Consider the following 144179-nt stretch of genomic DNA (forward strand, 5'->3'; position numbering starts at 1 on the left):
AGAAGGTATGGCCAAGATTAAAGGTGGATCTTCCCACACCAAAAGATCTGGATTAAAAGTGGGTCTCCCCACTTCGAATTATTTAATTAAGAAAAACCCCTCACAAGTGTACCCAGCCATTTGGGTTTTAGTTAATTCCAGAGGCAGTCAAGTTGACAACCATGAATAGCCACCAGAAATTTGTCACCTCTTGTCAAATTAACACATAATCCATCTCATTATGTCATGCTTAATTTCTAAATGATAACAATAACCAGATCATAATTATATATAACATGGTATAACTATCCCATGTGCAATAGCAAAAGGATTATATGTTTAACCAGGTCATTATTATGTCTAATATAACTATCCTTCATACAACCACTAATGCATTATAAATTTTAGAATAGGGGGAAATACCTCCTGAAGGACTTTTTTTTTAGTATCTCAAACTTAAATATAACAACCACTAATAATTGATGTTATATTATATGATAAAGAAATAGAAAGAAAAAACAAATATCTGTCCAAATACATTCTTAGCAAAGTATAACAGACACACTCATGTCAATTATAATCCTCGATTCTGCAACTGATCACAGGGCCTTAGCTTGTCTTTATAATTCCCATGCTCTACTTCCAATTCTGCACTTCATCTACCCTTAACAAGCTCTTTTCCTGGAGAACTAACCCAGACCTTCATTCCTAAAGGATCTGTGTCCTTTGTCATCCTGCCTGGATTAGGTTATCTGACTCAGCTCCAGGGTTGAATCTTTGCTTCTGGGACCTCTTGCAGAGAGCCAGCACCCCAGAATAGGTTCTTCCTTTTTTCAGGTTCCTCCACCTCCCTCCCCCTCCCTCCCCCTCCCTCTGCCTGGAGGACACGCAGAATGTTTTCTTTCCATTTTATTTCCCCAGTAGGTTGGGTCTTCCCACTTCCTCCTTTTTCCCTCTGATCAACATGACATGAGGTTACAGTCCAGGAAACCTATACCAGAGGAGAGAGGACCCACCTCTTCCTCCTGGGAGCTCCTGGGTCTCTGGGGTTCTCTTTCTTGGAGTGCCCGGCTTTGTTGAGTGGTGGTAGTTAGAAGAAAGGGAGAGACTTCCATAAATTTCCCTCTCAGACTGATGAGTCCACTCAGTCCCCTCCCACATCAGCTGAGTGGATACACTGGGGAGGGAAGGTGGGATATGGCAAGAGAGGGAAAAAAGGCAGGCCTGCTTCATCATCACTTCTGAGGACACACCTGACACCAAGCACCTCATTAATATGGTATTCCTTCTATGTACCCAGGACATGGAAAGCCTTTCTTGTCAAATTATTTTTCATAAGGAAAAAAGATAAATATCAGCTAAGGTTAGGGTTGTATCTTGGTAATGGTGTAATTACTTAATATGCATAAAATCATTAAATAGATTTCTATACTACAAACAAACCAAATCAAAGCCCTCAAAACAGCAGACTAGACTTATATGTTCAAGTGAATAACTGAGATGTCAGACACAACAGAATAAGGGATGGAGAGAAACCCAGGTGAGAGATTGTCCCTAACAGGTAGGAGAAACAGGCTTCTGTGTCTTGGGTTCATTTCTTTTCTGTAGCTTGGTGAATATTATATGATTCTGAGCAACAGGAAAATGCCCAAGAAACATTTATGAACCCAAAGTGGAGATCAAGGGTTGGGTTTTAAAGTTTGTGTTCTGTCTTCATCATATCTTCTTGTACTTACAAACTTCACTGGACCTGCCTTTCTGGAACTCAGCATCCATTCTACATTTCCAGAAGTTGTTCCCAGGCAGTAATAGAGTAGACTCTGAGAGACAGTGATGGTCCCTCCAGGATGGGAATCTAGGGCTCGGGACATCAGACACTAGCTCTGTGGCTAGAAGCTGGTGGTGAGCTCGGTCCCTCCCTAGTCTGGTTTAGGGGTTCCACAAAATCATCACCCAGACAACATGGTAAACTTTCTTTGGCTGTGGGCTTGAGGGATGGACAGAGACCTTAGCCACAATGACCACTTCCTTCACTGTGGCTCAAACTTCTGCCCAAGTGTGGGCAGATTTATAGGACAGCCTAGGTTGGGAAGAGACCAACCAGAGGCTCCTGGGCTCTTGTAGAGTTTCACCCAGGCATTCTTACCATGGCTACTATATTTTGGAAGGCTCTGGGCCTGGGACCTCTTCTGCCAACACTTCTGCTGGCATTTGCAGGTGAGTCTCGGCCATGGAGACCCTCAGAGCATGCAGGCCAGCACTCAGAGGTGGCAAAATCGTGTTCTAGACGATTTTGAGTCCCAGGGAACTCGCCTGGTCTGTTTGAACTTCTTCTGTATTGTAGACCTTTTAGGGACAGGGAGATAGTGGGATTTCAGGGATCAGGGGGAGAACATGTGACACAGAGGTGGGGGATAGGGGGCCTGGTGGCAAGGAAGGGGTCTGGGATCTATGTCAACTCTGGACTTCATGGCTGCCGGTTTCAGAACTATGAAACACATATACTGTATATAAATATATAGAAAGAGAGAGGGGGAAGGGAGAAGGTAGGGCAGGAGAAAGAAGAGAAAAAGTGAGGAGGGGAGAGCTAGAGAGACAAAGAGGGAGGAAAAGAGGGAGGGAAGGAGAAAGGAAGGAAAGGAGGGAGAGAGGGAAGAATGGAGAGGGAGAGAGAAAGAACCTAGAGTAAAGGCGAGTAATGAATCCTGGATCCAATGTCGGGCAAACCTGCTAAACCTTCCTTATTCACTGATAGACTATGTGACTTTGAGCAAGTTCCTAAACCTCTCTGAGTCTCCTCTCCCCCGGGAAGTAGAGGCAACAGTCCTATCCTCCCACAGTTGGCTTGTGGGTGAAATGAGCCTCTCCCCACACCTGGAAGTGTTTCATAACCGATGTGGAAGGTGTCAGAACCCATGGGCTGTTCTCTACCATCTGTCTGTCTTTGTCATTCCAGGACTACTTGTCTTTCTCTCACAACTTGACTTTGAAAAAAGGGCTGTTGTCACTGGGACCCTAGAACATGACTCACTGTCTGAGCAGAGTAGGGGTGCAAACGCACACAGCATCACAGTTAAACCACCGCTCTGAATCTCCAAAAACTGTCCCCAGGAGAAGGACAACCTTTATTGCCCCGGGGGAGAGACCCTGGAGCAGGGAGTGCTTTGCCCCAGTCCAACTGCATGGGGCTGAACGAAGCATCCTTGGAGGGAATGTGCTCCTATTTTTACATGGTTTCCATTTTCTAACCGTGAGAGTAGAGCAAAACTGAACCTGGTTGAGCAAGGATCCGCGGGGTAGGGTGTTGAATCCTTTGGGCACATGCCCAAGAGCAGCATAGCTGGGCCATGTGGCAGAGTTATTTTCAGCTTCTTGAGAATTCCCCACAGAATTTTTTCTCCACAGAATTTCAGAGGGACAGCAACCGTTTGCAATCTCATCCATAGTGATGGAGGGTTTGCCTTCCTCATATCCTCACCCGCATTTGCTGCCAGTTCTTGACCTCAGCCACTCTGGTCGGGGTAGAGGGCAGTTGTCACTTCACTTGTCTCCTTTCTATAGCTGCATGGCAGTACTTACCCCTCTTCTGTCTGAGGCTTGCTTCCAGTACTCTGCGGGGCTGTTTTGAAGGACATAAGTTCTTTTAGCTTGTTTGTGTGATGGACAGGCTTTCTGTCCATGGTAGGCAGATTTGCTGGGTACAGATTCCAATCTAGATGGTCATTTGTGGTCTTTTAGAAGTTGAAGAGCATTATCCTAGCCTTTTAAATTTTTGACTGAGAAATCGGCTGTTATTATAATGGGGTTTCCCTCATATGTGAGTTGGGAACTTTTCTCTTTTTGCTTTTTGTACCCTCTCTTTGTCCAGTATACTTAATGTTTTAACTCTAACATGCACGAGGAGTTTTGTTTCTGGTCTTGTCTACTTGCTGTACTGTATGTTTCTTGTGTCTCTATGTTTATACCTTTCCTTAGCTTGGGGAAGTTTTCTCCTACGGTCTTGTTGAAGATGTGTCTTTGCCATTGACTTCTCTTCCAACTATTTCTATAATTAGAAGATTTGATCTTTTGAATGTTATTCCATAGTTTCTGAGTGTTCCTTTCCTGCCCTCTAAATTTTTTATAATTATTATTTGCCTGAATGTCCTAATTCCTCAACTTTACCTCCAAGACATGATAATTTTTGTTGATTTTTATTGAGCTCTACATTTTTCTCTGCTTCCCTCCCTACCTCTCCCCTCCCTTTCAACCCTCTCCCAAGGTCCCCATGCTCCCAATTTACTCAGGAGATCTTGTCTTTTTCTACTTTCTACTTCCCATGTAGATTATAACTATGTAAGTCTCTCTTAGTGTCCGCATTGTTGTCTAAGTTCTCTGGGATTGTGATTTGTAGGCTGACTTTCTTTGATTTATGTTTAAAAACCACCTATAAGTGAGTACATGTCATAACTGTCTTTTTGTGTCTGGGTTGCCTCACTCAAAATGATGTTTTCTAGCTCCATCCATTTGCCTGCAAAATTCAAGATATCGTTATTTTTTCTGCTGTGTAGTACTCCATTGTATAAATGTACCACATTTATCTTATCCATTCTTCAGTCAAGGGGCATTTAGGTTGTTTCCAGATTCTGGCTATAACTAACAATGCTGCTATGAACATTGTTGAGCACACGTCCTTGTGGCATGATTGAAACATCCTTTGGATATATGCCCAAAAGTGGTATTACTGAGTCTTGAGGAAGGTTATTTCCTAATTTTCTGAGAAATCGTCACACTGACATCCAAAGGAGCTGTAAGCTTGCATTCCCACCAGAAATGCAAGAGTGTTACCTTTACCCTACATCCTCTCCAGCATAAGTTGTCATCAGTGTTTTTGATCTTGGCCATTATTACATGTGTAAAATGGATTTTCAGCATTGTTTTGATTTGCATTTCTCTGATGACTAAGGATATTGAGCATTTCCTTAAGTGTCTTTTAGCCATCTTAGATTCCTCTGTTGAGAGTTCTCTGTTTAGGTCTGTACTCCATTTTTTACATTGGATTATTTGTTCTTTTGATGACTAATTTCTTAAGTCGTTTGTATATTTTGGAGATCAGACCTCTGTCTGATGTGGGGTTAGTGAAGATCTTTTCCCATTCTGTAGGCTGTCGTTTTGTCTTGTTGACCATGTCCTTTGTTTTACAGAAGCTTTTCAGTTTCAGGAGGTCACATTTATTGTTTCTCTCAGTGTCTGTGCTACTGGGGTTGTATTTAGGAAATGGTCTCCTGTGCCAATGTGTTCAAGTGTACTTCCCAGTTTCTCTTCTATGAAGTTCAGCGTGGCTGACTTTATGTTGAGGTCTTTGATCCATTTGGACTTGACTTAGGTGTATGTTGATATTCATACATATATTATGAATATGAATATTAATAATATGAATATACATATTCATATTAGGTGTATGTTTATTTTCATTCTTCTACATGTTGATCTCCAGTTATACCAGCACCATTGGTTAAATATGTTTTCTTTTATCCATTTGATTTTTTTTGTTTCTTTATCAAAAATCAGGTGTTTGAAGGTGTGTGGATTAATATCTGGGTCTTTGATTTGGTTCCATTGATATTCCTGTCTGTTTTTATGCCAATACCAGGCTGTTTGCAGTACTGTTGCTCTATAGTAGAGTTTGAAGTCAGGGATTGTGATGCCTTCAGAAGTTCTCTTATTGTACAGGATTGTTTTGGTTATCTTGGGTTTTTTGCTTTTCCATATGAAGTTGAGTACCGTTCTTTCAAGGTCGGTGAAGAATTTTGCTAGGATTTTGATGTGCATTGCATTGAATCTGTAGATTGCTTTTGGTAGGATTGCCATTTTTACTATGTTAATTCTACCTACCTAAGAGCATGGGAGATTTTTCCACTTTCTGGTGTCTTCTTCAATTTCTTTCCTTCAGAGATTAAAAGTTCTTGTCATACAAGTCTTCCACTTGTTTGGTTAGAGTTACTCTGAGATATTTTATCTTATTTGTGGCTATTGTGAAGGGTGATGCTTCTCTGATTTCTTTCTCAGCTCATTTATCATCTGTGTACAGGAGGGCTACTGATTTTTTTTTTTTTTAGTTAATCTTGTATCCTGCTACATTACTGAAAATGTTTATGAGTTGTATAAGTTCCTTGGGAGAACTTTTGGGGTCGCTTATGTAAACTATCATATCATCAGCAAACAGTGAGAGTTTGACTTCTTCTTTTCCAATTTGTATCCGCTTGATCTCCTTTTGGTGTCTTATTGCTCTAGCTAGGACCTCAAGAACTATATTGAATAGATATGGAGAGAGTGGAAAACTTTGTCTTGTTCTTGATTTCAGTGGGTTCACTGGGAGTTTCTCTCCATTTAGTTTAATATTGGCTGTTGGCCTGCTGTATATTGTTGTTATTATGTTTAGGTATGTTCTTTGTATCCCAACTCTCTCCAAGACGTTTATCATGAAGGGATATTGTATTTTGTCGAAAGCTTTTTCAGCATCTAATGAGATGATCATGTGGTTTTTATTTTTCAGCTTGTTTATATGGTGGATTACGTTGACAGATTTTCATATGTTGAACCATCCCTACATCTCTGGGATGAAGCCGACTTATCATGGTGGATGTTGGTTCTGATGTGTTCTTGGATTTGATTTGCCAGTATTTTATTTAGTATTTTTGCATCAATGTTCATGAGTGAGATTAGTCTGTAATTCTCTTTGTTAATAATTTCTTTGTGTGGTTTGGGTATCAGGGCAATTATAGTCTCATAAAAAGAGTTTGGCAATGTTCTTTCTGTTTCTATTGTGTGGAACAATTTGAAGAGTATTGGTATTAGTTCTTTGAAAATCTTGTAGAATTCTGAGCTGAAATCATCTGGTCCTGGGATTTTTTTGGTTGGGAGACTTTTGATGACTATTTCTATTTCTTCAGCAGTTACAGTTCTGTTTAATGTGTTTATCTGGTCTTGATTTTTATTTTGGTAAATGATATTTATCCAGGAAGTTGTCCATTTCCTTTAAGATTTCCAATTCTATGGAGTACAGGTTTTTGAAAGATGACCTAATGATTCTCTGTATTTCCTCCATGTCTATTGTTATGTCTCCCTTTTTATTTCTGATTTTGTTAATTTGGATATTCTCGCTCTGCCTTTTGGTTAGTTTGGATAAAGGTGTGTCTATTTTGTTGATTTTTCTCAAAGAGCCAACTCTCTGCCTATTGGTTCTTTATATTGCTCTTTGTTTCTATTTTACTGATTTCAGCTCTCAATTTGATTATTTCCCGTCATCTAGTTCTCTTGGGTGAGTTTGCTTCTTTTTGTTCTAGAGTTTTCAAATGTTTTGTTAATTCACTAGTGTGGGATTTTCCCAGCTTCTTTATTTAGGCATTTAGTGCTATGAACTTTCCTCTTAACACTGCTTTCATTGTGTCCCGTAAATTTGGATATGTTGTGTGGTCATTTTCATTGAATTTTAGGAAGTCTTTAATTTCTCCCTTTATTTCTTCCTTGACCCATTGATGATCCAGGTGATCATTGTTTAATTTCTATGTGTTTGCAGATTTTCTGGAATTAGTATTGCTGTTGAATTCTAGTTTTAAGCCATGGTGATCTGATAAGATACATGGGGTTATTCCAAATTTTTTTGTATTTGTTGAGGTTTGTTTTGTTTCCAAATATGTGGTCAATTTTTGAGAAGGTTCCACGAGGTGCTGAGGTGTATTCTTTTATGTTTGGATGGACTATTCTATAGATGCCTGTTAATCCTATTTGAGTAATAACATCTGTTAGTTCCCTTATTTCTCTATCTATTTTTTTTTTGTCTGATTGACCTGTCCAGTGGGAGAGGGGAGTGTTGAAGTCTCCCATTATTAGTATGTGGGGTTTGATGTATGATTTAAGCTTTAGAAGTGTTTTTTTACATATGAGGGTGCCCTTGTATTTCGGGCATAGATGTTCAGTATTGAAATTTCCTCTTGATGGATTTTTCCTGTAACTAATATGAAATGTCCTTCTTTGTCTCTTTTGATTGATTTTAGCTTGAAGTCTATTTGAGTAGATATTAGTGTTAGGAATTTTTCCTAACACAAGCTCTCTGCTGACGCCAAAAATCCCAATCAAGCCAAATCACAACAAGCCAAATTAAAAAAATATCCAGGTTTAATGGGATTCCTGCGCTCTCAGGTGACCCTGATGGGGAACTGTGAGGCTGTTAAAGTGACCACCTGGGGAAGGAAAAAAGAGACCATGGGGAAACTTTCCAGGGAAGCAGTTTAAATAGACTACGGGCGTGGCCAAGATTTTGGTGGGGAGAGGGGGGATCAAGATTTGGCAGGCACAGGGATGGGGCCTCCAAAGATGGAGGCAAGAGACTGGGGCTTACAATTAGGATAGCTACACCAGCTTGTTTCTTAGGTCCATTTGATTGGAATTTTTTTTTCCCAACCCTCTACTCTGAGGCGATGTTTGCCTTTGAGGTTGAAGTGTGTTTCTTGTATGCAGAAGAAGGATGGATTCTGTTTCATATCCAATCTTTTAGTGTAGTGATACGAGCGGCAGACTGCATTCCCACCGCCCGGCTCACAGCTAGCTTTACCCGAAATAATTACACAGAAACTGTATTCTTTTTTTTTTTTTAAAGATTTATTTATTTATTATGTACACAACATTCCTTCCATGTATGCTTGCATGCCAGAAGAGGGCACCAGATCTCATTATAGATGGCTGTGAGCCACCATGTGGTTGCTGGGAATTGAACTCAGGACCTCTGGAAGAACAGTCAGTGCTCTTAACCTCTGAGCCATCTCTCCAGCCCCGAAACTGTATTCTTTTAAACACTGCCTGGCCCATTAGTTCTAGCCTGTTATTGGCTAACTCTCACATCTTGACTCAACCCATTTCTAATAATCTGTGTAGCACCACGAGGTTGTGGCTTACTGGGAAAGATTCAGCATGTCTGACCTGGCAGCTTCATGGTGCGTGGCTCTCTGCCTCTGCCTGACTCTGCTTCTTTCTCCCAGCATTCTGTTCTATCTACACCACCCACCTATGTTCTGACCTATCAGGCCAAGCAGTTTCTTTATTAATTAACCAATGAAAGCAACACATAGGAAGAAGACCCACCTACATCATGTTAGTCTGTGCCTTTTTATAGGTGAGCTGAGTCCATTTATATTAAGGAATATTAGTGACCAGTGATTGCTATCTCCTGTTAATTTAGTTTTAATTGTTGGTGATGTTTATTTGTGCGTTTTTCCCTTCTTTGGGATTTACTGCTACGAGACAACAATTGTCTGTGTTTTTGTTGATGTAGCCAACTTCCTTGGGTTGGAATTTCCCTCTAGTGTTTTGTGTAGGGCTGGGTTTGTGGCTAGGTATTGGTTAAATCTGGTTTTGTCATGGAATATTTTGTTTTGTCCTTCTATGGTGATTGACATGATAGTTTATCTTCCACTCAATCCATTCTATTTGTAAGGCTTTCCCCTGAGTTTTCTAATTGTGTTATTGTTTACTCAATCCTATCTTTATTACCCCTTAAGCTCTCTTCAATATTTCTCTCTTTATTGGATTTTGGATTTTGTTCCTCATTTCATTCAAGTACAGATGATTTCTTGTGCATTTATTATTTTTCTCTTTAAGTTCACTGAGCTGTGTTTTTGTGTCTTCCTTATATTTCATGATTTAGTTGATATATTTTATGATTGTTCTTTTCTGTGCTCTGGGGTTCAACTATATAATTTGCCCTAGAGAAAGAACACTTATGTGAGACTGGTGGGTTTGGAGAGCGAGATCTACTTTCTTGTCCTTTCATGTCTTTTGTGGTTTTGTGCTGTATCCTGAGCATGTGGACTTCTTTCTTTGGTTGTTTGTCTGTTGTGAGATTCTAGGTGGCATTGGATTGAGTCAGGGCAGAAACTGAATGAACTGAGGCAGGCCGGGAACATCTGGTATATAAACATCTTATTAATAATTAGGTATGGAAGCCGGGCAGTGGTGACACATGCCTTTAATCCCACCGTTCAGGAGGCAGAGCAGGAAGATCTCTGTGAGTTCAAGGAAAGCCTGGTCTACAAGAGATAGTTCCAGTAATTAGGCCTGGGAATGTGGAGATGGTCCAGGGTTATTGAGGGTAAGGGGAACACAGTATGCGAGGTAAGTGTCCAGAGACATGCCTGCAAGTGTAGACATAATACAGGGGCAGAGGAGGCCAGAAGGATATGTGAGGTGTATGTCTGGGGCTGGTGTGTGTGTGTGTGTGTGTGTGTGTGTGTGTGTGTGTATCCCAAATATTTCATTATCCATTCACTGTTGGAACCAGCAGGAAAAGACTGCGCAAGCCACAGGATTGGGTCTGCCCCTGTGGAAAGCAGTGCTGCAGTCTTGTGGAAGGACTTGTTTCCTGAAGCCTCCTAAAGTCTTGCTGCCTGAGGCAGCCGAAGAGTGGTACTGCTGGGTCATAGCTCAATCTCTCTGGCATATGTCCAAGCATGTGCACTCTTAGGCCCCAAATGGCATCTTCATGTCCTCTCCCATAGATGGATTTATTCGTTCCTCCTTCATTGTGGTTTTTCTTTTATTATCTTTTGGAGACAGGGTTTCTCTGTGTAGCTCTGACTGTCCTGGAACTCGCTCTGTGGACCAGGCTGGCCTTGAACTCACAGAGATCTGCCTGCCTCTGCCTCCCAAGTGCTGAGATTAGAGTCATGGACCACTACTGCCCAAAGTTTTGTTTGTTTCAGTTCAAGATGTCCTTTGTCACAACCCTGTAGAGTGACTCCTCATTTTCTATCTCTGCACATGCTGAGCTTCCTGAGGACACTCATCCCCACAGCAGTCATATTTTATTGGCTGTTTGCTCGTTATGGTCCATGTGCATTCCCCTCAAAGTCAGATAGCACGGGTGCTATATTCTCCCTTGAGCATGGGTGCAGGGAAATGCATTTTGACTTGAGTGAGTCATTGCTCTAAAGCTCTGGAAGAGTGACCTCAGGAAAAGGGAAACTTTTCATTACTCATGAGACAGGCCTTGTTAGTGGTCACGTACTATCGCAGATTGGTTTCTCCAACAATGAGAAGGTAGTCACAACTGCTTTGTGTTTTTTTGTTTGTTTGTTGATTTTTTTCAGCTGGGAAGCCTTTCATCTCTCTGGAGGGCCCAGAACAGAGGACCACCACTGCAAAGCCAGTGACCTTTACCTGCACCGCTGGCCTCTTCAGCTCCAGGAACCTCAGTGTCAACTGGCTGAAGGACAATAATGAACTCCCAGCTTCAGCCCCAGAACTGGTGCCTATCAGCAAAGATGTTTACTATGTTACAAGCAAGGTATCAGTGGCATTGGCCAAACATGATATCTTTTCTCAGATCACCTGTGAAGTCACCCATGGGGACCTCGATGAGCCCCTAACAATGACTATCAATCTTTCCCACGTGATCCTAGGTGAGTGATCAGTGCAATACACGGTGGGACCGCACTGGTAGCATGGAGGCTTTGCCTGAAGCCTCATTTTACAATGGGAAATAGAAATTGATCATTGCCAGCCTTGTGGGCTTTGATCTTAGCTGTACCATTTCATAGGTTGCATAATGTGTCTTAAATATTCCGTGCCTCAGTTTCCCTAAAAATTTAGAATAAAACCAACACATTCTTGGTAAGTTTCCTCTGAAGATTAAACCTGTTGTTCCTTCTAGAACACCAAGAAGGAACTGTGCCTAATGTCCTGTAAGTCATTTACGAATGTTTGACCTTACGATTGTATGGATCTTCACATCCTTCTCTAAACATATTTTTCTATTTATATCCTTGTTAATGGTTAAACGTTTCTAAATACTTACTATTAGTGGGAGCTTGTGGTATAAGGCTTGCAATTTCAGTTCCTTGGGAGACAGGTGGGGATATAACAAGTTCCAGGCCTGTAAGGGTCAAGATTAAGTTCAAGGACAGTTAGACATTTTGTCAAATAAAATAAGTGAAAAATGGAACTGAGGATGTATTGTGGAGTGCTTGCCTTCTATGCATAAGATCCTGAGTTCTGAGAATTCTTTAGCATTGTATAAAATATAATTCACTCATAAAATGAACATCTACTTTATGCCAGGCACTGTTGCAGGTTTTGTGATTATAGAGTCCCAGATCTTGTGGGGCAATTCCCTTTAATAATTCCTGTGATTATATGTCACAGTATGGACTATTTAAAACACAGACTAGATTACATATCCATGTGTCTCCAGCTATGTTTCATGAATATTTATCCTTGTCCCTATTTATCTTACATGAAACTTGTAAAAAGCTATTTATTTAAAAAGAGAGAACTCGTGAACTCTCTGCACTTGGGAACTCACAGCAGCTGGAAGAGAATTGCAGGAGATCAGGCCACTTGACTTCCAGCATGAAATGGAGATCTCATGGACCCTGCCCCATAGCTGGGGGTCTCCTGTGCTTTCTGAAGGAACTAGAGAGAGTTTTCCTTAAGGGTGTGGCCCCGGTAGGTCAAGCATACTCGTGTCCCAAACCCACGAGCATATAGACAGCACAAATTATACTAGCCGGAATAAAAAAAAAAAAAGAAAAAGAAAAGGGGCTGGAGAGATGGCTTAGTGGAGGCAGAAGGCTCAGGAACTCAAGATCATTCCTAGTTACATAGTGAGTTCAAGGTCATCTTGGAATTCTTGGGCTATGCCAACCAACCAATAAATCACATCTTAACAAAACAATCCAGAGACCCTGGGACAGGGAACTAAGACAGTAACAAAATTTCTTCTGCTTACTTCCTGTTCCTGTCTAGTTATCCCTACACTGAAGATTACCCCGGAGCCCCCGCAGATCCAAGATCATGTGCATCAAAGAGTGAACCTGACTTGCCACGTAAACCACTTTTACCCCCCAGTCGGGCAGCTTCTCTGGATTAAGAATAGGTACAAGATCCTGTCTCTCAAGCTCTCTCAGGCCACAAGAAACTCCGATGGGACATACTCTCTAAAGCACACATTGCAAGAAGGTGCCATATCGGATGAGAGCGTCTTTACCTGCATGGTGGTCCAGGTAGACCAGCCTCCAATAAAGATCAGCATTACCCTGGGAGCCCAGACCCCCAGTAAAGGCAGAGGTGTGTGTCTTGTCTCCTTTGTGTCTCCAGGGCATTATTGCTGTGGTGTAATCCTCTCATTGGTTAATAAGAAATTTCTTTGATCAATAACAAGACAGGCTAAAGCTAGGCCAGACAAGCAAACTGGGAACTGGGACGAAGGTGGACAGAGTTAAAAGAGACATGAGCAGGCTGCCCAGAGAACCCTATAAAGCCACGGACCATGTGGTGATGCATAGATTAATAGAAATGGGTTAATTTAAAAGTAAGAGCTAGTTAATAATTAGCCTAACCTACTGACTGAGCACTTAGTAATTAATATCACTTCTGTGTATTTATTTGTGACCAGGCCATCAGGACAGAAAAGCTTCCCCACTATTTACATTGTGGTTGAAGAGCTAGACTCTGGGAAACCCTTGTAAAAGTAGAGAAAGGAAGCCCTCCCTAGTGAGAATGTTGTGGCATAGCCACGCCCACCTGCACCCCCTTTCTTCCAGATATTTCCATCAAGAAATGAGTCTCCCTTGCTGCACTCGTCATGTTGCAAGTTTTTTTTCTTCTTAACCCTTGGTTGCAAGAAATTGCCAATGTTAAGGACAGCCGGGCTCCAAATAATGTGTGAGAAAGCAATTAGGATTGTGAATTCAGTTGGATGTTTCTGGAAATGAACTTTGAAGAGCTCCAGAATTATTGACTCCCTTATCTAGGGGAAAGGGTCACACAGCGTGGGCGGAAATCCCCCATCACTCCCTTCTCTCTGTTCCTTTCCTTCCTTTCTATGCTCAGGGCTCCTGATTCTTCTATTTCTTCCCCATTTCACTCTTTGCAGACTCACACTATTCTCCCACAAGGGGGCACTGTGCCGCCACAATCCAGAGCTTCCTTGTTTCTTTATCCAGCTAAGCTTCACACTCTAGAGAGAAGGGACTGTTTTTCTGAAGCAGACCTGTTAGTGCAGGTACACAGTAACGGAGAGAAACAATAAACTGTCAGGCAGGGGCAAGTCAGGGGCCGGCAGTGTGTGAGCTTTTCCTTACAGTGCACGTGGGCTCTTTGCAGTGTATTGAAGCTCAGGTAGCTATCAGAGAAGGAGTGGAGATGCCAGGCAACCAAACAGCCTATTCTCACAGCAGGATCCACCCCCGATTTCCATCTTGTCCTGTGGCAGAACCAGCCCTTTTCTGGTTGTTATAAGAATTCCCAAAGGTTAATGATCTCCACATTTCTTTGGGTCCTGTTTTGGTTGCCCAGTAGAAACAAGAAAAATATCCACACAGTGGGATGTATAGTTCTGGGTCACACACTCCAGAATAATGTGTTTTCATAGGAAGCAAGCCTTATGATTTTTTAACAAAGTTTTTCTATTTTATTACTATGGTGAGAACTGTATACAGGGCACTAACACATCTCTGTACCTGTCCCTTCCCAAGCACCCCCAGATTCCTGTCTTCTGCACCAGATTTCTGTGCACATCTACATTCACACCTATCCTATCTGGTTAAAGTCCTCAGAGCTCTCCCTCCATGTCACCTACAGAGCACCAAGCGCTCATCACCCACAGAGCAGGCACTGCATAGCAGTGGTCCCGCTGCCCCAGCTCACACTATGAGAGCGGGCAGGCAGCAGCCAGAGGAAGTGCTGCACAGCCAGCAGCACTAGGCTTACAGAGCAGCTGTCAGATCACAAGCTCGATGTGGTGTTTCTGTATGCATCACTTTTTTGCCACCTTAGAACGCAGACCTTAGGTTTATCACAAAATGCCTCTCCAATTAGCAGGAACCTTCAGAGTCCAGCTCTTAAGGATCCCTCTCAGAGTCCAAATAAAGACAACACAATAGGCAAATGGAACTAAAATCTAAGAGCTAAGAAAACTACTCACAACGCAATCTTTCTATCCATCATGCTTCTTCTTCTTCTTCTTCTTCTTCTTCTTCTTCTTCTTTCTCTTCTTCTTCTTCTTCTTCTTCTTCTTCTTCTTCTTCTTCTTCTTCTTTCTCTTCTTCTTCTTCTTCTTCTTCTTCTTCTTCTTCTTCTTCTTCTTCTTCTTCTTTCTCTTCTTCTTCTTCTTCTTCTTCTTCTTCTTTCTCTTCTTCTTCTTCTTCTTCTTCTTCTTCTTCTTCTTCTTCTTCTTCTTCTTCTTCTTCTTCTTCTTCTTCTTTCTCTTCCTCCTCCTCCTCCTTCTCCTCCTCCTCCTTCTCCTCCTTCTTTTTCTATTACAAATGCTCCCAGTAATATATACCCTTATAACTAGCAATTCCTCAGCCCTAGCAGCTTCCATGGCTGGAATTCTTTATCCCCATAAAAATCAGATAAGAGTTTTTACACACAGAGATCTGTGGCTCAAAGGTGGAAGTGGCTTAGTGCATGTCCAGTGAACTCCTTAATGGAGATGTTAGTTAAGAAATAGATTAAATCATCAGGGAATTCTAGAGGGGAAGGCCAATGCACTTTGCTACATTTTTAGGTCGTTAGAGCAAGAACTAAAATGTTTAGCTTTCAGTAAAATTGCAAATAGGGCATGGATTGTTTTTTAAATCAGTACACCACTTTTTTTGCCCCAGCATTCAAACAGGGTATTGGGTAATCAAGAAACCTATGTAAAAATCAGGGTAAAGCTATGGCTCCTGGTTTGATAACACATTCACCAGATGGTGTAATTTCTATGGTCCTTCAGGTCTGGAGTTTGCACCTATTGCTCTAAGCAATAGAAACAAAGAGGAGACCCAAGTCTCTAAATTATCAGGTCTGGGTATGCTGTTATCTGCCGTTCTGATCGTGGGCATTGTGGGCCTGTGTGCCAGCAGGAAGGAGGTCTTTCTCTGGGTTGTGGTTAATTATCTCTTCTGCTGTCCCTGAGAGTTAAACACAAGCAGTAAATTTCCTGAACTAAAGTCATCAGAAAACTGAGGTGAAAGTGAGCATAAGGAGTTAGGGATCTTTTCATGTAAGGTTAATTTGGGGGTCACTGTATTCCTTACCCATAAGTGAGGTAAAACCAGGGCCTGCTTATTCTATCCATCTGAGCAGATATGAATCAGGAGCTTTGGGCAAGTAGTAATTCTATGCCCTTGGATATTTGTGAATATCTTAAATGGAATGCTTTTACTTGGGCTGTTGATAGAGATAATTGTAAGAATGCAGATCTCTGCATTTGCCTAGGAGAGAGAAACGAAGTCCTGGCAGTGGAAAACTGTTCTTCCACGTAGCTAGGAGAATATAATCACTAATCCCCCAAAGCATAGGAAAGAGCATAGAAAATGATCGAACAGTTTTGAACTATGGAAATTAATTCCCAAATTTGTAGCAGAAGGGGAACCAGCTACAGTGAAGAATCCACAGCAACAACCAGCCACTTTGTTCACTAAGTGATAATACCAAAAGACCACTTTTTGGTTTGAAACCTTCACCCCTGACTTTGATGAGTCACTCGTAAAGAGACGGCTGAATAATTACTGTGAAATATTGCTGCCTGTAGCATCAAATCCTATTGGAAGATATTTCCTTTTCCTGAAATGTCACATCTGTCTATGCCATTCAGCTCCCACAATCAAGTGCTTAAACTTCAGTGATGTCTGAGAGCCCAGGTCTGCAGCTTTACTATGTATGTCCCTCTTCTGCATGTCTCCCTCCCCAACTTGGAGTTTATATGTAAACTTTGCAGTTGAATGTATCAGAGTGGCCAATGCCTGTGTGACCCCAGGTACACAATTTCCTTTTTTTTTTCCACAATTTCCTTTTTAATTTGTTTCCTCTATCAATGAGAGATGCCAAGGATTCCCTTCCTAGGCTCCTGCATGGTATCTGAACACTGGGGCACAATTGAGCTTCTGCAGTGATTATTCCAAGTTTACATAGTGCCTGTCCCAGAGCTGGACTGAAATCAAGACAATATTAAAAATCGGAGACGTGGAGGCAGATTTTTTTGTTATAGGTATATAGAAAGGCATATATAGATTTTTGTAAGTTGATTTTGTATTTTATTGCTTTGTTGACATTGATGAGAATTTCTAGAAGCTTTCTGATGAACCTTTGGGGTCTGTCTGTTATGCATAAATGTAATAAATTATACAAATGGACATCCAGATAAAACTCATATGCTCATCTCAATAGGTGCAGAAAAGGACTTTGACAAAATTCACTGTGCCCTCATACTAGTCATAGAAGGATTTCATCATTACATATCTTCTGGAAATGGGGATAATTCAGCTTCTTTTCTGATTTGAACCTCTGTTTTATTGCTCTAGATAGTTCCAAGAACTATAATGCAAGAACGGGGTGAGTGAACAGCTCATGTCACTCTTGATTTTAACAGGAGTGCTTCAAGTTCTTTTCCACTCGAGATGATGTGGACTATGGGCTTGTCACATGTGGCCGCTGATGTCCTTCTACAATATGATTTATTAAATGTATTGAGTACTTATCAATCCTTGCATTTCCAGGAGATAGCCAACTTGATAGTGGTAGATGATTTTTTTAAATGCACACCCATATTAAGTTTGCAACTAGTTTGTTGAGAACTCTTGCATCTCTGTTCACCTTGCACATTGGCCTGTAGTTATCTTTATTGTGTCTTTGCCTGGTTTGTATGTAGAATAACACTGGCTTTGTAGGAAGAGATTGGAAGTGTTGCTTCTGTTTTTATTTTTAAAAAATAATTTAGAAGTGTTGTGGTAGATTGTGGTGGTATCTTGTTTGTGCTTTAACAAATAAAGCTTGCATGAAGGTCAGAGTACAGAGCTAGTCACTAGTTAGCCATAGAGGTCAGGCAGTGGTGACACACACCGTTAATCTTAACACTCAAGAGGCAGAGTCAGGTGGATCTCTGTGAGTTCATGGCCACCATGGGCTACAATGAGATTGATCCAGTCGAAAAGAGAAGCAAAATCAAGCAGCGGTGTCTCACACCTTTAATCCAGGTACCTGGAAGTCACATGCCTTTAATACCAGCACTAGGGAGGTAAAGACAGGAAGGGATATGATGAGGGAGAGAGAAATATAAGGCGGGAGGAGACAGGAGGACATTACATTCAGTCTGAGGATTCATGGAGACAGGATCATGCCCACTTTGGCCTGGGGATTCAGCAGAGGTGAAAGGTCTCACTAGTGGTTTCTTTACTCTCTGCTCTTTTATTATTAGAACCAACTAGAATTCGAACTACAGTAGATCTTGGACAGTCTTGTACCATTCTGCTGTGAATCTGTCTTAGCCTGGATTGCTTTGTTTTGCTTGGTTTGTTATCTCTATTTTTATGACTGTTTCCATCTTTGTATTTGTTTGGGGTCTATTTAAATTGTTTATCTCTTTTTGGTTCGTCTTTGGTGGTTTGGGAGAATCTAGAGATTTGTTTATTTACTTTCTTACATAATGGAGTATAGATTCCAAAGGTATTCCTTTATAACCTTCTAGATCTCTTTGGTGTCTGTTACAATGTTTTCCTATTTATATCTGGTTCTGTTGAGCTATCTCCTTTCTCTCAACCAATTGGACTAGCAGTCTGCCAAGCTTTATCTTCTCAAAGGATCACCTCTCAGATTTGTAGATTCTTTATACTGTTTTCTTTATTTATTCTTTGCTATCTAAAAATTTTAAACCAACTTTATTATAAAAACTTATAAAAATTACACACCACAGTTAGCTAGACCCAACATCGAGTCTGATCAATGAACTTTTAGACAGCTAGGCTGTCCATTTTGAATGGTTGTTGTGTAGCTTCAGTGGACTTTACACTTTCAATACTGAATATATTTTATACGTTCACCTAGCATCAAAATAAAAAAAAATCCACAACAGAGGTGAAACTGGAGCAATTAAATTTTGTATCCTATTTCATAAGTCATATCCATTGCCTGCATTCATTCCTTTCTCTTTTCCTGTCATACAGCCTTCCTTGTTCTCTTCTCTACTTCGTTTACACATATGCATATATGATCGGTTAGATTCCACCTATGAGAGGGAATATGCAGTTTTCTTCAACCTGAGGTTTTGTGATCTGCCTTAAAATTATACATTAGAAGTCCATCCGTTTTCCATCAGATTTTGTGATTACATTTTTCTTCAAAACTCAATAGCATGAACATGTGGGGTGTGTGTGTGCGCGCGTGTGTGTGTGTTTGTGTGTGTGTATCCCAAATATTTCATTATCCATTCACTGTTGGAACCAGCAGGAAAAGACTGCGCAAGCCACAGGATTGGGCCTGCCTATGTGGAAAGCAGTGCTGCAGTCTTGTGGAAGGACCCGTTTCCTGAAGCCTCCTAAAGTCTTGCTGCCCGAGGCAGCCGAAGAGTGGTACTGCTGGGTCATAGCTCGATCTCTCTGGCATATGTCCAACCAAGTGCACTCTCTCTCCTCAGGCCCCAAATGGCATCGCCGTGTCCTCTCCCATAGATGGATTTATTCATCCCTCCATCATTGTGGTTTTTCTTTCTCATCTTTTCGAGATAGGGTTTCTCTGTGTAGCTCTGACTGTCCTGGAACTCTCTCTGTGGACCAGGCTGGCCTTGAACTCACAGAGATCTGCCTGCCTCTGCCTCCCGAGTGTTGGGATTAGAGTCATGGACCACTACCACCCACAGTTTTGTTCATTTCAGCTCAAGATGTCCTTTGTTACGACCCTGTAGAGTGACTCCTCATTTTCTATCTCTGCACATGCTGAGCTTCCTGAGGACACTCATCCCCACAGCAGTCATATTTTATTGGCTGTTTGCTCGTTATGGTCCATGTGCATTCCCCTCAAAGTCAGATAGCACGGGTGCTATATTCTCCCTTGAGCATGGGTGCAGGGAAATGCATTTTGACTTGAGTGAGTCATTGCTCTAAAATAATGAAAAGAGATAATTTTTCATTACTCATGAGACGGGCCTTGTTAGGGTTTACATACTCTTGTATATTACTGGTAACTCTAACAATGAGAAGGTGGTCACATCTGGAGTTTGCTTGTTGTTTGTTTTTTGTTTTTTTTTTTCAGATGGGAAGCCTTTCATCTCTCTGATTGGCCCAGATCAGAGGCAAAGGACAGGCACTTCAGATTTAGTCCCCTTTAACTGCACTGCTGGCCCTTTCAACTCCAGGAACCTCCGTTTTAATTGGCTGAAGGACAATAATGAACTCCCAGCTTCAGCCCCAGAACTGATGCCTATCAGCAATGACTCTTTCTACGTCACAAGCAAGGCGTGGGTGCCATTGGTCAAACAAGATATCTTGTCTCAGATCACCTGTGAAGTTATCCATGGGGACCTCGATGAGCCCCTAACAATGACTATCAATCTTTCCCACGTGATCCTAGGTGAGTGATCAGTGCAATACACAGTGGGACCGCACTGGTAGCACGGAGGCTTTGCCCGAAGCCCCATTTTACAATGGGAAATGGAAACTGATCATTGCCAGCCTTGAACAGATGAATATGGATCAAAAGTACAGGCTCCATGGGCTGGCCAGCTGGGCTTTCATCTTAGCTGTATCATTTCATAGGCTGCATAATATTGGCCATGTGTCTTAAATATTCCATGCCTCAGTTTCCCTAAAAAATTGGAATAAAACCAACACCTTTCTGGTAAGTTTCCTCTGAAGATTAAACTAGTTGTTCTTTCTAGAACACCAAGAAGGAACTGTGTCTGACATGTGGTAAGTTGTCTATGAGTGTTTGACCTTACTTCTGTATGGACCTAACATCTCTTTCTAAATATATTTATCCTATGCATACCATTGTCAATGTTTAAAACTTCCTAAATATTTATTATTAGAGGGAGAGTGTGGGATAAGGCATGTAATCTCAACTCCTTGGGAAACAGGCAAAGATGTAACAACTTCCAGACCTGTAGGAGTTAAGACTGAGTTCCAGTCCAGCCTAGACAACTCAGTGAAATAAAATGAAATACGTGAAAAACAGGCCCAAGCTTCTCCTTCAGTGGTGGAGTGCTTGTCTTCTATGCATAAGATCCCGAGTTCTGGGGAATCTTTGGCATTGGGCACAATGTTATTCACTCAATAAATAATGAACAGCTTCTGTGTGCCAGGCGCTGATATATGTGTTGTGATTATAGAGTCGCTGATCTTGTGGGGCAATTCACTTTATTAATTTCTATAATTATATGTCACAATATGGAATATTTAAAACACAGACCAGACTACATATCCATGTGTCTCCAGCTACGTTTCATGAATATTTGTTTCATGAATACTTGTCTCTACTTATCTTACATGAAACACATAAAAACATATCAAAATTTGTTCATTTAAAAAGGGTGAACTTTCTTCACTTGGGAACTCACAGCAGCTGGAAGAGAATTGCAGGAGATCAGGCCACTTGACTTCTAGCATGAAATGTAGGTCTTCATGGACCCTGTCCCATAGCTGTGGGTCTCCTGACAGCTTGTGCTTTCTGAAGGAATGAGGGAGTTTTCCTTAAGGGTGTGGCTCTGGTAGGTCAAGCACGCTCCAGTGCCCTGAGCATATAGACAGCACAAATTAGACTAGCTGGAATGTTAGAAAAGAAAAGAGGGGCTGAAGGGATGGCTTCATGGAGGCAGAAGGTTCAGGAACTCAAGGTTATCCCTGGCTACATAGTGAGTTCAAGGTCATCTTAGAATTCTTGGGAGCCTGCCAATCACCCAGTCAATCCAATCTTAACAAAACGATCGAGAGACCCTGGGGCAGGGAAATAAGACAGCACCAAAATGTCACCTCCATTTGCTTTTTGTTCCTATCTAGTTGTCCCCACACTGAAGATCACCAAGGAACTCCCAGAGATCCGTGATCGTGCACATCAAAGAGTAAACTTGACTTGTCACGTGAATCACTTCTACCCCCCAATCAGACAGCTCACCTGGACTAAGAATAATAACAAGATCCTTACTGTGGAGCGCCTGCAGGCCACCAGAAACTCCGATGGGACATACTCTCTAAAGCACACACTGCAGGAGGATGCCACGTCGGATGAGAGCACCTTCAGCTGCTGGGTATTCCAGTCTGACCAGCCTCCGCTGTGGATCATCGTCACCCTTGGAGCACAGCACCCCACTAAGGGCAGAGGTGTGTGCCTTGTGTTCTCAGGGCATTGTGACTGAGGGGCTAGAACCTTGGGGAAACCCTTGGTAAAAGTAGAGAGAGGAAGCCCTCCCTAGTGAGAATGTTGTGGCATAGCCACGCCCACCTGCACCCCCTTTCTTCCAGATATTTCCACCAAGAAATGAGTCTCCCTTGCTGCACTCGTCATGTTGCAAGCTTTTTTTCTTCTTAACCCTTGGTTGCAAGAAATTGCCAATGTTAAGGACAGCCGGGCTCCAAATAATGTGTGGGAAAGCAATTAGGATTGTGAATTCAGTTGGATGTTTCTGGAAATGAACTTTGAAGAGCTCCAGAATTATTGACTCCCTTATCTAGGGGAAAGGTTCACACAGCATGGGCGGAAATCCCCCGACATTCCCTTCTCTCTGCTCCTTTCCTTTCTTTCTATGCACAGGGCTCCTGATTCTTCTATTTCTTCCCCATTTCACTCTTTGCAGACTCACACTATTCTCCCACAAGGGGGCACTGTGCCGCCACAATCCAGAGCTTCCTTGTTTCTTTATCCAGCTAAGCTTCACACTCTAGAGAGAAGGGACTGTTTTTCTGAAGCAGACCTGTTAATGCAGGTGCACAGTCATGGAGAGAAACAATAAAATGTCAGGCAGGGGCAAGCCGGGGGACAGCAGCGTGTGGGCTTTTTTTTTTTTTTTTTAACAGTGCGCGTGGGCTCTCTGCAGTGTACTGAAGCTCAGGTAGCTATCAGAGAAGGAGTGGAGATGCCAGGCAATCAAACAGCTCATTCACACAGCAGGATCCACCTTGATTTCCACCTAGTCCTGTGGCAGAACCAGCCTTTTTCTGGTTGCTGTAAGAATTCCCAAAGGTAATGACCTCCACATTTCTTTGGGTCCTGTTTTGGTTGCCCAGTAGAAATAAGAAAAATATCCACACAGTGGGATGTATAGTTCTGGGTCACACACCCCAGAATAATGTGTTTTCATAGGAAGCAAGTCTCATGATTTTTTAACAAAGTTTTTCTATTTCATTACTATGGTGAGAACTGTATACAAGGCACTAACACATCTCTGTAGCTGTCCCTTCCCAAGCATCCCCAGATCCCTGTCTTCCGCACTAGATTCCTGTGAACAACTACTCACGCCCTGTTCTGTTTGGTTGGTGCCCTCAGAACTCTCATGTCACTCCATGTCACCTACAGAGCACCAAGCGCTCATCACCCACATAGCAGGCACTGTATAGCAGTGTTCCTGCTGCCCCAGCTCACACTATGAGAGTTGGCAGGCAGCAGCCAGAGGAAGGTATGAGTCACAGCCAGCAGCACTAGGCTTACAAAGCAGCTGTCAGATCACAAGCTCTATGTGGTGTTTCTGTATATTTCTCTTCTTTGTCACCTGAGAGTACAGACCTTAGGCTTGTCACAAATCATTTCTCAAATCCTAGCGGAAGGTTTTTACTTTTCTGGAAATGTTACATCTGTCTATGCCATTCAGTTCTGACAACCAAGTACTTAAACTTCAGTGATGTCTGAGAGCCCAGGTCTGCAGGCTTATCATGTGTGTCCCTCTTCTGCATGTCCCCATTTTGGAGCTTATGTGTGAACTTTGTCTTTCCTTGAGCATCTTTCAGGCATTTACTGATATATCCTTTAAGTTCATTGGGCTGTCTGTGTCTTCTTTAAACTCTTTGGATTCTTCAATGATGTTTATAATTTTTTCCTTTACATTTCATCTAAATATCCTTCAGTGGGAAATGTTTCTATAGTACTAGTGACTGTTGGGGCTGGGCATGCTGTCTTGGTCATTCATAGCTGTATTTTTGCTATTTGACCTAGGCATGTGGATTTCTTTCCCTGATTCTGTGTCTGAAGTATGATTCTTCCCTGCTTCCTGCTGGGATGGTGCAAGAGCTGTATGGCCAGAGCTAGGCTTGGGTTCAGAGATGGAATGGTTAGTTTTGGTTCTGAGTAGGCTTACTAGGAAGATCCACTGTGAAAGTTGTACTTCTGGAGCCAGATGTGTGCAGATGGGCTTGGGGGACTCACCAGGAAATCCAGTGGGTGACTCTCGCTCCCAGAACGAGACCTGAGAGTGTAGGAATGCCACTTGCGGAATTGTGGGACTCTTCAGGGAAAACCAATCCGTGTGCCTGTGTTTAGCATTTTAAAGATAATAACAGACCCTCAAGTGGTCCTTTGAGATTTTAATGTTGTCACTGACACTTTTAAAGTGGTTACCAAGCATCATGCATTCAACATCAGCTTCTTTACTTGTTAACCCCAAGAAATAAGATTCACCCCACTTTGCTAAAGAGGAGTCAGAGGCATGGAAAGTTAAGTTATTGGGGCGTGTGTGTGTGTGTGTGTGTGTGTGTGTGTGTGTGTGTTTGTGTATGATAGAGATGTAGTTTGAGTGGATCCCAAAGTCTAAGTTCTGCCTATGGGCATTAAGAGATTTCCCTTAGCCCACCAACTCCAGCCTGACAGCAAGGGAACCAGGATAGGACCAAACTAGGCCCTCTGAATGTAGGTGACAGTTGTATGGCTAGGGCAGACTGTGAGGACACTCGTAGTGGGACCAGGATTTATCCCTATTGCTTATTTTGGCTTTTTGGGACCCATTTTCTTTGGAGGGATACCATGCTCAGACTAGATATAGAAGGGGAGGACCTTGGTCCTGCCTCAAAGTGATGTGCTAGGTTTTTTTTGACTCCCTGTGGGAAGCCTCACCCTCTCTGAGGAATGGATGGGGTGAGATAGGAGGAAAGGCAGAGGGAGCAGGAAGAGAGGAGGGAGTGGGAACTGGGATTGATATGCAAAATGAGAAAAGATAGGTTTTTTTTAAAAAAAATAATTAATTAATTTAAAAAAGAGAGAAATTTCCCTTTAGCAGTGACTGAAGGAAAGACTGAGTATAAGGTCAGAGGCCTAGACCCCCGGACTAGACTACCTGGTTTTGAACTCCTGGCTGTGCCACTAATTACAGACTTGGGTCTGTTCTCCCATCCATTCCTGCCTCCTTTTTCTTGTTTGTGACATGGGGATGTTGACAGCTACATGTAAAGTTGCTGGGGGAGGGGGATTTGACAAATTCTAGAAGAGCCTGGGAGCCTGGCGTTATTTGCTATGAGTGTTTTCTATGTGATGTTGTCTTCTGAGCTACATGGAAGAGTCTGGGAGCCTGGAATTGCTAGCTATGAGTGTTTTCTCTATGATGTTGGTCTTCTGAGCTACATGGAAGAGCCTGGGAGCCTGGAATTGCTAGCTATGAGTGTTTTCTATGTGATGTGGTCTTCTGAGCTGCGTGTTCTTTGGTCTTATTGTTTACCATCTGCAAGCAGCTTCAGAATCCCCCAACCAGCAGGAACTACCCAAATCTCCACAAAAGAGGGAGTGATGGGACTTTGCAATGGGGGGTTCCAGAAAACTGTTCGCACCGGAATTTGATGTGAAGTGGGGCATCTCTTCTTTCAGGAAGGAAAGACTACGCTAATCACCTTGAAGGCCCCCGGCAGCGGTATTCACCGGGAACAAGCATCCAGCTGAAGTACACATCCTCTGAGTTACCAACGCGTCAGGTTACTGTGACCTGGCTCAAAAACAACCATAGCCTTCTCCAAACCCAGACCAACATCTTATCCAGTGGAGACGGCTACAATGTGACTAGCAGTGTGCTTGTCCCACTGGAGAGCGATGACATCCTCTCCTCAGTTCTCTGCCGGGTTGAGCACAAATCGTTGGTGGTTTTCCAGAAGGTCATCACCTTGGACCAGTACCTCCGTGGTAAGGCTTTCCTCTTTCTGGATAAGGTAATGCTGAGATAGGCTGTGGGCTGCTCTTGGTGTCAGTTTACTCGTGGAGGAATGGCCTTACTTGATGGTGACACCAGAAACAATCTGTGACGTTCTTAGCGCCATGCTCTGCCCAGACTGACTTGCAGAAGTGGTGTTTGCTGTTGTCATAACTACCCGGATTAACGCAGAATCACTTCCTGCATCTGAAAAACAGATAGAATGTCTACCCTCTGGGATTTGGTTATAGTATTGCTATTCTACAGAAAGAATACTAAAAGGGCTTGGTGGGCGTCTAAAGTGTAGGGACTATGTTGTCCTGAGAATATTACGACCTGGATTTGAGTCTGATTTTTCCTTTTTGTTGTTCTTCACAGGATGCTAGGGACCAACCTATGAGTGTAGACGAACATCCTTAGTCATCATTACATTGGCATTTTCTCCAGTCGTGTTTGGGTCTCTCCTAGGTCTCTAGGCTACCCAGACTCTGGGTCCAGGCAGTGTCAGGGGTGGGCTCATTCTCATGGCATGGGTCTCAGGCTGGACCAGTCATTGGTGGGCTACTCCCACGGTCCCAGCACATCCTATAGGCCAGACAGACTGTAAGTCAAAGGTTATGTAGTTGGCTTGGTGTACCAATGCCTTCACTGGTAGTCTTGCCCGGTCACAGGAAGTGGCCAGTTCAGGCTACATATCCTCTTGCTAGAAGTCTTAGTTGGGGTCTTCCTTGTAGACTCCTAGGAGTTTCCCTTGTACCAGTTTTCTACCAGACCCTGAAATGACCCCCTTTCCAGTCTGCTCTTTCAGTTCTTCCCCCGATCCCACCCCACCTGATCCCTCATATCCCTGTCCCCACCTGTCTCCAGTCCACCCACAAAACCTCTTCTATTTCCCAGGGAGGCCTCTTTACCCAAGTATTTCTTACATAATTCCCTGGAGTTAGTACAATTCTGTAAGGAAGAGAAGTCATAGAACATAGAAATGTTCACAAATGAACTGATTGCTTATCAAACTAGCTACCGTCTCAACCTTTTCTTACACAGCACATATATCTCCAGCTAGGTTTTCTGTTGTCTTAGGTCTAAAAGCAGGACTTCAGGCCTCAAACCCTGAGTTCCTTCAAGTTGTAATACAAAGTGCTGAACAAAACATACAAGTTGTAGACAAAGTGCTGAAATTTGCCTAATTTAGACATCGGAGAGTTTATTTGGCCTTAGAAAATGTCTTAATTTTTCAAAATCTCAGAAGCAGAGCAAAAACAGCTTACACAAAGTCTGGTTGACTTTGGCATCAGTGTAGGGCCCAGAACCTAGACCACCCAGCCTTCAGTTTAGTGTGCTGTTCTACCATGCTGCTACTTCATATGAAAACTCCTGTAAAGGATCATATTGGGGTTTTCAACCCTGTGCCCATTGTCTGCCGTTGTGAACACATTGTATTGTATGCTGAAAACTCCAACCAAATCCCTTCCAGAAGCCATCAGATACTAATTTCAGGAGACTTATAGTTTGGTTATCACTATAATATAACAGTAGACATTCTGTCTCTGCAGTAACCCCAAGATTTGCTACATGAGACACTGGACAAATTATTTAACTTCTCCAAACTGAAGAGTCTTTTTCACTATGTAAAAATGTTAGTATCTTGGTCTCTAACACCTAGTGCCTGTGAATCTCCAAATCTTGGGATTATCAAGTCATAGAGTAGGGCAACTGATTTGTAGTTTGCTAAGTGGGTTCGATACATTTTCTATACCTTAAAATGAAAAGAAGAAATATTGGGATGTGTCTTAGCAGCCCATCTTCCCATCCATCTATCCAAACCTGAATTACCACTCTCATCTCAGCATACATTTCTCCATTCATGCACCTGCTAACCAATACTTGCATCTTTATTTGTGGCAGGCACTGGGTTTGGTCCTAGCAGATGACCCCACCCTCAAAGGACTTCCAGTGAATTTCCTGCAGTAATTATTTGCTTTATATGAATTTTTGTCTCAGTTCCTCCTGCAGTGAGAGTGTCCCAGTCTTCTGCTCTCTCCAGTTTGGTGACTGTTACTTGCCATGTGCAGAGATTCTATCCACGGAGTGTGTACGTCACCTGGCTAGTGGATTGCCACGTGCTCAAGAGACTGGAGCAACCTACACCAAAGAGGAATAAGGATGGGTCCTACACTCTGGAAATCTTGCAATTGATAAACACATCAATGCAGAGGCCTGATCAAGTACTCACTTGCAAGGTAGAACATGAGGCACAACCTCCCATCCAGGCCAGCATTATATTTTCTACACCATCCTATATCACGTCCAAAGCCGTTGGGAGCCTAAGTAAGTTCATCTCTTTTCTCTTGTGCATGTTGGGGTCACCTTGGCTTGCTCATTGCACTACAGAAGATACTAGAAAGATAAGGAGTTAAGGAACTCATTAATGTCTTGTCCAGATTAGGAGTCTGTAGTTTCGTGAATAGGCAGTGGCTTCCTTTAGAGTGGTCACCCAGAATGGTTCTTCCATTTCCATTGGGAGAATGTTCTACCAGTTGAACCCCATTGAAAATGCCCTAGAGAAAGTTTAGCATAGTGCTGATCCATGAGATCATGATGTTTGTCACTAGTGGCCATGAGATGTTTGTCACTAAGAGTCTGATTTAAAGTAGTCTCAGAAGTATGGGGGTAAGCTTGCCTATACGCCATGCTATAATACTTAAACAGTCATATCTGGGGACTGCCTTTTGCCCACTCTAATAATAATTAATTAATTATTTCTACTTAGTTATTTCACAGACATATAACCTCTATTCACCAGTCTACTTACTTGCAATAGGGTGTGAATCAGGTTTCATAATTTAGAGAATCCTTTTGAGGGCTAGATGTTAATATATAATGTCTATATAATTGATCGATTGTCTATACTAAATGCCAGCCATTACTATTATTTGAATTTATATAAATTGTTTTCTAGTTAATTTCCAATAATTACAATTGTGTAAATTTAGGCAACACAATCAACTATCTCTCAGAAATCCCATGTCTTCATCTATAAGATGTTACTGATAATGCCAGTGTTCTACGATTACAACAAAGGTTATATTAAGTGACCACTAGACCATGGGGACAAAGCATTGATAACAGTCATGCTGGCACATTGGTTAATGTCAGATCTTTAAGCAGTGTTTGTTGGAAAAATTCAAGGTAATTCACAGGTCTCTTCTTTCTGAGAGCTAACTGTAGAGCAGGGAGCCCAAGGATGAAATGAGAATTGGGAAATACTTGGAACTCCCTGGCTACCCACATCACATAAGTCGTTTCAACTCACGTGACCCCACTCGTTGACCCCTTTGTTCTGTGTATTTTAGGTTCAGAAAAATCTATCCATATTTTTGTGGCTTTCCTCCTATGCTTCAAGTTACTTCTGGTGGTGAGTGCATTAGCTACCTACATGTATAAGCGGTGGAGCCTGTGACTGGTGAGTTTGAAAATCGGCCTTAGTTCTTAGAAAGTGAGGTCGCAGTCATGGCCATGGGTAGTAGAGGACTTCGGAATAAACATACAGAGGTCACAGGATATGCTTTCAAAGCTTCCCACACATGATATCTAGCCTCAAGAGGAGATTGTAAATCTCCTTAAATACCATTTGGAATTCTTAGAGGCTCCCCAACTGTGTTCAGTGTGTAGTATCCTGGAGTTGGAAAATTTTCTAGTATGTTCCTTGGGATTCTGGGTGTAAGAGTTGAAGATGTGAAAATGAAATAATAATCAAGACCTAAACTTCAAAGAGTCTGCCCACGTGTTGTTAAATTTTACTATGATGTCATCCAATAAGACACATTGAAAAATGGACATACTAAGTGGAGGAAAAGATGAATGTACCTATGGAAGAGCGGCTAGGACTCAGAAGGAGGTGTAAGATGTATAGTACATAGAGGCGTCATTTCTGATATTCCTTTAATAAGGAATTCAGGAGAGATGAGAGAGAGAGAGAGAGAGAGAGAGAGAGAGAGAGAGAGAGAGAGAGAGAGAGCAAATGACATTTCCCATTTCCACATGGCCTGTGACACATTGTCTCCTACCCTCTCTAAGGAGCTCAAGTGGAGAGAAGATGCAAGGACCTGTTGGTGACCCAAGACTCCTGCCCTTCGCTCTTCCACCTTCTCCATAGGTGCGCTGCCTCCGTACACTGTCAGAGATGGGCTTGGGTTACTTAGAGATGCTCCAGCCTTGAGATGCTGAACTTCAGATGAGTTCTGCTTCCATCCAAAGGCTGTTCTGTGACAAGGGAAACAGATGCTCGCTGTCTCTGACCGTGGCCAACCCTTAGTTTCCCAGTTTTCACTACTCTGTATGATTTCCGCAAGTGTGATTTAATTTTAGCAGACACAAAGCTTAAAATTACTAGAATGTTGAAGAAGTATTTTCCTATCTCGAAATGGATAAAAACAATATAAAATATCTCTGGGCACATTATACCATTTTGCAAAAATATTAACCTTTTGCCGATATCTTCAAGTTTCTTTTAGAAATTGCCCTGCCTTTGCTGGCTTCCTTTCTCAGTCAGGGTTCTCTACCGTTATGACATACGCACAGCCTTTAAACATCATAGAGTGGCTTTGCTTTTATTTTGCACAACATTTATTATATTGCATACAGCATTTTGAAACTTCATTTTTATACTTAATACACCTCCTGGATTTATTAATGTTGAAACATGTAGCTGTTTTATTCATTTTACAATACTCTGTGGTCTTCTCTTGTAGCCATATGCCATATTTTATTAGTCCATCTCATAATGGACACTGAACCTTTATTCAATGCTTTGGCTATTACAGTTTTGTGGCATTCTTTTCTTAATCTCTAAGCACATGGGAGAATCTTTTTTTTTTTCTCAAGCCGGGCACACAAAGCAGCAGTGTAGGTAACATTTATATGTTTTATTACCTCAAAAATAAATTTCAATTTTGAACCTGTGCTCTCATTTTGTTACACACATGCATGTGTGTGTGTACACACACACACACATTTTCTTCCTGATGTTGCTGGTGGTCCATGTATAATAGGTAGCAGAGACCTTTTATTCCCTCCAAGATTAGGTGATCCAATATACACTGACACGGCATATTCAATTTCTATAGTCTGGAGCTGTGTTGATACACTTTATCCATCAATCTACATGCCTATCTCTGTCAAGCATATGCTACTTTAGTTAGAATAGTTTTATAACTTTTTGTTTTTTCTTCTAGGAAAATTGTTCTAATTTTTCTCACTTAAAATTGTCGTGGTCATTTTTTATTGTTTCTTTGTGACTGCTTTTATATTTTAAGGAAATTATTCATTGTATGAGCATTCTGGAAATGGCATTAAACGTTCTCCTAAAACATCAGCAGAATCAGTGTGGCTTAAATGTTATCATACAATGTTCTTTTAATTCAAAACCCTCGCAACTGAACTAGGTAACCCCCTAAGTAAACCTAAGCAGATGCATGAATCAGAGAGGAAGGAATGCTAGTTATTGAGGACACATTTTTCTTTTTCCTGACTTCTATTTTTTCCTTGAGAATTTTAATTATTTTTGCCACCCTAAACCTGTACTTATCCACCCTCTCTTCCACTAAAACTCACTTGTGGTTTGAATGAGAAATGTCCATCACTGTATGGGCAGGTTTAGGAGGCGAGGCCTTATTGGAGAAAGTATACCACTTAGAGGCAGTTTTTGAGAACTTAAGCCCCATGATGCTTCGTTTGCCTTCTCTGCTTCATGCTTGCATTTCAAGATGGGAGCTTGTGACTGTGCTTTACTGCCATGATGGACTCCAACTATCTGGAAACAGAAGCCAAAATGAACCATTTCTTATATAAAGTGCTTTGTTCATGGTATTTAATAACAAAAATCATAAAATTGGTGTGCTGGTTAGTTTTCTATCAACCTAACATAGGCTGGGCCATTTGGGAAGAGAAACCCTCAAGTGAGAAAATGCCTCTATCAACATGCCTCTTGGCCTGTGGTCAAGATTGTGGGGGCATCTTATGATTAGTGAGATGTGGGTGGGCCAAGGGTACAATGAGAGCTACCACCCTTGAGCAGGTTGCCTAGCTTGAGCAAGCCCTGGGTAGCAAGCCAGGAAATAGCCTGCCTCCATGTCCCCTGCTTCCGTTCCTTCCTTGAGGCCCTGCCCTGGTCTTCCGCAAAGGTGGATCTTCGCATGGAATTGTAATCCAAATAAACCCTTCCCTTTTGGTCATGGTGTTTTATCATATCAATAGAAAGTAACCTAGGACAAGTAACAGACAGACATTGGTACCAGAGAGTGGGTGCTGCTGCGAAGAGCCTGCCTGTGTACTTTGGAGGATGTGGAAGATTCTAGTGCTTTGGACTAGAAAAACAATGAATGCTATAAGCAGAGAGAGCCTAAAGATATATTAGAGTAGGAGCCTCGAGGTTTCAGATACTGGCTTCAGAGTCATAAAGACAAGAGTGGGTGGGTCATGAATTTTCCTTTTCAGTTTCAGAGAGCCACTGAGACCACACAGTGTGTCTCAGGGAAGTCCCTACATGAAGGCCTTGAGAGTCTGTTGTGAGACACTGGGGAAGGGAAACCTGGGCTGCAGTGGAGGCCTGAAGATGCTGGCAATGGCAGGCCATGAGACATCTGCCAAAAAAAAAAACCTGTGCACAGGGAGATACATGTGTTAGGATAATCTTTTTTGTACACTGTGAAGATGTGTCTCTGTTCTTCCTTGCCTGACTGCCTAAAGCGCCTTTTGATTAGTTTACTAAGGAGTTAAATGACCAATAGCTAGGCAGGAGAGGATAGGAAGGACTTCTGGGGAGAGATAGGAACCCAGGGAAAGAGTCATAGGTGTGGGAAACTCATTAGCCAGATTTAAAGGATGTAGAATAGACATTACTAGAAGAAGTAACAACTCATGTGGAAGAACATAGATTAATAAAAATTGGTTAATTTAAGTTTTAAGGGTTAGTAGGGAACGTGCCTAAGCTAGGACCAAGCTTTAGTAATTAATAAAAAATCTCCATGTCATTAAAGACATCAACATTAATCTGACCACTTTGAATCTGATAGAAAAGAAAGTGGGAAGTACTCTACAAGATATAGGCACAGGAGACCACTTCCTAAGCAGAACCCCAGGAGCGCAGACAATAAGAGAATCAATGAATAAATGGGACCTACTGAAACTGAGAAGCTTCTGTAAAGCAAAGGACACTGTCAGTAAGACAAAAAGACTACCTTTTGACTAGGAGAAGATCTTCACCAACCCCTCAACAGACAAAGGTCTGATCTCCAAAATATACAAAGAACTCGAGAAACTAGACACTAAAACTCTAATTAACCCAATTAAAAAATGGGGTACTTAACTGAACAGAGAAGTCACAACAGATGAACTTCGAATGGCCAAAAGACACTTAAGGTCATGCTCAACATCCTTAGCGATCAGGGAAATGCAAATCAAAACAACTTTGAGATACCATCTTACACCTGTCAGAATAGCTAAACTCAAAAACACCAATGATAGCCTATGCTGGAGAGGATGGGGAGTGAGGGGAACACTCATCCATTGTTGGTGGGAATGCAAACTTGTGCAGCCACTGTGGAAATCAGTGTGGCGGTTTCTCAGGAAACTGGGAGTCAACCTCCCTCAGGACCCAGCAATTCCACTCTTGGGAATATACCCAAGAGATGTCCTATCATACTACAAAAGCATTTGTTCAACTATGTTCATAGCTGCGCTATTTGTAATAGCTAGAACATGGAAACAACCTAGGTGCCCCTCAATAGAAGAATGGTTAAAAAAGGTGTGGAACATGTACACATTAGAGTTTTACTCAGCAGTAAAAAACAATGACATCTTGAATTTTGCGTGCAAATGGATGGAAATAGAAAACGCTTTACTGAGTGAGGTAACCCAGACCCAAAAAGAGAAATATGGTATGTACTCACTCATAAGTGGATTCTAGCCATAGTTAAAGGTCTTTGAGCCTATAATTCGTGATCCTAGAGAAGCTAAATAAGAAGGTGAACATGAAGAAAATCATATAGTTATCCTCTTGGATATTGGAAGGAGACAAGATTGCCAGGCAAACTTGGGTGCATGGGGGGGGTGGGGTGGGGGGTGGAAGTAAGGGGAGATGGTTAGAGAGAAGGGAGAGGGGGAGGATTGGGGATGGCGTGGGGAAATGAGATGGGGGAGGAAGGATGGATAGGGGAGCAGGCAAGTATATATCTCAACTAAGGGAGCCATTTTAGGGTTGACAAGAGACTTGTTTCTGGAGGGGTTCTCAGGCCGAAGGAGAGGCCCCCAGATTCTTCCCTGGGCAGCAGAGGAGAGGGTGCCTGAACTGGCCTTGGCCCATAACCATACTGATGAATATTTTGCATATCACCATAGAACCTTCATCTGGCGGTGGATGGAGATAGAGACAGAGACACATATTGGAACACTGGACTTAACTCCCTAGATCCAAATGAAAAGCAGAAGGAGGGAAAACGTGAGCAAGATAGGCAGGACCAGAGGGAACCTTCATCCGACGATGGATGGCGATAGAGATGGAGACCCACATTGGAGCACTGGACTGAGCCCCCGCAAGGTCCAAATGAGGAGCAGAAGGAGGGAGAACATGAAAAAGGAAATCAGGACCGCGAGGGGTGCGTTCACCCACTGATACAAGGGGACTGATCAAATGAGAGCTCACCAAGGCCAGCTGGACTGGGACTGAACGAGCATGTGATCAAACCGGATTCTCCGAATGTGGCTGACATGGGAGCTGACTGAGAAGCCATTTACAATGGCACTGGGTCTTGTTACGTCTGCATGTACTGGCTGTTTGGGATCCTAGTCTGTTTGGATGCTCACCTTCCTAGACCTGGAGGGAGGGGGGTGGAACTTGAACTTCCCACAGGGCAGGAAACCCTGACTGCTCTTTGGACTGGAGAGGGAGGAGGAGAGGGAGGAGGAGAGGGAGTGGGGGGAGGGGAGGAGAGGGAGTGGGGGAAATGGGAGGGTATGGGGAGGAGGGAAGGAAGTGGAAATTTTTATAAACAAACAAACAAATTAATTAATTAATTAAAAAAAGATTGGAAATTTTCACCAGATAAACTATTATATTAAAATGCACCACAAAAAAAATCTCCATGTCATTATTTGGGAGCTGGAAGTTCAAAGAAAGACTATATTTGGTGTCAACATGGAGACACAAATATCTAAATATAGGGCCTGTGAGCAGTGGCGCACTACTTGGTGGTAGACTTTGTAGAAATACCTGCCAAGTGTGGGCCCAGCAACTTCCCAGAGCTGGGGTGGGTAGATATGGCTCCCCTCCAGTGGAAAAGTCTGCAGGACTGACCCAAGAGGGGGGCGGAGCCAGCCACCTGTGCCATATGCTAAGACCTGCATAAGGAGGCTACAGATGCACAGAGGTGGCCTTGCCCTTTAAGGCTTAGCTCACGTGGTCAGAGAACAGCTGTAGGTGCATAGAAAGCTAGGTCCAGACTGAGAAAAGCTCTGAACAGGTAAAGTATGCTTGAAAATGTGCTTAGTTCCTGAAGAAGAAAAAAAAAGGCTATAAACAGTCATAAAAATAGTTTGAAAACAATAAAATTAATTTTTAAAATTTTTTTATTTTAAATATTTGTTATATATGCAGCATGTTTGCCTGCACACCAGAAGAGGGCACCAGATCTCATTACAGATGGTTGTGAGCCACCATGTGGGTGCTGGGAATTGAACTCAGGACCTCTGGAAAAGCAGTCAGTCAGTGCTCTTAACTTCTGAGCCAACTCTCCAGCCCTAAAATGAAATTTTTATAGAGATAGTAAAGTAATATAAAATGAATAAGCCACATAAAGATGGGAAATACCATAAAACAGGATGGATGGGCCCTGTATAATGCTTTATTAACCTTAACTTTTTAAATGCTAATAAGCCAAAACCAACAGCTGCCAAGAGACGATGGATTGTGGAAAATACTGCTGAATTAAACCAGCCTATATATTTTAAGGATGTCTTAACTTCAGAAGGGAAGTCAGAAAATGGGTTGCATTGGGGGAGAGATTATGTCTTTGCTTCCATAGCAAATGAAAAACTATAGATTTCTTCAAAATTAATAAAGATCAGATTTGACCTCCTGAAACTCTTGTCATGAAGGAAGAAAGCAGGAAAACTACAAGACAGGTGTTGTATGTATTGATCTCTCTACATGGGAACAGCTGGGACTGGAAGAGACATGATAAATCTATTATTCCATGCCATCCTTTACATGGCATGGATGGAGACTTATATTACAGCTTGGTTATACAGACCAAATGGACTTCTAAAGCTGACAGCTGCCTTTTACCTGCTCAAACACAGAGCAGAAAATCCTCTTTAGCTGATTTGTGCACACTGCATATTTCATACTTGTGTTAATGCAGAGATGTGTGTTACCTTTAAAAGTTTATGTGTCTTTAGAACAAAAGTAATAGTTTTCTGTAACATGATAATAGGTTTCTCTGCGGACACAGTAAGCCAACTCAAATGCAGACCATCTTCCAACTGATCTTCTAGGCCTGGCCATGGACAACCGATCATGCCCAGGCTCCCTTGACCTGACCACTATCATCTCTAACAGGGAGCCATGGGTAGGCATCATGGTATCAGGGTAATCCATCTCTAAGAAAAGAACTACTTCATCCCATGTCTTCTTCTTTCAACACTCCTATACTTGCAGTTGAAAACTCTGATGGAACCTTCCACTTGGTTCAAGACCTCCTTCTGGCTCATTAATTCTGCAGTGGTCCCCTTCTATCCTGTGGCACCTTACACACTTCTTTCCACTATCCCTTCAGGAACCTCCCATTTCTCAGTTCTGGACCTCAAGGATGCTTTCTTCTCTATCCTTCTCAGCATTCTTTACCTGGTCTGACCCTGACACATCTCTACACTTGAACTGTCTGACCCCAGGGGTTCAGAGACAGCCCCCACCGATTTGGCCAGGCCCTAGCTTCTGACCCACTCTTTTTGTCTCTCCACAATTCTCAACTCATACAGTATGTAGATGACATTCTGCTTTGTGGCCCATCATTACAAATTAGTCAAACTGCGGGGCAGTGGTGGTGCACACCTTTAATCCCTGCACTCAGGAGGCAGAGGCAGGCAGATCTCAGTGAGTTCAAGGCCAGCCTGGTTTATGGAATGAATTCTAGGATAGCCAGAGCTATTACATAGAAAACCCTGTCTTGAAAAACCAAAACCAAAAACAGCAAAACAAAACAAAAATTAGCCAAACTAACACCTCTGCCCTCCTAAATTTCTTGTCCAGTCGGGGATATAGAGTCTCACCTTCCAAGGTCCAACTGTTCATCCCTCAGGTCACCTACTTGGGTCTAACCATCACCCTAACCCACAAAGCCATTACCTCAGACAGAAAGCACCTAATCATCTCTCGCTGTCCCCTCTACCAATGAGGAGATTTTATCATTTCTAGAAATTGCTGGCTTCTTACAATCCTGGATCCCTTCTTTTTCTCTCCTTGCTCACCCCTATATGAGGCAGCTCTAGACTCTCTGCACAAGCCCCTCCTCCATCCCATTACTAAGCCCTTCCAGGGGCTCCAACAGACTCTTATCCAGGCTCCAGCTCTTATCTCCTAGACCTAACTTGGCCCTTCTCCCTCTATAGAACAGAAAAGGAGGGATATACCCTTGGGGTCCTAGGTGATCAGCTGCTCTAGGTCACCCACCACTATCTTCCCCTTCCACAACCTGTCCCATCTGCTGTCTACAGAACTGTTTTTCTGGAGCTTTGTTGCATTTGCACCACTTTCATTACAAAATGGTCCTGGCACATCTGGAATGCCTTGTACTAGTGAGTACACAATGAGGCCTAAAGCTGCATAGTAAGGACTAAAGTTGCAGGGGTGTGATGTTGTCCTTCACGAAACATATAGATTAAGTTAGGGGCTTTGGTAAAACTTGTTTTACCCATAAAAACAACTTTTGTGTATCAATAAATATGCCTTTTCACAACTGTTCTAGGTTCAGTTCATTGAAGCTGAACATCCCCGCTGCCATAAAGCCTGGGTTACATTCTGGAGTGATCCTCTTTTTCTGATCATCCTACATAGGTCAGAACACCGACACTGCTGTAGTAGGATATCCATGTGCACTGTTGTTCTGATATCTATACTGTCACTACATATGTGTACTGCTGTAACAATACTTCCATGTTCACCACCAGAATAGTTCATCAGTGTGCAGGACTGTACCAGTACACACTATGCATCTCTGTACTGCTGTGTTCATTAGTGCTGCTGTTCTATACATCCACATGTATCATTGTTCTCATGCATTCCTGTGTGTAGGTATACTAGCAAATCTATGTGCACAGGTGTATTAGGATAAACAGGTGCACTGCTATTGTCGTAATCCGTCTGTGTTGCTGTCCAAGTACATCCAGGTGTGCTGCATTAGTACATCCAGGTGTGCTGAATTAGAACATCCAAGTGTGGTGTATTAGTACATCCATGTGTACTGTATTAGTACAACCATGTGTGTTGTATTAGCTCATCCTTGTGTGCTGTATTAGTTCATCCACGTACTCTGCTTTACTACAACATCTGTGTGCCCTACTGAACTAGTACATTCATGTAGAGTATGGTACTTTTACATCCGTTGGTAGCCATGAACTAATACACCCACACGTGTTCCTGTATTAGTACCGCTGTGCTCACTGTTGTCTACTACACATGTGTCCTGTGTTTGGCAGTACTAGGTCACCTATTTTTGCTACCATTCTAATAAGTTCAAGTGTACTGCTGCAGTAGAGCAGCACTGGGCACTGCTGTTCTAGCTTTTTGTCTTTATCTCTGATTTTCCTCCTTTTTTTTCTTTCTATCATTATTTTTGGCCTTTCTTTAACTCTTTCTTTCAGTATTTTTCATTCCTCCTTCATATAAATTCTTCTTCCTTTTATTGTTTCTGTCCTTTTTGCTTTTCTTTCAGATTTCCTTTCTTCTTTTTCTTTTTGTCATTCTTTCCTATTCATGTATTCATTTCTTCTTCTACATTCCTTTCTTTTCCTTTACTTTCTTTATCTTTTTTCTTTCTTCTTTTTATTCTGTCTTTTTTGTTTTTAATTTCTATATTTCTTTGCTTTTTACCATATTTTTTGGTCCTTTCTTTCTCGTCTCACTTCCTTTCTTTCTGAATGCCTTTGTTCCTTTATTTGTTTCATCTTTCTTTTAGGCATTTTCTTTCTTATTTTTTCTTGGTTTTTGAGATTGCAGTTTCTCCCTTCAAACCCTCTGATTTTTTTTCCACCTGCCTTTTTTTATATTTCATTATTTCTTTCTTCCTTTCTTCCTGCCTTTCCTTTCAGAGTTCTTTCTTTCATTTCTTTCTTCCTTCTTTTGTTTTTCCCACCATCCTGTCTTTATGTTTCTTTCATTTCTGTCTTCCATTTGCCTTTTCCCTTTTCTTTTTTCCTGTTTATTTGTTTTATTTATACATTTGTTTATTTTTGTTTTTCCTTTTCATTTCCAAGTCTTCACAAACATACAGAGTTCCAACATTGTTGCCAATTTTTTTGTTCAACATCCTGAATTTCTCTTCCAGTTCAGTGTTCCCTTGAACTGTCTTCCTTGTTCCATTTGTTTATGTGCATCTTCCTTGAGATAATTTTCTTAAATTTATTTATTTATTTATTTATTAAGATTTTCCACCTACTCCCCTCCTCCCATTTTCCTCCCATTCCGCCCTCCTATCTTTCTTGCTTTCTTTCTTCTTGTTTTTTTTGTTTTTCTATTGATTTCCATCATTCTTTTTTCCTTCTTTCATCCTTTGTTTTTTCTTACTTTTGTTATGCTTTGCCACTGCTGTCTTTGTTTTGTTGCTTTTTTTCTTTCTTTTCTTTCTACTTTCATTCTGTCTTTAATTTTCCTTTCTGTGCTTTATTTTTCTTCTCTTGGTTCATTTCCCCATCTTTTCTCTTTGTTCTATTTTTCTCTTGTCTTTCATTTTTTCTGTTTTTCTATTTCCTTTCCTTCTATCAGTTTTCTTGTCTTTTCCTTTCTGGCTTGATGTCTTCCTTTTCTGCCTTTCTTAATCTTTGTAGACCTTTTTTCTATCCAGTTCTTTCTGTTTTCTTCTTAATTTCCCTTTTACTTTCTGATTTGTATTTTTTCCTGTCTTCCATTTTTCCTCATCCCTTTCTTTGGTCTTTCTCATTTATATAATTTTTTGTTTATTTTTTCTTTCATTTTTCTGTTTTTATTTTTGTCTTTGTTCCATTTTGACTCTCTTCCTTTCTTTTAACCTGTCTTTTTTATTCTTTATTCACTGTTTTTTAACTTCCTTCCTTCATTCCTTTTTCTTCAAATCTCTGTTTTTCTTTGTCTTTTTTTTGTCTTTTATTCTGTCTTCCTATCTTCCTGTCTTTACTATTTTTTGATAGTTTGTTCTGTCTTCCTTCCTTTCATTCTGTATTTATTTGTCCTTCCTATTTTTTACTCCATCTTTCATTCTCTCCTACATTCCTCTTGCCTTTATCTGTCCTTTCTTCCTTTTTGTCTCTTTCCCTGTCTTTTGTTTGTTGTTGTTTATCTTTGTATTTCTCATTTTTTTAACTTTCATTCTCTCCTGATATTTTCCAGCCATCCTTTTTTATTTTCTGTCTTTCTTTTTCTTTCCTTGATTTTTTGATTCTTATTATATTTTTCTTACAATTTTCTGCCTTTCATTTTTTCTTTTAGTCTTTAAGTTTTCCTTTCTCTTCCTTTATTTTCCCCTCTTTTATTCTCTTATTTCCTTTCTTTGGGTTTTTGTTTTTTGTTTCTTTGTTCCTTTCAACATTTCTTTTTTCTTTTTTGTCTGTTTTTCCTCTTTTTGTCACTATTTTCTTTGCTTTTTCTTTCTAATTCATTTTCTCATTTCTTTGTTTTTATTTCCTCTCTTCCTTTTTCTTCTTTCTGCTTTCCTCTCTATTTTCCATTTTTTTATTTTTTGCCTTTCTTTTCTTTCATTCTATCTGTTATTTCTTTCTGTATTACACTTTCTTTTTTGTTTCTGTCTTATTTTTGTCTTTCCTTTCTCTATTTTCACTTTAACTTTCTTCATTTCTGTCTGTTTTTATTTTCATTTTGGTTTTCTTTGCATTTTTTTCTTTCTTATTTTATTCCTGTCTGTCTCTTTTGTTATTTCTTTCTCCAGTTTTCTTTAATCTCTTACTCTTTTGTTCTTTTTTCTTTCTTTTTTCCACACTTTCTATCTTTTATTCATCCATGCCTTTTCTCTTTCTTGCTTTGTTTTCCATATTCTTTTTGGCTGTCTTTCTGTCCATATTTCTTCTTTCTGTCGTTAGCTTTTTCTATTGTATTTTTCTGTCTTTCACTCCATCCTTTCTATTTCTCTCCCGTCTTTCAGTCTTTATTTATATGCCACTTCTTTATTTCTGCTTTCTCTCTTGATTCTGTTCTTTTTCTTTTATCTTTTTTCATTTTTCTATATTTTTGCCTTTTCTTCTTTCTTAGCTTTTTTCTTTTTTATTTTTCATTTTCTTTCATTTTTATTTACTTCATTTTTTTGCTTCTTTCCTTTTGACTTTTTGTCTGTCCGTCTTTCATTTTTCTCTCCTTCCTATCTTTCTTCCAAATTTTCTTTTGTAATTTTTGTCTGTCTTCTTTATTTCTGTTTCTTTACTTTTCCTTCCACTTTCATTTTTCTTTCTTCTAGTCTTTTTTGTTTTTCATAATGTTCTCTTCCTAAACTATTCTATTTTTTTCTGTTTTTCTATCTTTCCTTGTATTTTTGCTTCCTTTCTTTTTTCTTTCATTTCTTCTTTATTCTTTCTTCCTTTTTTAGTTTCTCTCTTTTTGTCTTGTTTTTTTTCTATTTTCTCTTTGAACATTCTCATTTATTTATTTCTCTCTTTTTTGTCCTTTCTTTGTTACTCTTTCTTTCTGCCTTTCTGCTTTTATTTATTTCTGTGTCCTATTTTTGTTTCTTTTTCTTTCTCTCTTTCTTTGTTCTAATTTATTTATCTCCATTCTTCTTTCTCATTTTATAATTTCTGTTTTTTCTTTCTTTTTATTTTATTGCCTTCCCTTTAGCTTTCTTTTTAATTTTTTAATTACTTTCTTCCATTTGATTATTTTTTTCTATTTGTCTTTCTTCCTTTTATATGTTTTAATTTTTATTGATTTTATTGAGTTATACATTTTTCTCTGCACTCCTCCATCCCCTCCCTTCCTCTTCAACCCTCTCCCATGGTCTCCATGCTCCCAATTTACTCAGAAGATCTTCTCCTTTACTACTTCCCCTGTAGATTACGTCCATTATGTCTCTTTTAGGGTCCCCATTGTTGTCCAGGTTCTCTGGCATTGTGATTTGTAGGCTGATTTTCTTTTATTTATGTCTAAAAGCCACTTATAAGTGAGTATATATGATAATTGTCTTTCTGGGACTGGATTACCTCATTCATTATAATGTTTTATAGATCCATCCATTTGCCTGCAAATTTCAAGAAGTCATTTTTTTCTGCTGTGTAGTACTCCATTATATAAATGTACCACATTTTCCTTATCCATTCTTCAGTCAAGAGGCATTTAGGTTGTTTCCAGGTTCTGGCTATGACAAACAAGGCTGCTATGAACATAGTTGAGCACATGTCCTTGTGGCACAATTGAGCATCATTTGGATATATACCCAAAAGTGACATTGCTGAATCTTGAGAAAGGTTGTTTCCTAATATGCTGAGAAACCACCACACTAACATCCAAAGGGGTTGTACCAGCTTGCATTCCCACTAGCAATGCAGAAGTGTTCCCTTTCCCCCACAACTTCTCCAGAATAAGTTATCATCAATGTTTTTGAACTTGGCCATTCTTACGGGTGTAAGATGGAATCTCAGAGTTGTTTTGATTAGCATTTCTCTTATGACTAAGGATGTTGAACATTTCCTTAAATGTCTTTCAGCCATTTTAGATTCCTCTGTTGAGAGTTCTCTGTTAGGTCTGTGCTTCATTTTTTTTTATTGGATTATGTGTTCTTTTGATGATCAATTTCTTGAGTTCTTTGTGTATTTTGGAGAGCAGACCTTTGCCTGATGTGGAGTTAGTGAAGATCTTTTCCCATTCTTTAGGCTGTCGTTTTGTCTTGTTGACCGGGTTCTTTGCTTTACAGAAGCTTTTCAGTTTCAGGAGGTCCCATTTATTAATTGTTTCTCTCAGTGTCTATGCTACCGGGGTTATATTTAGGAAGTGCTCTCCTGTGCCAATGTGTTCAAAGTGTACTTCCCACTTTCTGTTCTGTGAGGTTCACTGTGACTGGCTTTATGTTGAGGTCTTTGATTCATTTGGACTTGAGTTTTGTGCATAGTGATAGATATGGATCTATTTTCATTCTTCTACATGTTGATATTTAGTTATGCCAACACCATTTGTTGAATATGCTTTATTTTCTCCATTTGATTTTTTTTGCTTCTTTGTCAAAAATCAGGTGTTCATAGATATGTGGATTAATATCTGGGTCTTCAATTCAATTCCATTGGTCCTCCTGTCTGTTCTTATGTCAATACCAGACTGTTTTCAGTACTGTTGCTCTGTAGTAGAGTTTGAAGTCAGAGATTGTGATGCCTCCAGAAGTTCCTTTATTGTGCAGGATCGTTTTGGCTATCCTGGGTTTTTTGCTTTTCTATATGAAGTTGAGTGTCATTCATTTGAGGTCTGTGAATAATTTTGCTGAGGTTTTGATGGGCATTGCATTGAACCTGTAGATTCCTTTTGGTAAGGTTGCCATTTTCACTATGTTAATTCTGCCTACCCAAAAGCATGGGAGATCTTTATACTTTCTGGTATCTTCTTCAATTTCTTTCTTCAAAGATTTAAAGTTCTTGTCATACAAGTCTTCCACTTATGTGCTTAGAGTTACTCCAAGATATTTTATGCTATTTGTGGCTATTGTGAAGGGTGATGTTTCTCTGATTTCTTTCTCAGCCCATTTATCATCTGTGTCAAGGAGTACTACTGATTTTTTGAATTAATCTTATATCCTGCTACATTACTGAAAATGTTTATGAGTTGTAGAAGTTTCTTGGTAGAATTTTTGGGGTCACTTATGTAAACTATCATATCATCAGCAAACAGTGAGAGTTTGACTTCTTCTTTTCTGACTTGTATCCCCTTAATCTCCTTTTGGTGTCTTATTGCTCTAGCTAGGACCTCAAGAACTATATTGAATAGATAGTGTCTTGTTTCTGATTTCAGTGGATTCTCTGTGAATTTCTTTCCATTTAGTTTGATGTTGGTTGTTGGCTTGCTGTATATTGCTTTATTATGTTTAGTTATGTTCCTTGTATCCCTCTTCTCTCCATGTCTGTTAAGTCCATTTGAGTCATAATATCTGTTAGTTCCCTTATTTCTCTGTTAATTTTTTTGTCAGACAGGCCTGTCCAGAGGTGAGAGTGGAGTGTTGAAGTCTCCTACTAGTAGTATGTGGGGTTTAATGTGTGATTTAAGCTTTTTTAAAAAAAGTATTTATTTTACATGTGAGGGTGCCCTTCTATTTGGTGTATAAATGTTCAGTATTGCGATTTCTTCTTGATGGATTTTTTTCTGTGACTAATATCAAATGTCCATCTTTGTCTCTTTTGATTGATTTTAGTTTGAAGACTATTTTGTTAGATATTAAGATAGCTACACCAGCTTGTTTCTTAGGTCCATTTGATCTGAAAACTTTTTCCCAATGCTTTACTCTGACGCGATATCTGTCTTTGAGGTTGAAGTGTGTTTCTTGTATGCAGTAGAAGAATGGATTCTGTTTTTGTTTTGTTTTGTTTTAAACATTTATTTATTTATTTATTATGTACACAGTGTTCAGCCTCCATAGCTGCCTGCAGGACAGAAGAGGGCACCATATCTCATTACAGTGGTTGTGAGCCACCATGTGGTTGTTGGGAATTGAACTCAGGACCTCTGGAAGAGCAGTCAGTGCTCTTAACCTCTGAGCCATCTCTCCAGCCCTGGATTCTGTTTTTGTATCCAATTTGTTAGCCTGTGTCTTTTTATAGGTGAGTGAGTCCATTCATATTAAGAGATGTTAATGACCAGTGATTACTATCTCCTGCTATTTTAGTTTTCATTGTTGGTGACATCATTTTGTGCGTTTTTCCCTTCTTTGGGATTTGGTGATGTGAGATTATTTATTGTCTGTGTTTTTGTTGATGTGACCAATTTCCTTGGGTTGGAGTTTTCCTTCTAATACTTTGTATAGTGCTGAGTTTGTGGCTAGGTATTGGTTAAATCTGGTTCTGTCATGGAATATCTTGATTTGCCCTTCTATGGTGATTGAAAGTTTTGCTGGGTATAGTCTCCCAATGTCTGCATAATGCTTGACCAAGACTTTCTAGCTTTCCTTGTTTCCAACGAGAAGTCAGGTGTAATTCTAATATGTCTGCCTTATATTTTACTTGGCCTTTTTCATTTGCAGCTCTTAATATTCTTTCTTTAATCTATATGTTTAATGTTTTGATTATTATGTGGAAAGTGAGCTTTTTAAAATCCAGTCTATTTGGTGTTCTGTTAGCTTCTTGTATCTTTATAGGCATATCTTTCTTTAGGTTAAAAAAGTTTTCTTTTATGATTTTGTTAAATATATTTTCTGTGCTTTTGAGTTGGACTTCTCCTTCTTCTATACCTATTATTCTTAGGTCTGGTCTTTTCATGGTGTCCATATTTCCTGGATATTTTGGGTTAAGCTTTTGTTAGATTTAATGTTTTCTTTAACCAATGATTCTATTTCTTCTATTGTATCTTCAGCGCTTGAGATTCTCTCTTTTATCTCTTTTATTCTGCTGTCTGTGCTCTCATTTGTGATTCTTGATCATTTTCTCATAAATTTTGTTTCTATAATATCCTTGGCTTGTGTTTTCTTTATTGTCTCTATTTCAATTTTCAAGTCTTGAATAGTTTCTTTCATGTATTTGATTGCTCTTTCTTGATTTTCTTTAAGGGATTTGTTAATGTCTTCCAATTTTTTTTTTGTTTGTCTTTTCCTCCATTTCTTTGAGGGAATTTTTAATTTCCTCTTCAAGGGCCTCAAACATTCTCCTAAAGCTGTTTTTTAGGTCATTTTCTTCTGCTTCATCTATATTTGGTTGTTCAATTCCTGCTGTTGTAGGGCCACTAGTTTTTCCTGGTGTCTTGTTGCTCTTTGGGTGTTGCATGTGTTCATACCTTGTCTACCATCTTTTCTTCTGATTGGTGTAGTTGGGGCTGTCTGTGACTCTGATGATCAATCTTTCAAGTGCCAGTGGATCCAAGGCTCAGATGGTTGCTCCTTGTGGTACAGTCAGGGCCAAGGTATCAGTCACCCTGGTGGTCACTCCATGTTCCTGGAGGTCGCTCAGCACTCAAGAGGTTCCCTCTGCAATACCGGGGGGGTTGTTTGAGCCTGCTCTCATTGCGATTGTATGTTTGGGGACTCTTTGTACTGAGGTTGCTGCCTTGGGCCTGTTCTGGTAGAGTTCCTGGCTCAGGCCTACTCGTAGCCTCAGAGGTCCCAGACTCACACTCAGACCCACAGAGGTCTCTGGTTCCTGTCTTCTCCCTGGGAGGTCTCAGACTCATGCCCGGACCTGCAGAGGTCTCTGGTTCTGGCCTACTCTCTCAGGGGTCCCAGACTCATGCCTGGTCCCGCAAAGGTGTCTGGTCCTGGCCACTCCCTCAATGTTTTCTCTCTTCTACCTTCTCCTGTGAGTTTGCTGTCCCAGGCCTGCTCTGACCTAGGTTGCTGGCTCAGACTTGTTTCCATAAATGTCCCTGATCTGGGCACATTTGCTCCTGTAGAGGTTCCTGGCTTGGATCTGGTCCTGCAGAGGTCGCTAATTCTGGCCTATCCCCTTGGAGGTTCCAGATTTGCACCTGGACCTGTAGATCTCTGGTTCTGGTCTTTTCCCTCAGTGGTCCCAGACTCACACCTGGACCTTCAGAGGTCTCTCCTTTCTTCCTTTTTTTTTTTTTACTTTCTTGTTATCTTTGATTTCTTTTTTCTCTAGTCATTCATTCATCCTTTCTTTTCCCCTTCTTTGCTTTCAGTCTTTTGTTTCTTCATTTTTTACTTTGTCTTCATTTTCTCCTTTCGTTTGTTATTTCTTTGTTTCTGTCTTCCTTCATTTCTTTCTGTTTTTATTTCTGTCTTTATTCTTTATTTCCTTTTATTCTTTCTTCCTTTCTTTCTCTATTATTTATTTTCTTTCTCATTTAATTCTGTGTCTTTTTTCCTTTTTTCTCCTCCTTTCTTTTCTTCTGTATCTCTCTTTCTCTTTCTTCTCCTTTCTGTCACCTTTCTGCCATTATTTATTTCTCTGTCTTTATTTCAATCTTTCTTCCCTTCTTTATTCTTTCAATCTCTTCTTTCTTTCTTTCTTCCTCTTCCATTCGATTCTTCATCTTTTCTCTTTTCTTTCTGGGTTTTTTCTTTTTATTTACATTTTATTTTCTCTCATATTCTGTTCTATCATTCCTTTTTTCTTCCTTCTTCTTTCTTTCTTCATCTTTGTTTCTTCCTTTTTATTTACTGTCTCTTTTTTCTTTATCTTGCTTTCTTTTGCTCTTTTTCTTTTTCCTTTTTCCTCTCTTCTCTATTCTGCCTTCCCTTCTTTGTTTCACCATTTCTGTGTCTTTCTGCTTTTATTTCTTTTATTTCTGCTTTTCTTTCTTTATTCTTTGTCTTTATGTCTGTCTCTGTTTCTTCTTTCTGTCTTTTACTTATTCTTTTTTCTTTCTTCTATGTCTTTTTTCTTTTGCTGACTTAATTTTGTCCTTTATATTCTGTCTTCATTTCTTTCTTTTTTCTCTCTTCCTTTTTTTATTTTTTACTTCCCCATTTCCCTTTTTCTAAGTTTCTCTCTTTTCAATTTTTCTTTCCTTTCTTCTTTCTTTTCATTTTTCTGTCCACCTGTCTTTGTCTTTCTTGATTTTTGCTGTGTATTTCAGCAAATATTTATGCATTTATTTCTTTTTTCTTCCTTTGTTTCATTTCTTCTTTTGTTTATTTATGTTTTGTTGTCCCACTTCCCTTTCTTCCTTTCTTTCTGTTATTTATTTTTCTGTTTGCTGTTGCACTAGACTGTTCATGAAAGCTGCTCTACTATTGCATCTGTGTGCATTGATATACTAATCCACCCACGTGCACCACTTTCCTACCACCTGTGTATTTGCAGTATACTACATCCATGCACACTTGTCTAGAAGCATCTTTGTGGACTTCTGTACTACTACATCCTTGTACACCACTCTTCTAGTATAATATGTGCATCTGCTGTGTTGTAAGAGTGTATGCATAGATGCTGTGTTACTTGAACAATCATGTGCAGTACCATCTCAACCATGGGCAGTGCTATATTAGTACATGTGTATTCTCTTGTACTGATGTAGAAGTGCTGTACTTGTCATGACCTATATGCATCTGTGTTGCACAGATGAATAGCTATAGCTTATGGCTAAAGCTCATGATCAGTCAGCATCTGTATTACTTTCTGCCTATTGTTCCTGATGTGTTAGCATCTTTGTGTACACTGAAACTCATGATCTAAAGCACTTGTGTTATAATCTGCCTATAATTTAGCTCCACTTGTTAAAGGATCTGTTAAACTCTTCCCACATCTTCATATATATACATATACATATATATATATATTCACTTTCACACTGTGATTGTAACATAAGGGGCCAGCTTGTTGGGGTTTCTGTCCCGCCCGGTACCTCACAGCCGGCAACTCCCAAGGAAAATGACACGGAGTTTACATTAGGTTATAAACTGATTGGCCCATTAGGTCAGGCTTCTTGTTAACTCTTATAGCTTATATTAACCCATTATTCTTATCTACATTAGCCATAATGGCTCCGTACCTTTCTCAGTGTGACAGCTTACATGTTGCTGCTTCTTCTGTGGTCTGCGCTGGAGTGGCTGAGGAGCCTCTCTGCTTCCCAGAATTCTCCTGTTCTCATCACATCACCTCTACTTCCTGTCTGGTTTTCCCGCCTATACTGCCTGTCTGGCCAATCAGCGTTTTATTAAAATATGATTGACAGAATACAGACAATTCTCCGGCATCATGTGATCACACACAATTTAGTGTATATACATGGCATGTTATAGCCTAGCTTGTTCTTTGTCCTTATTTACTTACTGAGCAATAATTAAGACTTTAAATGACTTGGAGACTGATCCTCATTGGTACCCAAACTCCATAATCATTCAAAAATTCTTCTCCTACCTTCCCTCTGATCATTCTCCTACTTTATCTCCTTGACTGCATTAGTCTTTCTACAATCCCTCCTCAATTCCCAAGTTCAGAAAAGATAGGAAAATCTTTTTAAGTTTGTAGAGGTTTGAATGAGAACATCTCCATAGGTTCATATAATTGAATGTCTGTCCCCAGTTAGTAGATCTGTTTGGGAAGGCTAGAGGTGTGACCTTGTTGGTGTGGACTTGTGAGAGGTGTGTCACCAGGGGTAGTCTTAGAGAGTTCAAAAGCACACAGCAGTGCAGTCACGCTCTCTCTGTCTGTAGATTGGGATTTAAGCTCTCAGCTACTGCTCAAGAACATGCTTACCTGCCTGCCTTCATGCTTCCTGCCATGATGATCATAAACTAGCCCTCTGAAACTGTAAGCAAGCCCTGAGTTAAATGTTTTCTTCTAAGTCTGACATGGTCATGATGTCTCTTTCACAACAATAGAACAGTAACAAAGACAGAATTTGATACCAGAGACTGGTATCATAAGGGATATCAGTAAATGGTTAATATTCCATAAATTGCAAAACACTTTAAAGCATTCAGTAGTATAAGCAGGGCAATTATCAGTTTTCAGTGTAATAGATGTTCCGGAAAGAAGAAGGGGAATAATAGGTTATTAGTGGCATCCAAGGTTGTTTCATCCCTGTGAACAGAAGCAATAATCATATTTTTAAAAGATGTACCAATCATTACAAGAACATATTCTAAACATGCAAATTCTGAGATATGTTTAATATCTGTTTGCCAAATGGCATCAGATTTTAACCCTCAAGGATGCATTACGCCAGCAGAGGGCAGTGGTGTGAAGGAAGAACAAGATGAACTTCATAAGATTTCTTGTTTAGCTGTCTGAAACGAAAGTACTGGGGCAAGAGGAGGCTGCTGCGTCAGCTTAAGCATTAGTGGATGCTAACAGATTAAACAAGCACCAATATGAGACGCTGGCAGATTAAATGAGCACAAATACGAGCTATGAAAGAAAATTAAGTTTGTTGTCATATAGATATCCGAAGGAAGAGAAACAATTGTGAAATAAGATTAGTAGTGGGTTTAGGCTCAAGTCTTGCAATTTCTAAAAGAAATAGTATGAACACAATATGCAGAGTTGGTTACACTATTCAATGGCTGAGAGATATCTAATAACAGCTGATTGATTTCAGTCAGTCTGGACTGCTGAGCTGTACAACCCAGGGTGGTTAATCTGTTTGTGGAGAATATGGAATCTATAAAATAGGTTCCTTGTCCTTTTGAAGAGCCATCTGCAAAAGCATTAAAAGTGTTCTCTATAGGATTTTTAAAGTAATTTTAGATAATACTCAGGGGTATCTTCAAAAATTCTTAAAAGGGGTTCTTTAGGAAAGCTGATTATCTATACATCCCAAGTAGCATGATACTCTACTACCTGCTGAGTATTACCAGTGTGGGACAAATAACCAACTTGCATTTAGTGGTATAGTGATTTCTGCTGGTTCTTTGCCAGTAAATTGTTTATGAAGTGTCCTTCCCGTCATCATCAAGTTTATACTTTCTTGTAAATAAGGAGTTGCAGAAAAAGGGAACACTCCTGCATTGCTGGTGGGAATGCAAGATGGTACAACCCCTTTGGATGTCAGTGTGGCGATTTCTCAGAAAATTAGGAAACAACCTTCCTCAAGACCCAGTAATACCACTTTTGGTATTATCCAAAGGATAATTTTGGTATATACAAAGGATGCTCAATCGTGTCACAAGGACACGTGTTCAACTATGTTCACAGCAGCTTTGCCATAGCCAGAACCTGGAAACAACCTAAATGCCCCTCGACTGAAGAATGGATAAGGAAAATATGGTACATTTACACAACGGAGTACTACACAACAGAAGAAAATAATGACAGCTTGAATTTTGCAGGAAAATGGATGCAACTAGAAAACATTATTTTGAGTGAGGTAACCCAGATACAGAAAGACAATTATCACATGTACTCAGTCATAGGTGGTTTTTAAACATAAAGCAAAGCAAACTAGCCTACAAACCACAATCCCAGAGAACTTAGACAACAATGCAGACACTAAGAGAGACTTACACAGATCTAATCTACATGGGAAGTAGAGAGTAGAAAAAAACAAGATCTCCTGAGTAAATTGGGAGCATGGGGACCTTGGGGGAGGGTGGAAGGGGGAAGGGGGAGAGGTAGGGAGGGGAGCAGAGAAAAGCGTAGATCTCAATAAATATCAATAAAAAAGAAATAAGCCACACAAGATGGAAAATTAAAAAAATAAGGAGTTACAGATTATTGGAGAATTATGACATTTATAAATAAGTCCTGTGTTCAAGGAGATAAACAGAGTAAAGAAAATCCTGCTGTTAAATCGAATAAAGGGAGTGGTGACCTCTGGGCAAGATCCCACACAGCTAAGCTTCCATCTTGTGGAAGGAATTAAAGAAAATCTTAGAGTCGGGGTGTGGTGGTCAGAAAGCAGAAGCTGGCGAATCTCTGAGTTCAAGGTTGGCAGAGCAGCCAAGCTTGGGCAGTGAAGGAAACCATTGAAAACAGAAAGTTACTGAAGATATAGTTGAACGAGGGGACCATGTTCTAGCCCCAACAAGCAGCAGAACTTGGCAACTTCAGTTATGTGGTTCTGGCTTTAGAGTCAAGGAGAGAAATGGATTATGAAATCTGTCTCTGTGTATAGGAAAGCTGCTGACGGCAGGCAAGAGTCAGGAGTGTCCTTGAATGGATGTCTAGAGAGGCCTAGTGTGAAGCTGTGAAGGTGAAGTCTGTGTTGCTTTGGAGAACCCAAAATGTTGTAGATGCTAGAACTGTGGGATACCAGCCAAGTAAAGCTACTAACAGGGAGTGGAACCAGCTCAAGAGAAAGAAGTGTGTTGCAGTCAACAAAGCTGAAAGAAGTTGGAGATCTGAAGAGCAGTTTGATAGCAGACATGGAGATGCAAAGTCTGGAGTTTGTCCAGCTTGTTTTTGGTCTTGCTTTGGTCCAGTATTTCTTTTTTGGAATGGTAATGCATATCTTGTGCCATTGCATGTTGGATGCATGTAATCTGCTTTTTCATTTGATTTTATAGGAGATTACATGCAAGAGAGTGCATGAATCTCAGAAGAGACTTTGAACTTTTAAGCAAGTTTGAGACTATTCTAGATATGGGGAATTTTGAAGTTGGACTAAACACATTTCTGCATTATGTTATGGCTACAAGCCTGTGGGGGCCAGGGAGTGAATGTGGTACTTTGAATAGGAATGGCCACCATAGACATATGTGTTTGAATACTTGGTCCATGGGAGTGGCACTATTAGGGGGTATGACCTTGTTGGAGTAGGTATGATTTTGGGTTTTTTTTTCTGTTTCAAAAGGCTTTATTTTTACTTGGTTCAAGACTTGAGAGGGGCTCCAGGGCATTACAAAGCTGTCTAGTGGCTTTTTGAGAGGTTCGGGTGAAGGTCCTGAGGCTGGCTGGTGCAGAGCAGAGGTGGAAGCCACTAGGAAGGAGAGGCCTCCTAGTCATGCTTGAGAGTGAGCCGTTCAAAGAGGTACTCGCCCAGAGATGCCTGGGGCCCAGCAGCCAACCTGTGGAGGTTGGTCAGGTGGTTGCCCATTTTCTTGATGACCTTCACCTCCTCATTCAGGATATGGTTTTCAAGGAGGTCACAGAGATGAGGATCAGTGCGAGCAGAGCCCAGGGAATGAAGATCCAGGAGGGCCTGGTTCAAGTTCTTCTCCAAGGCCAGGGCAGCTTCCATGACCTCCTGGGTTTTACCCCACTCATCTTGAGAAGGCTTCTGCACATCCTGAAAGAGTGCACGGCCTCCGCGATCGTTCTGCAACTTGAGGAGACGCTCAGCGCCCTCGCGCTTCTCCTCGGCCAATTCCCGGAAGAAGTGGCCTACACCCTCCAGAGCCACGTCATCCCGATCAAAATAGTAGCCCAGCGAGAGGTAGGTATAGGAGGCCCGCAGGTGCAGGTTGACCAGGTGGTTCACAGCAGCCTCCACTTCGGTGGAATAATTCTAACGAACCTGGGAGGTCATGGCTGAGACGCAGTCTGGAGCTACCCGCAAAGAGACGGTGCCGGGAGCTGAAGGCGGCGAGGAGATGGTCCCGGAGGCTGCGACCGCAGATGAGGAGCAGTGGAAGCTAACAAAGGGAGGCCCTGGGTCTGTTCCGTCCAAACACTGTTGAAGCAAGACACAGATCCACGGGATCTCCGAGGGCTGCTCTAGGTATGATTTTGTTGAAGGTTGTGTGTCACTAGGGTGTGGACTTTGAGGTCTCAGAAGCTCAAACTGGTTCAGTTTCTGCTGCCTACAAATCCAGATATAGATTCCTTTTCTTTTCTTTTCTTTTCTTTCTTTGGTTTTTCGAGACAGGGTTTCTCTGTAGCTTTGGAGCCTGTCCTGGAGGTCCTTGTAGACCAGGTTGGCCTTGAACTCACAGAGATCCTCCCGCCTCTGCCTCCCGAGTGCTGTGATTAAAAGCATGCGCCACCACCGCCCAGCTTTAGATATAGATTTCTTAGCTACTTCTCAGGCATCATGTCTGCCTGTATGCTGCCATACTTTCTGCCATGATAACAATGAACTAAACCTCTGAACTGTAAGCCAGCCAAATTAAATTATTTTTTTTTTAATAAGAGTTGCTCTGGTCATGGTGTTTCTTCACAGCAAGTAATAAAACCCTAAGACATCAACCAAAGCGGCAACAGCAGGTCTCCAAGATATTTTGGATTAGGGTAAATTTTTGTATTAAATATTTAACCCCATTTATAAAAAATGGTAAAAGAAACTGCTATAATTCAACACAACTAAAGCAAAAAAAAAATGACCTTAAAATTACTTTATGAAGATGATAAAAGTACTTAAAGAGGATATATGAACAAATCCCTTAAAGAAATTGGGGGAAAGACAAGGAAAAAAATTGAAAGAAATCAATATATCCCTAAAAGAAAGCCAAGAAAACCAATGAACAGATAAAGGAAACTGTTCAAGACCTGAAAAGTGAAATAGAAGCAATAATGAAAACACAAATGGAGGAAATCCTGGAAGTAGAAATCTGGGTAGGCAAACAGATACAGACACAAGCATCACCAACAGAATATAAGACATGCAAGAAAGAATCTCAGGCATTAAAGGCATGAGAGAGGAAACAGATTTGTCAGACAAAGAAAACGTTAAATCTAAAAAAATTATAATACAAAATACCCAGGAAATCTGAAACTATGTAAAGACCAAATATAAGAATAATAGGAATAAAAAAAGGAGAAGAAACCCAGTTAAAATACCCAGGAAATTTATTTAACAAAATCATAGAAGAAAATTTTCCCAACCTAAAGAAGGACATGCCTATTCAATTCAAAAAGATTACAGAACACCAAATAGATTGGATTAGAAAAAGAAAATCCCCTCACCACGTATTAATCAAAACACTAAATATACATAACAAAGAAAGAATATTAAAAGCATCAAGGAGAAAAGGCCAAGTAACATATAAAGGCAGACCTATTAGAATAACACCCAACTTCTCAACCAAGACCCTAAAATCCAGGAGGGCCTAGTGTCTTGTAGATTCTAAGAGACAATGGGCATCATCCCAGACTACTATACTAAGCAAAACTGTCAGTCACCATAGATGGAGAAAATAAAACATTTCATGACAAAGTCAAATTTATACAAAATCTTTTTACAAACTCAAAGGTATAGAAGGAAAACTACAACCCCAGGAAGTTAGCTACAACCACCAAAACACAGGCAATAGATAACTCACACCAGCAAAACCCAAAGAAAGGAAACACACACCACCACCACCACCACCACCAACAACAACAATATAACAGGAATTAACAATCACTGGTCATTGATATCCCTCAATATCAATAGACTCAATTCACCAATTATAAGACATAGACTAGTGGATTGAATACAAACACAGGATCCAACATTCTTCTGCATACAAGAAACACACCTCAATATAAAAGATAAATATTACTTCAGAATAAATAATTGACATAGTAAAAAATGGCCATTTTAACAAAAGCAAGCTACAGATTCAATCAATCTCCATTAAAATTCTAAAATAATTCTTTACAGACCTTGAAAGAATAATACACAACTTCATACTGGAACACAAAAAAGTCCAAGATAGCTAAAGCAACACCATACAACAAAAGAACTTCCAGAGGTATCACATCCCTGATGTCAAGCTCTACTATAAAGCTATAGTAATAATAATAAAAAAAACCTCATAGAATTGGTATAAAACCAGGTGGATCAATGGAATTGAATCAAAGACCCAGATGTAAACCCACACACCTACGGATACCTGATTTTCAACAAGGAAACCAAAATTATACAATGGATAAAAGAGAGCATATTCAATGAATAGTGCTGGTCTAACTGGATACTGGCATGTAGAAGAATGCAAATCTATCCGTAAGTACAAAACGCAAGTCCAAATGGATCAAAGGCCTCAACATAAATCCAGATACACTGAACCTGATAGAAGAGAAAGTGGGAAATAATCTCAAATGCATTAGCACAGGAGACAACTTCCTCATCAGAATACCAGCTCCTAAGACTGACAATAAAAGGAACCTTGTGAAATTGAAGTTTCTGTAAGGCAAAGGACATCATCGACAGGACAATTGGCAGTCTACAGAATGGGAAAAGATCTTCACCAACCCCACCTCTGACAAAGGGCTGATCTCCAAAATATATAAAGAATTCAAGAAACTAAATATCAAGCAACAAAATAATCCAATTAAAAATGGGGTACAGATCTAAACAGAGAACTCTCAGCAGAAGAACGGCCGAGAAACACTTGAGGAGAGGGTCAGCATCCTTAGCCATCAGGGAAATGCAAATCCAAACGACTCTGAGATTCCAACTTACACCTGTCAGAATGACTAAGATCAAAAACACAAGTGATCCTCTCGTGCTGGAGAAGATGCAGAGCCAGGGGAACACTCCTTAATGCTGGTGGGAGTGCAAACTTCTACAGCCACTTTGGAAGTCAGTGAGGCAGTTTCTCAGAAAACTGGGAATCAACTTAGATAGTACACAGCTATACCTCTGCATACCCAAAAGAATGCTCAGTCATCATACCACAAGGAGACTTGCTCAATTATGTTTATAGCAGCTTTATTTGTAATAGCCAGAACCCAGAAACAACCAAGACGTCCCTTGACCGAGGAATGGATAAAGAAAATGTAGTACATTTGCACAATGGAGTATTACTCAACTATTAGAAACAAGGGCACCAGGAAATTTGCAGGCAAATGGATGGAACTGGAAAAGGTCATCCTGGGTGAGGTAACTCAGATCCAGAAAGACAAACATGGTGTACGCTCACTCATAAGTGGATATTAGCTGTAGAGTAAAGGATAACTATATTATAAACCGCAGCCCCAGAGAGGCTAGCTAACAAGGAGGGTTCTTGGGGTGGGGGACACCCAGATCTCCCTGGAAAGGGAAAATAGAAGGGATTTCATGAGTAGACTGAGGATGAGTGGGTATGGGAATACAAGTGATCAGGCTGGGGACACAGAAGGGGAGAAAGCTGAGGGGGACTGGTGGGGGTGTGATTTTAGGGTTGGGTGGAGGTCTGGTGCAGGAGACTCTCGCAGGAGTCTATGGGGAGGACCCCAGCTTAGACTCCTAAAAAATAGCAGATAAACAGCCTGTGCTGGCCATCTCCTGTGACCAGATTGGTGCCTGGCCTACTTGTCATCAGAGAGATGTCATTCAACAACTGATGGAGGCCGATGCAGAGACCCACAGTCAAACATTAGGCAGAGTTCAGGAATACTAAGGAGAAGGTGAAAGGAGAGTAGGAGCCAGAAGGATCAGGGCACCACATGGAGTCTCACACAGTCACCTGGGCTCATAGGGGCTTGCAGAGACTGAAGCGACGACCAGAGAACCTGCCTGGGACTGACCTATGTACTCTACATATATGTTCCAGTTTGAAGCTTGGTTTTCCTATGAGACTCCTAATAGCAGGAACAGACGCTGTCTCTGACTCTTTTACTGACTTTTGGGACCCTACTCATACTGAGTCACCTTGTCCCTCCTTAACACAAGGAGAGGTGCTTAGTCTTACTTTATCTTGATATGCCATGTCTTATTAATACTCATGGGAGACCTGCCCATTCCTGGATGGAGACAGAAGAGGAGCTGATTGACAGGGCAGGGGAGGGATGAGAAGTAGGGAATGGGAGGGGAGGAAGGGGGGAAACTTCAGCCAGGTTGTAAAATAGATGAATAAAAAAGACAACTAGTTAAGTTAGCATTGATATAGGAGAAACTGGTACCCATGACCTCAGCTGGTAGGCTTGAAATAGCGAGGGAACAGAGGAAGAAATTCCATGCGCAACTCTGACTCTATATGTCTTACCACACAAATCATAACTGTGGATGTCAAGCACTGCTGTCTGGATTATGATTTACCCTCTCCTTAGTTCCCAAATACAAGACATTGTCTGACCCCATTTTATCCCACTCAGAGTACAGTGTGGGACTAAGATCAAATGGATCTCTGGCTTTCCATGCTGGTTGGAATCTCAGACCTTAGGAAGTCAACTTGTTGGAATAGCTAATCCTAATTTAAAATCTTAGTAGCCTTGTGTGGCACTTTTACCCAGTTAGAGAAGCAGCTGCTGGATGGCATCATCTAAGGAAGTCAGACTTAACCACGCCACGAGACTGCCTTTGCCCCTTCCACAAGACCATGGAAGACCATTTCTGAGGGAAATGGGTCTCGAGGGAAAGAAAGGATTATTCTGTGCAAGAGAGTAAAGATAGGAACCTTAGAGGCCTCCAATTGTTCAATCTCTTCCCCTTCTGGGGGAAGGCAGAATGATATTGAGTAGGCTGTAAAAGTCTATTTACTACAGACAGAAAAGTTAGTTCTGCTGATTGGGGTAAATGTTGTGCCTATATTATGAGGATCCCCAAAAGACCACCACAGAGAGGAGATTTCCAGGGTTCAGGACCCTGATTGGCTGACATTTGTCTAGGGGTATCTTGGCAAAAGAGGATCAAGTGAAGGCTGGGCTCAGGGAACATCTGGTGATCTTATCTAATGATTAGAATGTCAAGTACTTCCCTTTAGATGCTGGCCCTCCCTAGGTGGTGTCAGCTTACTGTTTTTTCCTGGAACCCAGTGAAGTCTGCCAGTAACCAAAACCCAAATCTACTTTTTAACTGGTCTTTATTAAGACTGCCACAGATGTAGTGTGGCCAGGCTCTTCCGGGCCCCACAGTAATGCTTTCTGTCTTTGGTCTTTCTCTTTTTTTCCCCTTTAGTTATTCTCCCACACATAGTATGTTCAATGGTATTGCCCACAGCATCTTTGCCTTGGTCTGTACAGAGTATTCCTGGTTTCCATGGTAATGTCCTTGGACCCGCCCTGTATTGTCCAGAGCCTTCCAAACTCTGCTGGGTCCTAATACAAAAGGGGCCACCAATAAAGAGCTGGTGGCAAATTGTCTCAGTGGGTGAATACCTTATGATCTTGACTTTCTTGCTCATACTCTCCCTCCTTCCACTCTTCAACAGGACCTTGGGAGCTCTGTTCAGTGCTTCGATGTGGGTCTCTGCCTCTGTTTCCATCTGTTGTTGGATGAAGGTTCTATGATGACAATTAAGATAGTCACCAATCTGACTACAGGGCAAGGCCAGTTCAGGCACCCTTTCCTCTATTGCTTAGGGTCTTAGCTGGGGTCATCCTTGTGGATTCCTGGGAATTTTTCTAGAGCCAGGTTTCTTGCTAACCCCAAAATGGCTCCCTCAATCAAGATACCTCTTTCCTTGCTCTCATAGCCATCTTTCCTCCATCTCAACTATCCCATTCCCTCAAGCTCTCCCCAACCCTCTCTTTTTTTCCCCTCTGTAATGGTTGTTCTGTCTCTTTAAGAGACAAGACAAGCCCATTCCCTCCCCCATCCGCTGTGGCAGGCTGATCTTCAACTTCCGGCCTGAGCTTGCTCTCTTTTCTGTCTTCCTCTCAGAGAGGCAGCTTCGCTTTTGCCTTTCTCCCCTCTTCTCTGCTTCCCCCCTTCTCTGTCGCTTTCTCCTTTTCTCTCTCTCTCTCTCCCTGCCCCCACTTCTCCCTTCCCCTTCCATAACCCCCTGAATAAATATTCAACCTCACTCTGCATGTCGTGTCTATCCATGCCTCTGTCTCTTGCCTACCCGCCATGTGTCTCCCTGCCTGGGACCAGCCACCGCTTTGGGACTGGCAGCCATCTCTGCCTGGGACTGGCTACTCCCAGGGTCTGCTGTCTGCTGCCACATGACCTGCTACCACCATTTGGGACCTACGGCATTTCTGCTGCCTACTGCCGTCAGGGGTCTTACAGCATTTTTTAAAAATCATAAAACCCTCCTCTTTCCCTTCTCCCCTTCCCTCTACCCTCTGCCCCCATGTAGCATGAGGGGCCTGCTTGTTGGGGTATCTGTCCTGCCCGGTACACCACAGTCGGCATATCCCAAAAAAGTCACACACAAGACTCCATAAGATTATAAACTGATTGGCCCATTAGGTCAGGCTTCTTATTAACTCTTATAACATATATTACCCCATTATCCTTATCTATGTTAGCCACATGGGCTCAGTACCTTTCTCAGTGTGACAGCTTACATGTTGCCTCTTCAGTGGTCTGCGCAGGAATGGCAGAGGAACCTCCCTGCTTCCCAGAATTCTCCTGTTCTCATTGCATCACCTCTACTTCCTGTCTGGTTTTCCCGCCTATACTGCCTGCCTGGCCAATCAGCGTTTTATTAAAATATGATTGACAGAATACAGACAATTCTCCCACACCACCCCCATGCTCCCAAATTTTGTTAGGCAATTGCTTGAGCTAATGGGAGCTCACCAACTCCAACTGGACTGGGAGTGAAGGAGCATGGGATCAAATCACACTTGTCCGGGGTTTGTAAAAAAGAAGGACCACAAGGTTACATTCTGGGGGCTGCATCAGCATGTAGCCTGCTTACCTGCAAGCATGCCTGCCTGTGTGCAAGCATGAACTTAACTAGCAAACAGATGTCTCTGGTTATCTTGAGCAAGCAAGCTTGTTTACAGAAGTGGAAACACACGGTTAGCATTGTAACTGTTATCTTGCATGGCAGCAATTTTAGTCAGAATTGTTCAAGACCAGACAATTGTGAGAAAAAACCTAGGCATTCCAGGAAGCCACCTGTTCTTAAGCCAGTTGGCTAGGAGGGTCCTGTTCTCATGCGTACAGCTTTTACAGGCTAGAGGCAGTTTTTGTTTTATAGATTTTGTTTTTGTTTTGTTTTTGTTTTATTTTGGTTTTTGAGACAGGGTTTGTCTGTTTAACAGCCATAACTGTCCTGGGACTTGCCTTGTAGACCAGGTTGGCCTGGAACTCATGAAGATGCATCTGCCTCTGCCTCCTAAGTGCTGGGATTAATCCCCCCCCCCCAGATGCTTTCTAAATCTTTAAAGCACAGTATTTAAGCTTTAAATATAACGTTAGTCATCACAATACTTGATATTTTTTACATATGTATGAGAAAAAGAACTCATCAGGTCACTACAGGTGGCAGCTTGGAGCTGGGTCTCTTCCCTTCCCTTCAAGCTATCGTTCATGAATGAACTTTCAAGCCAAGAAGATTGACAAACAAGAACATTTCACTTGTAATGCCTTAAGCTAAGGGCATTTTCTTTGAACTTCTCAGTGTGTCTTCTGATGGTTATCTTTCTATGTAGATTTTATTGGAATTGTGATTACAATAAGGTTAGGTAGATGGATGAAGAGGCAGAGTGATTGATAGCATGTAGGTATGGATTTAGATATAAACCTCATCAACACAATCTTTTTTTTTAACTTTAGAGACTTTTGATGGTTTGGGTCTACACAGTCTGACCTCTCTCGTCTTCCTGGTGGTATAAAGCTTCGAATAATTTCAGAACTCATCTAGAAAATGTATATAGTAAAACGAGCCCTGAAGCACATAAGTTTCATCGGATTATCTCTAAAGCATCTGGTGTGGGGGGTCTCTGGTGAGCTCTGGGGACCGGTTCAAAGGCAGTCTGTCCAGGTTTAACATAAAACGGTCACTGGAGAAGAGTTGTTCTTAGTCAGGTGTTGTCTTAGCCTAAAACAAGGCAAGTATAGGCAGACTAGACATCCATTTGCTGCTGCTTTAGAAAAGCGGCAGTTTCAGCGGTCTATGATGCATTGTACGGGAAGCTCAAGGGAATTCCTTCATGTGAGCGGTTTGTGTTCTTGCTCTGAACATCTGAAATCATCTGAGCAGGAGAGGATGTGACCCTGACCTTGGACAGTTCCTCCACTTTGTTTTCAGCTGCTAAGTAGGTCGCTGTGCACCGTCCTTCTGGGAAGCAGGCCCAGCTCCTGTGGGACTTCCTGTCTTTGGGCTGCCCTCTGCTTCCCTTTTGCTCTCCACTCCACCCTAAGGAGCCTGCAAGAGCACTCAAGGAACTGGAAATTGTTCTGCCCTGCCGTCCTCCTGAACAACCGGGTCCACTGTTGCTATGCAAAGGAAACAGGCCAGAGGCAGTTCCTAGCATCATTTCTGACTTCCTGTGTGAAGCAGCATAGCTCTTGCTCTTCTCTGCCAGGCAAGACCCAGAATATATCCTTCTTTAAGCAGGAGTACAACCAAGCTCCTTTTCTCATAGAAACACTCTGTCTTAAAGTAGGCAAGATATTCTGACTGCCTCTTGCAGCAATTTTGATCTGGAACGTCAAAGTTTCTGATTGTTATTTCGATTTGTATTTAGAAATTTGGAATTCACAGTATTGCACAGACAACAAAATGGGTAAGAGATTTGGAGGACATATTAAGACAGACGGCATTCATATAGTGTGAAAACCTCTAGTAAGGCTGTTGCTGAGGGGGAATTTCATTTGGAAATTCCCGGGAGTGGACACCAGTCTGCCATGGTGAAACCGTGGTTCTCGCAGGATTAACTCCAAAGGTGATTGCCTATAGTCTCATAGTAGTCATTGCTTTTCAACTTCAGTGGAAGTAATTTATAGTTCAATCTCACCTGCAGGCCTACTAAGGTAGTATTGCTCCTCGGCGTCCTCTTATTAATAAAATTAGCCAAATTAGCCACTGGAGAGTCATATCTGGAAATCTAACGACATTCTACATTTTTAATAAAGGCTCAGAAATATTGTCGTGGAGCCAGTGATACACAGAACTGTGGTCAAATTAATAATTGAAGTTCAGAACCTGACAGAGGCAAAGGTTGATACTGATTTCTTTCCTCTAATATTTGGAAGAGTTTTAAAGGTAAAAAGAAGGAGATAATAAGACACATTGAATTTGCTTCTTTCTTTGGCCACTCCTCCCTGTGTGAGAGCACAAGTCCCTTGTTTGTCTACACATCTTGAATAATTCACTGCTCCTAGACTATGCAGTCTGATGCCTTATAAAACAAACTCAGGCCGAGTTTCAATCATATTAGACTGCAAGCTGAATTTCTCATGAAGGATTATCTAAGACCAAATATATCCTGGGCCCTTCAAAACCAAACAGTCGTGAGAGTTACGTGAAGAAGTGTGAGCCGTGGAGAATTCTTCAGTTTGGAAAACTAATGGGATCCTGCTTGGTGCACATCAACCACAGCAACGTTCTGCTGGAGCCCAGCACTGACTGCAGAGCCGTGCTCGCTTTGGTCCTGGGTGTTAACCAGTTGTGAAGGCACTGGGAGAGTTGTTCCTTGGTTGAGCTTAACCTGCCTCTGGGAATACTTTCTGCTCCATCCATTTTGAAAACTTTATTCGGCTGGATTTTTCTGCCTCCCCTTATTAACTCTTTCTCCTATGGGAAGATAGGAACACTCGGATACTGATACGGACACTGCAGAGGCTCTTCTGGGAGTGGTGTCCTTCGGTGTCCTGTCTTCCAAATGGCACAGCTGACCCTCTTGCCAGAGGCAAGTCACTCTTTGTATGGAAAGACACCAACATTGATGGACAAACTACACGTCATTTCAAACCTCATTTTAAATTTTGATCCATAGCTTTATGTTGGAACCTGACTTGGTAATTAGCAAATAATGAAACAATGGTTTTCAATGGGCTTTGTACATGATAGGAAGAAAAGAGCAGTTATCAGTCTTTCTCTTGAGTCACAGAGAACATTGTGATTTTGGCCGGGTGGTCGCAACACATACCTAATCCCAGCACTCAAGTGGCAGAGGTAAGAGGATCTCTGAGTTCAAGGCCAGCCTGGTCTACAGAGTAAGTTCCAGAACAGTCAGGGCTACATAGAGGAGTGAAACCCTGTCCCAAAAAAGTGAGAGGGGAGAGAAAGAGGGAGAGAGAGATGTAAATATCTGCATTAGTATTTTACCACTAGATCGTTTCATCTACTAGCTGACCCTGGCTCTTAGGTCAATGAGAAGCTCATATTAATTTTTTAAGACTCTCCCTTTTCCATAAAATGCTTGCACCAGATTTTCTGTTATTCCCATATACTGTGTTGTGCATCTGCAGGAGCTTAAAGACAAAATAGGGATGAAAGACAAAATTAATTTGTAGATTGAAAGTTTGCATCCCTTACCAGCAGCGAAAAGGTGACATAATGACCTGGGTGTCTACACCGAAAAGAACAAGTATGAACACTTCATTTAAAGGGGTGTGAGCCCAGGGCAACCTCTGACAAATAACAAAAAGAAGCATAATAAACATAATAGAGCAAATAAGTAAGACACCCCAAAATACTGTTTTACCCAATAGAAGTAAGAAAGGAACAAGGTATGAAAGAGACATATGGGAAACAAAGGGCAAAATAGCCACTTAAATACAACCATACCATATTGGCAAAAAATTAAATATATTTAGCATATCAAAGAGCTGGGTAAACAAAGGTGATAAGTCCCATAATCTGTCTGTGTGTATGCCTGCAGGCCAGAAGAGGGCACCAGATCTCATTGCAGATGCGTATGAGCCACCACATGGTTGCTGGGAACTGAACTCAGGACCTCTGGAAGAGCAGGCAATGCTCTTAACCATTGAGCCATCTCTCCAGTCCCCTCAAAGCCACTTAAAAAAAAAGTGCAGCAAACATAATCAAACTGCTTTAAGGTTCCATATTGGGAACTGAAGCAAAGTAGCCAGGTCACCTGTTTCAGGTGACATAGGGAGCAAATGACAGGTGCTGACGTGAACAGTTCACCTGTCTTGACTCCAAGACAGTGGAGTCCTCGTCTTGACTTAGACAAGGGTTAAGGCTCCATTGTCTCTTATGGCCAGGACAGAATTGGAAGATTTTATGTGAGTCTCAACCCTGTTGCAGGATCTAAGAACAATGGACCTGATTTTTCTCCCAGGTAAAGTAACATTGAGGACCAAAGGATAAGCGCATGAGGCACCTAACACCTCCCCATCACTCTGAGAAGAGGCTATGGCTGTTGCTATGGTTATCACTGTGGCTATGGGTTCTGCTCTGGTGCTTCTACTGTTTGAAGACTATTTAAAATGATACTGAAAGACCCGGATAAATCCAGACCCCTCTAGCAGGAAAAATAGAACCAAAAATCTAGCAGAAAAAATAGAGCCAAAAGTCTAGGTTAGCCAGTTCAGTGACTCTGTTTCAGGAACTAGCTGAAGCTAAAGTTAGATTATAATCTTGAGAATAATCTTGAGAAACAGGGAGTTATCCCCTTGTGATTATCACTGGTATTTTTGGAATTTTTCAATGATCACTGGTATTTTCGGAATTTTCAAATGACGCCCTCCCTACTCCCTTTAGATTATTGGGTTGTGGTTTCTTCCCTTAAATACCCCTTCTCCCAGTGACTCGGGGTCAAACTCTCTACCCCTGTGTGGGAAATGAGTTTCAGCCCCAGTGCACTGATTCCTGTCCTGTCAATAAACCTCGTGTGATTGCAGCAAGGACAGTCTCTTGTGAGTTCCTTGGGGGGGTCATGTTATCCCGAGACTTGAGTGAGAGTCTTCCCACTCCGGAGGTCTTTCAATACCAGCTCCTTAAAACCTCTTACAAGCAGAATGTTGTTGTGAACTATTTGTTTACACTGTGTGAAGATGTGATTGGTTTAGTAAAGAGCTGAATGGCCAATATCTAGGCAGGAGAGAGTAGGCAGGACTTCTGGGCTTAGAGACGAACTCAGGATGATTCAGGTTAATTTATAAGAGCTAGTTGGGGAAAAGCCTAAGTTGAGGCCAACTTTTCATCATTAATAATAAGTCCCCATGTTGTTATTTGTGAGCCGGCAGCAGAAAGGAAAGTCTGGCTCCAGAACACAGTCGCACCCATGTGTGTGAGGTGCCACTACAACCCCAGTGGGGACAAGCTCCACAAGGCGCCTGTGCACTCACTCCTAGAGCAGAGGTAAGTAGCTACAGGCCAGTTATAAAGTCAAGAAAATATTCTACACATGCCTCATTCTCTGAAGGAAATGAAGAGACATAGAGAAGGGATATGGGTGACCTGGGAGAAGTTGGGGGTGGAGGACTATGAGGGGCGGCTGAGGACCACAGCTCCGCCTTGACCACTCCCATTCTGTGCCCAGGCAGACAGGCTCCCTTGCCCTTGCTGCAGCGCTCTGAAGAGGGGCCGGCTTGCTTCTTAACACCAACTCTGCTGAGAAAATTCCAACCATCCTCTCTTCTGCTCTCTGCTTCCTGTACCTAAGTCCCGAATGTGTCTGCTCAGCGCCTTCCGAAAGGAGCCCAGATGGTCATCACTCTCCCAGTTTCAACCGTCTTTTAGGAAGCCGACTCTGAGAAGAGATGCAGACTCAGCTTCCCATACCTAACCACCTGGGCTCAAAGAGGAGAAACTAGGCCTTAGCCGCCCAACTCAGAGGTCAGGAAGCCCACAACAAACAGGCTGTCGTTGAATGCTTGCTCTGCTGAGAGTTAGGGCAACCTCCACAATCAGCACCCTTGGTAGGGAGGACAGGAGGATTCGGCCACCAGACCCTGTCTGCCCATCTCACACTAACCACAGTGGGCAGTACCCCACGGGTGCCCACCAAACTCCCATTGACGGAGCACAAGCAGAGAGAACCGTGCAGCCTACGAGATCAGCAGCAGGCAGACCACCGGCCTAGATAGGGAGGCCCCAAACAGGCAATAACGTTCAGAAAGTCCCAGCCGGCATGCCACCGACAACAGGAGAAAGTTACAGTATAGTCTAAAGGTTTCTGGAGGTTGTGATTTCATCATACCTCCTCGTAGGCAGGGAAGACTTCCTCTTCCTCCTTATCTACTGACAGGGACAGCTTCCTCTTCCTCCTAGTCGGGTGGTGAGAGCCACCAGCTGCAATAGCTCGCTTCGCTTTCATCTCTGGCCTGCACCCAGCAACACAGGTGCAGGGCACCGGGCAGCTTCTCGCCTGCTGACTCACCCCCCTCCCATCACTTGGGAAACCTAAGGTCATCTGGCCTTTTCCCAAGCTCTTCCTCGGCTCCTTTACCCCTTTCGCATGAAGTAAATGTGTCGTCATTTACCTTGACATGGGCGCTTACCACCAGCCCAGAGCCACTATACCTGAAAATGATTCTTTTGTTATTTTTCAATCAATATATTTGCATTATTATCCTAACTTCTCTTTAGTAAAAGCCCCCAATGAAGATAGGTTTCACCTAAGAAATAGTAAAAAAAAAAAAACATACAACCACGGGGATGGAGGTACAGTTTAGTGCTTATCTGACATGCAAAAGATTCTGGGTTCAATCCCCAGCACTGGAATTTTAATTGAAGACAGGACCATGGTCTAGAAATTCTTGGTAAATACCTGGCTGGAGTTGGGGAGAAGATTTAGCCAGTAGGTGCTTGTCCCTAAACCTGATGACCTGCCCTCCTCCAATGTTCTCCAGGACACACATAGTAGAAGGAAAGAACAAGTTGTCTTCCAACCGCCACATATGTAACAAGCCATGTGTGCACGTGCAGACATTATGTATATACAACACAAAATAAATAAAATGTATTTAAAAAATATTTTTAGATTTATTATTTTTATTTAATATGTCTGAGTGATGTGCCTATATATACATGTATATATATATATGTGTGTGTGTGTGTGTGTGTATGTGTGTGTGTGTGTATTTATATATATGTATACATTTATGCCTGGTGCCTGCAGATGGCAGAAGATCCAGATCCCTTGAGAATAGAAGTATGGATGGTTGTGAGCTGCCATGTGGATGCTGAGAATTGAACTCTGGTCCTCTGCAAGAACAACAAGTGCTCTTAATCACTGAGCCATCTCTCCGGTCCCTAACTAATACTAGGACAGAGACATACTACAGGCCAAAACTATGTTAGCAGTGACTGTTTTGGGAAAACTGTGGCTCTACATGTCTGATGATAGTACATGCCTACATGTCTGGTGATAGTACACGTTCTACATGTCCGGTGATAGTACATGCCTACATGTCTGGTGATAGTACATGTTCTGCATGTCTGGTGATAGTACATGTCTACATGGCTGGTGATAGTATATGCCTACATGTCCACTGATGGTACATGTTCTACATGACCAGTGATAGTACATGCTCTACATGTCCGACAATAGCACATGTTCTGCATGTCTGGTGATGGTACATGCTCTACATGTCTGGTGATAGTACATGCTCTACATGTCTGGTGATAGTACATGTTCTACATGTCTGGTAATAGTACATGCCTACATGTCTGGTGATAGTACATGCTCTACATGTCTGGTGATAGTACATGTTCTACATGTCTGGTGATGGTACATGCCTACATGTCTGGTGATAGTACATGTTCTACATGTCTGGTGATAGTATATGCCTATGTGTCCAGTGATAATATATGTTCTACATGACCAGTGATAGCACATGCTCTACATGTCGGACAATAGTACATGCCTACATGTCCGGTGATAGTACATGCCTACATGTCTGGTGATAGTACATGTTCTACATGTCTGGTGATGGTACATGCCTACATGTCTGGTGATAGTACATGTTCTACATGTCTGGTGATAGTATATGCCTATGTGTCCAGTGATAATACATGTTCTACATGACCAGTGATAGCACATGCTCTACATGTCGGACAATAGTACATGCCTACATGTCCGGTGATAGTACATGCCTACATGTCTGGTGATAGTACATGCCTACAGTCTAGCACTTGGGAAGGTGGGAAGAAGATCTGAGCTTGAGTCCAACTCAGGCTAGACAGCAAGACCCCAAAACAATCAAAGTAAGTGGGGTTGGTAACAGTTTTCTTCCATCATGTCTTTCCACTTCTCCAAAAGGGGCCTTGTGTCACCATGGTAACCTGGGGCTCTAGAATCCTTTTATGATATATGGCTGTGTGAGAGACTTGAGTCCAGGCAGGGAAGGGCGGAGCCAGAAGAGCTATTAGGAAGCTGAGCCACGAGTCAAGGTAAATGAGAAGCACCTGTATGCTGTAGTGTGGGCCGGGTTTAGAGAGATGTGGGTGGCTTCCTGGGTCCCCCACCCAAGTTATCACACCAAGTGATGGGGCTCGTTGTGGTGCTTCATGCATATATGTCATTATCCTTAGTTCTTACACATCCTCCAGACTCTTAAGAAGGCAGAATCAAAGCAGTGGGCACAGACCTCTCCTTTCCTATGGACAATAGGTCATTGCTCTTCAAAAAATCGGGAAATGAAACAGGGCACGGGTGAGCTTGAGACAACTCCCTAAGTGGGTGGGAGGGTGTCATGAGACACACAAACTGTCACACTGACAATGGCCATTTCAAAAAAGATAAGATCCAGCTGGGCATGGTGGCTCTCACCTTTAATCCCAGCACCCAGGAGGCAGAGGCAGGTGGATCTCTGTGAGTTCAAGGCCAGCCTGGTCTACAGAGCAAGTTTCAGAACATCTGGGGCCATGCAGCAGAGACACCATCTCAAAAGACAAAAAAATAAAAATTAAAAAGTTCACTCACAAGATCGAAAATAACTCTCTTTTAAAACAAGATAAAAATCGCCTCCCCTCCCTTCTCTCTCTCTCCCCTTCCAGCACTCCTGTCCCCAGAGGCCCATTTCTTCCCTCCCCATTCCCTTCTCTCCATAAACTCCTCACCGAATCTCTGTCTGTATGGCACATTTGTCTGTCTGTCCCTCACCGGCCCTGAGCTCTCAGCCGCCAAAGTCCCTCTCGTGCAGAATCATTACACTACTGAAATGAAACTTTGCTTTGCTGGTATACTTGATGTTGCTCAGCTGGAGCTAAGAAATCAGTGGTGATTAAGAAGAGACCAGCATCACTGGAGCAAAATCTTCAGGGAAGTGTTTCCTGAGAGCACAGCAAAGCTATGTTCCAGAGGCAGCCAAGGTTACACCTCTCGCTGGCAGCTGGACTTAATAATGAGTAAGTCACCCAGGTGGTACTGGTTTTGAAGGCATGAATGGGTCATGGAGAGCAGCTGAGGCTTGGCACTGTGAGAGACCAGGAGAGGCCAAGGAAACTAAAACCATAGCAAGTAAGGTCACGAGAGGACTCTACACTAGCCAGTGAAGAGAGGAGTGGAGCATGGAGCATGGAGCAGAAGAGAGCTATTAGACACAACAACAACAACAACAACAACAACAACAACAACAACAACAAAGAGGCTATCTAGAGGAAATGACCTCAACAGGGAGCCGAAGGGGAGCACAGAGCACATGTCGCACCCCTGGGGAACTGAGGATCTGATACCAGAGAGGAGGGTTCTGCAGGAGACACCCCAACAGAGTTACCAGAGCGGAGGTTGGCTGGGTGCAAAATCCTACACAAAGATGGCCCTCACCCAGAAAAGAAGCTCAAGACAGGCAAATCACTGAAGCCTGAGGGCCAACAAGGGGATCCAAGCTTTTCAGCTCCCAGTCAACGTGAGAGAGTGTCTCAAGCACAGAAGTTACAGAAAAATGCAGGCACCGCAATGGGTCTTGACATGAACGGATCTAAGGCATTAGCTAGGGTGAGAAATTTGCGATCCTGGACTCATAAATGGATACTGAGTTTCAAGTCAGGTCTAGGGGCAGGGAACTGCCTCACATTGGAGAAAACCTTTTATGGGATTCCAGTAATTGGCCAATGGAGCTTAGAAATTGAAGTAGACCTCTGGGCTTTGTCTACGAGGAGAACATGACATAAGGGACCTCTAGCCCTGCTGCTAAACTCTGTGTTGGTGGACATGCTCTTGTCTCAAGGAAAGAAGGACTAATTTAGGGTAACTCTCAGTGAAGGTCCCCAGGATACTCCAAGCTTCAATCCCCCAGAGTTTCACACCTTGTGGTGGGTGTACCTGGATTTCTGGATGTCAATCAGACCAAAGCTTCAGTAACACAGCAGTAGTCTGGAAGGAGAGGCCTGCAGATTGCCCCATCTAGTAATGTTCTTAGGAACACAGGGACAGTCTGCATGTGTGTGGTGTATTTGTGGCACACCTGATACAATAGGATGGATGCCACTTGGACTCATGGGTTTATACTGGACCACAGGAAAGGTGAAATACCGTGTTCTCAGGCCAAGAACACCCATGCATAGACGTAATTTTAGGACAGTTTTATTGCTGAAGGTTGAAAGCGTCATTTAATATAGACAAGTAGAGAGTTATGAACATGGAAGTCACCGAAGGAACCAGCTGAAGTCACTGCTAATGACAAGGGAGATGACAGAGAACCTTTCTGCAGGGAGCTTCTCAGGGGCACGCTTCAGAGCCCACCTGCATTCTTTCACACTTGAAAAGTCTATCATGTAGCCATTCGGAAGTATGGGGCAGTCTGAGCACAGAGGTGGCCTTCCCTCCCCATCATTGTCCCCTGAAGGTCCTCATAGAGGACGCTCAATGGGACCTAGGAGCATGCCCCCACCCCCGTCTCTCAGGACGGGGCTCTCAGAAGCAGGGGTCTGCTTCTCAGTGGGACGTCCTGGGGGCACTGTCAGGAACCTGTATCTCTGGTAATCACAAGGAAAGGTGACCAACTGCGGCTGCTCTGTGCTGGGCACCTGGGCTGCAGCATTCCAGTGGCCTCTTTTCCTCTAAGTCCTTTTGCATTGGCATGGAACTGACTGTCTGGGGAGGAGGCCTGGGAACCAGTCTTTGCATTGCTCTCCTTCTCTGGTGTTCAAAAATATTAAAGTAAACAAAAAAGATAAAATTAACACTCACATTGGACTTTTGGGGCTTACTTACTCAAAAATAATAAAAATTACTGAATTGAAAAATAAAAACCAAATTAAAACTTAAGAGAAAGGCAAGTACAAGCTCTGGCCATCCTATCCTTTAGGGCACACTGAGGTTTGCCTGGCCACCCTCCTGGTATAATGTGTACAGAATCTCTTGGAGGATTTTTTCCTGAACCCCAAGAGCAGAGCTGCCCGGCTTCATACATCGCTAGGGCTATGTGAGACCTTGTTCTAATTGCGGCTCAGAAGATATGCAAACTGAATTCAGATAAAAAACCAACACTTCGCAAGCATGCAAATCTGGGCGGAAAAGGAACCATCCTGTGAAAGGAGAGGACGAGGAACTGACGGTGGTTTTCACTCTGCGCCCCAGTTTCTAAATCGCAGAAGTTTGAAATCACTTCTAAAATAAAGGAATAGGGGCCAGAGAAGTAGCTCAGCAGGCAAAGGGGCCTGCTGCCAGGCCTGGTGACCGGAGTTCAATCCACGGACCTGCACGGTAGAAGGAGATAAACAGTCCCTGCAACTTGTTCTCTGACCTCCACCTGCTCAATGTGACATGCACATGTATACTACACACACACACACACACACACACACACGCACGCACGCACGCACTCACGCGTGCCCACATGTAAATGAATAGATATTATAATAAAAACAATTTAATTTATATTTCAAGTTAGGAGACATGTGGACGTATTTAAGAGAAATCAATTTGGACGTGAAGGAGAAGCAAGCACTTGGTGACACGTTTTGCTCCCATGAATTTGTGTTCACGAAAGAGGCGATCGCGGTATAAGCAAAACACACGATCGTTGCAAAATCAAAGAAAACCCACTTCTCGGCACCCCTAGACGTCCTAAGCCAGTGTCACAACAGTTATGTGGTTATCGTGTGTCAGAAATTTAAGTGACACAGCAAGATGAGACAAAAAAAAAAAACAAAAAACTACCCAATTAGCTAACAGCACCCACAGGAGGACCAGACGGCTCGCTGACTCTGAACAGGAAAAGGTGCTCGTTGCTTTGGGGCAGTGGCTAGAGCCAGTAGGATGTCTCTTTGAAAAACTAAGTTAAGCAAAAGGGGCTTGGTGTGGAATGGCTGCAGGTTTCAGTCACTGCTGGCGACAACTGAGAACAGCAAGGTCACTAAAGAGAACAGATGTACAGTGAGCCACTGACCCAGCAGTTTTCCAATGAAGGAAACTGAAAATGGAAGTTCACGCAAAGACCATTCCCAGCAGCCAGCTTGACGGGACATTGACGCTGGGGGTCGGATGTATATTCAGTCCAACAATAGGAAGAAATGAAAACACTAACAAATCTAGAAAATTACAGTGACCAAAAGAGAGCAGACACCGAAGACAATACAACATGGAATTCCATTTAATGAACTCCATTATAGAAAGGTCTAATTAAATTGTGGTAACAACTTTTTGGGGTTTTTTGTTTTGGTTTGGTTTTTGGTTTTTTGAGACAGGGTTTCTCTGTGTAACCCTGACTGTCCTGAACCTCACTCTGTAGAACAGGCTGGCCACTAACTCAGAGATCTACCTGCCTCTGTCTCCCAAGTGCTGAGATTAAAGGTGTGTGTATGCCCACAGAATGAGTTCCAGGACAGATAGGGCTGCACAGAGAAACCCGGTCTTGAAGAAAACCAAAATAAAATAATAAAAAAAAAATGTGGTGACAAAAAATGAATTATGTCTGCATGGAGATGGGTTGGAGGTGGCTCGGTTGGGGTGCTGCTTTCAGAAGATGGGTGTTTATCGAAACTGATCAAGCTGTACACAAACTCAAATAGATGTTTAGTTACACCTAAATTACACCTTAACAAATTAGTGGGGTATTTTTTGTTGTTGTTTTGCTTTAGTTTAGTTTGGTTTGGTTTTAGTTCTTTGAAACAGGGTCTCACCGCAGATCCAATTTGCTTTGAATTCATTATGTAGCCAAGTTGGCCTCAAACTCACACTGGTGAGACTGGACCAGCATCGCAAATGCTAGACTTACAGGTGAGTCACTGTGTCTAACCTAAAACTGATTTTAAAAGAAAATTTTACAGCTAAGTGAGACATCATTAGAGCCCACCCAAAAGTGTATATATATAAATACTTAAACATGCAAGAAAAGGGGGGAGGATGTTAAATGGGGTGTCATGTTGTGTCCTCTTGGGGTTCAAGGTTCTTTGGGTGTGAAGGAGATATGAAAGGACTGGTTCTTTCCCTACAGATTGTAAGTTTTTTGCATTTTTAGAAAAAAATAACTCAGCTAAAATAAGGTGAGGAGGAAGGCAGATCTTCAACGATTAGGAAGCATGCCAGGGGAGGTGACATTTAAGTCCAAGTTTTTTAATTCTAGAAGTGGGGTAATCTACATCCCATGGAGTTGAAAGGAGGCTGGCTCTCTGTTCCCTGCTACCCTTCCTAACAGCACAAAAAAAGTCCAAACATGAGATTATATACAATTACAAATAATATGTATTAAATAATGTTTCTGACAGGGACATTTCATCATTTAGCTTGTGCTTTCAGTTTGTAAATAGAGAGTTGTGACCCTTTTTGCACCGACTTCTCAGGAACTGGGAGAGCTCGTGCCCACTCACCCTCCGCTGTGGCTTCTGCACAACAGGCTCCGCAGACCAAGCCAGTCTGCAACCCACGGAGCCAAAGATGCAGCTCAGCTTTCTGGCCCCACCATACATTTTTATGCATTCCGAATCCTACATCTTACTCCCTAAAATATGAATCATCCCAAGTTTTATAACAGCCATCTTTTTATAGTCACAGATAGAGCACACTGAAAAACATATGTTTCACTTTTAGAACACTGACTAGCACACGCAGCCACTATTTGTGGAAGGAACGGATTAGCACGAAGCTGGAATACAAATGTCACATTTATCTTATAACATCTACTCCCCCCCCCTCTTAGTTCAGTTTTGCATCGCTAAGAGACTCCGCTGATTAACTCAGCAGGGCCAACTTGCTTGAACTGTGGGCACGCTGCCACTAGGTGGTGGAGCTGACCTTCCAGTCTGAGCTTGAGTCTGTCTGTCTGTCTGAGATGGACGGAGGAGGGAGCTCCTGGCCCTGACTGCCTGTGTCATTGGCAAAGGGGCCTTTCTGAATGACAGCCCAGTAAACATGGGATCTGTTTGCTAACACCTGTAAACAAGACTGTCTAATGATGACAAGAAACTCTTCATTGGAAGCATTTTTAGAGAGATTTCCAACCCAGGATTCTGGATGCAGATGCCTCTCGGCAAAGCAGTGATTTATTAGCACCAAGGAGCTTGGCTTTGCTTGCCATCCTTAAACCAATCCAGTTGGTTGTGGTGGTACATGCTGGTAGGACTTACTTAAACCAATCCAACAATGAAAACACTTAGTGCAACTCCTAACCTATATTTCGCTATTAAAGATTGACCTCTTTTGCCTCCAATTTGCTCATTTCTCCATGGGCAGAAGCCCATACCCAGGTCTGGGACAAAGTGCAGGGCAGAACTGGTTGATGTGCTATTCCCCTCTCTATGTTGTGATTACCATTAATGAATAACGAAACTTCTTTGGACCTATAGCAGGGCAGAACTTAGCTAGACGGGGAGAGGGGGGAACTAAACTGAATGCTGGGAGGAAGAAGGTGGAGTCAAGGAGAAGTCATGGAGCTACCATTAGAGGCAGAAGCACTGAAACTTTGCTGATAGGCCACGACCTCATGGTGATACACAGATTAATAGAAATGGGTTAAATTAAGATGATGGGTTTAATTAAGAGTTAGCTAATAAGAAGCGAGAGCTAATGGGCCAAGCAGTGATTTAATTAATAACAGTTTCTGTGTGATTATTTCTGGGCTGAGCAGCCAGGAAATGAACAAGCAGCCAAGCAGCCTCCCACAACAACTGGCAGCACACAGAATATGACATTTTCTATTATTCCCTCTCCATCTCTAGACTGCTCTCCTGTAAAAACTTGCTTGTGGACCCAAAAGGAACCAAATAACACTGTCAGAGTGCAAAGGGACAAAGGTTTTAACAGATGTCCTGATCCCTGTCCCGGCCCTTCTGTTTCTTGATAAAAATCAAGCTTCAGCAAGAATTCTGCTCAGCCAGGCTATCTGCTCACCTGATGTCTAATCAGGTTCCTCATCCAGGTGAGGTGCAGTGTCCCACCTTATCATCAGCAAGAATCCTGGTAGGTGCATGTGTCTAGAACCCTCATGACTCCCAATATTTTCTGTCAGCCTTGTTCGATTATCTGGCACCCACCATGCTCCCCAGATTCTTCCTTGTTCATGCAGGACCCGGAGCCCAGCCCAGGTCTACACTACACTCTTTTCCCTCCTTTGCAACAGTCTTAAATGAATCTCTTTTTGCTGTTAAAATGACACTCTAGCTCTGGTTGTCCTTTGATGTAGGATAGTTTTTATCCCATGAGTCATTTTTCTCAGAGAAACTTTTGATTATTGTTGCATTTTCTGACGTGAACCTGTGCTTTTCAGAACGATGGCTTTATGTAAATAGAGCTAGAAAATCCTTCCCAATACCATGAATGAGATGCTCAAAGGGAAGGAGGATACTTGAAGGAGTACCAGAAGAGCTCTGGCACCTGCTACTACTCCTTAGGGACATGACCAAAACCCAGAGGCACTGAGACATCTTTGGCTCCACTCGAAGCCAGGGAAGCTACAAGCTGTAAAGCTACAAATTGTGGAGAGATAGAGATGATGAAAACCCTAGCAAGAAAGGCTGAATTCTGCACAGACAGACACACAGCTTCGTGTGGTCCCAGAGGAGCTCAGAGGACCATCTCAAAGACTCCCTTACTCCACATCTCAGCAGAGGGGCCCACGGGTTTGGAAGCTTATAATTAGGGTGAGGATACATGCTGTCCTCTGTGGGCTAAAGACCTAAGATCACATGACAGCATTTTCCAGAACTACCACAGACAGAACTTACTACTCTTCCAAACATCAGCTCTGCGCTATAGAGACCTCCTACAAGGCCGGATTGAGTTTCAGTTATAGCACCAAAGGAGAACTTCACCTGAGATTAAATAAACTACATATAAATGAAAAAAATCTGCGTTTTTTAAGACTTATTTAATTTTTATTTATGTATATGGGAGGGGCAGTAATGTATAGGTGAGTACGTATCCTCAGGCCAGAAGAGGGTTGTTAGATCTCCTCGATCTGGAGTCACAGCTAGTTTAGAGCCTCCCGAGGCATGTGGTAGGTGCTGAACCTGGGTCACCTGAAGGAGAGCTTAATTGCTGACCTGTCTCTCTCCAGGCCCGAGGACATTCTACTAGAATGAGCGTGTGACCTATGGGATGGGTTCCTGGCAAGGGGAATGAGAACCTGAGCTCCCAACTACATGGCTCAGGTGTCTGCTTCTGAAGCCACGCAAAGCTCAGGGGACGGAGCATCTTGGGGCAGAACCTGAGAGCCTGGAAGGGAGGAACTCTGTGTTTGCAGCGTAAGGCGTGCACATTCCCGTGAGACAAACGGTGCGATCCCCATTCTCTCCACGCCATTCGGAGGATAGGAAATGAAACACAAACTTTAGGGACCAGCAGCTCTGCACCTAGAGTCAGCTCCCTTTTTGTGCTTCACTTTGGACATATTGGGTTACTACTTTAATATTTAAAATGTCTAACTTTCTTCAATTGAAAAATGATAATGTAGGCATAATAACAACTATCTCATCTCATTTCCTGCTGATCTTGTCAGTTGGCGTTTGGCTCCAAGTCAACTCCCAAAGCATTGTCTGTAGCACTGCCACCCAGCAACCATTCATCCGGAAACATCTTTCGATTTCCTTATTCATAGACCTGCTCTGTTCAATGTCGCAGCCATTATCACACGTGACTACTGGGAACTTGAAATGTGACTCACTAAAATGTAAAGCATAAAACACACACTAGATTTCATGTGTAAAGCCGAATAGAAGATGTAGACTATCTCATTAATAATGTTTATACTTTTATCTGATTATATATTCAAATGGTATTTCAGATATATTAGATTAAATAAAATATATTAATTTTTTACCTAGTTCTTTTTATTTTTTAAATTTTTCTTTTCTGAGACAAGATAATGTTATAGACATTTATTTTACCTAGTTCTTTATCTCTTTTTTAAAAAAATATTTTCTTTTTTTGAGATAAAATCATGTTATAGAGGCCTGGTGGACCTGGAGCTCACTGTGTAGATCAGGCTGGCCAGGAACTCACTATGTAGACCAGGCTGGATAGGATCTCACTATGTAGATCAGGCTGGTCAGGAACTTATGGGGATCACCCAGTTCTGCCTCGTGAGTGGCTAGGGTTTCCAGCAAGAGCCACCTCACTGAGGTTTCTTCTCATTTTTTAAATTGGAAACTAGAAAATATCTAATCACATCTTGCATTCACATTTGCATTTTATAATTCAATTTCTATTAGCCCTGCTCCGCAAAATTGATTTGAGTTCTATTTTTATGTAATCCTTTGTTGGTTATTTTTCAAGGCTAGTGACGCCACAGTGCCTACCACCCAGGTTGTGCTTTGTGTTGTCTCTGGGCTATGGGTTTTTTTACTCATGACCCTTTGTTGATTGGGACATGGCATTTGTTTGTACAGGAGACTTAAGGATTTGAGTCTGGCTTAAACCCTTGTACTGCTTCCTGTTGGTGGTAACCTGAGCAACCTGTTTGACTATAACCCTACAAAGAGGGGAGACTAATAAAATCTGCTATTTCATTGTCCTCTAAGGATGAAATGAAATAATACAAGCGTAGTGCCTGGGTAGCATTCTGGTCACACTGAGGTGCCCAATCCACATTGGCTGCCACAATCTGATTTACTTCAGAAGTCATGATTCAGGAATACCCTTATTGTGTGTGGGGAGTGGGATAGCATGCTCATTAATGTCAAGCACAAGTGACGTGAATGATAGACATGTCTTGTAGGTGGAGGTCGCTTGTTCATTTCCCAGCCATCCAGACTCCCGGAATAATCATACAGAAATCTGTATTAATTACAATACTGTTTGGCCAATAGCTTAAGTGTATTTTTGGCTAACTCTTATATCTTAAATTAACCCATTTCTATTAATCTGTATATATGTGGTTGTGGCTTACCAGCAAGGTTCCAGAGCATCTGTTTCCTGCGGGCACCTATGGCTTCTCTCTGACTCCACCTACTCTCTCTCTATATCTCTTTCAACCTGGCTTTGCTCTGTTAAGCCATTGGCTAAAAGCAGTTTCTTTATTAACCAATGGCAATAAAACATATTCACAGCAAACACCACCTACCATATCAATGTATGACTAGAACAGACTGCATATAATATTTTGAAGAGGATTTGCTACAAGGTATCCACAGTTGTTACATGGGTGGATTGATGGGTCACGCATATGAAAGAATTGCTAGCAGTAAAACAATACAAAATATTAGGGACGACTATCAGTGGAAAGTTAGACCCCAGTGTCCCTCTGTCCCTGACAGGTTCCAGGCACGTCAGCCCATCTCTCAGATGCGTTCCCCATCTGTGGGGATCAGCCTTCTGTGGGGCTTCCTGGCACTTCACTGTTATTTCTGCTACTTTAGAAATAGCTACATTTGGGTAAACTAAAGCTATAGAATAATTCAAAACTGGCTATAAATTAATTACAAGGATACCTAAATAAAAACTAAATCAATAAAACAGTTATTGTGGGCTGGTGAGATAGCCCAGAGGGTACAGGTGCTTGCCACAAAGCCCGATGACTTGAGTTTGTCCATCATGATCTAGATGGGGAAAGGAGAGAACTGACTCCCAAAGACTGCCCTTTGACTTCAACACACATACATGTGTACATACATGTATACATGTTAAAATGTATTGTATGTGTTTTGATTGTTGAAACATTCATCTTAGCCAGAGTAAATAAGCAAAAGAGAAACAGGACCTTTACTTTCATTTGGGCACCTGAACTATGGTATGAATGATTTCCAGTTGTTCACAATGGTAGCTCATGTGGGCCGCTCCCAAAAGGCAGGCACCTTCTGAGTTATGACATCTGATGTCCAGAATGTTCCCGTTGCTACTTAAATTAAGACATAAAACCGAAACATACCTGGACTCCAATAAAACATTGGCGACAAAGGCTTCAATCCTAAGACCCATGCACCAGCGGAGCCAGACAGCCTAGCGCAAATGCCTCTCCAGGGACCAAGCAGGGAGCAGCAGTTGCTGGCTTTGTTGTGGATAGAAAACCTAGCGCTGCTCCTTGACTCTCCTGTCACTCAAGCATAGCCCTTCCTAGAGCCCCAGCATGCAGTCCCTCTTTGTGAGCCTGCTTCCACCCTTTATATAGCCTTTAAAAATGCCACTGGTGTTCATTAAGCAGTCTGTGTTTGGTAGGTTTTGGTGTGCAGTGAGTGTTAGCAAGAACACTAATTAGGTCACAAGCTCCCCCAAACAGACAGTATTCCTCCACCCCCTTTCCCCTTTCTCCCCAGTGTAGCCATCCTGGCAGGAACAGAAAGATCTAAAGAGACATGTGTGTGCCTCCTTTTGTTTACCAGACTGTTGAAACAATGGTCCCTAAGACATTGGGTTCCTCAGGTATCTCATGCTAAAAAAAGGAGAAAGACTGAGTCCTGAAATCAACCAGCAGGGGAGTTTGTCTCCTGGAAGAGATTGCACACAGTTCCTGCAATGTATAAAGCCACCTTGCTGGAAAGCCTGGGGCCTAGTCCGCAGTGATGAGCCATAGTACCTCCTTGACGGGGGGACTGCTTAGCTGTAGTATCTCTTGCCCTCTATTTAAAGTTAAACCTCGTACCAGGACTTTCGTGCCCCTCTTCTCAATCTGGTCATATTGAAGGAGTCTCCCCTCTTCTCCTTTCCACTGTTACATGTTTTCAAACTGACTTATTGAGGATGTGTATCTTAGCTTGTTAGTGGTACCAGAGCCCGGGTTCTAAACCTTCTACTCCAGTAACACCAACAGCACCCAGCCCACTGGAGCAGTGAGCTCAGACTGACAAAGGAGACCTCTCTCTGCTGGAGACTGGAGGGCTCTATCCATCCCTGAGGGGAGGAGTCCCAGCTCTGACGTCTGCCTAGTGGGCAAATGCTTATTGCCTCTTGGGTTCCACTTGTATAACTGAATGTGATGAGCCCCAGGGTCCTGCTTCCTAGGGAGGTATCTTCTGAGATTACCCAGAAAGGAGACAGCAAGGATAAAGCACTTGAGTCATGTGTCAAGCCTGAGGGCATTTCTTTAGTCAGACAAGCTGTTTATGCTGCCTGAGTAGGGCTCCTTCCCTATTCTACCACCCAGGCTCCTCTCTACCTTAGCACATCTAGCTCTAAGAACAACTCACAAATAGGACTGGAAGTCTAAAGACACAAAGACCTCTCCCATCCACAGGAAAGGCCATTTGGATGATAAGAGGTGTGTTTCTATTGGCTTTCTAAAATAACCCCAAGCCTCTCAAGGTCTGAAGCCTCCCCTCCTTAAAAGCAGAAAAAAATGTACAAAGACACTTCATTAGCTAGAAGGTGTCCACTGGGACAAGAGACCCATGGCTGGAAAGGCAGGCACTTACCACTCCTGTCTCAGAGGCACGGATGCAAGATGGGTGAGATCCTCAAATCCTTTATGTGTGTATATAAAGAATACCCCATTCTCCGGCACAGCAGAGCCAAGTCAGCCTCAACATGGGTCTCATGGCAGAAGGGGAAGTGAGCAGCCACCTTTCCCTCTGCGCTTATATGCTCGCATTTCTGGGAAAATGCGTAGTTCACTTCTGACAGACTTCCTTGATTGGCTTACTTTTTACCTGGAAACCCAGACCCAGCTTCAAAGAAGATCCAAATGCTCCATGGGACCCAGTAAACCAGATGACTTGGGGTTCCTTCACTCAGCACTTAGAATCTCTGGTGATCTGGCTCACGCATAGGTCCAGATGGACAACAATGACATGGACATTTCCAGATAGACAGCTCTTACCTGATCTGATACAGAGTCCCATTTTATCAAATAGCTACATCCATAGCTTCCCTTCAGCCCTGGTCTCCTTCCAGCAGGACTCAGGCTTGTCTGTCCCAGCTGAGTGACAGTACAGTGCTCTCACACCTGCCCAGTCACCTGCGGCTGTCGGTGCTAAGCTGAGCAGAGGAAGCTGAATGCCCAACAGGTCACCAGCAGTCCACGTTCTGGTAATCCTGTTCTGCTCCCCAACATTGCCATCCCTTCTCCCTTCACTATTGAGTCCTCCCCATGAGGTTTCCTACAAGCTCTAGCTTCCTGACCTATGGCCCCTATCGTTGCTTTCTTCGCTTAAAGACAACTTAGTGACTCCTGGACTCCCATCCAGTGCAGCCCCAAGCCACCCAGCATTGTTGTGGGAATTAGGGATGAGTGAACCAATTCTTAGATGCCCTTAGAAATCTACCCCAATATCGGCCAATATAGTAATGGTTAACACATTCCTCCCCAGACTCTGAATCAAGAAAGAATCCTGTTTCCCGTCAAGGATCTTTCCAGCAGCCTACGGGTATCAGTCAGAGTTTTTCTGTAAACCTGTACTGACACTCTTCCGTGGCTGACTCAGCCGCCAGAGTCCCCTGTGCACACACAGAACAAAGGCGGCAAGTGGCCAGTGGGCACTACAGGAACCCCTCCCCCACTCATGTCTCTCTCAGCGAGATGTCAGACCTAACATCTCCAGAACTGTTTTTCTGAGAGTGCCGCTAGTGACTTCTTTTATTCCCTAGCTTATGTCCTTTTTAAAGATATAAAATGTTCTGAGGGTTTCTGGATTACCTCCTCCAACGTGCACAACCTCAGATTTTTGGTACAAAACCCCAAACAATTACTAATAGACGGCACAAAATTCCTTGCCCAGATATATTGTTACTTTTGTATAAAACAAGTACTTCATGAAACCTACAGCCAAGATGAGCCCAAGGGCATTTTATTTATTTTTATTTTTTTATTTTTGCATATTAATAGATTTTATTATTTTACACATAACTTTATACAAAAGAGAATCATAAGTTCAAATAATAGGAACATTTAGTAAAATAATAAAAGTTCAGAAATGAGGCACTGTGCTTTTTTTCAATTTATTTATTTATTTATTAAAAATTTCCACCTCCTCCCAATTCTCTCCCACTCCCCCCACTCCATCTCCCCCTCCCTCTCCAGTCCTAAGAGCAGTCAGGGTTTCCTGCCCTGTGGGAAGTCCAAGGTCCTCTCCCCTCCCTCCAGGTCTAGGAAGGTGAGCATCCAAACACAGTAGGCTCCCACAAGACCAGTCCATGCAGTAGAATCAAAACTCAGCGCCAAGGGCATTTTATTAATCACCCAATACACATTTAGCTCTTCTCTTTGGAAATGCTGGCTCTAAATCTAATAATTTATCACTTATCACTTTGAAGGGTATGACACTGTATTGATAAATATTTATAATATTCATTGTAATGAATATTTTGATCAAGTGATGAGCACATCTGCTGAATGTGTTTTAATGTAGTTAAACTGGAGCACAAAAGACAATCTCTCCTAATGGGCAAGACTTTCTAATTGGTATGTCTATGTTCTCTATGCTTAGCTCCTTCACAGTCAAAAACTTTAAAATTGGATGGGATAATAGATTAGTGTGAGCTTACTCACATTAATAATATTAGTGAGTAATAGAGTGAATACTTGTGAGCTATTTTCATCTACACACTCTTCTACCTCTGCTTAAGACATTTTGTATATATATTTATCACACTGCAATGTACATTTCTACCTCTGATCAAGGTACTTATACATTGTTTACATTTTGAGATCATTGTCCTCATTTGTTGCACAGTTGTTTATGAAGTCTTAGTCTTTAAGTTATATAGGTATTACTTATAGTTAGACTAATCGGATTCTTTAGATACATAGATATTATATTCTGCATAGATAGGTAATCTTCAACCACTTCAAAGAGCTGTAGAATATGGCATTTAAATAACTTACGGTTCTGTTGAAGTGAGACACAATTGCTCCTGGCAGCACTGATCTATTCCCAAGAGAATGTTGAACACCAAAGACACTCTACTTGGAACTTGTTTTCTTCTTGGAAAAACTGACCTTTGGGCAAGGAACTGCCCATGTATTGACCACTGACAAAATGCATGATGTCTGGACAGGGCAAGCAGGATACAAGAAAAAAGACTGTCAAATCCTATCAAGACATTGTAAGATAGTTTGGAAAAATTTCCTGCCTCTGAAACTGGTTTGTCAGTTACTCTAGGCCTTAGCCAAAGTTGGTTGCTCCAAATGAGACCTTGGGTGATTGCCCAAGTAGCCAATTGTCTCTGACATTTGTTGCACATTTTGGAAGTTGCTTGATTGTACTTCCTGCTTACTGAAGTAATATTATTTCCCTTCTCGGGGTTTTCGATGGGGTTGAAGACAGATAGTTGCAGTTACTTTCCTCTCATAACTTGACCAAGTTATTTATATACAAGACTTAAATTCATTAGGATAGGATAATTATTGAAACATTTATCACATGTTTTTTGCTTGATATTGTTTATGCTGGTTGTAATTCTAATTTTTATACCTGATATTTGTTCTTATTGTATATAACTTTGTATTAGGCTTAGAACTTTCTTATTTAAACAAAACAGGGAGGTGTTGTAAGAATTCCTACCACCAGTAGCCTTTAAGTTACCCATCCCCTTGGGCATAGCCTCTTATACTATTTATGCTGATGTAAAGTGCATGTCTGGCCTCTTTTCTGGCTGTGGGATTTGGTTGCTGTTCACCATTCCAGCAGAGGATTGTGATCTGTGAGTCTACCCCTAAATAAATAGCCCTCTGTTATACTCAGTTCTGAGCTAGTATGGGGTTGTTTTTAAGTGTCCTTCTTCATTTGTTTGTTTGTCTGGCTATCTTCCAAGGAGACTGTTATCTCACTTGCAGTGACAGTTGTCTTCCCTGAGTCAGCAAGTGACGTCTTCAGTGGCAGTGCTATCTATCACATGAGGGAGCCAGATAAGGGTTTTATCTGACCAAAGGGTGTCATTTGCTGGTTTACAGAAAATGTCTCAGCTCCTCAACTGGTGTATGGAGGGAGAGCTTTGCCAGAGTGTGCTATAGTGTCCTGGGTGAGCACCACCTCAGGAAGGTTTCAGCATCCAGAAGCCTTCACTGCGGGTCTCAGAAGAGCCTTCTACCTCAGCAGGGGCAGCCAGAGGTGTGCAGAGCTGTGGCCCTAGCTCAGCTGGGAAGTTTGTCTTGTCCTGACATGTCTCAGAGAAATGTCTCAATTTCTTCAAGGAATTCCATCTCAAGGAAGGAACACATCTCTTCTTCCCCGTGATGCCTGAACTAGATCTTTAGGTATGAGACCGAGATACAGATCTGGTGTGGGGCCATGGTTTGCATTTTGTCAATTATATTTTAAATAAACACTGATTGGCCAGTAGCTAGGCAGGAAGTATAGGTGGGACAACCAGACAGGAAGTAGAGGTGGGTTAATGGAAACACGAGAATTCTAGGAAGGAGGAAGCCCATTCTTCTGCAGTTGTGAGCCTGCCACAGAAGAAGCAAGATGTGACTGCCCTGCTGAAAAAGGTACAGAGTCATGTGGTTAGCATAGACAAGAATAATGGGCTAATATAAGTTATAAGAGTTACTAAGAAGCCTGAGCTAATGGGCCAATCAGTTTATAGTTAATGTAGACCTCTGTATGATTTCTTTGGGACTTAACAGTTGTGGGAACCAGGCAGGACAGAAACCTCAGACAACCCAGATTCAAAGTATAGGCCCAGACCCATGATCCTGAAAGATTGCCCCCTTGAAGAAGTGCACCCCAAGAGCAGTGCATCTGAAGAAAAAGGTACAATAGGGGACTTCCTCCATGAAAGCCTGTGTCTGAGGAGAAAAGTCCAACCCTAGAAGACACAAGGAGGGCCAAGAGGAAGCAGGTGAAGAAGGGTGCTGCCCTGGGCTCTTACAGGACCTGGACAGATGATCCAGGTCCCAGATTACTGCTTTGGATGGCCACACCCTCTGCGATAGACTCCACCATCAAGCCAAACGTGTTTAATCTCTATTTCTTGGATCTTTCAGACTACTAGAGTTATTGAGTTGCCTCCCAGAGGTGCCTTCAGACATCGTTGTAATCACTTGCGGTGATCATACTGTAAAGTAAAGGTTCACACCAGTGAGTCCACTTCATTCCCACCACAGTCGAAGAGGCATATTTTGTCATGGCTGCCTTATGATTTGGCAACTGGGGATGGGGAAACGCTTTCCTGAGGTCACAAAGTGTCAACCACGAATCCTAGATTTGACCTCAGAGTTTTGTTCTTGTGGTCTGAGCCCTAAATTAAGCATGCAAAGCCTTGACTTCTAGCTCAAATCAGATGTACAGATAAATACATGGCCACCTCTTTGACCACCGTAGACTTAATCAAAATGACTTCTTCCACTGACTCCAGTGGTTTCCATTGGGTCACCAGTTCACTAGAGCATGGTCTGTGTTGGTGGGGAAAGTGAGGCATCTGGTCATGCTGCCTCTGCAGACAGGAATCAGAACTGTCCACTTTGGTTTTTATTTGAGTACCCAGGACTCCTCCAGTGGGAATAAATATTTATCAAGCACTTACTACAAATGAGGCCCTGTATCAGTTATCTTCAGGATTTTGCTCCATTTATTCCTAATGTGTTCCACAAGACCAAGGTGTCTATCCTGATTGCACAGAGACTCACTCTAACTGCAGAGTGCCACATTTCAGGATAACCACCCAGGCAAACTCGCTGTGCCCTTGCTGATGTGTGTCCGTGTTATCTGTCAGTCAATGGGAAATTCACACCCTTACTTGCTGCCTCCTGCTCTCCTACAATCTCACAGGCTTGCCAAGTTCACACACTCAAGCATCAATTCTTTAATGACTCTTACCTTACCCTCATCCTTCTCCAAAACAGACTAACAAAGCTAATCCCCTGCCTGTTTATCTTGGTTGTTAAATAATGCTACTTCAATGAGTCAATCCAGACGTCTTAGAATTATCCTCAACTTCAGCCAGCACGACTTTGGGATTGATCTGACTGGGGAGACAGGGAATGAAAACAACGGACATGAATCCTAAAAAGCAGGGATCGAATGGGCTGTGCTCTCTGTTGGAATCACCACAGAAGATGCCCAGAAGCTCAGGACATTTATTATATACAGCAGGAATGAGAAGGAAGCAGGTAACTAATCTTTGTAGAGTATCATTGTAGGAGAGAACTCTCAGAATAAGGGGCAGTCTCTGGATAAGGGGCAGTTTCCTGATAAGGGGCAGTCCCGGGATAGGGGAGAAGTCTAGGGATAGAGGGGAGGCTCAGGATGGGGAGCAGTCTCAAAATAAGGGAGCAATTTCAGGATAGAGGGCAGTTTCAGGATAGGACATAGTCTCAGGATATGGGGGGCAGTTTCAGGATGGGGAGCAGATTCAGGACAGAGGATGTCTCAGGATAAGGGTGCAGGCTCAGGATAAGGGGGTAGGTTCATGATGAAAACAGTCTCAGGATAGGGGAGAATTTTCAGGATGGGGGCAGTCTCAGGATAGAGAACCAGTCTCAGGATGGGGGGGTCTCAAGATAGGGGGCAATCTCAGGATGGGGGAGCAGTCTTAGAATGGGGGAGGGATAGGGGACAATCTCAGGATTGGGGAGCAGTCTCAGGATAAGGGAGAATTTTCAGGATGGGGGGCAGTCTCAGGATAGTGAAGAATTCTCAGGATGGGGGGCAGTCTCAGGATAGTGAAGAATTCTCAGGGTGCAGTCATCTGGGAGGAGGAATCTACAGATGATCTCTCTGCATACACTATCCACATCTATGCTTGGACTATTGGAAGCCCATTCTTCTGAGCCTGATCTTGCTATCTTGGGTCTAGGGCACCGAGATCCTTGACATGGCCATGCTCATGACAATACACACTAATTCAGAACTTCATCTGCTCCTCACACTCGGCTGTCCTTCCTTGACCCCTCCTTACCCACATCCAGTTGGTTACTAGATCCATTCTGATTCTGCATGAAAATACCTCAAATCCATCCCTTCTATGTTCCTCCCTCCTATACTGGCAAGGCCTTGTGATTTCCTTCTGGACTGTCTTTAACCTTGACAATTTCAGCCCCTTCTCTACTACTGTGAGAAGAAAAGGAACTGACTGTAAATGCAAATCTGACTGTGCCATCCAGATTGCCCAATCTGCACTGTTCTTCATTGTCTACACTCATCATTTCCTGCAGAGACCTGGCCTGACATCTGTTGAAGGGAGGTTACTTCCTGGTTCCAGGATGCTCAGCCCCAAAATAATCACTCAGAAACTGTATTATTTAAATCACTGCTTGGCCCATTAGCTCTAGCTTCTTATTGTCTAACTCTTACATCTTAATTTAATACATCTCTATTAATCTGTGTAACACCACATGGCAGTAGCTTACTGGGAAAATTTCCATCATCTATCTCCGGCGGGGCTATGTGGCTTCTCTCTGACTCTGCCTTTTTTTCTCCCAGCATTCAGTTTAGTTTTCCCCGCCTAACTAAGTTTTGCCCTGCTATGGATTCAAAGCAGTTTCTTTAGTCATTAATGGTAATCATAGCTTACAGAGGGGAATCCCACATTAGAAGTCCTTTTTTTTTTTCCAGACACTTTCCAAACTCCTTTGTGTAACTGTCTTCCTTTAAGATTTGGTATAAGCAGGAACATCTCAAGGATGTGTCCGTAATGCACTGAAACCCAGTTACCTGGCCTTCCTCTTGGTCCCTCATGTGCACTGCCATTATATCACGTATAGAATTCTATGATAGTTGTTCCTTTTGTATTTCTAGAAAACCTGTGAGCCTATTGAGACAAGAAACCATGTCTTACTCCACTTTGTATTCCCAGTGTTTAAGTCAGTGCCCTTTATGCAGGAGGACCAAAAAACAAAACAAAAAATGCACAACGTTTCCAGAGGATCACTAGTCTGTAATTCCCCATGCTGTAGATAAGCCAAGTTGTCTAGCTCAGATCAATTCTAACCTCTCTCCCCTCTTCTTATTTCTGAATTACCAGTTAGGAGAGAGGTGTATGTCAGTATTGACCATCTCCAAATCTGGTCAATTGATCTCTTGGGCCCATATCTCCCAGATATTGTAAATGGCTGGTACTTCTCAACAACATTACACAACTCAACTTTCCTGAATAATTCAGACTATGCTTGCAACTAAATTAGATCTAGCTTTAAAATAAATCAAATCTCCAAAGGCAACAGCTGGCTGTCCTCAAGTTATAGTACTTTCAACCTGCTCAATCAATCTTATCTCCGTTGGTAAATCTGTAGAGCTGGCCCTTATTTCACTCTCTGTTTTTGTGAGTTGGGGTCAGTTGGAGAGGTCTCCTGATAGATGGGTGATTTTTAACAAAGCGAAACCATGACAGTTTTGTCCATCTTCTTATAAATGGCTAGTTAATCTCCGAATCTAGTTTGGGGAACAAACTCAAGTAGAATATAAAGTTTATATCCTGCTGTTGAGAATGGAAGATAAGTATTTTCCTACACGCAGGTTTTACTATGACAATCTAGCACAGGCCTTAATTAACAAAAGAGCATGATATCAGTTACCAGAAACAGCAGGTCCAGAATAACTTTTCTAACACATCACCATCATTTATGAAGATATCCCAAACATTTGCTCTGCCAACAGCTAAACTACCTACTAAGATAAATATTAGTCAAAGAAATACAAAACAGAATTCTTCAAAAACTGCATAATGAAAATTTCCCCCAAGTAGTGACCTCATTATCAAAAGTTTCCATCAACAAAGTCACCCACCCCAGTTGCTTAAGTGGGAGTCAAATCTCTCTTTGGGTAAACAGTCAGAATCCCTAACTAATTACTTCATGATGTGCTCTACATGACGCCAGTCCCATTCGTAAACGATGCCCAAAGCAGGTATTGTTTTTCACAATCTCCTGATTTTTGTTAGCAATTATGGAGAAGCCTTCATATAACTCTGCTCCCCCTTTAACATGGTTCTTGAGTACCTGGATATACTAGAAATAATATGATATCCCCCAGGCCAATCCAACGAAATGTGCTCATTTAAATAATGTCCAATTGAGTCAATAACCATTTTAGAGTTTTCACTGGGCTCTGGAAGCAAACAAACAAGTAAAAAGATCTAAATCTTCAGGAGCTCTTACAGTCTAGCAAAGAGAAAGGTTGACACAAAACTTAGAGGGCTCAGGTGGTGAAAGTGCCTGCCATACAAGGCTGACGACACGAGTTCAATCCCATGTAAAGGAGGATGGAGAGGAACAACTAGCTGTTCTCCGACTTCTGCACATGTAGCACATGCACACTGATAAACATACATCATAGACTACTTCTAATAATTAATAAACAAGTAATCTAGAAGAATGGAGAGAGTAGACATTGTCTTTGAGTACACAAAGTCTTGAGATATGTATGATTTAGTAGGAAAACATATACCAAGGAGGGATCTGAGCTGAGAATGTAGGATTCATATGAAGATCAGTTAGCAGTACATATATGTAGAAAAGTATGGTGGGAGATAAATCTAGAAAGTAGAGGAAGGTATGGGAATTTTGAATTTTCATTCAGGGGTTTCATTTTGTACTGCAGCAATTCCAGGTATCTGGTCAGTCTTTGTAAGTAGTACATGCAAACTTGAAATTAATACATATTCTATGGTGTTTTGCATATATTCAACATATGTTCATTAAATCAGACTCATTTAGAGTGCATATTCAAATTTTAAAGTATTTTACAGTTTGATCTATAGCTAATTGAAATAAGTCAAAACATCTCTATATAGAGTTGTAGTTGAAAGATTTCATTGTGTCTTCTCAGTTTTGTCTTATTTATATCTATTTTATTAGGTACCTTATATGCTCATGTTTCACACTTAATTCACAATACTGCTTCCTATTTTAGATCCCAGTCTAAGACTAGCATAGTCACTATAATCAACATAACCAGCTTTATTTTTTTTAGATTGATTGCAATATATTTTCATTAGTGTACTTATTCCATAGTTCCCTTGACCATTTCAGAAGTTATACCCCTACTTCTATTCTTTTTTATGGTTACATTGTATAGTTAATAGAGGAAAAAGTAGTATCTTTACTCCCCAAACAAGGATCCTACAATCATAATTCCCAGTAACTTCTGAATATTTTTCATGCTTGTGTTCACTAATACTTTAGTTCTGAACTTTCCTCAATCCTATCATATATTTATTAATGACATCATTGTTGTCATTATTATTGTATTATTGTTATTCGTTCATTCATTCAGATAATAGGTTTTTAAATTTATCTTTAATCTTACAGTTTCTTTGACCATAATTACTTTTTTTGTTGTTTTTTTGAGACAGAGTTTCTCTGTAGCTTTGGAGCTGTCCTGAAACTCACTCTGTAGACTAGGCTGACCTTGAATTCACAGAGATCTGCCTGTCTCTGCCTCCCGAGTGCTGGGATCATCTTCTCTGGATAAATTGAGAGTCTTGCCTCCAGAAATAATTTCCTTGCTGAGAAGGCAGGCGAATGCCAACAACCACAACTTAGTTTTACAGGTTTCAAAGGTTTCATGTTGTCGCTTCCCATAGGGCCCACTGCCTCATACCACTGTCAAGTTCAAGGGCTCCATCACTTGCAATGTTGTCTTTTCTCATGGAAGAGGCCTGCCTCAAGAGTGTGTCTGCCCACTCTTAAATCACTGTTAATCCACCCAACGCTTTGAGGAACATTAAGGTAACAGATGCAAAAATAAGCTCAGAGATTCCCTTTCCCTTCTGGGTGTCCTGAAAAGTATTTCAAAAATGTATTTTATCTAAGATCAATTTGTTTTTAGTTTAAAGGACTCTTCAGAGTCTATTTTAGTCAAAAGCTGGAATACGTATTTTATTCCATATGTTAGTGAATGCTGGAAGTAATGGGAACCAATCTAGGTCTCAGGATGAGAACAGTAGTAAAACAATCTGGTTTTTAATTTCCCATTTATTTTAATATTAGAACTGGAACCTCTGTGAAGGTCTGTCAATGATAATTACATATTCAGATTTAATAGGAAATCTAAATTTCAAGTAATTAACCTAATGGATATCACATATGGATTTGACAGAACTCAAATTGTAATTTTAACTTAATTAGGTATGGTCATTGTAACTGTGGCCTTCATCATAAATCTAATGCATTTACAGTCTAGTTTAATGACCTATGAATGTGAATATTATCAACAAGATCCCAAAGAGTCCGAATAATCTAAAAGAAATAAGAAATAGCTGAACCAGTGACACTGTGGTCAAGTGTTCAAACCATAGTGGTTTTATCAAAAGAAAAATCTCCATTGTAGTCAGAAAAACTTTAAGAATAACCTAGAGGCTGGCTGGAGTCTGAGACTCTGATTCCATGAGTTACGTTTCGTAGACACATTCCAAATGTTTGCCTGTTCTGGAAAAGCAAGCCCCCATGAAGATATGTGACAATGAAAGTGACTGAAGCAGGGGAATGGAGCTTAGGCCTGGTGCTTGTGAACTCTCTTATCAGCAAAATGAAGAAAAGTGATGTTTTCAAAGACAAAGAGCCAAGGTTGGAAGGAAAGAACCACTGAAAGTTGTAACCCCGCTCAGTTGTGCAGATTACGAGTTTCCTGGTGGTGTTTGTGCACTGCTTAGCTAGACAGGTAGCATGGTGAAAAGACGGCGAGTGAGAGGGTTCCAGGAAGGAAGGAGGGTGGAACACCCATGGAGAGCAGCTGAAGTGAGCAGAACAGAAAGGAAAGGTCCCTTTGGGGGGGGGCAGTCCTAAAATACACCGGTAAATAGGGTGGTGGTGATAAGGGGAAGGGAGGAGTCCAGGTCAAACACTTGGCTTTTCACTTGAGCAACACAGTAATTAGAGAACCATTGAGTCAGAACCAGGAAACTGGAGACAGACAGGCTGGGCAGGAATAGCAAGGCCTCTGTTTGGAACACAGTGAAAGGAAGATGTCTGTGGAAGAGCCAGATGGCTGTGTGAGGTGTGCAGTTGAAGATGCGAGCACAGACATATCTGAGAGACCTCCCGAACTGACAAGGAACTTCCAGACTACTCCCACTCAAGTTTGCCCAAATAGTTGAGAGCTACTATCACGAAAGGAATGAGCTTGGATGGCAGATTCAGTTCCTCCCCCTGACACTGTGCAATGTTAAATGAACATCTAAAAGGGTTAGCACTTCAGGAAGCCAGCTAGCGTTGGTCCTACCACTACCCTCCACTCTGTTTTTAAAGATTTACGTTAGTGTTAATTGTGTGTGCGGCAGATGGCTACCTGTGAGTGCCGTGCCCTTGAAGGTCAGGAGAGGAAGTCAGAGGCATCCCTTGGAGCTGGAGTTCCAGGCAGTTGTGAGATGCTCAACATGGGTGCTTGGTGTTGAAGAGCAATCCTCTGCAAGAGCTGAGCATCCTCTCCACCACTGAGATAGCCCCACATCCCTCCCCACTCCATTTCTCTCAGAATCATAAGGCCGGGTCACACAGCTACCCAAATATCCTATAACGCTTCGCAGTCCTCCTCTCTGGACCCTGCTATCACTCTCTCCTGATGTGGATGAACATCAGTCAGTTCCTGCTTCTGCTGTCCTGGTCCTCAACTCTCTGCCTGATCTTCCTCCTGATCCTAAGACTTACTCTGGAGAGAGATAGAGGAGGGGGCGCTGCTCTGGAAAGAGAGACAGAGACAGAGATACAGGACACAAGAACTCTCAGAGACCCTTGCTGAGCAGCTGAAAGGATGGTAGTGTCTGTGAAAATCGAGAGAAGCCACACCCTTTGCATCCTGACCACTCCGTTGTCTTCTGGAAGATTCCTCACACCCGTCCTGGACCTACCACCAGCACTAACTTCTCACACCATACCCTCCCAGCCTAGCCCCTTTAGTTCCCATCCCCCACTCCCTCTCACTGACCCCTCTCTCCCAGGCACCGTGTTGGATACGACCATTAAAGTCAGCCTCAAATGAGAACTAGCCTTGAAAATGAGGAAAGGAAATGAAAATAATTTAAAACACATTTCATTCTAGGAACTGCTTATCTCTCTGTCATAAGCAAGGTGGATAGATTTTTTTTTTATCATACACATGCTAAGAAAACAGGTTCAAGAGGACACGCAGTGGCAAAGCTGGAACTCAAACCCAAGTCTGCTAACATCCACATCTGTGTCCTTAGCCAGCATTTCATCTTCCCTCAAAACCCAGCGCTATCATCCTGACCTCATATGCTGCCCAAACCACACCTCAGACCAGAGGCAGAGAACCAGAGTCTTAGATGAAGCCCTCCATAGCACACCCAAGGAGTCTCCAAGAGATTCCAGTGTGGAACCGGGACTGAGGACCACTATCAACTCAGTCTCTTCTTTCATCACTTAAAAAGCATCTCTTTATATCCCTGAGCTCTGTACCACTTTGCTTCTACCTCCAGCCACTTTGTCCACTCATTGGATCAGTCATCCAACCGTTACCCAGTGATCCCCTCCAGGGTGTCTCCAGCTGTGTGAGAAACACTGGGCATCAACATGAATTAAAACAATGCTTTCTATCCTCAGGGAGGCTGCTCTCCAAGAGAAGTGATACAGCAATTATGAGATGCCCACAAATATAAAAGGCAAAAACAAGCTCTTTCAAAGCAAAATATAGAAAAATGTCTTCGTGACTTTGGGGACTTTTATAGGACTGATCTTCAGAATATAGGAACACCTTCTACAAGGAAACATGAAAAAGAAAAACAATCTGCCTTGGGGAAATGCATGCATTTTATCTAACAATAGAGACAATGGCTAGTCAACTTTTGAGAAGATGATTTACCTCATTAAAAATTAGAAATATGGAAATCGAGCTACAATAAGATATACCATTTTACACTGAGTAGACCTTTAATTGAAAGTCTGGCTACACCAAGTATTGGCAGGAATGTGGTGTGACTGGGGTTGCTCTGAAACTGCCAGTGGGTGTGTGTTGCTGGCGTTCACAGTAACATCTAGTAGGTACGTGATAGGTGGACCAGATGACATAGGACCAGATAGAAGGTGGAGCAGGAAAGGCTTCCCGAAAGCTGAATCTGTGGCAAGGAAGGGAGTTCCATGCAGAAGAAGGATGGGTGTGAGCTGTTAGTGCCAGAGAGAAGAGTGTGCTTATCCAGGTCAGGAGGCCAGGAACCATGTCAAAAACATGGTTACAGTCTAAGAACCAGGGTTTGAAAGTGAAATGTCACATTCGCTCTTTCGTTCATTTATTCCGTGTGTGTGTGTGTGTGTGTGTGTGTGTGTGTGTGCTTGCGCACACACGCATGTACATGTATTTAGAAGTATGTGTGGGTACACTTGCCCATTCAGGCACATGTAGAAACCAGAGGTCAACTCCAAGTGTCTTCCTAGATCAGTCTCTACATTATTTGTTGAGGTGGAGTCTCTTGCTGAACCCAGAGCTTGCTTTTTCTACTACACACAACCCCCCCCCCCCCAAATCTTAGTTTTCTTATGGGTGCTAGAGATCTGAATCCAGGTTCTCATGGCTACACAGTGAGCGTTTTACACACTGAACCATCTCCCTAGCCCTTACTCACTCATTTGGCAAAAAAATTCTCGGCCACCTGCCATGGACCAGATCCAATCTAGGTTTAAGCTCTACAAACTGCATCTGTTGAGGAAATATCACTCTGACTGTGGGATAAAGAATGGGTTGAATGGTCTTACAACTAGCAGCAGACAGATCACCTGTGAGGTGAACCCAGGGCTATTTCTTAAGGAGACGACATAAATGTAGGGGCCGTAAGGCAGAAGGAATCGGAGGTGATGACTGATTGGATATGAAGTTAGAGTGATGAGACACAACTGGAGAAGCCACAGACAAGCATCCAGCAGGTGATAAGAGAGTCATGGATGTAAAACTGGTTAAAAGTCCAGTTTTGTTATAGCCAGACCCAGGCAAGCAGCCTTATATGGAAAAAATGTGTATCGTATTAACTTGCAGTTCTGGCAATGTCATGACATGGTGCCAGCCTCAACCCAACTCTGGTAAGAACATCATAACAAATGATAACTGAGATGGTAAGGACACAGGGAGATGACATTACCAGACAGGACACTGAAACCAACTCAGGATTCGGCTCAGGCTACATTGAAACACTCTTCCTTCAAGAAACACCTCAATGATCCCCAAAGAGCTACCTGAAATCCATGTGAGAGCTGGCTTTCAGGGACCTGAGGACTATCTCACCAGGCCTCACTGTTCCGTATCACTAGTCCAACAACAGGCTCTGAGGCACCCACCACTGAGAGAAAGGGGAAGCATTCACTCAAACTAAGTCCAAACCACTGCAGTGAGCTAAGACTCAGAGGAGAGCAAGGCGTGGACAGTGGGTGCAGTTCAGAGCCATTAAAGGGTCAGCAGCAGATACTACAGGAGATCAGGGAAGGAGTGGCACACAGAGAAGCAGGGTGACATTGCAGAGATGAGGGCAGGAAAGTTATGGTATAGTAAGAAATGAAAACAGTCAATGTGAAACACTGCTGAGGAGCCAGTGTTTAAAACATACTAAGCATTGACTGCAGGGGCAAGATGGTCATCAGAAGGCTTGGATTAGGTGGTCGTGGGAGCAAAGATGTTGAGGGCTGAGACATGAAAGAAAAACCAGGGAAGGATTATCTCAAGAGGAGCAGCAGAAAGCGGGAAGGAGGCATTGCCTTCCTTGGGTTTGCTTTGGTTAGGTTTGGTTTTTCATTTCGTGTAAGCATGACGTATATGGCTGCAGTGAGAAAGCACGTGCCAGTAGAGTACCAAGTTAAATAGGATAAGAACCAGACACTGTAAAGTCCTTGAGAAGCAGCATTCTGTTTCAGCCCCTGTGGGCATGCAGCGATTCAGGTCTGCCATTCAGCATTCCACATTACAGTAGTGTAACTATTGTAGTACAGTAGCACATTCCCCAGTAAATCCGCTCCTCCATCGGGAGCCGAGCTCACTCCCCAGGTGCCCAAGCCACACACCGTTTTTAATAACTGGCTCTAAATTCAAGAAACCTCACAACCCTTTAAAATGGAATAAATTACTTAGCAAGGCTCAAGCTCAGAAATGTTAATGCCTGTCACCATATCTTTATATTCGAGGATACAAAGGACACACGTCAGAAGGGCTAGCCCAATGGCCAGACACGGAGGAAGATTCTGTACTTGCTCATTTTGGACCATCGGGGTACTCACGAAAGTGTGCCTCCATCCAGGAAGCAGGCTCCAAGGGCCAGTTTTTTTTTGGGGGGGGGGCGGATTCATTATGTAAACAAGACAGATGGAGTCTTTGGTCAATGAATTAATTTAGTCTTCTTCTCTAAAGATCTAATGATGACCTGATGCCTGTGATTCAAGGCCACAATCCTACAATCATGTACTTAGTTTTTATGGTGTCTTGACCCCATTTTGAAGCTACTAGATACTGGAATGTGAAGGATCTTCCTGGATGGGGAGCACAATGATATGTACTCTTTAATATATTTTTATTGATTTTTTTGAGAATTTTTTTCATGTACATGTATTTTGATAATAATTCATCATACTTACTCTGCAGTTCCCCCACACCCTTCTCCCAGTTCTACCCCTCTATCCCTACACCCTCCAAGCTTCAGGTCCCTCCCTCCTTTATACAGTTCACTGATTCCAACTTGTGCTACTCTGTACTCAAGGGTGTGGGGCCTTCCACTGGAGCATGGTCAACCTAACAGAGGCCACATCCTTAAAGAAAAACTGATTCTCCTTTTCCAAGAAGCTGTCACGCAACTAGGGGTGGGGACTTGTAAGGCCCTCCACAATTCATGCTGAAAGACTAAGTGTGGTATCTGCTCCTGTGCAGGTTCCACAGCTGTGAGCTCATTAGGGCAGTGGTCATGTCATGTCCAGAAAACACTGTTTTGGTCCAGTCCTCCTAACTTCTGGCTCTTACAGTTTTTCCATCTCTTCTTCCAAGATGGTCCATGATCAGTTGTGAGTCCCTTCCTTAATTGCTGCCCACTAGAGCATTTTGCTCTCTCTGTATATCTGATCATTGGGACAGGCCTGATGTGGGATTTCCTTCTGCATGCTGTAAATGCCATTGGTTTATAAAGAATCTGCTTTGGGCCTATTGCAGTGTAGAATAGGGCAAGGTGTGAATTATAAGCAGATAGAGGAGAGAGTAGGCGGAGTCAAAGACACACCATGTAGCCACCAAAGGAGAAAGACACCTGTAGGAGTCTGTTGGACCCTTGCCAGTAGGCCATGACCTTGTGGTGATGCACAGGTTAATAGAGGAAACGAATGAGCAGCCTCTGACTACACAGTCCAGAACTAATTAATTCTCATGTTATCAAAGATACTCCTGCTACTTAAATCCCAAGAGCTTTAGAAATAGCATATCAGCAAACGAGGACAAAAACCTAATCAATTCTGTAGTAATTGAAGATTTGAGGCCTGCATAAGAAGCAGATAGGATGTAGATCTTCTGCCACTTCAGCTGTAAGACAACAGATGCATGGTGGGAAATTCCAAAGGTGCCCCTTTTAACTAGTCAGAATAAAGGAAGTAATAATGTCAGATTTGCAGGAAAGTACTACATAAAATGATAGTTATGGAAAGAAGCCCTGTATTACTAAGGAGCAGAGGGAGAGCCAAGTGAGGGGCACCCTTTGCTGAGGTGAGGCAGCTTCTTCCTACAGGCCTCAACGGCCCCAGTGGGGACACAGAGGAAGTAGATCAAACATATACACAACCCAGCCTTGGCTTGTGTAGGATGAGGACAGTAATAAAAACCAGAGGGCTGCTCCTGGGAGTAGAACGAATATCAGTGAAGAGATGGGGCATAGGAACTAGCTGTGGAGGAAGGAAGGAGAAGCAGAACGGCAGACAGAGAATGTAGATGTAGATGACTGGGAGGCTCTGATGAGGGCGAGTTGATGTGCTGAGACTGTGGGGGCGAGGACTTGGGAACGCTGGGGACGGTAGTCACAGATGAGCATGTGTGCGCATGCTCACAGAAACTGGGCCGTTCCAAGAGGCTCTGAGGGCAGCAAAAGGGAGCTCTTGTGCTCAGTACCTAATTTTACTTTTTCTATTGAAGAGAGTAAGCTCCCTAAAGGCTATCCAAGTTTTAGGATCTGTGATTGCCTTGCAGTACAAACAAACTGAGCCTTGAAGAATAGATGGCGCTAAGTTGTGAGAAGCACTGGAAAACCTAGGGCGTCTCTGAGTGTGAGTCCAAGGAGACTGCCGCTTTTTCCACGTGGACAAAAGCCCCAGGGACCCTGAGGCAGCTGCAGATATTCCCCATCCCCACTGCAGCCACAGGCGACACTAACTGGTCGTACACAGACTCACACATAATCGGTGCCACTGCTGGAAGTGCCAGAGATCCAACAACAGAGAAAGCAAGGCCATAATCATCAGTAGAGGAAGGACTGAGGGGAGGGAGAGGCAAATAAAAACTTCCGCATGTACACAATGGTTCATCTCTCATAGGTGTTTTCCCTGGTGGGACTTTGTTTATCATGATAATAGCAAGAGTTAGTCTTTCTGTCAATATTGTAAATACAGGGACACTTAGGAGCTTCCTCGGGCACAACTGGGAGGGAAGTGTTGTGTCACTTTGGGTTCGAGTGTATTCTACAGGCAAGGGCCTCACTCGGGAGATGTACACTTTTGTCACTGCCCTCTATAGACAGCAGAGAAGGTTAAGTGTGTTCCAGACAAGCCACATCCAAAGCAACTTCTGGATAACTAATGAGAAGCCTTGTGAAGATTCCTCGTCTGTGTATAGAGGGAATGGACTACTTTCTTGTTCACAGGAGAGATATCACTTAAAAAAAAATAGGAGTGAATTTAGCTGTTTTTGGACAAAGTAAGCCTAAAGTGAATCCTATTGAATTACTGATATTTTCAAATAGCATCTCCTATAAAACCAACCTTTGGAAGGAAGGAGGTAAGAAACTGGGCTGACTGAAACCCAGTGGTCTAAGGGTGACACTGGGATTCTACTGTTAAATTTATTTGATGGCACTTTTTAACACACAGGGAATAAAGCTGATTCAAAGCCATCATACCAGGTATAGGGACAACTCCAGTGAGATTACATAAGAGGAGAGAGACCAGACATGACTTCAAACATTACATGAGAAGATGGAAAGCCACGGAGGAGACTTATGATGAAAGCACATGTGTACGTATATGAAACTATCATGAGATCCATTGCTTATGGCTTGGATGCGCATGTTCACGGCCTCAGGTTCTGTTCCAAGCGTTTGATTCCCAGCTGATGATTTGCTTTGTCATGTAGACTTCAGGGATGGTTCGTGGGAACAGAGAGGGTTGTAGCCCACCCCAATTTGTGCCTGTTTTCTGATTTCTGGTTCAGCTAATCGTGGAAGCCCTCACCACATGCTCCACTACCAGGGAGCTTCACCATTCTTTCCCTGCCATGACGGACTGTATCCTCTCAAACTGTCACCTAAATAAATCTGTGCACACTTGCACGTGTACAAATAAAGCTTCATGACAGTGGTTTCCTGAGGAACACGGATGGAGAGCATCCACCACCTGGCTTGTCACAGACAGGCAAAGGCAAAGCGTGAGGTGAATCTTGAAGGACTTAGTAGGCCCAAACAACAGAGAACGTTCTTAGCAGGACCACAGGTTGTACAAAAGCACAGAAGTCAGAAGTAGTGTGCATTTCTAGAGCTACAGACAGCTGAGAAAGGCTGAAGCACAGGCAAGGAGAGAACCTGAACCTGGGAGCCTCTGTAGGTTTCGCACGCCACATATGTTTAGACCTGTTCACACAGGAGATGCTGAACCGAAGGTGGGTTTTAAGCCACAGATTAGTAGTGGCAGATCTGCTTATTGGATACAGTTCTGAGGCACTGTAGAAAGTAGACGAGGTTTCCGTGGCAACAAAGGAATTCAAGCCGCATATGATTTAAACAGCAGTGGTGAAAAGGGAGACATTGTAGTACAATGTAGCAGGAAGCAGAGATGGAGAGAAGTCTGCCTACACAAGAACAGCCTAATCCATGGACCGTAGGCTTGGGATGGATGGATACACCCGGAGGGTGGCAGTAATGGCGAGGACAAAATTTCTGGCTGAAGTAAGTTCTCCAGGAAAGAGGAAGTGAGGCATGGAGAACAGATGTCCTCTACTTTTCACTCTTACAAATACACTATACTTTCATACCTACTTAATACTTTCATATTCAAAACAAAAATAATACAAAAAGTTTAAGGGTCATTTTTAATCACTACTAATGTTGGTATTTATTTCCTAGAGCATCATGCCAAGCATCACAACATATGAAAAATGCATTTTTAAGAATGGTCCCTGGGTGACTATCTCACTGATGTCCTTGAGATATTGATAGATTGTTTAAGCCTCTAATGTCAGGTAAAGAAAGGAAACCCAATTCAGAGCCTGGTGAATTCTAGGCTATCTACCCATAATTTTGAGTCTTGTTTTCATGGGAAGGGTTAACACCTGCCCACCATCAGACTCCTTTGCGCTACACTGCTCAGTCACTAGGGACATCAGCCTAGTCCTCACCTTCATTAAGACACCAGCAACTTCTGAGTGGGCCTGGTGAAGACCTTCTCTCCTTCAAGACAGAAAACTTCGTTTCAGCCAAAAAGGAAGAAGTAATTGAAAGCGAAATTAACAATGCCCTGGAGGGAAATGACCACATTATCTCCCATGATGCAATAACCAGAGAGATGAGAAGAGACTAGATACAGTCAAAATATTTTATCATAGATGTGAGAGCCGCAAGTTCATACAAAATATTATCCCAAAGACCAAAGCTCGAAAGAGATGTTTTTTAACAGAGAAAGTGAAACCAAAGAAACAAAGCAAATCCATAAACAAGGTTGCCAGTCACAGGTGAGGAAGTGAAGAGGAATACGGAAGAAACTCGGAAAAGGGAAGGAAGGCAACTGACGGCTGATGTGGAAAGTCCCAGGTTTGCCCTGAGAGACAAATAAAGAAGCGTGGATTCACACAGCACGTCACCCACAGAAAGGCAAGGAGTGTTAACAACACTTTGTAGAAAGACTTGAGCAGAATTGCTGAGATGTATCTATCTACCCACAGTGCTGTTTAGAATATGGTTAGTTCTTTGAGAAAATAATGCAGAGATGGGTTCTACGCAGACAGGAGAAGGGGGCAATAAATGGTAAAGCAGTTAACAGTGCCGTAGAGCAGTGGTAGGTAATACTTAGAAGTCATTACAGAGACTGAGATGATGCGGGGGCGGGGAGGGATGGCTGATATTTACTAGGCACTCCATAAGGGACATTTTAAAAAAAACTATTATTTCTAGTTTGCAATCAAAAAAACTGATACAGTGCAATGGCATAAGACAGAAACTGCAACCTTAGATAAGCAGACGAATCCATTGACGTCTGAGGGACCCCTGCAGGTGTCCAGGCAGGGAAGCAAACCACAAAGAGGTGAGAATGAAAACCCAATTCAGATTGACTTCATCAACCTGGATCAGAGACCTGAGGAGTCTGATGCCAACTGGTTCATTACCAGCATCTTCAAAACACAGTAAAATTCAGGGAATAAGTTTCCTGGTATAATATAATCCCCAGTGCACAAGAAGGCATAATTATATGAAAACTCAACTCAGGCTACATGTCATTTCTTCCAAGAAGGTGGTTTCTAGAGATAGGTTACCTGGACTAGCTTAAGGGCCTAAGGAAAAGTCTGGCCTCACCTTGGTCATCCAGGTAGCATAGAGAGTATTTTTGGGCTGTTCGTCACCTCTGATCCTGGTTGTGGGAATCTCTGGCTATACAATTAATGTAAGGGTTATTTAGACTATTAGGTATCTCCACTACTGGTTGTGGGAGCTTGGGAAGCCCTGGACTGGAAAGGTCATTTAGCTTACTAGCTAATATCTAATAAGATAATATCTAGTAAGATAATAAAAATAAATATTAAAAAGTAATAGAGTAAAAAATAAGCCACATAAAGATGGAAAATACACAGAGAGCCTGGATTATGTATATTATTGTGCTTTATTTGAAATTTTGACTGCAGAGAGACATTTGATTATGGGGGCTGCTAAGTTAAATCAAGATAAAAGTATCTTGACTTCAAAATATGGGTCTAAGGATACATTGCTTTGGAAAAGAGATTCTGTTTTTGTTTCCATGGAAGATGAAAACCTGTGGATTCCTTCCAGGCTAATATGGTTTGATGGAACAAGACCCCCCTGAAAGGTCTCTGTGAACCCTAAAAATACTTCACCCAACAAACAGCAGGAAGAAGTTTAGAGAAAACACCACCAAATTCCCAAAATGATTGTTTATAAATGTGTGTTTTTATTTAAAGGGGGATATGATAAAGAGATGAATATTTTGCATTGGTATGGACTTTGGTCTATTGATACAAATTTAAGGTTGATTTGTTACATTGTATATATGTATTTCTGCTCTTGTTTAAGGTACTGTGTTTGTGCAGCTCACTTAAAAATGTAATGTATAATTAAAAATTAGATTAATAGATAGTTGTTTATAATAGCCAAATTTGCAATCATATTAGTTATGTTTTCTAGATATTTAGAGATATATTTCAGTTAGATAGATGATTTTCAACACTTCAAAGACCTACAGAATATGGCATTTAAAAGATTTCAAGAACTTAGACTTTTCTCAACAATGAGACACATCTGCTCCTGGCATCACCAATCTACTTCATGAGGATGATGGGCATTGAAGAGGCTTCTTATGGAGTTTGCTAGTCATTTGGGCAAGAAACTGCTCTTGCCTGGACTGCTTGGTGGTATGCTGTATGAACTAGACATGCAGGACCCACAGAAAAATGACTGCTGAACTTGCCTAAAGAAGGTGAAACAGTTCTTCAGGGTTCCTGCTTCACAGAAGAAACTGCCTGACATTCTGCAGGGCACAGAAGAAAACAACTGATGAACTTTGCCAGTACAAGTCAGAAAAGATCTTCAAAATTCCTGTTTCATAAAAAAGTCTTCCAGATACTATAGGCCGGTAGGCTGAAGATGGATGCCTGAACATTATAGAAGAACTTTGGATGACTGTCAAGGCAGCAAGATGTCTCTGTCATTTCTAGAACTTTGGAAGTTGCTTACAGTGCTTCCTGTTTACTTAGGTAATATTAAACCCTTCTGGGGTTGAAGATAAATAGTTATAATTGTCCTTAGTTATGATAAAAGACAAATTAAGTATGAAACTTTAGACTCACAAATATAAAACAGATGATGGTATATTTTCTTTAATTTTGCTAAATACAAATAGACTAAATATTATAACTGTAATTCTTGCTTGAACCTGTTTTATTATATGTAATTTTACTATGTTAAAGTTAAAACCTTCCTATTTAATTAGACAGAAAAGGGGAGATGAAGTGGGATATCCTTATGTATATGTGTTTCTTTTATTGGATAATAAATAAAGCTGTTTCAACCAATGGCTTAGCAAAGTAAAGTCAGGAAGGAAATCAGAACAGAGATGGAGAGAGAGAGAGAGAGTAGACAGAGTCAGAGAAACACCATGTAGCTGGTAGCTGCCAAAGAAGACAGACACCAGATGGAACCTTATGGGTAGCCACAGCCTCGTGGCAATACATAAATTAATAGAAGTAGATTAATTCAAGATGTAAGAGCTAGCAAGGAATACAACTAAGTTATTGGCCAAACAGTGTTTATATATATATATATATATATATATATATATATATATATATATATAAAACCTGTGGTCCCCAATAGAGTCGTTAAACTTCCCTCTGAAACTTCACAAGCCTCCATTGTCTGCATTGCCCTCAGCATTCTTACCTTCCAAGGTCCTGAAGAACAGCTCACAAGCACTGAATACTTAGTGATTTTTCTTGCACAAAGTTCCAAAGTCCTTCCACAGTCCTCCCCAAAACAACATGAGCAGGTCTGTCGCAGTAATACCCCAAAATCCTGGTAACAAAATTTGTCTTAGTTTTGATTACTATTGCTATAATGAGATACCATGACCAAAGGAACCTGGGGAGGAAAGGGTTTATTTAGCTTGTGCTTCCTCATCACAACTCATCATCAAAGGAGGTTGAGATAGGAACTCAAGCAGGGCAGGGACCTGGAGACAGGAGCTGATGTGGAGGCCATGGAGGAGTGCTGTTTCCCGGCTTGATCCTCATGGCTTATTCAACCTGCTATCTTATTGAACCCGGGACCACGTTCCCAGGGATGATGGTACCACCCACAATAGGCTAGACCCTCCCCCCATAAATCACCAATTAATAAAATGCCCTATAGACTTGCCTGCAGTCAGATCTTATAGAGGCATTTTCTCAACTGAGGCTCCCTCCTCTCCAATGACTCAAGCTTGTGTCAGGTTGACATAAAACCAGCAAGTACAGAAAAGATGAGAGAAAATAGATTACTAAGTACTGTACTAGAACACCAAGTCCAAGAATGAGACAAGGTCTGGGGAAAGGAGTAGGGGCAGAAATTGTTTCGTTCTGTTCTGATCAAGAGGTTAAACAAAGAAGGAGGCACCCATTGTAGACCACACCTCAATGGGTGTGGGAGCTCGTGCCTGTAATCTTGGTCTTTGGGAGACAGGTGCAGAAGGATTGCCATGACTGTGAGGCCAGACTGTGCTGCAGAGTGTAATTATTAATACTTATCACAGCAGTAGAAAGATAACTAAGACAGGTACCAAGGCACTTGCTGATTTGAAGAAATGCCTGCTTCCGTCTTGGTGGCATGAGATACCAGGGTAGAGGAAATCTTACAGCTGGAAAGGGTTGCGTGAGTCAAAAGCTGAAGAATTTCCCCCAAAAGTTAGAGCACCCACTTCCATCCTGGCATTGCCAACTTCCTCTTTTGCTTTGTTCATTTCCTTGGTCTCCACTGTCATCAACACCGTCATCACTACACCACACTCCCCAGTACAATCATTCCTATAGTGACTTAGTTTCTACTCATTGAGGACCAGAAGGATATATGGCCTGAGATACAGGGTTTGATACACAGATTGTGCAATTTGCCTGCTCCATATGACAAGGCAGGCGGCTTGGAGTCTAAGTCACAGAGACAGGATGAGGTATGACAGAAAAAGAGAGGACCAAAGTCATTGCCCCATGTTCCAAAATTTCCCTATAGAAGAAAAATAATCTTCAACCACACTGTTGCACTGGACAAATCACCACTCATCTTCTCATCTCAGTTTCTTCATCTGTTAGTGACGTTTAAATGACAATTCGTCTTCATCCATATGGTCCCACGGGATCCTGCCAATCCCTGGGGCTCCTCTCCGCTGTCAGGCTCAGGGTTTGGGGACTGTTATAACTAGAAGATGGCGAGGAAGATGGTGCAATTAGACTAAGCTCAAGGTTCCTGACAAGCCACCCAGGGAGAAAGGACTGGGAGCTGATGCTCAGACCCCTCATAAAACTTCTGTCCTGTCCCTGGCTTTCACCCTCCCTGGCTCTGCCCAGCACATATCAGCAGACCAAAAGTGTCTCTGATAGTCTCTGTCAGGACAGCCCACAAAGTCATCTGGCCCTCCGGCCCTGCACAAAGACCCTAAGGAAGGTAGCAGTCCCTCCAAGCAGGCTTGGATGCCAGTGGTTAATTTGAAATATGGATCCTGCGAAGGCAGAACAGATAAATATACCAGATGGCCCAGACAGGACTTCTGAACTGTCTACGGGACCAGATACTAAACATTGTTTTAATTTTTTTCAAGAAAAGGTTTTCCTGTGTAGCCCTGGCTGTCGTCCTGGAACTTGCTCTGTAGATCAGGCTGACCTTGAATTTACAGAAATCTGTCTCCCTCTGCCTCCTGAGGGCTGGATTTAAAACGGTGTGCCACCCTCATCAGAGCAGCACACTGTTAGCAGAGGTGTGGGTGCACCAGTCCCAAAGTTGTTAGCATGGGAGAACTGCCCCACTACACATCAGTTTTGGGGGCTACATGGACAGGGGAGAGTTGCCCTCCTCCCCTGCCCCCAACCCATCAATGCCTGAGGCAGGTAGAAGAGCTGGCCCTATGATCATAAGAATGGGAGAGTTGTCCCTGACCCGCACCAGCTACAACACTGGGGAGATCAGGCCCTGCATCCTGCCTGGACAGCACAATGGAGCCCAGGTATGGCTGAGCGATCCCTGAAGCTGTAACCATGGGAGAGCTGCATGCTCCCCCTTACTCCTCACCCCTTTCCTCCTGCAACAGATAAGAGACATGACCCTCCCCCTTACCAGCTGCAGGAAAGTGAGCCCTGCCCCTTGCCTAGGAAGCACAGCATAGCCGCCCAGTGGTCTGAGGTAAGAGTGACCCAGCCCTGATGTGAGCAAGGGAGGGCTGTCCCCATTACTCATCTGACATGTGGCAGCATGGGTGGAGGAGAAATGACCCCCTCGCCACCCTCCACCCATCAACGCCTAAGACAGGTGGAGGAGCTGGCCCTGCGGTCATAAGAGCTGGAGGGCTGGCTGTCCTTGCCCCTCACCAACTGAGCACGCTGGAGAGTGGCCCTTGTACCTCTCTTGGGCAATAATAGACCCTTATGGTGTAAGGGTGGGAGAGTCGACCCTGAGCGCATGAAAGCAGAACTGGCTCACACCTCCCTCATTGTTACAAGAGGTGATTTAGCTGGGGCAGTGCTGGAGAGCTCACCCTGGTGGTGAGCACAGGGGAGAACTGTCTGGCAGACCAACCCTGCAGCAGTCCAGGCCTAGAACCAGGGTTAACTTGGCCTGCCCCAACATCCATCACAACTATGATCTGCTGGAGCGTGTGAAGAGACCTGACCCGCAGACCCAAAGCTGCAGGATCTCCACAACACAGGGCAACAACAGGATATCCAGGAAGAGTCCCAATGAGAGCCCAGCATTGATGGTGTTGTAGAAACCAGAGGCTTCGAACCAAACCAATGGCTCTTTTGCAATGAACACTTTCAAGTAAAGATTTATGGACAAAGGGATTTATTGTGTGACTCACTGTGTCACAGTACAGCTTCCATGATGAGATTTAAATCCCCCCTCCTTTTTTCTCTCTTAAATTTTGTTGTATTTGCAGGAGGTGCAGAGGGTGGATTCGAAGGGATGGGGAAATGAATGAGATCAAGATATGTGATGTAAAAGACACATAAAACAAATAAAAAAAAAAGTTTAAAACAATAATATCATGTGCCACCACTACCTGACAAAAGGCAATAGCAGGGTCCTTTTTGTTATTGTGGTTTTGGTTTTTTGAGACTGGATTTCTCTTTGTAACAGTTTTGGCATCGTGGAGCAAAACTTGTAGATGAGACTGGCCTCAAACTCAAAGAGATCTACCTGCCTCTGCCTTCCAAGTGCTGAGATTAAAGGCATGCACCACCAAGCCTAGCCAGACAATTGATTTATTAATTAAGTTTTAAAAGTCTCAGTGTCTCAGTGCTGATAACTGATTATTGTTCACCAAGCTCAGATGAAACTGAGACCCTAAACTGTCTTCAGATTTCAAATCAAACACCGTTGATCAAAGATGGGATTCTTCTGTTTGCTTTCCTGAAACTGAGATACTGGGAGCCAAATTAGCCAAAAGTGGGCCACTAGGTGAGCAAACCTTGTTCCATAGTAGAGTCTGGTGTCTTCCTGCTTGCAATTCTCTCTGCAAAGTTTCCTTGAGTGCTGAAGAATAAGCTCAGTACCCAAAACATACGATGGACAAGCTCATTTGAATGAACACACTGTCAAATTCCTGCTTTCCCAAGCCAGCCCCTCCTGCCTGCGTTCATTCATTCATTTGTTTGTTTGTTTGTTTTTTGAGACAGGGTTTCTCTGTAGCTTTGGATCCTGTCCTGGAACTAGCTCTTGTAGCCCAGGCTGGACTCAAACTCACAAAGATCCACCTGCCTCTGCCTCCGTGTGCTGGGATTAAAGGCGTGCACCACCACCGCCCGGCCCTGACTGCATTCATATGCCAGGCACTGTGCTAGACTTGGCTCAACTGGAGTTTGTAGACTCTCTGAGGGACCAGAGCATGAGTTAGGTTTCCACTGAGGACCCTATAATGACGATTGTACCACAGCTGTACCCAAGGAACTGTGTGCATCATTCATATGACCTAGTTGCTCATTCAATCCAGACAAGAGAACTGGCCCTGGGCAGTCACTCTGCTGCTCTCTGAGTTAACAGTGCAGTAATGTTTGGTTATTATCAAGAGATTTGAACTCCCCAGAATCTTAGAGAAACAAGAATTTGCCTGTAGGTTTTTTTGCTTGTTTGTTTTTACTCTTTGGGGGCCTACCACCCAGCTCCCAAATAAGTACATGGAGACTTATTTTTACTTATGAATCCCCAGCCTTAGCTTGGCTTGCTTCTAGCCAAATTTTCTAACTTAAATTATCCCATCTCTCTTAACTATATTTTGCCTCTGAGATTTTTACCTTTCTTAATTCTATAGCTTTCTTTTCTTCTTACTCTATGACTGGCTGTGTGGCCAGGTGGCTGGCCCCTGGCATCCTCCTCTCCTCTTCTTGCTTTTCTCCTCCTATTTATTCTCTCTGCCTGGCAGCCATGTCTATCCTTTCTCCTGCCTCATTATTGGCTATTCAGCTCTATTAGACCAATTGGGTGTTTTAGACAGGCAAAGTAACATAGCTTCACAGAGTTAAACAAATGTAATATAGAAGGGTGTAATAAATCTTTGCATCATTAAACAAATACTCCATGACATAAATGAATGTAACACATCTTTAACTAATTTTCCACAACATTTGCCAAAAACATTTTTTTTTAAGGAACAACTATCTCATTCCAAGATGGGCTGTGATTATGAATATCATATGCCTCATTCATCACCTTTGATGATACAGCTTAATTCAGGCTCATTTTGATGATCACAAAGCACTGATAGAGTTTCAGCATGAGACTGGCTGGGGCACCTAGCTCCTTGACATTACCAGAGTGCATAAACTTGCCTCCAGGGTTCCCCTACCCTATGGCCAGTCTATATAGATGCCTGCATACTGTGTGTCCCCTGTCCCATATAAGAAAGGGCAAATGTCTCTCCAGACGTCCCTGTCAACACAATTGATGGAGGGCTTCTACAGTAGAACACAGGGTCTTTCAAGCCAGACCAGGAGGACTATTGGAGGAGCAACACACATGGTGATCAAACACCAGCTGGGAGGCGAGAGAGGTAATAGATTAGTGAGCGTGCATCTGCCTTGTCCTTTGTTCCAGACATCCTAACCAAAAACGTTTAGCCATCCCAGAAAAACCCAGTATTTTAATATTGACCCCGTCTGCACCATAGTTCGGAGAAAAATAATGCCTGTTTCCACAGTGACACACTTGCAAATGTGTCATGGTTTGTCACCCCTTGCACTTCCAGGGATTAGAAAGTATTTCTGCAGAGTAACAACAGCCCCTTCCCCTAGGAGTTCCCATCAAGTTTCTCCTTCCTGCACCTTCGGCGTGGTTGTGAAATCAGCTAACCCAAGGGAAAATTTCTCAGCTCCTCACTTCTGCTTTTGAAGACTATAAAGCCGCGAGGAGAACTGCAGGCAGCAAACCGTGTGGTGGCTCAAGGCTGAGCAGGTTGATCGGACTCCTCTCCAGCCAGGCTTCCTGTGCAAGTAAGGTTTCCCTCTCACAACTAAATCCTCAGAGAGGGGTTCTTTCTCTCTCTTTTTCCCCATCCCCATCCTCTTCTCTCGTTCCCTCCCTCTCTCTATACTGTTTTTTAAATAGCTATAAGGCTATGGCTTGTGAAATACCCTGGAAATGAATGCTGTTTATATAGCAGCTGACATCTATGTGGTATCTGTCTCCTCGAAAGTTGTTTCTGTTCAGGGTCTATGGCAGTTCTTGCTTTATTCTAGAGCAGTGTTCTCAACCTTCCTAATGCCGTGACCCTTTAATACAGGTCCTCATGATGTACTGACCCCCCCCGTCATAAAATAATATTACTTTATAACTGTAATTTTGCTACTGTTGTGAACCATATTGTAAATATCTGAGCTTTCTGATGGTCTTTGGCGACCCCTGTGAGAGGCTGAGAGCCACTGTTCTAGACTCAGATGACAGCTCCTCAGCTCATTCATTCATTCCTCAGAGGTCCTCAGAGACCAGATTTCCATGTCCGCTCTGAAAGAGCTGAGAGAGATACAAACGAAGGTAACCCTCAGGGAACTAACACTGTGAACGGCCACTCACTTTCTCTCTTCACTCAGGTGTCTGAAGCAGCCATGGCAACTGTTCCTGAACTCAGCAGTGAAATGACAGCTTTCCAGAGGTCAGTGGGGAGCTGGAGAGGGGGCATGTGTCCAGGGCTCTGATTTCAAGAACGAAGGGTTGTGTACGCTCAGAGGCCAGATTGTCCCCCAGATTGGGGACAATCCTTCGATGGCTGTCAGAATCCAAGTCAACCTGGAGTAAAGTCTGATTTGTCTTTAATGTGTCTACCAAGCCCAGCCTTGAGACTTAGGTGTTGTCACTTCAGGGACTCCTACAGGTGTAACTTCCACATGGACAGGACAGGAGACCCGTTTGCAAAGTCTGGCTTGGAAGCAAGGGGGTAGAGCTCAGATTTTAGCTAACTCTGCTAGTCTAGGTTTTAGGTGTCAGAATCCAACAGAGAGCACCATACCCACTTACCTGCTTCGAGACTGTGGCCTACACAACACTATAGAACTTGCCATAAGTCTTCAGGAAGCTTTGGGTGTACTCTATGTGTAGGCTTATTAAACAATGAAGATTTGTATGCACAGTATTGATAAGGAGACATAACTTAACCAACATCTGCTTTCATTCCAGTGATGAGAATGACCTGTTCTTTGAGGCTGATGGGCTCCAAAAGATGAAGGTGAGACTCGGGTCTTAGCGCCCAACCTGAGGAGGGGCTCTGGAATGGGAAAATCTCCAAACAGGGTGAGGGACACGAGGCTGCCTTTCTCCAAGGGCATTCGTGATGGTGCCAGTTGACCTCTTAGAATGACACAGACACAGACAACCCACACGTTGACCTAGCTCCCACACAGCTCCACCAGGCTGCAGTCACTCAGCAAGAGCTGCCGATGGTGATCATGGTGTTCTCTGCTAGGAAGACAGTCAAGTCTTCAACACACATTGAGTCCTCCCTTCAGATGAATGAAGCCTACTCTGAACGCTTGGTCAGACTCCAGAAGCCTTACAGAGAGGGGGAACCTTGAGAGTTAGCATATCTTACTTCTCTACCGTAGAATAGTTTCTTATTTCCAAGGGAAGAGATTAAGACAATAAGAAGTCGAGGATAGAAATAAAGAGATTAATTAGAATCTTTGAAAAAATAAATAGTGACCTTAGACAAGACCTTTAACTGCTGTGTGACCGTAGACAGGGCACTGTGCCCTTTTTCATCTAAGAAACATGGGGCCTGAGCCTGAAGCTCTCTGAGATGTTGGCATTCTGCAACAACCTTCAGTTCTGAGATGTCTCCAGGGCTGGCCAAGTCCATCCTAGCATGTGACACTTCCCGGCCTTACTCTACTGAAGAGTCATGTGGACGTCCCAGCTGTCCCTTCCCCTTTCCACGATAACTCTCTAACATGGCACGGCATCTACCCAGCCAGATCACTGCCTGGGTCAGAAGGCAACTGCTTTTCTCAGACCATTTTTTTTTTCAAGTTCATGACAGCCTTCCCCAGCTACAAAATCCAGTCCTCAATCTTAAATGAGTACTTTTTAAAGACCATTATAACTGATTAGCCCAGCCCTAGCTGGAGCCCCTGACAATCTCAGCCAGGCTGTGGCCCCACTGCCTGCTCTAAAGCCTGGACTCTCAGTGGGAGCCTCTGCTCTGGACAGGAACTTCTTTCCTGATTAGTTTTTCCTTCATATTATTGAAAGTATCCATCACTGTCCTTCCATCTTCGAAACGACTATCATGCCACAAGATAACTTTAGCTAGGCCTTAATGTGGTGTTTCTCTGAGGAACAGGAAAGGGATAGCACATGTCACAGGCAGAAACTCTGTCGACAGTGTCTGCCACCTGCCTTTGAGGAAAGGGGTGTGTGCGGAACAGTCGAGAGCTTGCTGAGGGATCGCAGGTGGATAGAAGATAGCACAAACATGTTGTCATGAGAAATAAAATGTGTGGTGTTAGAGCAATGAGGACTCCAAAAGATGAAAGGTTTAAGTGGGGGTAATTCTATGGTGCGGTGAGGGCTGTACAAGAAAGATAAAGTAGAAATGGGGTTTGGTATAGAGAATGCCAGGAAGCCTGTGTCTGGTTGTCATGTGCCCTGAGAAAACCACTTAAGTCCTCTGGGCTCCAGAGACAGGGGGTTGTGGTTAAGAGGCTGGTATCTCCCAGGGCCCCCTGGAGTTCTCTGGGGTTCATGTAGGAGTTCCCTGGTCGGGTGACCTAATGTGCTCTCCGCCTGGTTTCTCCACAGTGTTGCCTCCAAGCTGCTGACCTGAGCTGCCCAGACGAGAGCATCCAGCTCCAAATCTCCCAGCAGCATTTCAACAAGAGCTTCAGGCAGGTGGCATCACTGATCGTGGCCGTGGAGAAGCTGTGGAACATACCTGCCCATTGCTCGTGGACCTTCCAGGATGAGGACTTGAGAACCTTCTTTTCCTCCATCTTTGAAGAAGGTACTTGATGAGAGCGGAGGACAGACAGTAGACCTTTCCTCTGCTCCTTCTCCATCCACCTCTTAGCAGGCAACTTCCCTCCTCAGGTGGGAGACCCTTAATGGTAGACATTTCAATCATTGGAAGGAAGCAAGAAAGTCTCCAAAATGAATTAGTTAGATCTCTAGCTAATTAACTTAAAAGAAGGTTTTAATGATGCTCATGTTTGCAACTCGACCATTCATTCTCTTTGGCTTCCACTAGAGTTTGAATTAAAGTCTTGCGATGTCCCTAATGAGATAGTCTTATTACTAGCAACATTTTCTCTAAGTACCACTACCGCTAGTCCATAGTGAATGGCCATAGACTGAAGGGTGTCTCATGGCGCCAGATCCAGTGTTCTTGCTCACCCCGCTTCCGATTCCTCTATGCCCCACAAAAATTAGAATAGAACCTTGACTCTGAATGCTTAGATGCCACGCAATAACCCAAATTCTGCCACTTCACTTCACTGGGCTTGCTCTTCTAAGTGTCTACCTGACCAACATCTGTTCTCCGACTTTCAGAGCCCCTCTTCTGTGAATACTGGAACGGGGAGCTGCTTGTGGCCGACGTTCCCATCCGTCAGCTGCACTGCAGGCTCCGAGATGAACAACAGAAATGCCTTGTGCTGTCTGACCCCTGTGAACTGAAAGCTCTCCACCTCAATGGGCAGAATATAAACCAACAAGGTAACAAGGCACACCTTGATGTCCCTTCCTGGCCTCCTGGATGCTTGCTAGATCTCTGTGTCTTAAGATGGAACACGACAGCAAATATAGACAGACAGACAGACAGACAGATAGAATGACCACTTATCAGTCTAGTCACACAGGGATATAGGGATAGCACATTGCCAACGCTCCATTAGTGTGGAATCATTTGATGGGCATTCCATAACTGCCTGTGGGTTCTATTTCCCTCACTTTGAGGCTAAAATGTGGTTGATAATTGATATGTCCATTTCTGTTCCCAATTCTGTTCCTTGCCCTGACACCCTTCCCACACAAAACCACATGGTTCCTTGTAGGGAAAGTTACTGACCATCAGGAACTTACGTTTCTCTTTGATAATAACAAGTGTTTCAAGTGTGGTGAGGGCATCTTTAGATATCGGGACGAACCTGGCACCACGCCACTGTGGCCAGAGGGCACCAGCTGACAGCAGCGGCATGGACTTCTCCTTGGCTTCTGATCTTAGAAGCCTTGGAAGAAGTTGTTGCTCTTGTCCAGGTGAAGATAATCATATTTCTCTATAACGGAGTCATGGCAGTGGCCAGGGGCCTCCGACTGAGACTGTGGCGACTAAGATCGAAAGGGGTCTCTTTTTTGAAGTCACTCCCCCCGGCTAAGCTGCTCTATATTCCTCGAAGAGTGCTGGCCCTGAGTCCTTGTAGGAGCACAGCTTTACCTGTTTCCATAGTGACCAAATTGTACTTCTCATGTTAATGGGCACACAGTCTGCCAGTGCAAGAGCTTCATTCCTTAGAGCTTAAAAGTTGCCTCTTTTCCCTCTTCATTACCGCTACTAAGAGGCTCCGAGGAAAGCCTGGAGCGGCCTCCTGACCTTGCTACTATCTATGTGAAGCCCTGCTAGCCCTTGCTGTACCCAGGGAAGCTCCTTCTGGGTGCCCACAGAGGACTGTATGGACTTTGTCTATCAAGTCTGGGGCTCGAGTCCTCCCAGCAGGGTTGTATCTTGACCCAGTTTGCTCTCCTTCCTCCAGTGATATTCTCCATGAGCTATGTGCAGGGAGAATCAAGCAACAGCAAGATACCCGTGGCCTTGGGAGTCAAGGGGAAGAATCTGTACCTGTCCTGTGTGATGAAAGGTGACACGCCCACCCTGCAGCTGGAGGTGAGTGAAGCCCGACAAGCCACACCCCCTGGTTCTCTCCGTCATCCTGTACTTCCCAGACATCCTCTTGCCTCACCTCCCAGAAAACATAGGAGGTCTTCTCAACAATTTACATAAATATAGAATAAAATGAGCATAACTTTGAAATGCATGCAAAGCTCACTCCCTCCGTGGGAGAAACGAAGCCATTTTGCTGTTCTCATCATGTCCTGTCACTGTCATGATCCCCAACACATCATGCAGGGTCAAGGCTGAAAGGGTCGCCTGTGGCTACAGTTTTTTGTTTTGCTTTTCTCATTTGATGGAGGAGAGTTTGGAGAACTACTCAGTTATTGGGAATCATCATCTTTGGTCCATTCCTACCAAAAGCTTCATTCCTAAGCTGATGCCATTCATTCTTTATGGGGGGAGGGGAATGTAACAAAGTCTCTGGAAACTAAGTAGTCTTGGAAACTTTAATATAATTTCCACTTTTTAAAATATTTCCACCCATTATCCTCCCCTCGGGCTTTGGGTTCAGAGAGAACAAAGGGTTCTTTCGATGCTTGGATAGAAAGATGGGGTTCAGCAGTCAAGAATGTGGCCCCTAATCCCACAACCTGTTCGTCACTCTCCTCCCCAGCAGCCCTGAGAACATGGCTACTGTGGTAGTTTTATTCTTTCTGTCATGCACACACACAAAATTCTTCTTCCTATTTTCCTGCAGAGTTTGGATCCCAAACAATACCCAAAGAAGAAGATGGAAAAGCGGTTTGTCTTCAACAAGATAGAAATCAAATCCAAGGTGGAGTTTGAGTCTGTGCAGTTCCCCAACTGGTACATCAGCACCTCCCAAGCAGAGCACAAGCCGGTCTTCCTCGGAAACAACAGCGGCCAGGATATAATCGACTTCACCATGGAATCCATATCTTCCTAGGAGGCCCATGTGCGTTGGATGAAGCCTCAACCCTTAGTGCTGACACACGGAATAGTCTGGACTATTTCTAATTCCTTCCCCAGGACATGTCAAAGAACTCCCTTGTCCCCAATGAAGGGACAGCTCTGTGTCCAGGGGACTCTTTAGTCCTCTCCAGAGCCAGGTCTTTCTCACCCCTCCTGCATTTTCAGGGCCACCTTGGCAGAAACCATGGCACATTCCATGCAGAGAAAGCCTGTCTTTCCTCCTGGCCTCTGATGGACAACTCTTTGTCTGTTTATTTATGTATTTATTGATTGGTTGATATATTTAACTTAATTCAAGAGGAGCATGAAGCAGGCCTACAAAAAAAATCTAGTTTTCCATGATATGGAATAAATTGAATTTGGATCCAGTGCATGGTCTGAGCTGAGTTCTTTCATTGAAGCTGAGAGTAAAGAGGCTCATATTACATAGATAAGAAAATTTATGAATGAAGTATTAGCACATTGTTTTGATGAGTATGAAATAAATTTTACTAAAGCAAGAAACTTTAAGCCTGGTTATTGACTTCTCTTGGAGCTTACACAGAAAGAGAAAAAAAAGTGAGAATTCTCACTGGAGGTCAAGAAGCCCATTCCTCACAGCTGAGAACAAAAGTACCCTAGACACATCTTTGACCACAAATAGAAGCCTTCTCACCCTCTCAACTTCTTTCTCCCTCCTTTCTTTCCTTCTTTCCTTCCTTCCTTCCTTCCTTCCTTCCTTCCTTCCTTCCTTCCTTCCTTTCTTTCTCTCTTTCTAAAGGCTATTCAAGGGTTAAGGAGATGGCTCAATCAGTAAAGTGTTTACCATGCCAGCCTGTGGACCTGAATGAGATCTCCAACATCCATATAAAAACCTGATAGGGTGGCACATGCCTGTAATCCCAGCACTGGAGATGTTGGAACAGGAAGATTCCCAGGGCTAGCTAGCCAGTCAGTCTAGTGGGTATCTGCATCCACTGAGGGATCCTGTGTAAGCAAATGAGGGAGATAAGTGATTTTGATCTTTAGTCTCCACACACACACACACACACACACACACACACACACACACACACACACATACGAGCACGCACACACACACACACACACGGGGATTTTCATTGCACACAATTCATGTGAAAAAGAAGATCAGCTGAAACTTTACAGGGAGTAAGAGTTGGTGGTAACAATTGACTTGCCTAGTTAGTTAGTCCACAGCCATCTGTTAAACAAACATTTAATGAATAAGTTAAGCATCCCTACTTCCATAGGAGATAAGTGGGTAGAAGAATGGAAGGATGGATAGATAAGCAGTCGGATGTAAAAATTAAGGCAACATGACACATAAAGACAAGACAAAGTCTGAGAGGAGTAGCCAGGACAGAGCTACAGGGTCTGGCAGGGGAGATGGCAAGTCAAGGAGGGTGACATTTGCATCATATCTAAAGAAACAAGGACAAGTTGGAAAAATGAGGAACAGACACATCAGATACAGGGACTCGAGTGAATGAAGGCGTGGGGATAGGAGAATAAATGATGAACAGATAAAATCAAGACTAGCCAAAAGCAAAGTCAAAACACAAAACAAGTTACAGGGGAAAAAAAGCTGTGCTTCATCCCAAGTAAAGGGATGATTTCCTGAACACACGAAGAGCCCTTCAAAACATTAGAGGAAGAATATGATGACTATCCAGCAGAACAATAAGCTCGGGCTTATTACCAGGCTAGGCTGATCACAGAAGGGGAAATGCCATGGGATCCTGGGCAGAGCAAGGGTTACTCAACGTTACTCATTAGAAGAAAGTCAACTTAGAAGTCCTTTCAGCTACTTATGTGTTCCTACCTGAATGACAAAAATCAAAGGTTTCCTACGCCCTGTTGACGAAACTGTAGGGAAACCCCACTGTTAAATATTATACATGGAAGTATGACATCTATGGAAGAAAATGTGACAATGGATGACTGATAGTCACAAAAGTACTTCACTTTGGCCCAGCAGCAATCTGACTGCTGAGAATGCACCTAAGAATGTATGTGACCTACACGAAATGACACAGAATAAGAACTGTTCATTTTACATAGATCACTGACAATAATTGGAACTCAGTATCAACAAAAGACTGGTTAAAGGCTCGAGGCAGAACTAAAGAAGGAGCAAAGACCCGGCTCTCTGTATCGATATGGAACTCTCTCCAAAACAAGCAGAAACGCTAGCATAACAGAGAGCAGAGAGAAAAGCAAAGCCGTACAATTGGGCTCATATTTGATTTGAAATTTCTAGAGGATCCATAAGAAACCAATAAAAAAAAAAGAAACCAATAAAGTCACTGAGAAGATCCAGGAAATAAAATCTACATGAGCAGGCATAGGAATAAAGCCCTCTCTACATACTTTCCATATAGTTTAATCTTTTTAATTTTGTGAACGTATCCACTTCTCAGATATAAAATAACAATAACTGAAGCTTTTTTCCCAGAACTAAAGAATTTAAATGACCAGTCACAGAAAAGTAAACACTGAAATGTCAGTGCTTAAAAGCTCACTTCCAAGATGTTACTGTTTTTTATCACTGCTGTGTAATATGTAGATGTATCACATTTTCTTTATCCATTCATTGGTTGAGGGGCATCCAGGTTCTGGCTATTATAAACAATGTTGCTATGAACATAGTTGAGCAAGTGTCCTTGTAGTATGATTAAGCATCTTTTGGATATATGCCCAAGAGTGGTATTGCTGGGTCCTGGGGTACGTTGATTCCCAATTTTCTGAAAAATTGCCATACTTATTTATTTCTAGAGTGGTTAGATAAGTTTGCATTCCCACAATCAATGGATGAGTGTTCCCTTTACTTCACATACTCTCTAGCATAAGCTATCATTGGTGTTTTTTATCTTAGCCATTCTGACTGGTGTAAAATGGTATCTCAGAGTCATTTTGATTTGCATTTCCCTGATGGCTAAGGATGTTAAACATAAATTTGCATGCAAATGAATGAAACAGAAAAAAACCATCCTGAGTGAGGTAACCCAGACCCAGAAAGATGAACATGGTATGTACTCACTCATAAGTGGACACTAGCTAGAAAGCAAAGGATCATAGAGAAGCTAAGTAACAAAGTGAACCCTAAGAAAGGCATACACAGATCCACCTGGAAAGGGAAAATAGACAAGATCGCCTAACAAAATTGGGAGCCTGAGGATGGGGGAGAAGAGAGGGTGGAAGAGGAAAGGGAGAGGAGCAGGGGAGGGAGGAGGAGAACTTGAGGGGATGGGAGAGTCGAGATGGAGGAAGGACAGAGATGAGAGCAAGGAAAGAGACATTGTGATTGAGGGAGCCACTATGGGGCTTGCAAGAAACCTGGCACTAGAGAAATTCCCAGGAATCCACAAGGATGACCCCAGCTAAGACCCTAAGCAATAGTGGAGAGGATGCCCTAACTGACCTTGCCCTGTAGTCAGACTGATGAATATCTTAAATGTCACCATAGAAACTTCATCCAGCAACTGATAGAAACAGAGGCAGAGACCCGCAGTGGAACACTGGGCTGAGCTCCCAAAGTCCAGTTGAAGAGTGGGAAGAGTGAGAATATGAGCAAAGAGGTCAACACCATGATGGGGACACCCAGTGAAAACAGTTTACCTGAGCTAATGGGAGCTCACCAACTCCAGCCAGAAAGAGAAGAAACCAGCATGGTTCCAAACTAGTCCTTCTGAATGTGGGTGACAATTTTGCATGGCTGGGGCTGACTGCAGGGCCACTGGCAGTGGCACCAGGATTTAACCCTACTGCTTATATGTTGGTACCCAGGTCTTTTCCCCTTTGTTCGTGGCGCTATGCAGGACCGTTTTACCTCTGGCTTCCTGGCTTCTCTCCTCTTGCACCGGCCTGAGGGTTTAGCTTAGAAAGAACTTGGCCCTCTTTTGTTATGGTAATTCCACCTGCAAGCAAGGATCTCGCCAGGGCTGTACGTCTGCCACCGCAGTTGCTGTCTGGCCTTGGGTGCCGGACACCTGACATCCTCTTCCCCTGTTCTGGATGGAAGGGGCTATTTTCCCTTTGCCCCCTTGTATATATACCCGACTTGTGTTTAATAAAGTTGCCATTTACTCTTTGGTGAATGAGCATGGTCTCTTTGTGTGTGTCTGTTCAACCCTTAGGATATTCATCCATTCTCGTGGACTTGATTCGGGAAAGCGCACACCTGAATCAGGTGTGGGGATTCACAGAAAAGTGCAGCCAACACTTATACTGGCTTTTTTGGAACCTGTTCTCTTTGGATGGATTCCTTGCTCAGCCTAGATTTAGGAGGGAGGGCCTTGGACCTTCCCCCAAAGCAATGCGCCCCACTGAAGATTGGATGGGAATGGGGTGGGAGGGTATGTGGGGGGAATGGGAGGAGGGGAGGAAGTGGGAACTGGGATTGGTAAGTAAAATGAAAAAAAGTAATTTTCTTTTTTAAAAAAATAAAAGAAAGAAAATTATATGAAGGAGGAGGAGGAGGAGAAGGAGGAGGAGGAGGAGGAGGAGGAGGAGAAGAAGAAGAAGAAGAAGAAGAAGAAGAAGAAGAAGAAGAAGAAGAAGAAGAAGAAGAAGAAGAAGAAGAAGAAGAAGAAACAGCTCCCTTCCAACATCCGTTTTCCTTATCTCCAGCTCCCCAAGCTGAGGCAGAGAAAGACACAGCTCTCACACCTCCTAGTTTCAATGGAACCATTGTTAGGAGCAGGCATTATTCCATAACACTTATTCCATAACAGAGAGCTGTTGTGAATGACATAGAGGTGGCCCCATAGTCCAAGAGGAACCCCCATTCCTTGGTTCAGTGACACAATCCTTCTGCCCCTTTCAGGTCCAGTGATTACCTGTAATGACATTTCCCCTTATGAGGAAGCCAGATTCCAAATAATCTATGTGCACATACATGTGTGTGGCTTTTCAGAGAAAAAAAAATGGCAGTGCCTAGCTTTGTTTAAATGACCAGTGGTTCAGAATGCCACTCGCTATTTGCTGTTCCTCCAAAGAAACACGTTCAAGAACACTCAGAGAAGCCCTGTCTGTATCTAATTAACAACAGCAACTGGAAGCAAGGCCCAGGCACATCACTGGTAGAAAAGGACACATCACACAAGGACAGAGCAAGAGCGTTTACACAGAGTGGGAGGCCCCAGCTCTGCAGCACTAACCATGGGCTTCTAAAGGTAGAGCTAGAACGGTATTGACCAGGCTGAAGTGCTGGTTACTGGGGGAGAGGCACAGCAAGGAGGGCTGCCAAGGGGGAACTTAAACTATTCCCCCCCCCTCTCGTTTAATGCTCTGCATTGAGATTTGCAAATGGCTTGAGTTCCAATTCCTGGATCTGGGTCAATGACTAAACATCCTCCAAAAGATATTCTATTTCTGATGTGGAGCCAAGTTCTCTCTGTATCTCTGTACTAGGTGTCCTTGGCCTGGAAGAAAGAAATGATTTCCTGTCGCACCAAGAGACTCAGAGGATTTGACTAGGGAAGAGTCGGGATGCTCCTTGAATTCTACTCAATACACAAAATGTAAGCCAGTAGGAAGTCGAAGTTGATTTGTTTGTGACCTTGGCAGGAAACACGTCGCCCTACCACAGCTCCTCCCAGCTTCCGAGGAGAGCCCACATGCTGGAACGTGGGAGCCAGGTGCTTCTAACTTTAACTTGGTAGCTAAGATTCTGTAAGAAGCAGTCCTTGGAGGTAGGCTACGGCTGATTCTATAAAACTGAGCCACAGTGAGCAAGTACCTGGCTGGGGAAGAAAAATAATCCAATGGTATCTGGGAGCATATGAGGTCTGAGAGGCTGGGAGTGAGTAGCCGCTAACACCTGAGCCAGAGGTAGAGGGATAGGTCAGCGTGTCTCCTACACAGATCTCTCCATACTTTCTTCTACCATGACACCAGGACTTTGGGACCGACCTAACTAGAACAACTGGAAATGAAGAAATAATAGACACATGCAGAGAAAAGCTGGGATCGGGTGACTGAGACACACTGGCGGCCATGAAACTCAGAGAATTTACTGTACACAGTTTAAGGAGGAGGGAGGAAACCTCAGTAGGGGGTCTTTATAGGGGGGTCTTAGGAGTCAGTTGTCTGGAAGGAGGAAGAGGTAATTGATACCTTTCTGTACACTGTCAACATCCCTACTCTGCCATTCCCATAGGTCTGAGGCATTGGGATTCTTGACATGGCCATGTTCACGTCAACAATATACATTCACTTGGGAATCCATCTGCTTCCCACATTGTTGCCCCAACACAGACACATGCACGCACACACACACACACACACACACACCAGTACAGCCTTGCTAAACTACCAACAGATATATGGTTCTCCCATAGGCTAAGGGTGGGGGTGAGCTGGAAGTGGGGTAGTGATGCCCAGGGATGTATATGTCAGAGCTTCCTCCCAGTACTTCAGACTTATCTCATTCACATCCTGGGTACCACACTGGCAGTGAGGAAGTAAGTCAAGAGGTAAGATTTCTTCCAGAGAAGTCCGGAAGCACTGTTTCTTTCATCTAGATAAGTATGACTATTAACTTACATAATCATGAAAATTCAATTCCCTAGCAGAGTCAGAACACCATGAAACACAGATGATGCCCTGGATCGCTGGGAGTAGAGACAAGGAATGTGATGGAGAAAGTGAGAAGTATCCTGGTGTCCCTGGCTATTCTCCCAAATCAGAGGTCTTATTGTGTCTAAGAACACTACATCTTCTGGCAAATAGAGTGTCTAGAGACAGAGATATCAAGGTAAGATCTGCAGCTGAGCAAGCGGGGTCTTCTGGAGACTGAGACAAGATCTATGCGTGCTACGCACCCACTTTCTTTCCAGGTCTAAGCTTCTTCACAAGCTGCCTAAAAGAGCCAATACTTCATTCCCCCTCCATTCTCCCACCTCTGCCAACCGCACCCAACAAGAGAAGCGAATGCAAAATCCTCTACCCTCCTAGTGAGTGGACTCAGAGACCAGGGCTGGGAGAGGGTAGAGTCCCAGCCACCAACTGAGCATCCTGATGCTAAGTCCTGACAAGTAGGGGCCATATAATTTGTATATAATAGTTAAATTTGAATGAAACTTTAGAAGAAAGAGGTGTCTGGGATCTAGATACACATAAGAGCCTTTACATCCGCTGTAGTCTGCCTTTAAAATGAAATATCTAGGGATCCTAAACATGACTAGACAAGTCAGATCTGGAAAGTGGCAAGCTATTCCCCATAAGGAATCTGAGAAGCAAGAGAGGCTGAGATCACATGTCTCTATAGGACTTTAAATTGGGAGCTTCGTCTCAAAGAAACAATGTTTCCTGGGTGTGCCATTTGCAATGGGTCTTATCACACATTTCCAATATCCTCCCAAGAGGTCATGCTGGGAACCTGATCCTTGTGGATCACTGACTTTTCAAATTTTTATATAAGATAGCATCAAGGAATTTTTTTTAAAAATGGACCTTTCTGCTTCACTCCACATGATTTTTTTAGATTAATATCAAATTGTTTTAATCAACATTTTTAGGCGTTAGTTACAAGTATTTTTATCTCTGGGATATTATAAGTACAATTGATCCTCCACCGCCCCATGCTCTACATTTGAAAAACCAACCATTCATAGGTTGTGGTGATTTAAATAAAATGTCTCCCATAGTCTGAGACATTTGAATACTTGGTCCCCAGTTACTAGGATTGTTTGGGTAGGTTTAGGAGGTATGGTCTTGCCAGAGGTAAGTCACTAGGGGCAGGTTTTGAGATTTAAAAGCCTCCCACATTCCTGCTGACTCTATTTTGTGTTTGCAGTTCAAGATATGAGTCATTGAGCTGTCCCTGCCCCCTCTACCAGCAGCAACACTCAGGAGAGCAGGCCCTGAACCTTCCCTGGAAAACACAATAGAGCCAACCCTGCTGGTGGAGGTGTGGCTGAGCCAGCCCCAAAGTAGTGAGCAAGGGACAGCTGTCCCCATTACTCATCTGTCTTGAGGCTGCATGGGCAGGAGAGAGTTGCCCTCCCCCCTGCAACCCACCAAGTCTGACACAGGTATGAGAACTGGCCCTGAGGTCACAAGAGCCGGAGAGCTATTCCTGCCCCTACCAGCTGCAACACTTGGAAGAACAGGCCCTGTACCTCACCGGGGTAACCCAATAGAGTCCATTTGTTGGCAGAGGTGTGGATGAGCCAAACCCAAAGTCGTAACCATGGGAAAGCTGTCCCCGCTACTCATCTGTCATGGGGGGAGATGCCCCCCTTAATCCTCGCCCCTTACCTTCTACAGCAGATGAGAGAGCGGGCCCTCCCCTTTACCAGCTGCAGGAAAGCGAGCCCTGCCTCTTGCCTACGCAGCACAGCATAGCCCAGCGGCCAGAGGTGCGGGTGATCCAGCCCAGATGTGGTGAGCGAAGGAGGGCCGTCCCCATTACCCCATTACTCATCTGATGTGTGGCAACATGGGTGGAGGAGACATGCCCTTCTCCCCAACCCCCACCCATCAATACCTGAGGCAGGTAAAGGAGCTGGCCCTAAGGTCATTAGAGGGGGAGCTCTGTCCCTGCCCCTCACTAGCTTCAGCGTTCTGGAGAGTGGCCGGTGCACTTCATCTGGGCAACACAATAGAACTGATGGAGTAAGGGTGGGAGAGCCGGATCCTGAGGGTGTGAAAGCAGGAGAACTGGCCCACTCCTTGCTCTTTGCTTTAAAGAGGTGATTTAGCTGGGGCAGTGCTGGAGAGCTCACCCTGGTGGTGAGCACAGGGGAGAACTGTCTGGCAGACCAACCCTGCAGCTGTCCAGGCCTAGAACCAGGGTTAACTTGGCCTGCCCCAACATCCACTGCATCTATGATCTGCTGGAGCTCATGAAGGGACCTGACCCACAGACCCAAAGCTACAGGATCTCAACAATGCAGAGCAACAATACTGTATCTAGAAGGAGCCCTAGTGAGGTCCAGCATTGATAGTGGAGCAGAAACCAAGGCCTCGAACCAGACCAATGACTCTGCAATGAACGTTTGCAAATAAAGATTTATGGACAAAGGGGTTTGTCTTATGGCTAATTGTGTCATACTGCAGCTTCCATGATGAGATTTTAAACTTTTTCTCTCTCCCCCTTTTTTTCTTCTTAAGTTTTGCTTTATTTTGGAGGGGTGTAGGGGCAGAGGGTGGATGCGAAGCGATGGGGAAATGAATGGGATCAAGACACATGATGTAAAAGACACATAGAATAAATAAAAAGAAAAATTTTTTTTTAAAGGTAGGCGTCCTCAGCTTCCTGCTCCAGTCCTCACGTCTACCCGCTGTCAGGCCTCCCCACTGCGATGGTGATGGACTCTTATCCCTCTTCAACCGAAAGCCCAAATCAACTCTTTTTTAAGATAAGGCCTTAGTGTTTTATCATAGCAATCAAAAGGTAACTAATACACATGTGAAAAGTAGGTTTCAACTGAATCTGTACTAAAGATATACAGATTAATGATAAACCACCTGCCTCCATCTTAGACTTGAAAGCCATCTTATAGTAAAGACAAACTAGGTTCGTTTTTGTTTATGATTAAATCTGTTTCTCAAGGATTGGGCTATGCCCCACCTATAACTTTAACTTTTAATGACAAAAGTGGATTTTGGATTTAAAAAAAAAATCCTATTCCTTTATCACATGGTTTAAAACAGAATATCCATTATAGAAGAATGAAACTGGACCTTTATCAAAACCCAAAGCAAAATGGACCAAAGACCTTGATATAAGATCTAAAACTCTAAAAGTGTTGTGAGAAAACACTTCATAATGTAGGCACAGACACAGACTTTCTGAGAAAGACTCTAACAGCTTGGAAAATAATCTAAATAGCTGACATACGGGGTTGCATGGAATTAAAGGAGCTATAAATAGCTCTGTACTGCCTGTTCCAGGAACAGCAACCGTGCCTTTGTTTGAGAAGATTACTATGACCACCTGTTGATATGATCACCTTGCAACCATGTCTTGTTTCAGGAGGTTGTTATCAGCAATTAGCTATGCTTACGTTCTACTCTGTAAACACGCCTATTGCCTGCCAAATCCCCCATTCGGAAGCCCCCTACTCCTGCTATGAAAATTCTTATCTCACCTATACACAATGCCAATCTCTTGAACTTACCTTTTGGGAGAGACAGCCCATGTACACGGATTTAAAAAAAAAAATCTTGCTTTAATTAATTGCTCGCTTTAATTAATTTGCCATGACAGTTTGGGTTGGTGGTCTTTCTCTTCAAATCTGTGGGATTAACAATTAACTTTTCTTATCTTTATTTCCTGAAAATCGCAATTAAATTTTTACTTATAAAATCTATATAAAATTTGCATTGTATTAAGTATAAAAGCTAAAAATTATTTAAGGTTATTGGTACCTATTGCATACATCCAAAAATTACACAAAGAAATTCTCCAATATCCAGAAAACTTACTATATTCTGTGTCTTTAAACTAATATTTCTATTCATTTCTTTCATTCATAAAGTTTATTACTATATGCATATGTAATATGTTAAAAGAATTTTACTGATTATCTTATATTCTTAGTGACAAAATAATTTTTACATCAATTTATATTTTTATGTAATCATAAAATGTATTTATTATACTTTATATATGTATGTATTACACCTATATATAAATCATGTATTATATAAAATTATATTATTTTCATATATTGTTTGTATACTTGGTTATATTTTTAAATAAGCATAAAAATCTATTTTGAAAATATTCTCAAGATTGAAGTATTCTCTTTCCTTTAAAAAAATCAATTTTGTGTCCTTAACATAATAATCTGAAGTTTTCAGAAATCCTTGTCTTCTAATTTTCTGATCTTTACAACAGTTTTATAAGACAACCACTGCAGATAGGGCCATTTTCACTTACTCAGTTAAATAAACTCTCAAGTAGGTTTATTGGCTTGTAAGAAACAGCATTAGCTATTACATTTGTATTTTACTTTATTTTCTTTAATTCAACCAGCTCTTTTTTTATTTATTCTTCTTTCATACAATACATCCCAAACACAGTTTCCCCTCTCCCCACTTTTCCCAGTCCCTCCCCACCTCCCCTCTCCCTCAGATCCTCTCCTCATCCATTTCCCTTCAGAAACGAGCAGGCCTCCCAGGGACATCAACCCACATGGTATAACAAGATGCAATAAAGGCACAAACCTTCTTATCAAAGCTGGACAAGAAAGCCCAGGAAGAGAAAAAGGGTCCCAAGAGCAGGCTAAAGAGTCAGAGCCACCTCACTCACACTGTTAGAGATTCCACAGAAACACCAAACATACAACCACAACATACATGCGGAGGACCTAGGGCAGACCCATGAAGGCTCCATGATTGCTGCTCCAGTCTCTGTGAGCCGCTGTGGGCTCCGCTTAGTTGATCCTGTGGGCTGTGTTCTCCTGATGTCAACCCCTCTGGCTCCTACAAGCCTTCTTCCTTCTCTTCTGTGAAGTTCTCCAAGCTCTGCCTAATATTTGACTGTGGGTCTCCGTATCTGCTCCCATCAGCTGCAGGAGGGAGCCTTTCTGAGGACAACTGGGCTAGGTACCCTTCTATGAGTATAGCAGAATATCAATAAGAATCATTTCATTTACTTTTTCTTACATCTTTCTTTATTTCTTTCTTTACTTCATTTTTCCTTTTTGGTCAATCACATTTGTTTCCAACAACCATTTTTACATTTTTTCCATTCTACTAAGCAATTTTTTAAAAATAGTAATTTACAAGTATTTATTTTATCTGCAAGGTATCCTAATAAGAAAAAACTTTTCAAGTTTTGTTTAACATAGGTTAGAGACGTAGCTCAGTGAATAAAAGTCCCGGTCACACAAGCCTGATAGCCTGAGTTCAATCCCAGAGCACACCTTAAATAAATAGAGTGTGGGTGAAGGCACATCTGTGATCCCAACACTTCCAAGTCAAAGTGGAAAGTGGGGATACACAACATAGCAGTAGAAACAAGAAGGGGGACCCTGCTTCAAAGACAAGGGGAGAGCTAACCCCTAAACAGCAGCCCTCTGACCACACACAGTGTACACTCACCGCTTCAATCACACGCGTGCACAGAAGTAAATAAACCTTCTAAAGTTGGTACTATGCATGCAAGTGTGTGCTGTGTGTGTGATAATTAGGATGGGAATTCAATACCCATCTTTTTCTTATTTGGGTCTTATTTAACACAAACGCTAAGAAAACCTGTGCCTATGAACAGAAAATAAATAGGAATGAAAGGAACTTTATTTTTAAATCAGGTGTTACTTGAATCTTTGAAGTCCTACCTGAATTTGCAGTTCTGAGGAAAAAGAGCAATACCGGAGGGATCATCACACCTGATTTCAAGATATACTACAGAGCCATAGTAACAAAACAGCGTGGTACTGGCACCAAAGCAGACACACTGAGAAGAGAAACAGAACAGAGGACCAAGACTTAAACCCACGCAGCAACAGCATCTGAGGTTTTCTTTACAAAGATGACAAAAGTGGATTTTGGATTTAAAAAAAAATCCTATTCCTTCATCACATGGTTTAAAACAGAATATCCATTATAGAAGAATGAAACTGGACCTTTATCAAAACCAAAAGCAAAATGGACCAAAGACCTTGATATAAGATCTAAAACTCTAAAAGTGTTGTGAGAAAACACTTCATAATGTAGGCACAGACACAGACTTTCTGAGAAAGACTCTAACAGCTTGGAAAATAATCTAAATAGCTGACATATGGGGTTGCATGGAATTAAAAGGCTTCTGAAACTCAAAAATAAGTAATTAAGTGAAAAGTCAACAGAATGAGAGAAAATCTTTGCTAATCATCTATCTGTCTGGATATCCAGAATAAGTAAAGAACTTTAAAAAAAAAAGAATTCAAAAGCTGTACAGTCAATAAGCAAATGAAAACTAAAATGTTTCAACGTCCTTAGCTATCAGGAATATGCTAATTAAACTATTCTATGCTAATTAAAACTAAACCGAGTAGGCTGGAGAGAGGGCTGAGAAGTTAAGAGCACTTGCTGCTCTCACAGAATTTGCAGTCCAGTTCCCAGCATCCACATCGGGCAGCTCACAACTGTCTGTCACTCCAGTCAACCCGATACCCTCTTCTGGCTTCCAACAGCACCTACCACATGCATAAATTAAAAAAAAAATCTACACTGAGGTGGGGTGAAGAAATGTCTTATGGGTAACAGCACAAGATCCACAAACATGAGGACCTGAGTTTGAATCCCTAGCATTCGCATAAAAACTGGGCGTGTGGCTGCATGAGCCTATTGTCATCCCAGCATCAGGGGGCAGAGACAGGCAAATCCTCAGAGCTCGCTGGCTAGCCAGCCTAGCTGAAACTACAGGTCTCCAAGCAAGGAGGCAGGGAGCTATAGAAGAAAACACAACCCAACATCCTGCTCTGGCCTTCAAATGAGCATGTGTGGGCCTGTGTGATCACATGCTCGCATGCATTCAACACACACAATACTACACTAAGATCCCATCTCACCCCTGTCGGAACAGTTGTCATAAAGAAGATGAAAAATAAGGGAAAGAAATGCTGGCAAGGATGGAAGATAGGATCATTATACAATGCTGATTATGTAAATATAAATTAGGATTGCCACCATGTAAGTCAATATGAAGGTTCCTCAAAAAGATGGAAATAAAAGTACCATATGACCCTTGTATCTATCTATCTATCTATCTATCTATCTATCTATCTATCTATCTATCTATCATCTATCCATACATCTATCTATCTATCTATCATCTATCCATACATCCATCTCTCTATCTCTCTCTCTATCTATCTATCATATATCTATCCATACATCCATCTATCTGTCATCTATCTATCTATCTATCATCTATCTATCTATCTATCTATCTATCTATCTATCTATCTATCTATCTATCTACTTTTGGTTATATACTCAAAGGATTCTAACAGCACACCACAGAAATGCCAGAATATCCATGTTGCTTGTGTATCCATGTACTGTTGTTCAAAGCAGGTAAGTTATGGAATCATCTTGGGTATCTCTTAAACAAACAAGTAAACAAAGAAAATGTGATCTACAGTTTTATTGAGCCAAAAAAATGAATGAGATTGGTTGGGAAGTAGATCCACCTGGAGATCGTCATCTCAAGTGAAATAAATCGGACTCACAAAGAACAAACCCTGCAGGTTTTGCTTCATTTTTGGATCCTAAACATATTTTAGGATTTTGAAATATATATTGTGAATGAAAATTCCTGAAAAGAAGAAAGAATCTGTGTCTGACTGTGAGCAAAGAACCGGAAGGAGAGTGTGTCTGCAGAGACGGATGGACCAGTTAGAATCTCAGTACTGCAGAGACACTGGAATTTTGTAGATTCGGAGGTAACTTATCTTGGGCTAGTTTTAGTCTTCTGAACAGCCATTCCTTTCCCCACTCTATCTGAACTAATACTGCATGATAATAAATAAAAACCTCTTGGAAGCTATTAACCTAACAGAACACCAGCTTCCACCAAACCAAGAGCTAAGAATGTTATCAGATAGCACCTTGGATCCAAAGAACAGATCCCCCATCTTGTTGTACCCCCCTCTCTGATCTACCCACCAATGTATTTTAAACTTGCCATGATTTATGACTTCCTTTGTTTGTAAAACTATAAAATCTTCATGAGACAATTGCTTAAATAGAATACCAGTAGTGCAGACACGGAGACTGACAATTAATAAATGGGACCTCATGAAACTGAAAAGCTTCTGTACTGCAAAGGACATGGTTAATAAGATAAAATCAGCAGCCTACAGAATGGGAAAAGATCTTCACCAACACCACATCTGACGAAGGGCTATCTCCAAAATATATAAAGAACTTAAGAAATAAACATCAAAACCCCCAAATAATCCAATTTAAAAATGAGGTACAGACTTCAACAGAATTATCAACAAAAGAACCTCAAACGGCAGAGAAACACTTAAAGAAGAGTTCATCACCCTTAGCCATCAAGGAAATGTAAATCAGAACGACTCTGAGACTCCATTCTACACTTGTCAGAATGGCTAAGACCAAAACCACAAGTGACAACTCATGCTGGAGAGGATGTGGAACAAGGGAACTCTCCTCAGTTGTTGGTGGGAGTGCAAACTTGTACAGCCAGTTTGGAAATCAAAACGGCAGTTTCTCAAAAAATTGGGAATCTATCTCAAGACCCAGCGATACCACCCTTGGGCATATACCCAAAGGATGCTCAAACATACCACAAGGACACTTGCTCAATTATGTTCATAACAGATTTGTTTATAATAGCCAGAAATTGGAAACAACCTAGATGCTCCTCAACCGAAAAATGTATCAAAAAAATGCGGTACATTTACACAATGGAATATTACTCAGCTGTTAAAGACTTCATGAAATTTAAAAGCAAGTGGGTGGAAGTAGAAAAATATCATCCTGAGTGAGGTAAGCCAGACCCAGAAAGACAAACATGGTATGTACTCAGTCATAAGTGGATATTAGCTTTAAAGTAAAAGATAACCATGCTATAATCCACACACCCAGAGAGGATAGGTAAGGAGGATCCAAAGAAGGACACACGGATTTCTCTGGGAAAGAGAAATAGAGATCTCCTAGGTGAACCGGGGGCAGGTGGACTTGGGAACTGGAGGAAATGGGTTGGGGGTGAGTGGAGGGAGGAAATGCTGAGAGAGATGACTGGAAAGGGGGCCTTTTCAGGGTTCAACCTGATGCAAGGAAAACTACAAGGGTGGCCCCAGATAAGACTCCTGGCAGTAGTGGATGTGTAACCTGAACTGGCCATCTCCTGTGATTGGATTGTTGACTACCCCATTTGTCATCAGAGAGCCTTCATCCAGTTACTGATGGAGGCAGATTCAGAGACCCAGGGCCAAACATTGGCTGAGCTCTGGGAGTCCTGCTAAGGAGAGGGAGAAGGGATAATAGGAGCCAGGGGTGTCAGGGACATCACAGGAAAACCCACAGAAATGCTAGTATGGTTAATGAGAACTCAGAGTCTGAATCAACAACCAGGGAACCTGCATGGGATTGACCTAGGCCCTCTGCAGCTGTGACTGTTGTGTGGCCAGGTCTATTTGTGGAACTCCTAACAATGAGAGCAGGGTTGTCCCTGGTGCTTTGGTTGGCTCTTAGGAACCTTTTGCTCTGGGTTGCCTTGCCTAGCCTTAACACAGGGGGAGGTCTTATGGCAGTTTGATACACCATGCTTTTTTGATGCCCATGGGAGGCCTGCTCATTTCTAAGCAGCTATGGAGGAGGGTGGGGTTAGAGTGGGCAGAGGGAAAAGGGGAGGAAGTGAAAAGAGAAAAGGGAAGGAAGGCTGCAGTCAGGCTGCAAAATAAATGAATTAATTTAATAAAAAGAAAACTTCATGAAACTGCTTCCACATTTGAACATGGAATTTGGGGCAGCCTAAATCTGTGTTCCCGGGCCATGATCAATCAAAATAGCTCCAGAATAAACTATCTCTTAAAGACAAGAGCTATGATCTATACATATTAATGATAGCAGAAGGGGACTGGTGAAAAGGGGCAGAGAGGAAGGAGAGAGATTGGAAGGTAGCAAGACGAATAAGAACAAAATACATAATATATTTCCATGGACTTGTGAAACCTAACACCTACAATGGATATACACCAATAAAACAAAAGAAGTTCCTCTGAATTATTTGACAAAAGTGGCATTGTGTGGAGAGAACTGAAAAAAACTTATGAAAGTTGCCCTCTGACCTCCACATGAGCATGTATACACACACACACACGCACACACAACCTTGTGTGCACACAATAAATAAATGAAATATAAATGTTTAAATTAGTTTTAAGACTGGCTATGTAACTCAGGGAGTCGGGGATAGAGCCCTCCCCTAGCAAACACAATACCCTGGGTTGGACCCCACACATGCACCATCAACATTAAACAAACTACTCAGGACTTGCATCAGCTGCATTAGATAAAAAGGAGGCTACCAGGGCTCTAGAAAGTTTGGCCTCTGGGTGCTTAGATAGTCCCTCTGTCCTAAGTTCCAGGAGTTCTGAGAGCCTTGGACAATGGGACGTCCTAGGATCCCAGAATACGCGGGAAGCTTCTTTAGAATGTGGAGAGCGAGCAGACCACAGGGATGAAGACCACCCTGATCTTCACCTTCACAACTGGCAGCCTGCCTACTCTTGGGGCGTGTCCACTGACTTGGGTGACAGCCAAGTGATCCCAGTGATGTCAGGGCTGTGTGTGACTTCAGTCATGCCAACTAATGGAAAAGACTCTGGAGTGGAGCCTAGTCCACCTTCCCTCTGACCTCATTTCCCTTCGGTCATAATGTGGGGGTGGATCAAGGTCTGGTCATTAGCACCAGCACTCTGTGGTTTAGTTCCTTCCCAGTGGTAGAAAATAGCCAAGCAGAAGAACATGACAGAGAACTACCGGGCAACTGCAAATGGGTGGTACTGTTTGCATAGAATTACCCATCACACAAACAACCGGGGAAAGAACAGCCAAGAAGAGGAACCTCTAAAGGGCCAAGCGTGGGTGTGGGTTGGCACCAGCGGAGCACAGCAAGACCACCGGGTCCTGATAGAACTCAGACCTGCACCATAAGGACAGACCCCATAACCTGAGTGAGGCAAATGTCACCCTGAGCTCTCTGGGACAGAGAATAAAGAAGGAGTCTTGGCTATGATTTGACATCTCTCAATTTATGGTGTCTTGCTCCTCCACACTCTTTGTCACGTACACTATGTTGTACTAAATCACATGATATAAAACCTCCTACCATCCATAAAAGGTTGTAAAAAGTCAGACCTTCCTTTTGTTCAGGGAATTTGGCCAGAGAGATTCTTCAGGGGTGATTCTGAGAGACTGTTCTAATGGTGGCTCTTCAGAGGCCTCTTCCTGTTATTCCTCTCATTGTGGAGTGTTCTCTCTCTCTTTCTCTCTCTCTCTCTCTCTCTCTCTCTCTCTCTCTCTCTTTCTCTCCCTCCCTCCCTCCCTGTCTCTCAAAATGAAGTTCCTTTCTGACTTAAAGGGGCGGCCTCCCTTTCCCTTAAGACCCATAATTCCATTATGTTTATTTAGATCTATAAATATCCTCTTGTCTATCTAGCGTCCTATGCCACCTCAAGTCACCCACAGCCTTGAAGGTCCTTTTTCCAAAAAAGAAAACTCCATTCTTCTAAAGGTAAACGTGTGTATCGGCTTTCATCTTGGGCCTACTAATGTTCCTGCTGTCTCATAACAAAGCCGAAACAGAGTAAACAAGGGACGAAGGACAGTTTGTCTATGAGTGAGCAGGGAGGCAGGCAGGGATCAGACGTAAGGAGTTTGGGATTAGAGCCCTTCCCAAGTTCCTGGAGACTCTTAAGTATAGAAAAGGATGACCTCATTGTTTGGTCTGTAAATACCACTCTTGCTACTTTGTGAAGAATGGATCCTGGGACAAATGTCAAAGTACAGTGGCCTAGGCAATAGAGAATGAATCTGGGCCCAGGGTTAACACAGTAGATGGTGAGGAACCTATTCTGTGCCTAAAAGCAACTGATTGATAAGTAACATCGAAGATTAGGGCGAGAGAGGAATCAAGGGGGACTTACAGACTGGAGGAGTGAACGGATACTTGTTTAACAGACATGGAGCAGCCTGGAAGGGTTCATTGGAAATAAGGAGCGAGATTAAAAGTTCTGCATTTTGATGAAGTTATATTTGAGCCACTTGCTATATATCCTCATGAAGATGTCTAAGGATCAGTTGCATAGAAAATCCAAATCTTCTTTGATAATCAGAGCCAGCTGTAACTGGCACGTGGAAGTATTGATGCCGTGGGTCACATTAGACCACAGGAGAGAAAACGCTAGAGAAGCTAGCATGGCCAGGAACAGCAATGAACACACCAGCACGGGGAGTTTGGAAGGAGAAACAGAGCCATCAGAAGAGGCTGGACAAGGGTAGCCAGTGAGGCGAGAGAAACGAGGGAGAAGAAGAGATACCTAGAAAAGAACGGCAGAAGAAAATGTGTCCGCCAAGGGGAGCGAGGCCCTGGCCACAGGATTTCAGGAAAAGGAGTTAATGATGGCTCTGGAACCAAGGCGAGGAAGAATTTGAGGACCAAACAACCTAATTGGAATGGGCTAAGAATGGAACGAAAGGCACAGGTGTGGAGCCAGCGAACAATGCCTCTGAAGCCAGGTCATGGTGGTGAAACTTAAGTAGGAAAATTGGAGTTTGGGGTTACCCTGGGCTACACAGCAGGACCCTCTACCAAAAAAGAAAAAAGTCGGGGGGGGGGAGTCCTTTGAATAATTTTTTGTAAGATGAAAATACATTCAGAGAGGGATGGAAAGTCAGAGAAGGGCAGCTGGTAGCTGAACGCTGTTGGATCCATTAAAGGTTTTAATATTTAAAATGGATTTGCTGGGGCCCATTAGCAAGTAAAGATGAATCGTGTAATTAGGAAGGAGAAATCTGGCGTGTGGGAGAAAAAAGAAACCAACTTCACAAAAAACCTGCAGGGAAATGATGAAAGGAGGGGTGCAGACCATGGGGACAGAGGCAAATAGGTTAGTAGTCGCTGGGATAGAAGTGCCCGGCAGCTCCGTCCTGCCCGTCCTCTCGGAATGAGACAGCTCACAGTGTGCTGACAGACGAGGGCCTCATGGTCATTACGCCCTTTTCTTCGGTGCCTCTCCCCCGTGATGCCCATGCCGAAATTTACATTAAAACGTTCCTTAGTGAACTCCAACCTTGCTTCACATTGGCTTCCCTAACATTCTTTGCAGTAGAGTCAAGAACCCCAACTTTAAGCCAGGTGTGGTGATATACCCTTGTAATCTCAGCACTCAGAGGATTACTGAGTTCAAATCCATCCTGAGCTACATAGAGAGACCCAAAGGCATAGGACAAGGCCAGGGGGAGACTTGAGTACTAGAAAAGAGAGTTAAATATTCAGGAGGGTTAAGATAGCAAGCAATGACATAATTGGGTATTGATTTTAAAAATAAAAGGTTTTTCCTCTTTGCTATAACAAAAGAAAATGACTTTATAAATTCAAGATTTATAACTCAAACCTAAAATGCTAAGAAAATATAGGCATTTCAGTCTGCAGTTATAACAAATTTAATGATATGCACCGACTTTCAAGTAACTGCAAATGCCTTGAACTTCAAGAGGAAATCTGGAAAATGAGCCAGACACCAGAGGAAGCCAGTGCTCCCTTGAAGTCAGAAGACCAGGGTGGTCAGTGTCAGCTCAAAGTTCTGCCATCCTTGCTCTCCCAGCACACAAGCTACCTGGTCCCCTCGGGTCCCTTATGATCCCAGTTGTGCTGCTAAGTCACAGAGCTGAGACCCACCCTAGAAAATTCCACCCATGCACCAGGGATACACACACACACACACCACATTTTGGCAATCAAAAAGAGGTCATTTAGAAAATTCAGATTTTCTTGCTTCCAAGAACCACCTGGGTGTGTACACAGCCCTAAGCACCATTCTTTTCCCAGGGCACACATCTCTACCCTTTCTCTTCCAATCTTACAGCAATCCATACCCCACTGTCTAGAACCCTGGCTCTTTCAGAGACTTGACATCACAGAAGGCCAATCAAGAAGACTTTAGGCAGAATTGCTCTTCATACAGGAGGAAAGAGGCTAAAGCATTATATTAAGAAAAATGGTCCAAGCTGAGCAAGGCGACACATGACCAACACGTAGGAGGCTTAAGCAGGAGGACTGCCTCAAGTTCAAGGCCAGTCTGGTGAATTCCAGTCCAATCTTCACTGTGGAGTGACACCCTACCCCAAAGAAAAGAAAGTATATATGCACATAACACACACTTACACACACAATATGTATATATATATAATGTGGTACAAATGTAGAAAAAGAGTAAAAGCATCTCAGCAGCCTGCTTCTGGAGCACCCAATGATCTAGGTCAGAGGCCCACAGCTCCCATCAGTGCCCTTGCTGCACTAAGGCAGTCTCAGACAACACACAACAAAAGTGCATGCTTGCAGAAGGCCAGATGAACCCATGATCCTTTGCCGAGGCCCCTAGAGGACATACCTATGTGATTACTGGCTACAGATTCAGGCCCAGGTTCCCCAGTCTGATGTCACCTTGCAAAGAGCTGGGTGAGTGGTAGGGCACTTTTGTCCAGTATAACCAATCATTCCGGTCCATTAAAAAAGCAAAGCCGACTGCCACGTGATTGTCCCATTTCTCCGTTTGGTTGATTGGTTGATGTGGAGCCTAGTTTTTTGGGACAAGATCTCAGGTATCCCAGGGCGGGCCTTGAATTGCTGATCCTCCTGTCCCAGCTCCCAAGTGCTAGGATTGCAGTCATGTGCCACCACACCCCGCAGTCCTGTTTTGTATCTAACCTTTATTCTGTTGGGGCCATAAACATCTGTGCCAGCACCGGTCTGTGAAAACAGACTCCAGTCTTGCTTCTTTAATCAGCTGTGCCATATGCTGGTTCTGCCAATAATTAGTTGACTACATCTTTGACACAGTCTACTATATATTAGTAAGAAAGCTGTATTTAGTTGTACTTTGACTATTTCTATATCTTTTTGTTTGTTTATTTGCTTGCTTGTTGTCTTCTTTCCTTTTGGAACTGAAATCACCTGGATTGCCCTGGACCACACTCTACCACCCATTCCCAGGGCTTGGAAACTCTGTAGCCCTTCTTCCAGTCCCACCTCCTCCCAGATTCCAGGACCTGCTAGAACTAAAACTGGATGGAGATAACAAGGCTCAAAGGAAGAAAAGGAAGTATAGGAAGCAAGACCTGCTGGGGCAGTGCCCAATCTTACCTGTCGTGACTATGACTTCACCCAGGGAGGTCTGGGAAGCCAGGCCGGAACCGCGCCCCACCGCCACTTGCTCCTCTGCAAACTGAGTCATGCTGAATACAGTAAATCCAGAACGGAAGGATTTAATTTAGCAATAGACACCTGAAATATTCAAATGCTTCTGCTTTGGCCCCAAGTCATCTTATAAGGAATATTTTTAAATTCTATTAACTGAAATCAAAGATGTGCAGCAAATTTTATGCATTTTATCAGTGCTTATCAGCTTTTTGTTCAAAATAATAAAATAAACCATGAACCAATTAATTAATATTTAGCATGTTGATTACGCAACTGTTAAAAATTTCTTAGAAAGAGAATAACTTATGTCAAAAGTAAGTATTCTTTTGGAATGCTTGCTAAAAGTAAAAGAACAGTTTAAACATAATTTCATTCCAGTACTAATGACCATCTGTATCATATATAAATATATATATATAATTCTATATATTTATATGTGAAATATCCATACTTATATGTGAAAGCTACATACACATGTAAATAATTGCATATATGAATAATGTGGATAAGTAAATATATAGACATATTCACCATCCCTATTTAATCAATGTGAAATAAATATGTGTGGAAAAAAACTGCCTCTATGCTGAGAAATACAGGCTTTCCTTTCTTCTCATTGGTGTCTAATGACACAGTGTGACAACTCTTCACATAGCATTATACTGTAGTAGTGCTAAGTCACCCAGAATTGACTTAACGTCTGTGGGAGACGGCGCCCGGACTACACACAAACACTGAACTTGGACATTCTCTTCTCTAGAGAGAGCAGAAAGAGATTAAACAAATCAGGGGAAAGACTGGGACCTAAATCTAAGGTAGTTCTTTCGGAATCACCAACAGCACAACCATGAAAACTTCCTCCCACTCAAGCTGCATGGTGAGGATCAGCCTTAAGGCTCCCGGAGCCAAAGAAAGGGAGTGAGAACATGTATGATCTTGGCCCTGAGCTCACGAGTCAAGAAGTCCCTGAGTCAGAGCAGAGACTCTAGAGAAAGGCAGGGGCCCTAGCAGGTTTGGAGATGAACCCACATGTCAGAGATGTTCATTGCTCGGGCAGGTGAGATCTAAGCTAAGCATAAGAAAAATGTGAAGACAGGAGCTCTTAGCTACAAAAGGAAAGAAACTCTGGCTTGAGGGAAGGAGGGAGCAAGGGGAAGTTTCAGCAGCTTCCATCGAAAAAGTAAGAGCACAGGTTTGGACCTCAAAAGGAGAAGAATTTCGACCTCCAGGCATATGGAAATCAATAAGCAAATAGCAGCGGAGAGGGAGCTACCACAGAGGCAGTGCCAGCTGTACCCAGTGGCACAGAAGATATGACAGCTATTTGGAAACCTGCAATGCCACAGTTCAGAGACAAAGCTGTGGATCATCTCAGTCCTCCTATGACGAGACTCCCAGAAACCAGATGCGCATGTGCGTTGAATGTCTGCCTTCCCTTCCTTTAGAGAAGAAAATAAAAATAGAAGCAGGGAGAAGAACAGAGCTTGTTATAATCAAAACCAAGACAAAACTCACTCCTCAAAATCACTGACAGGGGCTGGGGAGATGACTGGTCAGTTAAGTGGCTACCGGGTCAGCAGGAGACCTGAGTTTGAATTCCAAGCAACCACAAAGAAGCCCTGTATGGTCGTGTCCACCTGATAAGTGGGGAGACAGATGTGGATCCTCAGGGCTCATTGATCAACCAGTCTAGCCAAACAAGTTCTGGGTTCCGTGAGAGACTGGGCCTCGAAAGATAAGGTGGAAAGCAATAGTGAAAACACCCAACATCAAACCCTGGCCTCCACATGTACACACATGTGCATGTGTACACACTGGATGTATGAACATATATATTATACATGCATACACACACACACACACACACACACACACACACACACACACACACACTGGATTATCTGGTCCCCGACTACTAGACTTCTATATCTAGCTGTAGCCACCACAAACTAGCTCACAGGTGAGGTACACCAGTATCCCTGGTTCCATTTTCACTCTCCAGAAAACATCTAAACTCAGCCATGAGGTTCAGAGGTCAGTCTAGTACGTTAGTTCTTTATGCAGACTTGACCACTGATCCCACGGCTGTCCTTGATGTTGTCTCTTACTTTTCCCACCTATAAAATTGACAACGAGCCTGCCCAGTATGTATTTGTTTTAAAAGCCACAGGTGCCCCCGTGGCCTCTAACTTGCTTCGGTACGAAGGCGTGGGCTCCGCACACCCCCTTATCTGGTCCTCCAGCCCTTCCCGGGAGGAAACAGTACTGGCCTCCATTCCTCTCCTTACAAAGTGTTTTTGTCTTATTGGTTATTTAAGTGATAACGCGTGTCCCAGATCACAGACCTAATATGGCCTAGAAGTGACAAAAAAGTTCTCCATGGTACTTTCTGCGCACGTCACCTGTTAGTCTCAGGACAATTTATAGGAATGAGTTTGCTCTGCAGCCCAGCATCTGGGCTCAGTGCCTCGGGAAAAAACGTAAATGTCCCACAAATATGCGGTGCCATTTCTGAATGAGGAAATTGAGACACCGAGAGAACTGACAATATGGCTTCTCCCTCCTGGCTATCTATCTCCCTTTTACCTCAGGAATGTGCTAATCCTCTGCGCCCTGAACTTTGCCCTCCTTTTCTTGGGAGACTGCTTTCCTTAACCTCATGTTGACTCATGGCTGTACCTCTCTTGGGTAAGAGAACTGGGTTTTAAAACTGTGTGGAAAAAAACACGCTAGTTACTCCATCCCCCAAAATGCCTTGTAACAGGTACAATCAATGCTGGTTGAGGAATTCCGTTCCAACAGAGAGTTCTTGGTCTCGGACCTCACAGCACAGCTATTGACAGGCGTAGACCATAAGTGAGATCTGGGAATAAGCACATAGCTCTCCTGGTCTCAGGAACCGATGCATGACTCACAACTAACCTCTGTCCAGTGGCCATCCACCCCACAAAGTAAAAGGTGGCTCTTCCGGGCACCAATTATATTCCTCGCCCATTCCTCACGAGCTGCAGTCTAGGACTAGAACAGTCTCTGGAATGTCTGTACACTTGGCAGTTGTCTCTATTTGTCATGACAATGGCATGAAGGAGACCCACTCACTCCCTTTTCCCACACACAGATAGCTCCAAGGACATGTCCAGAGAGACAGGCTTCTGGTATACAATGATGTGTAGAGGCCTGTATGTGAGCTCTTCTACCCACCGCTACTTTCCCCCATCCACTGAAATAATTAGGCACTGAGTTGTCAAATAAGCATGGAAATTCTGGTCTCTGCTGCTGTTACTACAAGCTGCTCCTGAGTAATCTCTCTGAATTCGCACCGGGTCTACAAAATTTGGCCTCTACTTCCTTGGGAATTCCCCAGCATAGAGAGCTTTCAATGCCTTGATACTTTGCTGTTTTTAAGACTGGAAATGGAATGTTTGTAGAACTTCCCCTGCAAGAGGAAATAGTGACCTCTAAACACACATTGAAAGAGACAGAAATAGATAGTATGTTTGAGTTCCTACCACTGATGCCATCCAGCAGAGCTAAGAGCCTCCTACCTTTGGTGTAACTTCAGCAAAGCCTCTAAGAGGAAGCTAGGCAGCGGCTCTAGGGGCACATTGGGACACAGTGACATCAAAGTTTGTCCTCCTACCTACTCTCCATTTTCATGGATCTTCGTCCTCCATTTTCAAAGATCAGGAATGAGAAAGACTGAGAGATAAAAAGTTTGTAGTCTCTACCTGAGCCTGGTTCTCAAATGCCCCAGGGACATCTCTCCTGTGCCCTGGCTCATTGGCCACGGAACCTCCAATGAGCTTTTTTCCGTGAGGATAAAAACTTTGTGCCCAGCCACTAAAAAAAGTTTTCTCTGGATTTGAGGCTTCTCTTCGGCTGAGCCCCTCCAGACTCTGGAATCTCCTTTCTTGGCAGTTTCATCTCAGCCTCGCTTGCACTTCCCTCCCCTCTTCCCTGCCAGGAAGACTTATCCCTAACTGACACCAGAGATATCACCGCTGACCTTCATACTTCCCAGTTTCTGTTCTCTCTACAGAGCATCTCCTTCATCCCTGAGCTGGTACAGTCCCCTCTTCCAAGGCAGCTGCTGTAGCTGAGAAAGAAAGGAGGGAGGGAGGAAGGGAGGGAGGGAGGAAGGGAGGTAGGCAGGGAGGGAATGGAGTACCAAACTCATAACCAAGTTTAGTGCAAAGCACAAATTTCTCTTTTTCCTCCCATAATTCTAATTTCAGACCAGGGGACATCTTAATCTCTTGTAGAACTTTCTGGTAAACACTCTTCCTTGCAAAACAGCGGTATAAATACACATTCTTGTAGCTAATGCTGTTCTTTTTCCCAACCCCCAAATAAATGTATATTAAAGGGTTTTGATGTGCTTCACTTTGCTGTCTTTTTAAAAACAAGCTCATAAGGATTCTGAGAACAGAAAAGGAAATAGCATGAACTAGGAGCTGGGAGTGGGAATGTGAATTCTTTAGACCAGCAGGCAGTTCTTCACTTCAGAGTTCTCACAAAACAAACAAAAACAAACAAACAAACAAAAAACCAAACTTGTTTTTGAGGGTTGGTGACATGATGTTTATTGTCAAGCGTGATGCCCTGAGTTCGATTCCCCAGGACCCACGGGGTAGAAGGGATAGAACTGATTTATGTGGAAGCTTATTAAGCCCAAAACTATTTAGTTTGGGGGCCAGTGAGATAGCACTTACTGCCAAGCATGATGCCTTGAATTTGATCCCCAGGACCCAAACGGTAAAAGGAAAGGAAACCAACCTGTAAACTATCTGCTAACTTTCACACGTGTGACTGACACACACGCAATAAGGCAATACAGCAATAAAAACTGAACAATGAATATGCATGAAATGGTTTTAAAAATGGAAAGCAGATGGACAAGTGGAGGCAGAGCCTAAGTGGGCAGGAGAAAGGCAGAGAGCCAGGCAGAGGCTTGTACCTTTGGGAATGAGATGACACAGAAGGAAGATTGTTTGTGCGGTGACTAAGAACAATAGGTTCCCTGCCCCCACAAATGAGTGAATCATGTAGAATTCCATTCATATAAAACTACAGAAATCATGAAGTAATCTTTAGGGACACACACACACACACACACAAAAAGACCAACAACAAAAAAAAAACAAAAAACAAAAAAAACAGATCTGGGTTTGCATGGAGGGAAGGAGGGAAGGAAAAGAATTGCAAAGGATTCTGGGCCTCAATGATGATGGCTGTTTGATAGGCATACATCAAAACACATGCCATTTAGATAGGAACAGTTTATTATCTGTCATTTATGAGTTGTTGGTACAGAGTCTCAGAGCTAGTCAAGGTGCTAAGAACAAATGACCACTGAGGGCTTTACGCAAAAAACCATTTTGCATAATCACTGAGGTGTCACAAATTACCCTTGGTCTGAGATTAAGCTCAGTCGAGGGTTTAAGAAGAGGGCTAGTCTAGCATGCAGTAAGCCACAGACTTAATAAACTGGGCATGGTGACACACACCTGTAATCCCAGCATTCTAGAAGTGAAGGCAAGCAAACCAGGGGAGATCAGGTATTCAAGGTTAAACTAGAGAACAAGTCTGAGGCCATTCTGGGTTCCCTGAGACCATGTTTCAAAGTCACCTTCAGCCTGGAGCAGCTGACTTGACTCTCCAAGATTCCAGTGACGGTCTGATTATACTGAGTGTCCGATTTGCATGGGAAGGCACTGGAGAGTCACATGGATGGAATGCAGTCATAGAGTGGAGGGGTATGTTCCGTGGCAGAGAGCTTGCTAGCTTGGCCAGCCCGGGGCTGACTCAACCCTCAGCAAGCACAGAAACACTAAAAAATGTGGCCATATGTTCCACAGTTGGTGCCTTGTGAATTTCTCTTTAAAAAAAAAAAAAACTTAAACTGGGAACCAGCAACCTCTGCAGGACCAGGCCTCAGTTAGCAACCTTCACAGGTCCAAGCCCAGGCCAACAACCTCTGTGGGAACAGACCCAAGCAAGCAACATCCACAAGACCAGGCCCAAAGGACCTCCGGGAATGCCGAGTGACCTTCCAGGGTGACTAGAACACTGGTTCTGACTCCACCATGAGGAGCAGGCATCTAAACCCTGGACCCACTGGCACCTGGGAGATTCATCACCAGAGACATGGCCACAAGTATACCAATCAGAGGAAAGGTGGGTAGACATGGTAAGAACACACTCAGCACCACAAAGAGCAACATGACAACAACAAAAACTAGTGGCTCTACAACAGCAAGACTTGAACAAACCAATACAGATGAAATAGAAGAAAATGATCTAAAAAATCACTTTAGGAAAATGTTTGAGGCTCTTACAGAGGAAATGAAAAATTCTCTCAAAGAAATGGAGGAAACTACAAACAAAAAATTGGAAGAAATCAACAAATTCCTTAAAGAAACCAAGAAAAAGCAATCAAAAGGTGAAAGAAACAATTCAAGACTTGAAAACTGAAATAGAACAATATAGAAAACACAAAACAAGGGAATTCTGGA

At 42.7% G+C, this 144179-nt stretch overlaps 1 protein-coding gene, 1 long non-coding RNA gene, 1 pseudogene and 1 gene segment (V, D, J or C); 2 read left to right on the forward strand and 2 right to left on the reverse strand.

The window, feature by feature from the left end:
* Positions 1-2063: 2063 nt before the first annotated feature.
* On the forward strand, positions 2064-31241 carry LOC125416869 (signal-regulatory protein beta-1-like). The segment is given in 8 exon segments: positions 2064-2196; positions 11103-11414; positions 12760-13080; positions 21768-22088; positions 25552-25860; positions 27869-28195; positions 29221-29330; positions 29945-31241. Coding segments are annotated over 7 exon segments (1767 nt in total).
* Positions 27894-59905, reverse strand: LOC146892562 (uncharacterized). Its single transcript, XR_015739079.1, has 5 exons — positions 59761-59905; positions 58646-58771; positions 31481-31679; positions 28101-28264; positions 27894-28009 (listed from the first exon to the last, which is right to left on the reverse strand). It is a non-coding gene; the product is annotated as an uncharacterized LOC146892562 (long non-coding RNA).
* LOC148120634 (ferritin light chain 1-like) lies at positions 52525-53358 on the reverse strand (annotated as a pseudogene).
* Positions 59906-109859: 49954 nt separating the features above from the next.
* Il1b (interleukin 1 beta) lies at positions 109860-116273 on the forward strand. Its single transcript, XM_048459925.3, has 7 exons — positions 109860-109950; positions 110548-110609; positions 111131-111179; positions 112751-112952; positions 113498-113662; positions 114697-114827; positions 115534-116273. Exons 2-7 carry the CDS (start codon positions 110563-110565, stop codon positions 115741-115743), a joined length of 804 nt encoding a protein of 267 aa, XP_048315882.1. The 5' UTR covers positions 109860-109950; positions 110548-110562; the 3' UTR covers positions 115744-116273.
* Positions 116274-144179: the final 27906 nt, after the last annotated feature.

Source organism: Myodes glareolus, chromosome 10 (assembly GCF_982192425.1).
Source record: "Myodes glareolus chromosome 10, mMyoGla1.1, whole genome shotgun sequence".
NCBI classification, from domain to species: domain Eukaryota; kingdom Metazoa; phylum Chordata; class Mammalia; order Rodentia; family Cricetidae; genus Myodes; species Myodes glareolus.

What these genes read in the sequence shown, in the direction of transcription:
- Il1b (XM_048459925.3), top strand. Translation starts at nt 110,563, where the DNA reads ATGGCAACTGTTCCTGAACTCAGCAGTGAAATGACAGCTTTCCAGAG. An exon ending in ATGGGCTCCAAAAGATGAAG is followed by an intron (nt 111,180 to 112,750) that starts GTGAGACTCGGG and finishes GTTTCTCCACAG; the next exon opens with TGTTGCCTCCAAGCTGCTGA. An exon ending in CGCCCACCCTGCAGCTGGAG is followed by an intron (nt 114,828 to 115,533) that starts GTGAGTGAAGCC and finishes ATTTTCCTGCAG; the next exon opens with AGTTTGGATCCCAAACAATA.